The sequence below is a fragment of the Athene noctua genome, chromosome 2 (assembly GCF_965140245.1).
Source record: "Athene noctua chromosome 2, bAthNoc1.hap1.1, whole genome shotgun sequence".
In the NCBI taxonomy this organism is placed as follows: domain Eukaryota; kingdom Metazoa; phylum Chordata; class Aves; order Strigiformes; family Strigidae; genus Athene; species Athene noctua.
This window is the reverse complement of record NC_134038.1, coordinates 100,485,146-100,619,706: the sequence shown is the minus strand read 5'-3', so window position 1 is coordinate 100,619,706 and position 134,561 is coordinate 100,485,146. Positions and strand designations below refer to the sequence as shown.

At 41.9% G+C, this 134,561-nt stretch overlaps 1 protein-coding gene across 3 annotated transcripts; it reads left to right on the top strand.

Annotated features, from left to right (window-relative positions):
* Positions 1-17,373: 17,373 nt before the first annotated feature.
* Positions 17,374-75,108, top strand: MBOAT1 (membrane bound glycerophospholipid O-acyltransferase 1). Of its 3 annotated transcripts, none has more exons than XM_074897907.1 (13): positions 17,374-17,526; positions 41,450-41,595; positions 42,122-42,199; positions 45,901-45,996; positions 54,822-54,877; positions 57,076-57,130; positions 59,892-60,075; positions 61,712-61,904; positions 65,151-65,251; positions 68,035-68,099; positions 69,488-69,620; positions 70,795-70,946; positions 73,260-75,108. In XM_074897907.1, exons 1-13 carry the CDS (start codon positions 17,437-17,439, stop codon positions 73,390-73,392), a joined length of 1,482 nt encoding a protein of 493 aa, XP_074754008.1. In that variant the 5' UTR covers positions 17,374-17,436; the 3' UTR covers positions 73,393-75,108. The 3 variants fall into 3 exon arrangements, with proteins under 3 accessions (XP_074754008.1, XP_074754007.1, XP_074754009.1); XM_074897906.1 differs by having other exon boundaries at positions 65,148-65,251; XM_074897908.1 differs by lacking the exon at positions 42,122-42,199 and having other exon boundaries at positions 65,148-65,251.
* Positions 75,109-134,561: the final 59,453 nt, after the last annotated feature.

Sequence of the window (134,561 nt, the reverse complement as noted above, 5' to 3'; positions counted from 1 at the left end):
TGATCCAAGTGCTTGGAAAAAAGGGAGCTGAGATGCCACCAGCTCAAAGAGTTCATGAAAGTCCACCCTTTTTCTTGATTGTGCTTTGCAGGGGTTCAGTTAATGAGGTCAGTTGAATTTTTGCCGTTTTGCCATGTTTCAGTTGTTTCTCATCCATCCCTGCACAACAGGTCATCTACACTACTATTCCTCTGGGTTTTTCTTACCACTCCTGCTTTCCAAGGTGGGACGCTGGGAGCACTGAGTTTGGTGAAGGTATGGCTGTCACAGCTGCCTACATCCCAGGCAGGACAGTGGAGTCTGGTGGCCAAAGAGAAAATTGCAACTAACGAGATCTCACCTTCCACTGTTGAGATCTTCAGCAAGCAGCTTTGGCCTTAACCCTCTGCTCCATCTGCACAACAGCCCCACACAGGCTTCCTCTTGGCTGAACAAACTGCTTAACACTGCACGTTCCTAATAGCAGTCTCTGTACTATGTTGACTGTAGAAGGGATCTTAACAGGGCTGATGCTTTCTTTTGTTGCTGTGGCTCTGGGCTGTGTTTGGTTTGTTAAGAGTGCAGCTGCAGACCCAAGTTTCCTCAGACCTGGAAGTAAAAGCTGATAGAGTACAGACCAACTGGCATTGTCCCATTCTCCAGGACTCTTCTGCATAGAAGGCACGTAGGGGTGATACCATCCGCCCCCAAACTCAAGGGAAGAACCAGCTGCAGATGCAGCTGGGACAAAAGCTACAGGAGCAGCTGTTAATCAACCTCTTAATCTCAGTTTTAATGCACACTCTTCCTTGGAAAGGTCCTAATTGCCTACTTTTCTTATTATTTACTTAGGTTGGCCCTTCTCAGAACCTCCTCTCACCAAACCATGCCATTTCCTGCCACCACTTCATTGCAGTTGACTTCACTTTGATCTCACCAGTCTTTGTCTCCTTAAAATAAAAATAATCTCTTTATAACTGTCATTGCACTCCATGGGTACCATTGCAAGGACAAGGGTTATAAATATTACAATAGTTGTCTGTTGAGGTTGTGAGTGGTGAGATGGGAGGGACTCCCAAGTAATATCACAAAGATGAGCAAATCTTTCTCCCTTCCTTCGGAGAACTTCCATATGCAAAAGTGGGGGTGCTATGATGTGGCTGTCAAAGTCTTAGAAAATGATGAAGCTTGTGGAGTGGACAGCTGTGAGATAAGACACTAATGTAAATTGCTCTGTGCTTCCAGTAGGGAATAGTGTCTGTTGTGATGCAGTCCTTGCCCACACGGAAAACATCTTGTCAGGTTTTCTGGTCCCTATGTGTCCCCAGGTTTAAGCACAATCTGGTCATGCATAAAGATTTTAGGATTCAATTCTCAAAATGATCAGTCTTGCTATGCATCTTTTACAAAAACAAAGAGATTCAAGTCCATGAAAATCCTCATTAGCCAGACATCAACATTCTGAGACTAAAGAGAGTAGCTGTTGAAAGAAGCATATATTTGCAAAGCATATTATTATTTATCAAGGTGAACAGAAGGGAAATGCTTCTCTGATTTTTTTGGGGGGTGGGGTGGGGAGGGGTGTGTGGTTTTTTTAATTTTGGGTAAAATATCTTTTTGTATTATAATCAGAACAAAGATAAGTTATGTCTCATTTAAATTCTACACTTAGCAGAACACAAAATAGAGGGTTGTACTCTGTTTTTCATAAACAATTTAGCATTTCAATTTCAGAAAATGTATGATGCAAGTTCAGTTAGCTGTGCTGAGTTATAAATGCATTCTTGTTTTGGTCCTCAATTCACTTTTATGTCTGACTCATCTGGGAAGATCTTGTCTTTCTGGGAAAGAGATGGCAGCAAATCAGTTGGGAAACAGCAGATTTCTTCAGATCCCACATTCATCTGATTTTGTGGCATGTCATTTCTAAGCTTGTGAGACAGATGGAAAACCTTAGGAGCTTGGAAACTTTGGAGACTGTTGCACTGATACTTAGTGAGATCTTCATGAACTAGCCAACAACTTCATCAATGTTGTATCAAATGTTATGCCTCTTTGCATTCCCGGAAACACCATGGGTAAATATGCAATCTCTCAAAGATACAAGAAATTTCATTTTTAACGTAAAGGGTAGTAAAGACAACAAGATAATTGCATACTCCTCATTTACCCAATGCGGCAGCATTACTGAAATACACAAAAAGCCTGAGGATTATTATAAAATGTGCCACCTGAAGATTGCTTTCTTGATCGGAGGACTGCCAGAAGCCTCTGAAAGGGTGCCATGCTGCAGGACAAAGAGCCAAGCATCATGTGCATGTACTTGACAGGTTCTCATGCTGCTGATGGAGAATACTGGCAGAGAGCTGTAGAAGCACAGAAGGCTCCAGGACATGTGGTGGCTATGCAGGTCAGCCTCCTGCTTGAAGCTGAACTACCGCCTGACTAGATCAAGCCAGATGTGACCTTGAAATGAAAGTGTCATGACAGACAGCAAGAACAATCCCCTGATTATCAGCTCCCCTATAACAAATTGCAGATTTTGTTTTTCTTCCAGATGCACTGGTCATAAACTTATCCACACACACACTTCCTCAATTCACTGACAACTCTCTGTTCTCTTCCAATTTATAAAACCCTACTCATCTACCAAAAAAACCCCCATGCAAAATAACAACAAACAGATACATATCCAAGTCTTCTCATCTGTTGCTCAAAATCCCTTTCCACCCACCATCACTTCACAATCATTTCAAATTATTGTGTACTTAGGTAAGCAAGGATTGCAACTGAGAAAATACTTACAAACCTAGTAACTAAGTTCTGTCAAGCTTTTTTAATAGCTAGGTTTCCTTGGAGGTGCCTATTTAGGCTGATTGTGATTTAAGGTTAAAAAAAATGGCTGTGCTAGTAGTACAAGTATGAGGTCAGTGAGCAATTTGGTGGATACCGATTTTACAGGAATGTCAGCAGAGTATGTTAATAGAACTAGTGCTGAACAATACAGTTTGCTTTTGCCTGCCATTGAGGCTCCCTGTCTAAAGCCTGGCTGTCTAAAGAGCATCTTCTTGTGCTCATTGAAATTATAACTTGAAACTGTTATTGCACCTGCTCTTGTGCTCACTGAAATTATAGCAACTTAGAACTGTTATTGCACTCCCAGGCATCTGATAGTCTCCTACAATGTTAAATGAAGTTACTCTTCATACAGAGTTATCTGGTTACATCAAACTGATGTACAAGCATTAATGATTTAAATTGGGATGTAAATGAAAGGAATAGCAGAAATAACCCTGCCGCTAACAGGCAAGGAATGGGGTTCAAGCTAAGGAACAAAGATCATCCCCCGTTCCTGAGTTTTGATATTTCCTCATCTTTGTTTCAGCAAGACCCATTTAGGTTCAGATGATGCATATCTTGAGATCTTTTCGCACCAGGTGTGCAACATTAACCATCCAAGCAGGGTACATTTGAAAAGCAAGTGATGGAAGGTGTTGGGAAGGGAGGTGGTTTTCCTTCTACTTCTCCCTTTCCTTTCCTGTGGAGGGGTGGTTGGCTGGAGGTGGGCCCAAAGAAGGTAGAACGAGGTGTGTGGATGGGTTAATTCCATTAATAAACTGTCCCGTTGAGTAATTTTTCCCCCTGATTTTTGTCTAACATAGTTTTGCTGAGGAAGAACTTAATTTTTTGTGCTTTTTTTCTGTAAGAAAGAGAGAAATAAACAAAGAAACCTAGAAGCAAAAATCTCAAATGATCAATCAATCAGTCTGCCCAGAGATGTATATGTTACTAAGAAATTAAAAAACATCAGGGAACACTGCTGGACATGTATTTTATTTTATTTTATTAAAAAGTTTTAAATTATTAGAATAGTTGATGGCATCATTTTGGTCCAGACTAACTATGATTCCTCAAAAACAGTTCTGGGCAGAGTTCAGGAGTTGCTGTGGGCCCAGGACGATTCCTGGTAAAACGCTTGAATGTGGCCATCCTGTTTTGGTGCACATTATGGACACCTAAATTTCACTGATATATCCTACTAGTTTACCCAATGACTTGTGTTTTATTAGACTACTAAACTGCAGTTCCTGGAAAGAAATTAAAACTTGATTTTAATATCAAAAGAGATGGAAAATTCCCCACTTCTTTTGAGAATTTATTCATCTTAATCATTTGAGCTTACTGTGTATTTCAAAGTACACCGCTCCAATTTCCAGTCACTGTTTGTTATTTTAACTCTTTTTTACAGTTAGCCTAGGTCATTCAGTACTTCCTTCTTCAGAAGATATTTATACACTGTAATCGAACCTGATTTTTATAACTGACTGTGGTTTTCAGGTCTCTGTTCATAAAGCATTTTCTACAGCTCTGTAGTTAATACTGCTGCTCTTTTCTGTATCAACACCCATTTTCAATACCCTTTTAAATAAAGATAGCTAACGCAGTAATGCAGACTTCTAGCCTAGTCTTAGTTCTCAACTCCCTCCTTCCTACCATTTCCCTCTGCATTATTTTCCAAGCTGTGACAATTCTCAGCATTGCACTTGGAGACTTTGTTCAGCTACTGTTTCCTGCAGTTCCTCCCAGAGTCACTCCTGTCCAGCTTACAGCCTCCCATGCTGTAGGCAGAGCCTCTGTTTCTTGAACAATTTTATGTTTGGCAACAATTTGATTGAAAAGGCCCAGGTCATCCCAGGATGACTCGTATTGCTCTGTACAAGTGCCCTGTCCACTCAAGTAACTCTAATGAGGCAAATCTGTGTTTTATATGAATGTTGTGGGAGGTGACATTTACAGCCTTGAAACAATTTTACTATCTTCATTTATTAATAATCATAAATATAATAAAGATATATGAGACTAACAAGGCCCTACAAAAGTATCTTTCTGTCAACAGCAATTCATTGACCTTTATTTCCTAAATTTTCTTTATTTACATGATTTTTATTCTACATTGGGTTGCTATCTCCCCATCCATTTTCCATTAATTAAACATTTCTTTGAATACTGTCCATTTTATTGTTACTACGGGATCTTTTCTTTAAAAAATAATTATTCAGCATATATTTAAGGAGCTGCTACAAATCAGATGTTTAGTGATGACATTCAGGCTTCAGCATCGTATTCTTTGGGACAGGTTTCTGCAAGTATGGAGTGGTTTTAGGAGACTAGAAAAGCCTTAATAAAGGAATGTCCTGAGCCAGTTTCACTGTAAACTACAAGGGGACAATGTCAAAATGAAGCTATCTGGCAATGAAAACAGTATTTGAAAATGCATATAGTATTTTGGAGAAGCTTTTTGCCTGGCCAATTTTGTGTTCTCACTAAAGTGTTTTATAAAATATCTACCTAATTCTAAAAGTAATGTATTAGAGAGAATAAAAAACCCAATTTAACCTAAGTAGCAGCTGATGAACGTGACTGTAAATCTGGAGTAAAGTCTTGATTGCACGTCTGGAGTAAAGTAGAAGGTAAAACTTTTATCCTCATCCGTTCTGATATATCAAACACAGAGCAGAGCCCTCCATGAAGTTCAAGGTTCTCAAGATCCCTTAGGCCAAAGACATGCACATAGTTTATAGAGTTAAAATAAACAATTAGCACAGCTTTTAAAAAACAGCTAATCCATTTCTATGTGTTATTAGCTCAGCTGGTCCATTATTTGCTTCTCAGCATGCCTGCTAACCCTCTAGAAGCTTCTACTGTTGCACTCCTTACCATGTATAACATACAATGTTCACTCCTATTTGCCACAGACTTTCCTCCTTACACTTTAGCTGTTAAATAGGCTCTTGAAATATTTGCTTGGACTAATAAGTAGTAAATATTTTCAGGTATGTAGTTTCTCGCTTTTCCTGTTCAAAGTCTTGAATTCAGAAATGAACTTCAAGTGCTAAAAGCTATCATTTTACTTTTCAGCAGTAAATAACTTAGACTATCTCCTAAGTTACAGAACTTTTCATTGTATAAAATGTAAGCCAAACACAATCTTCAAGAATAATCACATCCTTAGGAAATAATTGCTGACGTTTCCTTATAACCATGAAGCTGGGTTTTTCTTGCGCTCAGCCATTGCAGGCTGAAGAACCCCAAAGATGATGTCAGAACCTTGAAAATTATTCACCAATGCAAAGGACAGCCTCAGGCACATCCTGCTGAAGTAAAGAATCGTTTGTTTATCTGCTAGGAATATTTCTGCCAGTAAAACTATTGCAATTTTCAGATGGCAATGGGTGTTATGCAACAGAGAGTTAGTACCTACTGAAAGGACCTTGCTTTTAGGAACAGTGTGATTTTTGGGTCCACAACTTGTTCAGAATCCTTAGTGAGTCAGAATAACCTTATTATCACAGCAAATCTTGTAATCATCTAGTGGTTTTCATTTTTTTGTTTTCTTTCCATTACATCTCTTGGGAATATTAGGATTATTTGTGTGTTTTGCACTCTTTGCCATATTCAGAAATGAAGATGGATGCTTCCTCTGCAGGGATCTTAAAGAAACAAATTTGGACTTTTTGATGGAATTTTTTATTTCAAGATACCAGCATGTGTGAGAAATACAAGTAGCAGTTTGAGCAAGCAGTCAGCTCTTAATTATCTGCCCACTCAACCTGAGTTGAGTTAAGCAGAGGCAAATTAAAATGGGAGTTGCAACATTAGGTCACGCTTTACCATCCTGTGCAGAACAGGCTAGTTTTAGCCTTCCAAAAGTCTAAATAAAACACCAGGACGCTGTTACCAACCTGCCCTTCCACCCCCACGCCCAGAAAAACCTTGCATGATGAGAAATGTCTGTGCAAAGCTATGGTTTCCCAGTGTGGAGAGTACAAATAGTCTTGCTTTTTCTTTCCTCCCCCAGTGTCAAATCTACAGTTCAGAGTGACGTGGAAAGGTTGTCAAATCCAACGGAAAGGGGGAGCGGGGACTGCTAAGCAGGGACATTCAGAGTTAATATACTTTCAGCGGTATTAATTCTCTGTTGCACCCTGTTGTTTTCTTCTGCATGTCACAGGAGTCAGAGTGCTTTGTGGGGAGAGTCAGGCCACGGGAGCACAGTCACTCTGCAGTAATTGAAGAGTGGGCTTTGCCTGTGTACATGGGGGTTTGGGACTGGAGTCCTGAGTATAGGTTTTTTTTCAGATACTGTCCAACTACCTCTTCATTTAACTGGTCCCACAGCCTGGGTGAAGATGCTTCCCGGTAGTAGACAGAGTGGAGCAGCGGAGTTGGAACCACTCTTTTTCAAGACAAACAACACTTGGATGCATCCCTCTGTTTACATGTTAGACATAAACTGCAATCCTTTATGGTTTGAATTTAAATCAAAATCATTACACTGCTTGGTTTCAAGACATCAGGGAGCTCTCCCTAAAAAACTCAGGCCAGGCCCCTAAAATCAGTAGCAGCATCTGAAAAAACCCACATAGCTAGAATACATCACACACAGTGGCCCTCAGCAGTGGGGTAGAGCAACAATCTATAAAATGTATCTGCAGCCTAGCTAGAGAAGAAAAATTCAGGTTAGATCAGAAGCCTAAATACTTCCTTATAGGGATAACTCAGGAAAGCAGCAGACTTCCATGTAAACTACAGGAGTTCGATAACTACATAATGGCGATCACCCTTATTGTCTATCTTGGCGATACATGAGATGGAAAAGGAGATCTTTCATTAACTGTATAGGAGGCTGTCACTACAGCAGATCCGTATCATACTCTGTCAAGCAGAATGCAATTTGTCAATTCCTGTGTAGTAAATTATGATGATATCCATATAAAAACATGTTTGGAAGCAGTCAGCTGGCAAGTGCATTGTACACTGGCCCATCTGTTACCACAGTAATTGGGTCATCCACTTCAGAAGAAGCTGTTTTGTCCATGTAGTGACAGAAGCAATGACCTCATATTGAGAAAACCTGTATTGGATCAGGGATTCTAACAGCGGGATAGAGGAAAGAAAATATTCCTATGGAACCAGCTGGAAACAGCAGACCCCCATTAGGCATGTGTTCAGGTCTAATTGCACCTCAGAAATGATGCTGAAGGACAACAAGGAAAAAGGTTCTCAAAGATACCACTACAGAGGGGACTGCAACCTACCTAAAGAGATGGTTGCCATGACTAGCTGTCTTCCTGTACAGTGCTATAGATCACCAGCTTCCACACTCTTCCATTAACAGCAGGTACTACCCATGTGAAAAAATTATATTGGGAAGGTACTGATGTATTTTAAATTTTTTAGGTTGGCAATTTTAATTTGGAGTTTCTGTTTTAATAAAAGTTAATAGCAGAGTTGGTTTCTGATTTAAAGATAATCAGATTTTTGGTTACAAAAATTACAAAGTTGTAACTCCTATTTTACCTGTTCATGACAGGAGAATCAGGCCTTCCACTAAGTATTCATTTTTTCTTCTCTCTCTGTCTCTCGGGGCAATTATCCATTGGAGTAACTTTGCTAGGATTATAACTCTTCCCTGTCCCTAGCAATTTTAAAACCCGGAGTACCTGCCTTTCTTAAAGTTAGGCTCTAGTCTGAACAAGAAATAATTGTTACAAAAAGCTTATGTTACCTCATCAGAGTGGATTTTTTCTTTCAGTGTTTAGCCTCTGAACCTTTTAATTTTCTCTTCTGAAACAAGCTCCATTACTATGTGTACAGAATGAGTTTCTGAGAGTTCAGGTGCCTGTGATACCTTGGCCACCTTTGCAGTACAGTGTCCGGTAAGACCTTTTTGTAGTAAAACTCAACAGTTTCTCACTGACACAGATATATGGAAAATATATAAAACAAACAGTGAAAATAAGCAAAACTTCCCCTCAAATGTAAGGGAAGCATCTTAGGAAGAGATTACGCATCAGAGATGCCTACATATTCTCCAAATGAAGTCCAAAACTGATTTAGTGGAAAGAAAACTATAGTAGGAAGATAAGAGGAAAGTTGAATCCTGCTAAAGTGAAGCTTCATACATCATACTCTTCCAGTAGTTGAATAGTTCAAACTTTGTGACCACCAGGGTCACTTCTGGCCTCATAGCCAGTGAATCTCCACTGCCAGCAATGTGTGAGTGGAACTTTCAGCTACATCAGCCATTTCCATCACTTCTTTCACACTGGACTTTAAAATTCCCCAAAATATTTAACAGAGTCATCACTTGAACAGGACAACAGTTACTGAAACTCATTAATGTTTGATTTAATCTCGCAGACTGCATCACTGCCAATCAATCCATATCTTAGATGAGCCTGTAAAACATACAGTTAGAAACATCCAGCAAAGACAAGCTCATCACATTTCTGTCAGCTTGGGCAAAGGGCTTGTTGCTAGTGGTAAGGGAGCTGACTTCTGAAAGAGGAGCTGAATAGTAGGACTGAGGCAGACAGGGTAATATTCAAACATCTTTTCAGTACATGGGATCATGTTATCCATATAACATCAAGCCCCTCAGTGCAAATAATCTTTATGTAATCTTCTGTTGCACTGCTCCGATGGCACTTGGAGGCCCAGTTTGCTATGCATCTGATGTGGTATGAGATTGGTCTAGTTGGACCACTAATAAAACTAGACACTTACTTGGATGCTCACCTTTATAGTAGGGCAGATGATTACTTTTTATTTTCCTGTACTGCTAAGAAACCTGGAATTTGTTCACCTACAGTCACTTAATACTGTAGGTATGGTACTCTCTCTGAGCAACTGCTAAAGCAGGCAGTGCTCAACTTCATCTCAATTGTTTCCCTTAACCAGATCTCTTTTTTCCTCCAGAAGTAGCCTCACACTTACGGGACAGTCAGAAGGTGTGCCAGTATCCACTATAAGTTTATAAAATATCTGTTGACAGATGTGATTGATGGGAGACTTTGAAGACAAAGGTCTCAGTTTCTCTTCCTTGTAGTATCCACAACCTTTTTTGATGATTCTGGCTTGAGGCAGCTACACGAACTGATCCACCCAGGAGGGTCTGTTAAGTGGCTGCCTTTAAAACAAACATCATCAATGTTTTAGAGATCAGCCAGCAGGGGTCCTGCCTTTGCCGGTGATGGAAACACACTTAAAGGTCCCATTGTTAACTGGGTCATGTTCTTTCTGGTGGAGCTTAGCGGGCACTGAATTCAGCCCTCTCACCCATGCATATAAATATTATACTCATAATAATAATCACAGCAGTAATAGGTTTGTTATGTTTATTATCACTGCGCCAAGCAGCTGTATTTGTGGAGGAAGACCCTATTTTGCTGGATGTTACACAAGCCCTGAATAAAGCAGGCGGCCCCGGCTGAAGGGACTAATGATCTAAGGAGGAGGCAGGATTGAAAGCTGGATATAGACCAGCTGGCGTAGGAGGCCAAGGAAACAATAAGACAGCCCTAATCAGTGAATATGCTGTGATCTCAGCATAACAACTCTCTGTTGATAAACTTCCAGTAGAAAAGCATTTCCCCCCTCCTGAAACAATAAGGAAAAAAAAGTTTTACGAAGTAATTTAAAAAATGATAGTATATTAATCTTGCATGTTTATTGGGGTCAACTCCTAATTGTAAAAGGGCAAGTTCAGAAGAAAACCCAGAAGTGATTGTTTGAAAATCTAGCATAAGGGCTAAACGCTTGTCTTAGCGTGGATGGATAGACAATGGGAACCTAGAAAAGGAACAATGACACGAGATGGAGCAAAACAGAATATGCAAAAATAGGAGCGACATGTTCAAAGAGGTGAATTTGGGAAGTACATTTTGCAGTAACAGTGTGATTGGACAAGAGTAATTTACCAATGCTGCAGGAAAAAAATAAAGTTTCAGTAATCAAAATAAGAGACAGTAGGAGCCTGGATGAGATTATAGCTGAGCATATGTTGACTAGATCTCTAGGTATTCACTCAAGTAGAATAATGAAGCACCATTTTAAAGTAGAAAAAGGCAATTTCAATGAAATAAATAAATTAGAAAATCTTTACAATCCAGAATTTCTTGTAGTTACATAATTAATATATTGGTCGTCTTAAATAACACTCATCAGCTTCAAACCATACTTATCCCTAATTTCTTTTTTCCTTTGGACACTGTTTGAAAAAGTCATGACTATCCACAACTAGAACAGCAGTACACACGATTTGACCTCTTCAACAGTGCACTGTAGGACAATGTGTTCAGTTAGCACTAGTGTTACTAGATACCTCATTCAGGCTATACATGTTGCAGAGCAATGGATTTAGCTAATGGTGTTATTTGATAGCACTAGTGGACTAAAAACTTTGTAGATCTTGGCTCCCTGAATCCGTGCACCAGTACTGAATGATTTCTGCAATGTAATTTAATCTTTTCCATGAGACTTTTGACTACAATTGAAAGGCTTGTTTGCTTATACAAGTTTAATTTTTCTTTATATCAAATTGTGGTATTATACCTACAGCTTTAAAACACTAGAACAGCTGTCTCCTAACTGCAAGTCTTGACTGGTTTCAACATTTATTTTTTTTTTTCCCCCACCTATTATATTTTCTACAAAAAGGATTTCTGGGAACCAATTATGATATAAGTAATTGGAACTATTTCTCTATCTTTCTGACAAAGTTAAAAAGACTCTTCTCTGTGTTGTACAGTTTCCCCTCTAGATGGTAGCACAGAACAAACTCTAATGTATCATACTTGCACTGTGAAAGCTGGGATGATACTAATGAAAAGAGATGTTGTTGGTGAAATACAATTCAAAGAAGCTGAAAAGTCATGCTATATTAAATTACTTTTGTGTTCCGTTTTCATCTGACAAAGGTGAGTTATGCTGGATACACTGGCAGTTCATAGTAAACTTAAACCCTGAATTTTGAAGAAATGTTACTATCAAAAACTTCAGTGCACTACGATTTGCTTTACATGACTGTTCTGGCAGTTTTAAGAATACAAACATTGTTTGTTTGTTTGTTTTTTTTTAAATATAAAACATTATTTTAATACTCCTGGATGTCTTTTCTTTATAGAATCCTTCTCTTGTATTTCCTCAAATGTAGTTGAACTAAAATCTCCACATGTCCAACAGTTACTGCCTGGATCCTGAACTATTTCCATCAACTTTTACCTTTTCATATTAGTTATGGTAATTCTCATTAAACTTCAATTTTTGCAATTTCTCATTTTGTACATCACAAAATGCCCTTCCAGGTTTTTAGTTTTAAGATTATTCAATATCTCAGAATGTTCCTGAATGAAGAGTAGTAGAGCTCACAAAAATATCCAATATAAACCTTCTTCTTTTCAATTCACTATTAAATGGAAAAAAAGGATCTTTCTATATTTACATGTGCCTGCCTTAGGACCCCTGGTTTTATTAAAGTCAAGAGATGCCTCTCAGCAGTGAGAAAAGAAACTAGGCTGCAAAATTATCTCAAGTCTAGACACAAAAGGCCTCACGTTGGTAGAATGAATCGCAAGCTATAAAGTATATGCAAACCTCTATTCATCGTCTTCTATTGACTTTAATTTTGCATCAATAGATCCTGATTCTAATTCACTACTATTTGAAAATATTATAAATCATTATCCCATGATCTCTGAAGTCTCCATCAGCAGGTAACATTCTCTTTTGATAATGGTGAAGGCCATCAGTGCTACCTTACAGCCATGTGGCTGGATGGATGTTATCTGTCTCAGCTGCTCAGCTTTGTTTCTTGCAATATCATTTATCTTCTAGACCTGCAGTTCATTCACAGGCCACCACAGTTACTATGCCTGAGTTTCCAATGTCAGAAGGAATCAGGATTTGAGAACAAACTCATTCCCCTTCATTCTGAAGCAAAAGTTGCACAGGAGTAATTTCTAGCTCATCTCTGGTTTCATTCACACACACGAGATAACAATGTGAAGGTGCCCATAAGTTATTTCCTTAACTGCAGAATTAAATTCTTGGTTTCTTCCGCCCACTCCTGATCCAACCTTTTCTGGATTCTTCCAAAATGAGTGTTGGCAAGACCAGTGTTTAAAACACCTATGCAAAGCTAAAAGGGACTTTTTAGTGGCAGACTAACATTTCTATTGATGAAATCATTCTAGATGTCTCACAAAGCTGCTACGCGGTGCTTGGGTGCTGCACCAGCAACCTTCACTCTTGGATTTCTTAACTATTAAATTGTCTTTGTGACTTCTCCACATTGTCCAGTGAATTGTTTTCTACTGTTTGTATCGTAAAACAAAACCTTCCACTGAAGAGTAACATGCACCGTATAGAACTGTATCCATCAGGCAGGGTCAGAGAATCACAGAGCAGCACTCACTTCTGTATACAAACAGGTAGAAACTGTGCAGCAAACCATGAAGTGAGTAGACACCCAGGCAGCTATGGTATAATGGGGAAACTACAGCCATTGTACAGAAGTTACACATCACAAATCCATTAGACATTTCTGAATGTTAAGGGTGATCCTGTCAAGAAAGTATATTTATTTCCAGATTATTGGGGGTAAGGTTTTGCACCCACAGAAATCAAATAATCACAGAATAGTAGAGAATACTCTCTCCTGGATTAATAGCTGTTTAAAAGGAAATAAATAAAGGAAGAGAATAAATGTCGAGTTGGAAATTAATAAGAAGGTATCTGTCTAAGTTTTTGGAAAAGGAAATGAGAAGACAAAGTTAGCAAGGATAAGAAATAATTCAGGAAAATCAAAGCTTCATTACAGAGTTGTAATATATTTCACAATGTTGCATTGTGGGGCAATATAAAGACTGTTAACATTTAATATTGATAAATGTAAACAGGAAAAAGCAACTCTGATTATACATACACATTAGACTGTAAACCACCTATTACTTTTGAAAAAATAGACTTTGAAGTCACTGGGGATGATGACAGTAATTCTTGGTAAAGGAATATAGAAAACACTATGTTACCACATAAATCTATGGTCTGTTCCTTTCAAAAGGGGTGAAAAGGAAGAACAAAGATACCAATAACTTCCATATAATGCAAGATTAACCAGACTCTTCAGTCCCAGGGTATACACAACTCAGGGTATATAAAGTTATGAATAGCATGGGGGAGGTGATTAAGCAATGATTACTCACTTATTTCTCATAGCACAAGAACAAGACGGCACCCAATGAAATTAGAGGGCAGCTGCTTTAAAACAAACCAAAGGAAGTACTTCTTCATACAGCACATAATTAAATAGCGGAACTCACGGGATACTGTAGAGGTTAAAAATATAAGTGAATTCAAAAAATATTAGACATGTAACACAGGTCCATCAGTGGCTATTAAACATGATATTGCAGATGAAATTTCCATCTAGAGTAGTGCTGATGGCTAGAAGCTGGGAGAGTACAAAGTAAAAGGATTGCTCTGTATTTGTCATGTTCCCTGTACACCTCGTCTAAGCATCCACAGTTGTCACTCTCAGAGACAAGAGACCTAAATAACCTTTTGGTCTGACAGGTTATTGGCTACTTATACAGCTTGTAGGTGGTCCTGCCAGAGGAGGATGGGGCAACAGACAGCGACATACAATGTCCTAATGTGCAAATGTGCAAATTAGTTTACAAATGAAATACAGCAGTGGTGCAAAGGTACTCAAGATGGGTCCATTCAGACACAGTAGGGTGTGGGAGAGCTTTCTAGCCTAAATGGCGTGTATTCCAAATGTAGCTTCACTGAGCCAGTTCAGGTCCAGGAGTGTGCTCTCAGTTGGATTTAGCCCTGTCAAATGTCCCTTGGCTCCATGCCCTGACAGTTCAAGTGTCTCTTATAGCAGGGCTTCCCTTTTCAGGAGCACAGACTCTGCATAACACACTGCACTGCTGGCTCCATACATCTGTACTACCCTGTAACCAAGCTAGAAAAGCTCCCTCAGAAGGGGGTGCACCAAAGGCTGCGTTAAGGAGACATCAAACCAAGCTCTACTGCTGAGAGCTCAGGTTTGGAAGCAGAATCTCTTCTTCTTTTGGGATTGTACCACCCTTCTCTGACTACATACTGTAGAGCTGACAGTATTTTGCTTATGTTTGCTATATTTCTTAGCTTATTCTTAGCTACAAGCTAAAGAAGGAGCACTGAAATTCAGGAATAGTAGTTCTTACTGGTAATAATTTTTCTAATAATTTCAACTTGTTTTTTTCCTCCCATTGCCTCTCAGCTTCTTCTCACTGTCTCCCCAGTGCTTCCATCTTAATACTATTTTGCCTTTCTTCTCAAACTTCTGTCCTACTCCCTTCTTGGTGATACATTTCCCTCACCAGTTCTGTCCCCCTAACTATAGCTCCCTCTGCTTCTGTTAATTTGTATCTGTAGCCAGCTTTGCTCTAGTTCCTTTCACTAGGTTTCTTGTGCTAACCCACTTCAGAATGACCATCTTCCTCATTCTTGTGCTCTTGCTCCTGGCTTTCTCCATCTGTCCTTTTCTCCTTCCAGCTGTTTTCCGGAGCAGCTGTTTCCACCACCGCACAAAGTCCAGATGGCTGAATACTGACTAGAGAGACAGGCATGCTCTTCTCAGTTCCTGTGCCTGAAGCCCTGTGATACCCCACTCTGCTCCTGTAGTGGCAGAAATAGATGGAGTCCAGTCACATGGAGGAAATGTGAAGGGCTGAAGAATGCAGATGGTATTCAGAGATGTTATATACCGACCCCCTGAGTCCTCACATAGATTATGCATGGCTTTTTCCCCAGAACCCTGGCAATTGGTCACTCTTGAGTAGTTTCACAAAGATGATGAAGGGCATTTCCTCGATTCCAGGAAAACTACCATGTCTAAACTTGAAGTCACCATCCCAGAGGTACAAGATTTCCATAGTGAAAAAGCTTTGAGAATATCTGTAGTGTGTGTAATAAATTACTTCTGTTCCCAAAAGCAGGTCAATGGTTTTAGCTGAAGCTCAACAAAGCAGACTGCTTGTGGTAGAAACAGCCCATGGAAAGTTCCACCCAGATGACAGTTTCAGGCTGGCAAAGTTTAAACAACTGGAAAGAGGGACTTCCAATGGAAAATGTTAGGAACTCTCATGTATGGCTACTCAGTCCTTCCAAACAGCTTACTTTCCCTACTTAGAGAATGTGTGTGCATGTATGTAAATATAGATATTTATATATATTCAAACTGGCACCACTAAACCAATACTATTAAGAGAACAATTGCTGTAAAACAAACCCCTTCCCTATGGAACCATTTTTGCCTGGATTTTCCAGCACAGCACCCACTTGCACAGTATAAGCAGGACACCTGAACACGGCATGCTACCGTTTTAAGCCACTACTACAGCTTCACCTACCACAGTTGGCAATTATTTGAAGAAGAGAAAATGACGGGCCTATTAAAGAGCCTGAAACTGAGCACGCAGAGAACCTTTGGGGTATTTCAGGTTCTAAGCATGCCAGCAGCACGAGCTGAACAGAAAGCCTTGCAATGCTGCCTATGCTCTCCTTGGAACACAATGCTACATTGTCTGGGGCAAGGGTAAGAACACTCCTTCTGCAGATAGATGATCTTGGCAGAAGTACGTTTTTAATGGCTACATTTCACTTACAAGATAAACATATCACTTAAAACTCCAACTCTTTTTTCATTTTTTTCCCCGATCAAGGAAAAGTCACCATTTCCCCATATCACATGCATCTTAGTTTCCAGCAACGCGAACCACTGGCTGAATTCTTGGTAATTCTCCATTAAAAACGTTAGTACTTCTAAGAACAATGACTGAAAAAACCACACCTGTGTTCAAAAAACAAACTAAAAAAACTTCTTACAACTGTTTTGGTTCTGAAACTCCAGCTCTCCTGGAGTGAACTGGCACCTTGGCCCCGCAGCTGTCAGGGAAGCTGATGCTTCTGACGAGAAGCTGGCTCAGGGGAGCTCGTTTCAGCTGGGGCTGTTGGTGCGCGCTCGGTTGAGCCGAGCTCACCCGCCCCACGGTGAGCCCGGTACCGCTGCGAGCGGGTGCTGTGTACCCGCGCCGGGCACGCTCGCCGTCACCGGCGGGCGGGCGGGCGGACGCGCTGCCCCGCTACCCCCCTCCCGATACCCAGCTGCACCACCCGGGCTTTAGCCGCTCTGCCCCCCTGCCGGCCCGGGGGACCCCCGGGAGGGGACGCGCAGGAGGTTTTTCACTTCCCGTAAGCCACGCGCCGCCGCAGGGCGGGGGTGGGGGGGACAGAGCAGCTGCCTCTCAAATTCGAAGGCGGCCGGGACAGCCCGCTGCTCTAACGTTAACCGCCTACCCCGCCCTTCATCCCGGGTGCGAGGGGAGGGAGGCGGCGGCGGCAGCGGCAGGTGAGGCCGCGGGCCAGGGCGAGGGCGAGGGCGACGACTCGGCACTCCCCGCCCGCCGGGCCCGGCCCGGCGCCCGCCCCGCCCCGGCCGTTGAGGGCGGGGCCCGCCCCGCCGCAGAGCGCCCCCTGCGGCTGGGCGGCCGGCGCGGCGCGGCGCGGGGCGGCGGCCGGGGGTGTGTGAGCGAGTGTGCGAGTGTGTCGGGGGGATGCAGCATGGCCGAGCCGCCCGGCGCCCCGCACCGCACCACCGGCTCCACATTGCTGCACCCGCTGAGCGGGCTGCTGGGCATCCCGCTGGACCAGGTGAGGCTGCGTGCCGGGCCGGGACGCGGCGGGTCGCGGGGGGCTCGTGGCGTGTGTCCTGAAGGTGTCTCGGCGCGGGGGGGCCCGTCCGGCAGAGACGCGTGTCCCGTGGGTGTCGCGCCCTGCATCTGCCGGAGGGCCTCGGGGGCAGCGCCGAGACACCGTCCCCCGCGGAACGCCCCGGGGTCGGGACGCGTTTGGGCGAGGTGGGACCGGGGCCGGGGCCGGGCTGAGCCGGGCCGGCTGGCGGGCGGCTGCTACCGCCGAAGCCCTTTATTTTTCCCGGCAGTGCCTGGCGCTTGTCGCGCTCTTGCAAAAAAGAAGTCGCTGCTGCTGCTGGATGCTGTCAGCCACGGTGCCGAGCTAAGTGCGGAGAAGTGTGAGGTGCTGCCGTAGCTGAGGTGCTTTCCCGCCTCTGGGCGACTGTTGGGGAACCGGCAGCGTGCGGGAGGGCGGCCGCGAGGCGTCTTGTGAGAAATGGTTACGTTCAGGCGCTGCTTTTGCGGCCGCAGATGTGTCGAGGGGAGGCACAGGAGTCTCTTCCAGCCTAGTACAGGAGCCCGGTGGAATTGCAAAGTGGGTTTATGGAGAAGACCTCTGAAACGCACGGGCACGCGTACGGCAGAGCGGTCTGACGGCGAGCAAGCTACTATGAGATGCTTAACAGCGTAATATATTTTTGCCTGTGGTGTTGTCTGGTCGTTTATAGGCACCTAGTTAAGCTGACCCCCAACAGGCAGAAAACGTTGCTCCCCCACCGCCACCCTTTATTGTCTCTCAAGCCTGCCGTGCACCTGCTGCCTTCCTGCATTCTTTCAGCAAGGAGGAACCTAGGTTGGGAAGTTTGCGCTGACCAGAAAGTCTCCACCAAACTATTAGGAGGCTGAGCTGTGCTTTAAGAAACCAGGGCAGCAGAGCCATGCTGTTAAAAATCAACAGAAGATTGACATTTATTTGCTTTCTTCTGTTTGCAGAGTGGCTGGTGCTATGTGTCATTTTTACTACTGTTTGTTTTTAAAGTTGAGTAAGAAATATATCATTTTATAGATTAAACCCCTACACCTAACCATGCCAGTTTTTCCTTTTTTAACAGAAAACAGGTTTTGATGCAAAAAATGAGATCTGTTGATCAGCACTAAAACAGTCAATCAATAAAGGCCTGTAATTATCTATAAGCTAATACTTTAATTTAGGAGAAGGCGTGCAAACAGCAAAAGCTTCTTTTTTTGAGGTATTCTGTGCTGTGATTGATGAATATGGGAACACCAAAGGAACCAGGAATAGCAAACGTTTACTATTCCAGCTTGTTTACAACACCGTGGCGTACCTACAGTGTTAGGCTGCCTGGGTTGCTGAACAAGAAAAGAGTTGACAGCTTGCAGTTTTTCATTCCAAGCTTTCCAAAACTTGTCCTTCCATTCAGCCAAGGTGATACAAAGACGATGTTGTCCGTGGAGAAAATTCTTCCCGTGCTCTTCTGGGCCTGAGCATGCTTCGCTCCATCTGGTTAGGTGCTGTGTTTGTCCCAGAGCCCTGGTCTCACGGATGCTGATGGTGGGCTCCCCCATGCCTGGTGGTTTTCATCTTGAGCCCACGCCAGTATGCGGGGGGCACACGCTCTGGGCTTAGCAGCATGTGCAAGCACCTGTAGGTGCTATGCCTGCGAATGACCCCACTGGCTCCAGTGCATTGGAACCATGATGGGCCGGAGGAAAAACCCCTTGCTGGGGTGTATTACAGAACTGCAGCATAGCTGTGCTGAAATGCAGCTTTTCTCACCTGAAAATCACCTTCCTTTCCTGTGTTGTGTGCCCCCCCCCCCCCAAATACTGCTTATCCCTGTGAGATTATGCTATCAATCATTTAAAAGAGTTTCCCCCACCCTCCTTGCTACACTGCAACGTGCTGGACCCTCAGCAATTTCTGCTGCCCTGAAGTAGGAAATACCCAGACTGCTGCGTGGAAGCATTGTGCCACCAGTCCCCTGAAATTACATGAATTTCAACTCTGATCTGCAGTGCTAATGCCCTCGGAAGCAAAATGAAACCACTTTCAACGCTTTCACAGAGCTCTTTGCCAGGTGAATTGGCAACCTTCCTCATGAGAGCGACACAGGGCTTTTGCTCAGGGGGACAAGAAAAGCTCACTTGCTCCTCTGTACAGAACGGAACTCTGCATATGAAAGACTGTTTTGCTAGATCTGAATCCCACATGTAGCAGGGGCTGGTTTTATACGAGTCTGTTATTGCAATCCTAATGGCCTCTCTATGCCTTCCACGCAGTGGCTAGGCTGCAAGACAGGAGGTAATCTCTGGTTTGTCGCTGTATGGCAGCGTCATCTTGCGTGGCCTGTTGGATGGTGACAGCCTAAATCTCCCTCCAGTCCGTGTGGCTGGTGGTTGCCCATGGCTGGCCGTGAGCCTTCAAAAAATATTGAGAAGTGCCCAGAGAGTGAGAGGCAAAGGCGCACAGGTGAAGTTTAGACCCCCCGAGTCACTGTGGTATGTAAAAGCTGTGTGTGTCTGCCTCTGCATTAAGTGCACAGGGGACTTGTCACTTCTTTTATGGAGATAGTTTTCCATGAGGTCTGCGCTATGAAAGAGATTTCAGTCTGAGAGAAAGACCAGACAAAAGGTTGAGCTGAAGTTTTGAAAAACGAAAGTCATAATCGTTACCCTTTCATAGCAGGGGCAGAAAAGCTGTAGTAATGATAGGTGGAAAATGTTTTGTCATCTAATAAGCAGCTACAGTATCACTCACTATGGGAAGCATGGATGAATATGAAAATGTAATTTTCCACATTGGTTGTTTTCTTCATTTTAAAAAACTACAACTGAGGTTTAAAAACAGTGCAGAATTACAGGGGATGAAATTCCTAGCTGTGCTGTATACCTGGCAGGCTGTTCACATTTTATTTAGTAGACAGTGTACTGTATGAGAAAATAGCGATGTTTTTCTGCTTTAGATGCTAAAATGATCCTGATGCTTCAGTGTGTGTTTGCATTTCTCTTTAATGGATGATTTGTCTTTGAATTTAGCACTGAAATACTGTTTTTTAAGAAGTGCTATTTTCAGTAACAAGATTAATGAGCTTGAAAGAGGATGAAAAGACTCTGTGTTCAATTCATCCTCATATCCCAGGAAAGCAGACTTTGAAGTTTAGCTGACATGTTCTAAAAATATCTGGCTAGATCAGGGACATACCTTCAGCAGCATGTGGAAAAGAGTTTTGGGGTGGTTTTTTCCTTATCATGTACACCCTAAATCACTGATTCTGGAACATCATCCCTCCAGTGTGCTTATACAGTAACTTTTGGCAAAGTATATACGTTTTTTGTCATATATGCCCTAAATCACTGGTTTTGGGACATGGTCCTCTACCATAAACCAGTGAGATATATAAAGTTAAATGTTAAACTTTTAATAGTGTAATTTCTGTAAACAAAATGCATGTGTGTATAAATACAGCGAAGAAATAAATACACTCTTTAAAGGTATATTAAAAGTAAGTTTAATGACATTGTTTATCTGTATGTAGTTTTACCATGCCTTTCTAAGCTCTGGGCATTTCCAGAAATAATTCAGATTCAAAGGGTTAAGACATACGATTAAAAAGTTTCACTTCTCAAGGTTATTTTGCAGTACCTTTGATATCCCAGGTTACCTATTACTGTAGGAGCAGATGTAGGAGCAAATGCAAAACTTCAACTGCCGTGCAACAAACCTTACGTTTTAATAGGCCTTTCCCTGATGTATGTCAGGCAGTACCAAGTTTGTTGACTTTCAGGGAAATATGTTCTGTGTTCAAGGAGACTCTCTCAAAAAAATGTTAGAGCATGCTCTCATGTTTGTATCAGAGGGCTTTTAACTTCAGTGTTTTCATTGATGAGGCCAGCCATATTTCCTCAGAGGGGAAAATGTGCATTTAAACTTAATTTTGGATGCTTTGACTGCTGGTTGTACACCTTATTTTTTCATTTTAATCCTTTCATGGGAGCTGGTCTGCATAGTTATGTTTTGGCAGCAGTTTAAGTAAAACACTATCTCTGTGGGGGGACTGTGGGACATGCTTCTGAGTCTTGGGACAGTTGAAGTATTAGAGATGTCTTCCCACCATTTCTTGAGTTTGAATAGCGCTCTTCCCAAGACATGCTGATGAACTGGTCTGAAAAGAAGATGAAGAAGAAAAAAAAAAAAGTGTATTTTTTTTCCTTTTACAAAAATCAACATGAATTCTGATTCCAAAATTAGGGGTTGTTTTGTTAAATTCCACGTTTCTCAGCTCTTTTATTGTCCAACTGCTATGTTTTACTCCTGTGCTTTCTGGTTTAGCTAGTAAGCAGATATGTTGGTCCCAAGCCTCTTTGCATGACTTTTCTAATCCACTTTTTGGGCAGTGAAAAACCAAATAAAAAAATCAGCTTTCTAGGAACTCAATAGACTTAGGCTGGGAAATTTGAGGCTTCTGCAATGGTTGTCAGTAGAGGCATTAGAAGATGTAATGTTGAGGAAAAAAGGTAATTTGTTACAGATTGAAGAGAGGTAACTGAAGATGGAAGTTCACGGAAGACCTAAGTGGGGTTAGTATCTGATTTCTAACTGAAAAAAGGCACTCTAAGGCAACGGCAACAGCTGTCCATGTTTGGTATGAACTGTGCTACATACTCATTTCCTAATGCCAGTCATTTTGCAATTGAAAATTCTATGTTTTCATTTTGAATTACAGCAGTACTCGTCAGATTTAATACCTCCCTATCTGAAACCCTCAACTGCAAAAAATAAAGCTGTGTAACTTTTATTTGGGAAAGAGTAAGCAAAAATGAAATGTGAAATCAACATCTTAAAACACATTATAGAGAGATATTGATTAGGTTGCCAAAACCAACTTTAATATTTTCTGACTTTTGTGAAACTGTTGTCCTTCAGAGAAATCATTAGCTTTTTACTGTAATGCCATGAAGGACATAGCCCTTGATTTAAAGAACAGAGGCACAGTCTTGCTGACCCTGTTCGGGGTAGCCAGTTAAACAGGTGCCTGCAAGCAGAGCAGTTTATAGCGCTTGTAGGCTGCACGGCTTTTCTGTACATTATAGCAAATCCACTCTCTAACTTGTTGCGCTGCTTGTGCAGGGCCCAAGATTCTGCATGTTCCCGAGACAGAGGTATAGTACTTTCCAAAGATTAAGGCCGTCTCCAAAGCATTTCTTTCTGTTCAGGTCAACTATTACTAACAATTGCAGTCATACACATTTTCCTCTGCCTTGGAAACCTGTGCTGCCTTTTTCAACGTGTTCTCACTCAGTTTGGCACTGCAGTCTTGAACCTCATGGCTGATGTCTTGATACTATGGGTGTAAATATTTCCACATCCCTCATGCCTTGAAAACAGCATCTGTCCTATTAAGTTTTTCATTTGGCAAGGGACAAAAGTGCAACTGGAATCAGCTGCTTGTAATTTTCCCCCTTTTAAGCACTTTCCTTCTCGTTTGTGTTAAATGAGATCTGGAAAAATAAACATTGAAGTGCTGCATAAAGTTTCCTGAAACCTTCTCTGCACATTAATTGCACCAGCACTGATTTAGTGCTTCTCTGCAGCTATTTTGGGACAATATAAAGCAGTGATGAAGATTCTTGGGCTCCAGCCTAGGGGTCTAGGCACCGAGCACAGAGCTGGCTCTGTGCTTTCAGGGGAGCTCCTAATGCTTAGAATTTACTGTGCGTTGGCCAGCCTGGCACAGTATTTAATGCCCTGGCTGCTCCTTGGCTCCTGTTACAGTTCACAAGAATGGGCAGCACTCGAGGTAGGCTTGCCAAACTGCAAGTGGTGCTGGTAATCCCTGGGCAGGGGAGGCTGCAGCTCTGGGCTTGGCATCAATGCAGAGGTGAATCCAGCCTTTTTTACTTGTCCAAAACCAAGTAAAAAGTCTGATGTCAAGGGCCTGTGTTTTGCTTTGGAGTGGAAAAAAATCCCTCTGTACGTGACCTAGTAGTTACAGGTAACCTTGAGGGTGCCAATCCTCATCTCCTGGATGCTTGAGGAGTCTGGTGGGGGTACTTAAGGAAAACTTCCAGAAACTCAGGCTTTCTCTTAAAAGTTCAGTCTGATGCATACGTTTCTTCTGTCCTTTACTGATAGTGTGAGTGTCTATGTTAATGTATAGTTTGGATCAGGAGTGTGCTTTTGGAATGAATCTCTTTGACTGTCACCACTTAGCACACTTTGTATGTGAAGTGACCCTGGAGCCTCTACGCAGGGTTGCTTTCTGAGAATGTGAAGCTGAAGGATGCACCCCAGGAGCCTACAGTGGTTCAGCTGCTAAAGGGCATGCAGCCTGCAGCACCAGAGCTCAGCTCCTCTGAAGTGAGACCCTCCAGACAATGAGTCACATGAATGTGGGATTCTCATCCTCAGCTGTTTTGCTCTTCAGACCCACTTCTGCTCCACCACAGCACTTGCTAAGATAGGTGTGGTGGAAATTTCTGACCTTCATCTGGTGATTTCTTGAGAGCATAGCACTGGTCAGGCTTGTTTGGTCACTTCTGACAATGTGGAATTCAGTCCCATTCTTCATGGGCCTCAGCTGGGGCAGCCTGTCCTGCTTCTGCCAAGGGGAGAACGGCACATGGAGAAAAACAGCCAAGGGGAAATCCTTTGGGTGGTCCTTCTGCAGAAAAAAGTGGGATTTGATCATTCTCCCTTCTTATGATCTGGACTGGAAATGTTTCTTTACACCAGTCCTTTTTTCTCTGGCGTAAGGCATTTTAAACAGCTTTTGCAAAATCATAGGTGAGCACTGAAGCAAAAACAAAAGCACAAGCAATGGTTTCTGACATAAGTGTTTTTTTAGAAATTGGGGGGGGGGGGGGCTACTTACAGTATGTTGCATCCTTAATGGAGTTGGATGGGAAATAATTTTTCTACTGTATTTTGGGCTTCCCTCATGGTAAGAAAATTTCAGGCGTAAAAAAAATAATCTCAATAATGTGAGAAAAAAATTGGAAACATATTTTTGAATCAAATAAATTGAAACATTTGAAGATTCTCAATTGTTCCTCTAAGTTTTAGTAAAATACCCAAATGAAAATAATTTTGCAACTGAAATTAAAAATATTAACTAGACAACTTTACCAGCTTGGATTTTTTTTTTTTTTTTTTTCCCCAGGAAATGATAGTCATTACTCTGAAAACTGTTAAGTTAGTCAGTCTATAGCATGACTATTGCCATGCTATCTGGTCTTAGGCAAAACAAATACTAGAATAATTAGAATAATCTTTCATTCTTGGTTTCCCCTCTTTCTGAATGCTTTGTCCAGGTAGGATTTGAGGACTCTGAACATTTACCTGGTGTTCCTCAGAGACTGGGTGGCTTGATAATGGGAATTTTGCCTGTGTCCTCACGTGACACACTGCAGAATAGTGGGTGAGATGCGGTCTGAAAGCATGTGAGTTACCTCTCTAGATGACTTATGCAAAGGGTGGATAGACCTGAGTGTGTATATGTGCCTAGTAAATCCCAGACAAAAATCTGGCAATCCTATGGAATAGAAACTTTAAAAATTATTGATCAGTGTCAGATTATATTCTGTGGTTTTCAAGTTCACTGAGTGCATCAGGCTGGGGATGTTTGGGAGGGCAAAAAGGATGAAAGAAAATACTGCTTTAGATCAGTCTTTTGGATTGTGTGCAGAATACTAAAAAACTAAATAACAATTTTAGGCCAAGAAAGAAACTTCAGCTGCTGGCTGTCATGCACAGAAGCATTTGCTTCTTATACAGGCCCTGGTCTTGTGACAAAAGCTTTAATTGGACTTGAGCAATTTCTTCAATTGTAGTTTCTTGTTCAAGAGCAATTTGGCCCTGGTATGCCAATAGGGGAGGAGTGGGGAAGGCAAAATGACGAGGCAAAAACCAAGACATTTGAGGACCTCCCGCTCCCAACATTTCTTAAATAACTTCCATGTTTGTCTTCATGCTCATGTATCAGTTTTTTTGTTTGTTTTGTTTTAAAGGACTGCTGAGTAGAAAAGATGTAATTGTTAAGTCTTACACCTAGCTTGTGACATTATAAACTGGTGAAAGTGTTTTTTTTTTCTGTTATCAGTGCAAGGGAGTGTTAAAGAGTAGTACAGTATTGACTTTGTTTATCTTATGTGTGCAGGGGGGCAGGTTCAAATCACTGACTCCTACGGTTTGCAGTAAGTATTTACATTAGAAGATTCCAGCTGATGAATCAATGATTTATCTATTTGAGAGAGTGTTTTAGAATTAGTTTTTTCACTCAAAAGCAGAGTTTAAGTTGACTTACATTTATACTTTTTATGCAGCAGGGTTTCTGAGGATGTTTTGCCAACTCTGCTGTATTGAAGGTGAAAAACAAGTGTCAACAAATGGTTGGAGACAGTGACTGGGAAGTTAAAGAACTTACTTTTTGAATTGAATCCAGTTTTTGATGGCAGCGTTACACATCCACAGTGGTTTTGTATGCACTGTTAGCACCCACAGTTCTTTATGCCTTTGTGTATGTTTGTGTTCATGCTAATTCTCTTGAGGCAAAAAATTGTGGTCTGTAGTTGCCACAGCGATGATAACACTGCACTCAGTGTATGGGTAGGTTTTGTTTATTATATACAAGTATGTTGAAAGTGTAGGCATTTTGCTGTGGTACGTTGTGAAATATGATAGACTGGTGAGAGAGGAAACATTTGGTTTTTATTCAGAGAATGTAACTAATTTTGTGTTACCTGTTTTGCTACTTCTCTGCTAGGGCATTAGTTCCCAATTGCAGATGTAACATTGAGAAGAAAATGTCCTCAGCAGTATGGAAAAAGAAAGTTTGAGAGCTCTTCTGATGATGCTAACCAGTAAATAAAATGAGGATTAGAACAAGGAATAACCCAGGGCAGAGAGAATTGGGTGACAGAATTGTTTCTGTCCCATTGTAGTTGCTCTTGTCAATTGAAAGACTACTGTAGCTGTTCTTTGTCATAAAACCAGAATGAAAATATGAACAAGGTAAAAGAGAGAAAATTACAGGGTAGACTTCTTTTCTTAAACATACAAAAGCAAAGTGAAAGAACTGGATCATTTGCTTTAGAAATGTGAGTGTTAAGATGGATCATGGTGAAAGTATATGTGAGCAGCATAAATGAAATACATCTAGGACTTTTTCCCTCTGTCTCATGGTGTTTCTCCACCTGAAGAGAAAAATGTGGTAACGTTGGAAGGTTGCAGATTCAACAGTGATTAAACGGAAGTCTTTTTCATGAAGGCCAGAACTGGACTGTGAAACCCATTTCAGCTGGAGGCTGCTAAGGCCAGGAACTTGGCCAGAGCCAGCGGTGGACTTGAATGTTTATGTGAAAAACATGAGTATCTAGAGCGAGATACTTGATAGCTTAAAAGGGAAAGCTTTTGGAAGTGTATACTCTTTTGCTGGCTCCTTTCAGGGCCTGTCCTCTCTGCAGGCACTGGTTTCTGGCAGCTCTGCCTCTGGTGCTGCTGATGTTTTTGGGATCCCAAGTCACTGCTGGCAGTCCCAAGCGAGGTTGCTCCTGTTATGGGTCTGCTAGAGTCGTCATCCCCTCTCAGGGCTTTACTTGACGCTGAATTTATTACTTGACTTTCTTCACATGGTGATAGAGCTGGAAGCAGAAGGTCTCTGTAGGGAAGATCAGCCAACACCCAGGAAAGGTCACTTTTCCAACATCCCACTTTGAAGAAGCCCAAGCTACAGCTGTCCTTCTAATAGTTTATATAGGAAGTGAATGGCCCCTTATATACTTTGTGATGTATTTCCCTCTTGGTTACCCTCTTGCTTCTCTGTTCTGATTTTTAACTGTTGTGTTTGGGGTTTTTTGTTCATATGCTGAGCAGTTCCTCTCTGTTCAGTTCATGCTGCATATCTCTAATGCTGTATTTGGGGGTTTTGTGATCTGCATATTCTCTTTGAAGAGACTGTACCAGCAGGTTCTGGTGTAGTCTGCCTTCATCCTTTGATACCGATCTGCCATACTGATCAGTAGTCCGTTATCTAACTTTATCAGTCTTACATTTTACCTGTGCTTTTACCTCAGTTGTCTATCTCAGTCAGGCTTCCTGTTTTTTTGGCCTGGATAGAGTTGAATCAGGGTTGAAATGATTATTAGGAGAAAATTGATTCAGTATCTGCCTCCTCTTTTTCCCTTTTCTCTGACACTTCAGTTTTTGAGCATAGTTGCTAATAAGGGCAACGTACCAGACCAGTTTGGAAGACCCTAAATGGCAGGTGTGTCTCTTGTTTCCTGTGTCTAGGACCAGGTCTTTGCAATTGCTTGCGCTATTTCTGCCTATGAGATTGGCCTCACTTATTTTCTGGCAAGTGGAACTACTGACCTGTACCCTGAAGAAGCTTTGAGCAGGTAGTGGGGATCCAGGTCTTTGGTAATCCTCTTCAGAGTCTCCTCTCTCTCATCCTGTATAAAGTACGTGATGCTCATTGCTCAGGTGCCTTCCAGCGTTAGGGAAGCTGAAATGCTACCATACTCTGCACTGTAGTGCTACAGTAACAGTGGAAAAAACTCCATGCGCATTTTGTGATATCTTCAATTTGCTAAAAATCAAACCTGAAATGCTTTTTCAAAGTGCTTCTGAGATAACCAGATGTTAGTGGTATAAAACCTTGCACTAGAGAGATTGAAACAGCCGTACAGATCATGCAAAGTCTTAGTTCTTTTAAAGCCTGCTTTTTTAGGCTTTATGTTTAAAGGGCTTGTTTGAAAGGGAAGTTACAGTTATTTATGCAACTTAAAGGATTGTTGAATTTCTTTTCCTTAACTATGTTCAAGTTCATAGAGTATTTTGAGAAGAGCTCACTTGGAGCTTCTGGAATTTTGTTGCTGTACTTTCTTGGACAATAAGTTGCCTGTCACTGCATAGTAGGAGCATCACTGTAATCATTCTAAACTAAGAGTGTTCCTTTTTTTTTTTTTTCCAAACTGTTAAAGGGGAGAAAATGAGACTTATTCCTGCTGCCTAATGATTGCTGCCCTTTGTGAAGGAAAGCAAGTTAAGGTTCTGCTATTGCTGAATTATAAGCATGGCAAGAATATGCCAAGGGAAAAAATATAATTCTGTGCGTAAGTAATACAAACATGCGTGGGTTGTTTTTTTTTTTTCTCCTGATAGGGCAGTTATCTTTGGAAAATATCAGTGTTACAACCCAAAATTCTGCTGTACTCTATGCAAATAGAAATATGCAACTCTAGTGGAGGCTAAAGAAGGCAGCATGCTTTGAATGAGGCAAGGAAATGAAATCTTCTTTCCTCGAATATAGTATAGTGCAAATGAAATTAATTCATAGCAAAATCCAAGTATCTGTTCCGTTTTTTTTATTGTTTACTTTACATTTCTTTGTGCTTGTTCACCAACTGACACTTGCTCATGCTGTGTGTTTTCCTGTTAACTTTTGTTTTGATTTGGTTGCTAAGCTTGAAAATCAGGAAAACTTTTTTTTTTCCCCTTTGGAGGGGTAACCCCTGGAATTCATTCAAAGCATGACTTTTTGGAAAGGTACTAATGATTTCCAGATATTTTAGTTTAGTGATGCATCTCAATGATGGCTTTCACCGCATCCATAGCACTTGACATCTCCAAGTTACTTGTTTTCAATAGTGTCTGAAGTTGAGTGCCTAAAATTAGACATGCTCCAGACTTCAGCTTCCAGAGATGCTTGCTGTAGATGTAAGGTGCTTGTAACACAGGCATAACTAAACAGCTGGGGCTATGTTCTTGTCTTCTTGCATGGTTCAAGATCCAAAATAAATGAGCATGAAGTGAGCCTGTTGCAACTTTTGAGCAGAAATAAGGAAGGAAAAAATAGCCACAACAGGATATTGTCACTGTACATGTTTTATTGGGGGCTCCTCTTCCTGCCACAGTTCTGAAGGAATTAAAAATAATTCTGCAGCCCACATGAATTAAGGTTAGATAAACATATCTTATACTAAACAGCACAGAGCAATAATTTGACTTTTAAACTGTAGAACAATAGGGAAGAACAGTATTTTCTGACTGTGAAATCTCATGATTGTGAAAGCGAGTATCTGAAGTTGGCAGTCATGGAGTCTTGCTGATTCTACATGGTCACTGTTACAGCAAAGGAATGAAACAAAAAATAATTGTGCTTGAATTTGAAAAAAAACCCCAACATGCACAGCTCTTTGGAATTAGGCTAAAAAAATGTAGATAAAAGCTGTCTAGAAAATTTGCTTGCCAACAGAATCAAGGGCCATGGTGGAAATGGGGGACTCTGTCAGCAACTGCAGAATATAAAGTTTTCATTGTTTATGGAAACAGAGTGAGTTCCTAACAGTTATGTTTGCAGTTAATTGCCAAAATATAAACTGATTTTCCTGGTCAAATAAATGGCTCTGACTAAAGTTTACTACTAAAAACGGTGATTCTGTGTATATTCCCTCCCCTTGTGCCATGCTTCTGCTTCTTCTCTTGTGAAAAAAAATCTCAACTGTGCATCTGCACAGGCTGAGCTGACTGAAAATTAATTTCACACACACACAAAAAATCTGAGCAGATTCACTGCAGACTTTCCCTGACTCTTACTGATGGCTTCCCAAAATCTTCGTGTATCCTTTTCTTACTGTGAAGGAGTTCCATGTTGAAAGTTAGCTGGGAATATTTTTTGTACCTTTTTTAGCAAATTTTGTGGCTCTGCGGTGTTGGAAAAGGATATGGTGGCACCCTGAGATCTATGCCCCTTATTTCACTAGGTTGCCACAATGGCAGAAGAACATAGATCTTCGCCTATCTGTTGATGTACCCTGAAGTGATATTTATAAGCTCAGCTGAAGACATTTTCTTTGACGCTCACAAGGGTTTACCTTCCTTTCTTCTGTAAGTGCTGTTACTGGGTGTTTCAGAGATGCAAAGCAGCTTAGGCAAGGAAGAGGACAGGAAGAACTGAGGTTTGCAGCACCTGCTTGAGGAAGCAGCAAACTGGGTGCATTTGACTATACCCATTGTGTAGAAGCATTGTTATACCCTAAAACTCTTCCACGCATATCTGGCAGTAGATATACTAGTAATTTTTTTCAGAAATGCCTCCTGATTGGCACATGGATTTTTTTCCCCCTCCTCCCAGCTCTATTTCAGACACTTGAAATAGGCTTAGTATATTGCTGAATACCAGCTTCTGGAATATGATACCATTTTATGGTGTCTTTAAGTGGTAAATCAAGAAGTGCAGCACCAGGAACTGTGGGTCATTTTTAAAAATTTCATCTCTTACAACTAAATGGAAGTCCAGAGGTTTCTTTTTGCTTCTGTTAATGTGTGTAGTATGGCTACTGTTCATCTTTGTAAGACTGCAGTGTACATTTCTACATCTAAATTTACTCATCTAGATTACCTTTATAGTAGAAGTACCTGGTTTAGACTTGTGTTTTAGGATTAGATGAATTGTAACCTAGAATTACCTTTTTCCCCATAAAAGAAATTTAGATGGACTAGCTCATGTATCAACATCAGTGTTAGAACAGATAAATTATCCCCCTTCCTCTAGCAAAGTCCTTGCATAAATTTTTAAAGCATGCCCTAATATGCTAATTTTTACCGTGCTCTTGTTTTAAGTTACTGTGAGCATGATTGTTTAAATACAGAATGTTCCAGATTTTTGATGTGTAAGGGCCTAATAAATTCTTATATAATACTTTTGCGGTGTTTGAAAGGTTTAGTCTTTGATCAAGCTACTTAATTCCAAGTATAATGTGCCTAAAGTTGGCAAAGTGCTGACAGTTTCTACAGTGGGGGAAAAGCCCAACTTTTGCTTTAGGGTAACTTGTGAAGTTGGCACTTTTTTTTCCCTTACTGATGTTTGTTTATTTCTGTTATGTGCAATTACTGGGGTGTCACTGGGATAATGTGAACAAAACTGCTCTGTTTGTATTGGTGTGTATTTTTAAAGACCACTGATGCATTTTTTTCTATAGAAAAGTAACTGAAAATAGAATTGCACAGACATCAATAATGGGGCAAGTTATTTTAGATGTGCCAGTTCCCATTCTAGTGAAGGATTACAAATTTAAGCCTCCTATTTAATCTTTAAATTGGTGAATATATGCAGGTGCAATGGTTTCATCTGATCTGAAAGTTCAGCGTGTTTCTGACTTGGGACTTTAGAAACATTGCTATAAGGATCCTGCCATTCCTGCATTCATGCAACTCTCCTTGGTATTTGAGGACTGTAATTTTAGTTGGAGCCACAGGAAGATGTGCCAACGGGGTGGCTGGGTATATGCACACATATATGTCTGTATTGTTTTCCTTATTTGCATTTTGAATAAATCAGCTCTGTACTTAGTTACATAGACAAAGTGAAATGGTGCTTGACTTGCTGTGCTGTGTTCTAAGTTTTTAAAAACTAAACCTTTAAATTGGGAGGAAAAGTGAAGATCTGTGTTGATGTTACTTTCAGCACTGCGGCTTTGAAGTTATTCACTGAAGAATACAAAAGTAGAAACTGAGCTGAAATCTCCAGAGCAATTAGTGCTTGAGACTGGTGAACTCGAGCTGGATCATGCCTAATGAAATCTGTCTTGGTCCTGCTTTATTTTTTTATTGCTGACCCACTGTCTGTGGTGGATGAGATGATGGTATTGGAGAGCAGGGGCTAGACAATGCTCTTGAGAAATTGTGTGAAAGTAATTGTTTGGGCTTTGAGAGCACTCATCAGCTCTGAACAGACCAGTTGGGAGCAATATATATTATCCAAGAATCCACTTCTGATAAAATGATGGGTAACTGGTGTATTTGATGAATTATTATGAAAGCTAAGGATCTAAGCTCCAGTTAATTGCCTCAACAGGTGGCAAAGAAAGGGGGGAAGCAGTGTTGTGGTGTTCCTGCCACAGGAGTTTCCTAGAGCTCTAGGAGGCTTTGAAGGCACTCAAGTCTCTGCTTTGTTGTATTTTGCTCTCCCGGAGTTGTTGTTTTCCTTGCTTCTGTTCATTCTAAGTTCAACACCTGTCTCTCAACTTTACATATGCTTAAATTGGGTTTTCTGAGTGGACCCTGTGAGAAGAGGTGTAGTGATGGCGTAATGTGATAGTAAGGTCAGTCTGTTCCCATGCATCAGTATGAATCTATGCATAAGCAGGGAGGGTAGGTGGTAAAGGTGCCATCTTTCCTACAAGAACTACAAGATCCTAGTGACTTCGTACTTCCTGTGGAAGCCTTTGGCGAAGTAAGCTGGTAGTCCTGCTGTGCTGGTTTGATTTTTTTTCCTGTCAGAATTCACATCTGGATAACAACGTTTCACTCCTCTTTTTCCTTTTCTCATTAAAATAGCCTCTATACTCTGACCTGCTGCCTGTAGTTTTGCTTTTAGACGTCTGCCATGTTATACTATATGTCTGCCATGCGATACTATACCTGCACAGAGGTATGTCAAATTATTATTTTTTAAGTACTTTTTTTGGGTTAAAGTTAATGTAATTAGTGTGCTACCTCACTGCTGAGTAGTCTGAAGAAATGAGGCGGCTTTTCTAACAATCTAAAGGCATTCTGATTTAAAAAAAAAAAATCACCTAAATGACTAAAGGCTCCAGCTTGTTTGATTTTACTGCTGCTTCTATTACAGGTAGGACTTAATGCTGGCTATCTCAGGTACAAGAGAATTTCATTATGTTATGTTTTGGCATTAACGTCAGTGAGAGAACAGTAATTACTGAGTTACAGGTAGTGGCAGAACATCACTGCACATAAATGATCACTACTTAAACATCTGTTCAACATACAGAGTCATTACAGTTCAGTTGTTGACATGAAGCTAAAGCTGTATTTGGATCAGGTCCACACATTAAATTTATCAGCCATCAATGGTAAGTGTATGGGTTTGTGACTTAGCATTTTGATGTAGATTTGACTTTTCAAGCTTGCTTTTGACTTAGATGTCTCTCTTTTAAAATTTCTGATGACTCAGGGATTTAATCTGTTCTATAGCTATATTTGTGTGTCCCGCTAGTGATTATTCTGCTGGTGGCTTCATAGAGGTAATCCAGAGAGAACATCTGTTTCAAGTTTATAGTCTAAATCATGGAAGGATATTTGACCCTGTAAGTAGGGAAACAGCAGAATTTACCCAGGAAAACAGCTCAACAGGCCAAAATACTGTCAATTTGGCATATTCTACTTTACCAACTCCATATTCTGCATGCAACAGCAACAAAAAATCTTGGGCTAACAAGAATTTAGTGCTGCTTCTGAAGAGGACAATAATCTTGAATTAGTCATGCATATACACTTCTCTCCCTCTCCCATGAGAGAAATTCTATTTTCAAACCTTTGCTTTTGTCCCCTCAAAATCTTCCACAGGACTCGTACAACACAAAGTCAGAGAAATGAGTTGTTTCAGTATAATATTGGAGATGCAGCCTTTCAGCAGTTGTATCAGTATTTCTCAAATGTAAAAGAATTTGTCTCCTCTGTGATCCATTCTGTTTGCAATTTGCAGTGCCTGGCTGTAGACAGAAAATACAGCATCTTGCAAGTGACTGTCAATTCTGATTTCTTCACAAGTGCCTGTTTGTGCTGGCTGTCAGTGCACTGAGTTCTGTGCAAAGTGATACCACTCTGGGTGATAGGAGCTGCACAGATGATGTTACACGAATACTTTTCCTTTGTGGAAGCCTAAGTCAAAATTCTAGCAGTGGGAAACTTGACATGCTTTCTGTGTGTGATATCACCCTCCTTTTTGGGGGTGTTTATCCCCTCCCTGGGTAAGCTAAGTGATCTCTGCAGAGAATATTTGTCCTGACGGCTCATAAAAATAGTCTGGAAGATCAAAATATTTTGAAAAATTTCAGTAAGTATCAGATATCTTTAGGATGATCTGATTAAAGAATACTCCATCTTTCAGTTTTAACACACCCATTTTAAATATCACAATTTGGATTTACAAAATGCTATCATAACAGCAGGTCTGTTTTTCAATATCAAAGTAGAAATGTCTTCAGCAACATGAACTTAAACATGTTTGCTGGGTGTCTTTGATTATATGTGCAAAATAATATTTTAAACAGAGAAAGCAAATTATTACACTTCTGTAGTTCTTGCTTTATTCTTTGCAGGAAAGACCCCATCCTGGACAATGAGGCTGATGTCTGGCAAAGTGGAATGCTTTATTATAATGCTTTCAAAAATCCAAAATACTACCCAAGCACTGTTGGACTCCACAGACAGTGCTTTGACTTGAGGAGGAGTTGTGGTTGCTGTCAGTAGCTTCTGTTAACATGGTTCCTTATGCTTTTCCAAATACTGAAAACAGCTGTTTGGTGATCTGTGGTTAAGTTAGTGAATAGAGAAGAAGTCTAATCAACCAGATAAACCCTTGTAAAAGCCTCCTAAACTAATGCTCAGTAGCTCATTAGTAGATAGCACCAAATATAGAGTTATCTTGACTATGGTCTACAACTTTATACTGAGCCACTGTGGGAGGCCTCTGCTTGTATGCTTTCTTTTGTTTAGCAGATTAAATGCAGATTTAAAGCCTCATCCTCGTATTTGGCTGGTAAGCACAAGGCCTAGAATAAAAGTAGAAGTATCTTCTGTGATATCTATAGTCTGAGGACAGTCTGCATCATCTGCTGCACATTGAAGTGGGTCTGGAACTGGATGCTAGCTGGGAATATTCTGGCAGCCTGGCTGTGCCATAACACACTTGTACCTCTGTCTGTGAACATGTAGAAATGTGCAACATGCCTGTTTTTTGTCCAAAGGTTGTGTGCTGTGGGGGACACATCAGCACCTTGTCATCCAACATGTAACAAGTTAGCAGTGTGATTTCTCATAGTGATTCTCAGAGTGAATGAATTCCAACATTAATAGGAATTTTGCTTACAGAGGACTATCTGGTTTGGATAATGGACTTAATTGCCATTTGAAGTTTGGAGGGAACTGTGTGGTCAATCTGTTATATCCTCCTAGATTTTTGGAAAGTGAGATCAGTTTTTCTGCTAGTATAAGGGAGGAAAAAAAGTAGTAAAGGAAAAGCAAAGTATTTTTGTGGTCAAAACAGAATGCAGGATATTTCTTCCTGATGCTTAACTATAAGGAAAATGTTAAAAGCACTAAAATAACAGACTACATGCTTAAACTTACTGTCTCTTCCCAGAGTGTGATCTAGTAACCCTCAGATATCTATTACCACTTTTTTTTTTTAAATAAGGGGATTTGCAGATACAAGGCTTATGGGGTGAGGGTCATTGAAACTTCATGAAGTGGGTGATTAGTAACCTACCCTGAACTATGGTAAGTGGTGACCAAGACTATTTATGATGATTTGTTGGAAGGGTATAAAGCCAGGGTTTGCCTCCTCTCATATTTTCTGTTTGCCACGTCAACAACTTCTAGCTAGGAAAAGCACTTTAATTTTTTTCCCTTGTAAGATTTTTGAGTTTTTTTCCAGTCATTTTTTCAGTGCACTAAACAACACATATACCTGTCTCCTTTTGGCTTTCCTATTAAAAGAATTTGACAGATTGTTACCTTCTTCTGCCCCCCCCCCGCCAACATCTACCATGGTGCCACTTAGTCCCCAGAACAAAAAGTGATAATTGTTCCTACTCAGTGTTATTGGCAGTGGCCTCATGTCGTCCAAATGCAGAGATTTCAAGACACTTATATTTCATGCCAGTTATTTGGATTTTTTATTTTGTGACTTGCCAACTGGCTGTTGCCCTTACGAGTGCCCACCTGCAGATGGTTAATGGGACCCAATAAAAGATAGAGCAAAAAAAGTTCTATAGTTTTCCTTTGAGAATCGTTAGGAAATTGAAGAGATGACTTTCCCATGTAATATGCCCTGCCTGCTGATGGAGATGGCTGAAGAGATGGCTCCAGATCTCTAGGAGTTAGTACTTCCCCTTCCTACAGTACCAGTCCTACATTTGCCAAGCTGGTTTCACCCTATTAAAAATGGGAGAAGATGCAAAGGCTTGAGGCAGATGGAACTAACTTTTTTATATACTTTGAGGGCTTTGATTTTAGCATAATAGTATAGGGGGATCTTGAAACCATTATGTTTGGTTATTCTTGTGTCAACATCATAGGTGTTTGGCCAGTTGGTTTGACCTGATTGCTCACTTTGTATAAAACTATGATTTGCAGTCTAAACATCACTTTGAGTTATTGCTACTATAGAATTTGAATGGATAAAGGGAGGAACTACAGTTTATTGTGTTTCTCATTGTTCATAACTGATGTTTACATGGTCTGGATCCATCTGGCCTTTTAAAGTCAAGACTATTAGATATTAAAGAATTCCTTAACCAGACAGCAATAACCAACCATCAACCCAGTCAGGCTGGAGCTGTTCCAAATTTTCTTTCTCTCTTGAAGTGTGGATATCGTTTCTGCATTGCAAGGCTGTCTTCAGCTGGCTGTGACTCTGATACAGGTCTTCCAGATGTCATTGCAGGATACTGTGATGAGACTGCCTTTCTGTCTTCCAAAGTTTAATCGTTGAAATTGAAGGGAAGATAGTATCTTGTTTTGGCAATGTATTATGTGCTCTGATTTCTTGTTTTATTACATCTTACTTGTTAGAGCATGGAAGAAAATGACTGTAAAAACCAAAGGTGTTTCTCTTCTGTTAGCAAAGTTGAAACCAGATGTGCAAAAATTTGATGACAACACTGAATAGATATGACCAGCTAAAAACATGGGCTACATGACTTATAATGGTGGGTCGGAACGAGAAGGGTTAATTCTCATATAATTTCTTTCCTGTTTCCATGTTATTTTTGTATGGCCACCATTAATCAATGTTCAGAAGTCCTCAATTTACTGTTTACAAATTGTTTTTAGCAACCAGAAGGGAGTAATACAAAGCCTTTTGTCTTTGGGAAGGGAAAGGGAGGAAAGTGTGACTGTTAATTCACTTGTGATGCCATACAGTTCTTAAAATCTTAGGGATCTGTTTACTTAGGTACCTTACATATGTAGAATAAAGAATAAGATTAATGTTAAATGGAATGCAGTAAAGTCACTGTCAGGACTGGCTGTCCGTGTGTATGCATGTGAATGCTGCATGTGTTTTAATATGTTACATATAAGTAACTAGAGGTGGTAGTCATATGAAAATCTATCATATCCCTCTATTACTCTGTGGTGAACGGAACGGAACAGATCTGGTCTGATACTGTTTTAAATATGGAATTCAGACTGCCAAGCAGAACATGTTTTTCTCAGCACTTGGAAAGGAGCACCCCAGTTTTACTGGTGTCTTGACATTTGTCCTGCATTCCTCAAACCCAAACAACAAACAGCTTCTCTCCCTCTCTTTGTGATGGGTTATAGTTAAGAAAAGATTTGGCCTGTATTATCCATGCTTTTAGCTTGGCTCAGGTAAACTGAGAAGGGAATGATCTGCAGAAGTATTCTGCTATTACTCAACAAGTAGTCACCCTTGCAGTCATCTATGTGCTAGACCTTCGAGTAAGCTCTGCACAGCTGTTTGATCTTCAAACTGAAGTCCACAGAAATCAGAGGTCATCTTGGTGCATTCAGATTCTGAGTGTAGGTTTATAGGTGGACAGATACAAGAAGTATTCTTCGATACTATTTCCCAGTGTTTTTGTCTAACAGGTACCGAATACCTTGTGGATGACAGAAAGGTTTTACAAGTTATTGTTGTATTTACTTGGCTTTCTTGCTCACTGGTATCCCTCTCCCAGCCTCTCTGCTGATGAATCAATCATGTTGTTTGTAATGTGTATGTGTTACTGTAAATACACACACAAAACCCCCCTGAAAGCCTTAATGGTACATAAAGAAAAACAAATGCAGCATGTTGTTTAGGGGGCAGTGCTGTCTGTCAGAAAAACATGGCCATGGAGAAGAACCTGAAAAATTGCTGAAGTTACGGTGGCTGCAGTTCAGAAGAGAGGGCATTTGAATATTCTCAGCCAGTGAGTCAAAGTCTTCTCTTTCTGCATTTCAGACTGCATTCTTTTTTTCTATCTGGGAGTTGATCTCCCAGGCAGTGCATTGGATGCAGCCTTCTCACTTCCTTTATGCTATTGAGGTAGGTCACATAATGTTCATATGACACTCGGGAATCCTGACGTGTGTTTGTGCCTCTCTGACACCATCATTGTCATTTACAGATCCTGAAAAGGAAGGTTAATCTTTAGTTTTTGAATTGTATTTGTAACTTTTAATGGTATCTTGTAGCCATTCCTCTGTAAGGTACTTCCTAGCTTAATTCAGTACAAAAAGGCTAAGCTAGTATTCTGGAATTAGTGCTTGCTGAGTACACTGGGTCTGTGTTGTTTGGCTGCTCTGCAGAAACAACCCTTAGAAATTGAAAGCTGATTGAAACATAAGGCTAGCGTGTACTTTTGCTTTTATCCTGTACAAGGCTTTACTCCAACTCTTGCAAAACAGCACAGAGAAGAAATTGTCTTGATTAATATGCACAACAAAGTGAAGATTTGATAGTGCATGGTTGGTCTGCCCATGCTAACTTTAATCCAGGTAGCACAGGTAACACATGCTTGGACAAATTGATAGTGTAGGAAAGCAACAGCGTATGTATTCAAGGCTGCTGTGCTGTTGTATATTGTACATTCACTTGTGATGAAGTCTCTCCTGCTTGCTTTCTACTGCTGCTGTGATTACCTGCCTTAGCTGTGTAAATGCTACTACAGGTGTGTCTGCTATGGGATATCGCACTTTCATTTTGCTTTCATTTTAGCTAGGTCTCAGCATCTTTAACATCTCAAACTGAACTGGATGAAAGTAAAAACCAAACACTTATCGTGATGGTTTTTACTGATGTAAAGCTTCTCTGAGGGATGCTCTACAGAAGGGGGTATTGTCTTTTGAACAATCAGCCACATCAGGTTTCTTGGAGTATTTGCACTTTCCTTCTTTGTACTGAATCAGAGGGATTCTACATGCCACAAAGCTGAGCTGCACTGGATGTACTAGTGTGAACCTAAGCGGGAGCAGGCTGAGGTAGGATTAAGGTTCACTCAGTTGTCATTGATGAATTGCCAACCATCAGTTTTAGGAACTGGTTTAGAAAGGATTCAGTGAGGGCAGCCCTGTAGGGGATGTCCTCTCTTCAGCCATTTCTTCAATACCTCTGGCTGGGGAAGGAGGGGAGGGAGGAGTTAGTGTTTTGAGTGTAACTGCATGGTAATAGACCAGATGAGAGTTTGGGGTTTGTACTACATCATCTGGGTTTTGTGAGACCAGGGCAATTTTGTTCTCTTACTTTTTAAACCTTGCACAGAAAATAAGAATTGTCTTATTTAAATAAAGTGTAAAGTATTGTCATGATAAGATATTGCTAATTACTTGCTTTTGGGTATAGTTCTATGATACCGTCTATTATAAATGCTGGTTGCTTACATGAACAAGAAATATGTTGATACTGTCTCTGCTCCAAAGAACTAAAATTCAGCATATCTTAAGTATTCAAATTATTGCATTATTCTAGTGCATGGCTGTCTGCATCACTGAAATAGAGGGACTGCAGCAATGTAGCCAACAAATTTTTAATAAAAGTATTTGCTTGAACGGCACCATGCTGGATAGAATCCACCAGTATAAAAGCAGTTTGAGGCTGTAGTGTCTTGTTAAACACATTGTAAATGTTTTTGACAAGAAGCCTGGCGGAATCCAACCACTTCGAACAGCCAGCATGTCAGAGCAGTTCCAAGTGAGATATATCATCCTGACCTGGACTGATAGTTTTGGATAATCCTCTAATCTGAGTGATTGCTTAAATGTTACAGCCTATTTAGTTTTACTCAGCGTAGGATGACTTGCTGCTAGAGAACTCAGGGTGAATTTGATTAGTTTGTTGGGTTTTTTTTTGGTTGTTTTTTTTTTTTTTTTTTTAAATGACTGCAGCTGAATAAGCAAATTTAACTCCAGCTGTCTAGGGTCCAGGCTGGATTTAGGGATGTCGTATCCTAATGTTCTGTTAGAGACAGCTCCTGAGCTCTGTTGTTCCTCTGACTTCTGAGATTTTTGCTGAGGCCATCAAAGAGAAGGTGACTTGAAGAAGGCAGCTTGGTGTTGGTTTTGCTCTGAGGACACTGACACTTTTGCTTATCCTTGTGTCTGATAAGTGTAGTCTCTAGTCATGGACTGCTTGCCCTCCGCAGGTACCTGTCTTCTACTCCCACTGCCATTGCTACCTCCTTACAGTGGGGCCAGACCACTTTCCACACTCTACAGAGGCATGCAGTAGCCAAAGAACAATTAGAGGCATTTTTCTTCAGCTGTCTGCTTGATGGTAGAGCAAAGTTGTTTTCTTTTGCACTCTTGAACTGCAAAAGAATGGTAAGTTGAAAGGCCTGCTTGGAGAATGCTGTGGAGTGGAGCATTTCCACTAAGAAGGCTGTCCAGTTACTGCTTGTGAAACAGCATCACATCAGGATTGTTGATTTTGCCCTTGTTTTGGGGTTTGTGGAGAAAGTCAGGAACCAGGGCAGTGCTTCAGAGTCCCGGTCTGCTTCCTAGCCTCTGCCTCCCACCAAGAGGACAGAGATGGGGGTGATGTCCCTTGTGCCTGGGTTGGGCTGGCATGCCAACATTGCTGCAGCAGAGCAGAGCTCTTCTCCCGGGGGAGTGAGAACCACCCAGAGCCTGCCTGTACCTCGCGTCGCTGGGGCCTGCTCTTCCTCTTGTCTGGGTTTTTGGGTGGCTACATGATTGTTTAATCCCTTCTGCTCTTGGCCAAGGAAAGTTACTGCTTGGACTCACAAGTGAGAACGCTAAGAAACAAAAGATTAATTGCTCTCACTTCTTTTCACCTCCTTTTCCTGGCTCCACTCTTTATTGTTCTGAGAATGGAGAGACTCCTCCTCCCTCCTCCTTCAAGAATCACAGCCATTTTTTGTTTTGTCTTTTACAGATCAATTTTGTAGCCTGTCAACTGTTTGCACTTTTGGCTGCGTTTTGGTTTCGTATTTACTTGGGTCCCAGTCATGCCAGCTCTGCTGTTCGCCATGCATTTGCCACTCTCTTTGGAATATACTTTGCTGTCTTCTGCTTTGGGTGGTGAGTATTTAGTCACCATTTAGATAAGGCTTGGGTAAAAATATTTCTTAACTTCATATCAGCTTTTCTGGATTACATCTTTTGAGTCTTAAGGGACTTCCTATGTAATAAAAAAAAAAAAAATCATAACCAGCATAACCATCCCAAACCCTCACAGTAAAATCAGCCATGAAAGTATTTGTGAGTGAAGTATTTAATCTGTGATGTTTGTTCTGGAAGTTAAAGCCACACCAGTCTACTGTAAAGATACCTCTTTGCAAAAAGATGCATCCAGTTTGAATATTCACTTTGAGCCAGGTTGCTCTTTCTCTCCATGAAACATGTTGACAATATCGTGTCTATAAGTATTAATCTATGTTGGATATTCAGGCTATAAAGGTGTCATTGTGATAATCCATGTTTACTGATACCCTGATATGACATCACATTTATGTCATTTGCATGGAAAAATATTCCCTCGCTCTGAACTGCCAGCCTTTGCAGGTCACATAGAAATTATCTAAATACCCACTTTGTTGTTTTTAAGGTATTCCATTCATCTTTTTGTCCTGGTGATGCTGAATTATGGCATTATGAATATGGCGAGTATTCCCAACATCCACAGGTGAGCTGATGTGGCTGCAAGTGTGGAGCTGGCCCTCTGACAACTTTTCTCCATTCATGGAGAAGCATGAGGGGCTTTTAGGACCACTTTCTTTTCTTTTCTGCTTTTCTTTCCCCAGTTCCTTGCAGGAGCCTTGTTCATTCAGTTACAGAAGCAGCTGTAATCTCCATTTGTGGTTTTTGCATTGATATATTGCATTTCCTTTCTAAATTGCTGGCCTCAAAAGTTGGCTTTTGCAGTCTTAATAGTTTATGCCTAAACCTCTGGTTTCTTAAACATAATGAAGTCATATTCTCCTTGGTCTTGTGTCCTTGAGGATCGCTTTTGATAATCCTTTTTAATGTGTTTTCCCCCTTGCTGTTTGGCCTTTAGGTATTTTCCACTTCTTCTTGAGTTAGGTAGTTCAGATAAGGTCACTGTGGCTGCTTAACTTAGAAGTCTTGCATTTGGTTACTGGGCTTTGACCTTGAAAAAGTAGGAAGTACCAGAAATGTCATTGCTTTGAAGCAGAAGCTTAGGGCATCATCATGAGAAGTTTTTCATCATGGGATCTTTTTTTTCCTTATAGAAATGTCTCAGAGGAATGAAGACACCTAAGACTGCTAAAGTGCTTTATCAAATGAGTGCCTTCCTGGCTAAAAGACAAGAAGCACTTTCATATGAAAATGAAAACTGCATGGTAGTTATATGTGCTTCTTTTACTGCCTAAGAGGAAGTTCATGTAGAAGAACTTCCCTGCTCAGTCACTGAGCCTTCTTGTGTGCGTACCATACTCTGTCCTAGAGGTCAGCACATCAGAGTTTTTAAAACTGTGTAGTTGGAGTCGTTTACTTCACATCAATCTGCACAAATGGAAATTTTTGTTTGTAAAACTGCAACTTTATAGTGGGCTAGAAGGACAAGCTGGCAGTGCTTCCCACTTGTTTACTTTTGTGTTGGTCTCCCTAACAGCATGTGGTTAATACTGTGGTTTGGGTGTGTTACGGGTGATTTCTGTCTCTACACTGTGTGGCAGTTTCTGTAGCTGCTGCTGAATGCTCACATCCACATCAGTCTGGGCTGGGGAAGGGAAACCCTTTCTTCTCTCACCTGTCTTCAGGGTCAGGGCTGTCTGAGGATCTGATGCTCAGATAATCATGTCTTCTTCTTTATCACTTCCTGAGGTGACACCTCTCTAACATCTGCACGGGAACCATCACGTAGGATTTCTCCAGGATTGTTTAGAAATGTGAACCATAAACAACAGTCTTGTTTATAGCAGTCACTAGCATTTTGCACCAGCAAGCTAGGTATTAATCAAGGAGACTTTTTTCACTCCCTCACAGAGTCCAAAGCCTGGAAGTCCAGAGTTATTTTTTTAAAAAAGTAATTGGACAGTGTTTATGGAAGAAATGCTGTCCAGAAACCAGAAGGAAAAATGTGCTGAAAATGTGTATTACTTTCTTCCCGGTCATTGTCTCTACCCATCACTTGGGGGAAATGCAGGAGTTGCTGCCTGTAGATCAGAGGAACCAAGTCTGCAGAGGGAATCATCCAATATTTATGTCTTCTGAGACAAGCTGAGGTGGTGGTAGGGAAACAGACACAGTTTCAACAGGAAACCCACTCACTCTTACTGTTTAGCCAATTAGGGAAAGGGAAAAATAGCTGTATACTGCAACACAAATTAAGCCGGTTCATATAATGTTGTCCACTGCTACAAGATGGTCATGTCTTGATTTGAGTTGATGTGAAATAGCAATCCAACATGCTGAAAAACTTTAAGAAGGCTGGGGTGATTGGGTTAGGACTTTTCTACTGTATTCCACTAGCCATGACAGTGTGACTCCAAGTACATCCACATTAAATAACAGTGTATTCAAGCTGCTTGAGAATAAGCTTGAAAAATGCCAGTTTAAGGGCTGGACCTGTTCATACAGAGGGCCTGTAAGAGCACTGGATCCCTCATAGTGGTGATCCAGGACTTGGCTCTTTTCCTTCCCAAACACAAGTGGAAGTGAAGAAGAAACTACATAGTTTAACCTGCATGCTCCTTTCCCTGGTTATTTTCTGGTAGTTTGCTTTCCTGGTGAGGCTGCCAGCCTTAAATGGACAGATTAATCCAGCATCAGAAATATTCCCAGCTGCAGCAGCAATTCAGTATATCTGTCCCTGATCACCCCCCTCTCAATCTAGGTGCTTTATGCTTAAGCACTGAGGCTTATTTTGCTTGATCCCATCTATCACTGTTAGATGTCTCAGCTGGGTGGCTTGCCTTTGGAGGGATGCTTGCTGTTCTCTGTTGATGAGAGGGAGCCCAAGGACCTTGCTGAGGCTGGGCTGGATGCCTGACCCAGATAAAGTAAGGTACATTCTACTCTGAATCTCCTGAAGAAGCTGTCATGTCCTCTCAGTCTGCTTTTCATCCAGCTGTTTGCTGCGGGCCATGTGACCTGCAGGTTGCCTTGCTATCCATCACTGTCATTCTCACTGCACTTTATTGGTCCCCAGGGAGGAAAAACTAATTTCTTCTAAAGCCAGCCATGTTTTGACGAAGGCCTGGCTCATTTTTAGTCATCTGCTAACTTTGTCGAGTCTGATTTCACCTTTAGTTCCCCACCATGATCAATCCTCCTGTGGGTCTGGGGGGACCCTGCTTGGCAATGTGTGCTTACCAGGCTGCCTGACCTCCCGTGGCCCAGCAATGCTGGGTGTGCAGGACGTGCAGTCTCAGTCTGTAGTCTGCAGGTCATTGCATCTTCTCTCCCATGTGGCTAACTTCTGACACAGGGGGCACCAGTAGACCTGGTCCTGGCCTGTCCATGTGATGCAAGCCTTTTGTTCTGGTGTTCCAGCTCTCCATTGCACTGTCTAGTTTGCTTCATGTGTCAGTCGGTGTCCAGATACCCATCTGCTTCTTTCCTCCCCAGTATCCTCTTTCTTGCTCAGGGAGAAGTGAGTTGTATGAAAGGTTGCATCTGGCCCACCTAGACACTGCAACACTTCTAGTCCTCAGACCATTCAACTCATAAGATAGTCATGCTGCTGTCCTGCCTAACATAATTTTGTGATCATCTTGAAAAAGAGAGAGTGAATTTGTCATATTCCATTTAAGGAATGCTGCTTCGGTTGGACTCGATGATCTTAAAGGTCCTTTCCAACCTAAGTGATTTTATGATTCTTCTGGAAGATGGCATATAGAGCCAAAAAGATTAAGCTACATGCTATTTGCTTTATCAAAATCAGAAGAGAGAAAATATCTTGAAATATTTTAGTTTCTGGTAGATCTGAGGAAGAGTTGTACGTGTGAATAAAGAACATTTACAGATAAAAAAGTTAGTGGATAACTTTGGCGACACACGTACGGTATCATCTGGTTTCAAATACGTGAGTCAGAAATTTCAAAATAATACGTGAGCATGGGAAGTCTGAAATTGAAATGCCCAACTGGAAGTGATCCTATTTTGATCCTATTTCTTCTTTCCTTTTTTCCCACCCCAGTGTGAGGAGACGCATCTGTAATGTTTTAGCTGGGTACACAAAACTATCAGTCCTCTTCGAAAATTTCTGCCAGATCTCGTGACATAGCTTCAGACTTGTTAACAACCTCGTTTGCAAAAATCAAACTCCACTCCTAAACAAGCCCAAACCCAATTTAAGTGATTTTAGTTCTTGTTGGTACTTGTGTTGGTAACTATGTGTTCTGTATGTTATTGTTTTAGGTACTCCTTTGTCGTAGCTATGGGATACCTCACGTTGTGCCACATAAGCCGAATATACATATTTCATTATGGTATTCTCACTACAGATTTTTCCGGGTGAGTGAGTCTGCAAGCTGGGTCCTGTGTCAATTAGTATTAGTTGAAATCAGTATGTTCTAAGAACAATTTTTGTTACCTGTGGAGCACCTGCAAATTTTGTTTCTCTTAAACTTTTTCCAAGACTTTTCTTTTTAAGGAAGGAATAAACACTGTATGATTTTTGTATTGACTTATTGTTTCTGATGTTTTCTTGCTAGGTGCTATCTAGTTAGGAAGGTAGAGCTTGGTTAGTTAGACTTTCACCTAGAGCAGGTGATAAGTCTGCCCAGTCACTTGCTGGAGCTGGTGGAGTGCTTACAGCCCTGGTAAGCAGCATGGCTGGTGCTCTGGTGCCTGGTGGGCTGCCCTGAGAGGTGTGGTGGGCTGCTCTCCTCACACCTTCCTAGTCACAGCTGTCGGCTCCGGGTTATCCTTTCCCCTGTTCTGATTTATCTTGATGCCCCAGCTGGGAAGGTGTTTCCTACCCCAGCAGACTTGGACAGGGAGTGGATGACTGGGGGAGCTGGGAGGTGGGTGGGTAACCTGGGCGCTAGACACTAGAATAGCTTCTGCTTTTGGCGCCGTTCTTATGGGTTCTCTCACAGCAGCAAGTTGTGGCTGCTATTTAAGTAGCACAACTTTTTAAATGCCATGCATTTCTGTGGAACAGTGTTTTTCATATATACTGTAGTCTCTGATTTCACTGAAGTAGTAGAGGATGCTTTGCAAAAATACAAACAGCTAACCCTATATATTTTGTTATGAAGGAAAGGTATGCTTTTGCATAATTTAAAAGTAGTGTGGTAATCTGTATTCCACTTGTTTAATTAAATATCTGAATACAGAGTAATTAGTAACATACTATGAAAAATTTCTGTAAACTGGCACAGTAAGTTGCAGATGCCTCTTCTAAGACTCTGTCTTCTTAGAGGCATAGAGTAGGAAATCAAAGGGTTTTGCTGTGTATGTGCATGTGTCTCTGTGTGAGGTGGTGGGTTTAAGCATTTAATTAAATTTCAGGGGACAGGGGGAAAGTTTCTCTGAAGGGGCAGAAATGGGAACTCATACAATTAAAGAAATAGAGTTCTATAATATTTTCTGTGGTTCTTTTAATGCACAAAAGCATGTCCTGAAAGAGTATTACATACCAAGAAACCTATAAATGGGATTGGAATGTTGTAACTCTGTGCGTGTGAGACAGAGAGAGAAATGCAAGAGAGCATGCTTTTCTGAATAGTGCGTTCAGAAATGCGCTGTGAGGCATATTAGCTCTCTTTCTGTGAAGACATTTAATAAAGATCCAGCTGAGACTGGGGGTGGAAGAGGAGGAACGGTGGCTGTTTATATTATAGACTAGGTAGGATTTTCTGCTCTCTTCATGAAAAAGAAGCTATGCTTACCTAATGATGAGCTTGAGGATAATAATGATACTGAAAGAATAATACCTGAACTTTGTTGTTTGATTTTGTCCTGATGCTTCAAGATATAAAACAATTCCTAAACTTCAGTCAAACATAAAACTGCCAAGAAGTAAACACCTGGAAAATGTAGTATGGATATGAACGACACCTTCATGGTATATTTTAAAAACTAAGAATAAATAAATCAATTGTAAAGGTATTATTAAAATCTTGCAATCCAAAGTGCTGAAATACAGTTCAGCCTCATAAATCTGTCTTAAAACCTCTTTTCCTCAGCTGTAAATAATATGTGCCCACTGAGGCTTTATGTACATTCCTAAACAGATGTGATGACCGAGAGAGACAAAATATACTCCCTGACCACAGATGTACCATGTATGAGCAGCAACAGAACCTCCTCTTGCTTGTTCTTTCATGTTTGATGGTTCCACATCTATTGCATGTGGTATCAGGGAAGCATTCAAGCAGGCTCCTGGCTGGAAGGGTGGCCTTAAAGTTCTCTCTCTGGACTTCAGAAACAATCAAGACAGAGTCCATCAAGCGATGCCCATCTCCCTCCAGCCTCAGATCCTTTTGGGTGAACATGGCTGGGGATGTACGTTGAGAAGGCAAAACACTGGATTTAAGGGAATCTTTAAGAGGGAACAAAAAGCTTGTCATCTGCTGACTGGTATTTGAGGTCTCTGTATCCCCTAAGTCTCTGGTGATACCTAATTGCAAGGAGGAAGTTTTGATCCAGATCAAATAGGCACATAACCAGTCCTAGCGCCATCAGCTTTCCAATGTCAGTTCTCTAAACTGACAAGCCAGATGCTAAATGGGTGTTTCCCAGTGTCGATGCTGAAAGCTGGCATACATAGTTTGCTCTCTTGACCTGCTTTATACACTTAACAGCTTGCATGTATAACCCTTTTGATGTGTGCTTGTAAATCCATTTTTTTGGTTCTTTAGTAATAGTTGATTGTGCTGTTTGTTTGGGTCCCCACAGTTTGAGAACACAGCTTGTAAAATACAGGTAGAGATGGAGAGAACAAGCTAACTTTTGAGTCATGACTTAAGTAAACTGGAAAACTGGAGATCAAACTGTGACTCAGTTAAGAACTAAGGAGACTTGTTCCCTACTAGTGACTAGTTAAGTCTTCTAACTCAGGCAAAAGGTAGGTTTGGTCACTGACTCCACAAGCAAAACTGTACTCAAGCTGCTTGCAGCAATTCCTTGATTTAAGAGTTTTTCATGTATTGCATAGTGCTTAGGTGAAAACTCCGTTTTTGTTTTTTTTTTAAACTACATGCCAGGTTTTAATGAAAACCAATTCCAGTTTGCTACACTTTTAATTACTTTTTAAAAAATGTATATGTATTTTATAAAAGTTCTTTATATTATTTCACAAAATGTAGTGACATAGTTTAGGAATTTTTTCTTGACTGCTTTCTCAAAGAAAACTATTCATTTTTGAACACTAATCATAAAATACCTGAATGCTGTGCTTCTCCCTTAATTCAAATCAGACTTTGAGAGAAACATGCATATTTTATTTTGCTTGGTTTGCCATGGCATTTATACATTGTACCTAGGAAAAGTAAATCCTAACTCTTTCTCTTTTTTCTCTCTCTTATTTCTTCTTCTTTATGCTAAGAGGATTATGCTGGTAAGTTGTCTGGTTTCTATACAACTTTATAAAAATGGTAATGCGAGCGCACAGTTTTGAGTTGGTGTTTTTTTTGTATCAGAGGCTCAGACCAAGTATAGTAATATTATGGCTTTAGAGAGAAATTAGTTTAAAATAAATCAAGGGATCTTGATTGGGATTTTTGGAAACTAGTAATAGATATGGTTTCAATCTAGCAAGCTACATGAAGAAATGCCATATGCATATGATCATCTGTATGGAATTCGGAAGAGCTCCTTGTCCGTATGAAGCTCTGTCTGCTTTAATCCTTTGCTTGATTAAGACCATAGAGGTTTTTGGTTTCCTCTTCAAATGTGTGCAGTATCTGAGTAAGGTTTCCTAATATTGCAGCTCATTCAGTGAATGTCATGGAATGGTTATGCATATGTGAGTTTGTGCCATTCCTTACAGAAAAGAAACTCAGTTTGTGAAAATCACCCCACACGCTGGCATTGTTTTCAATCTTCTGATGGTCTTGGAGGTACCAGAGCTGAATTATCAGGGGGACACGAGCAGTTTTCCTCCCTGCAGATGTCAAATCTGTACCTCTTACATGAGTGTTTTGGTGGACATCACTCTCCAGAAGGAATGGGTATCTTGATGTGTTTGCTCTATCCCAAATGCAGAACAGCAACAGCATTCTCAGCAAACAGCTTAGAAAGGGATGGCCATTCAAAGAGTGCTCACCAGAAGCTATGTAAGCAGATACTTCAGTAACGAGTGTCACTTCACACAGTGAATTTCTGTCGGCTGGTTGTGCCTTGTTGCTGGTTTTGCCCCTCTCAGTGGCTTAGTTTCAACTGCAAAAGAAAGGAACAAAGGTATAACCGCTGTTTTTTACAAAGGAAACACACTTGCCGATGGAAACAAGCATAGATGTACTCTGTTACCATGTTAAAACACAATGCAGAAATACTAACTGGCCCTGCGAGTTCAGTTGGTTATTTTTATTTTCGTGCCTTTTTTAAAAGTGTATAAAGCGCAGTAAGTTGTTGAAATGTGTGTTGCAGCGGCTCCGGGTAACTTTGGTCAGCAGCAAGTCCCCAGCGGCAGTACAGCAGCGCAGGTGCAGGGGGAGTAAGGGAAGGTCAGTCAGTTTTCTGTGCCCGCTCGCTGCTTGGCTCCTCCCCTGGGCATTTTTCCACTTGAAACTGCTCTGAGGTCATTTACCGTTCGTTACACAGAAGACCTGCAAGAGCTGCAATGTGGGAATTAGCCAGAATTCAAGCAGGCAGTCATTACTAGAGAGCTCCATGCTAGTGCATCCCAGGACACTTCTCCAGAAGTAAATACTCTAAGTAAAATGTTTCTACCATGAAGGTGTAAGAAACGCTCTTTGGAAGCTTTCACAAAAAAAAAAAAAAAAAAAGCAAAAGCAAATTGGTGCTTTGGAGACATTAGTGTGTTTAGTGAAGTATTTTTTTCCCTCTGTGGGCTTCAGCACTTCTTCATTTTGCTGTCGAAAGCAAAAGTAAGTGCTCACTGCCAGCAAAGCTGTGGTGGTGCCTCTGGCTTGACGATCCCCTCGGCAGTAACAGTTAGTGTCGTAGCAGAGTGTGACTGTGTGAACTTCTCATCATGGCTTCAGGGCTAAAGAGATAAACCTGAAATAAATGTTTGCTGGTTTGGAGCCTTGTCTGCAATGAGCCTTTTGACTCCACCTCCTCTCTTAGTGAAATCAGGTCAGTGGAAACTATTTCTAGCAAGCGTGTGCCAGACTCCTCCACAGGATTACCTAAGGTCAGACAGACTCTACTGGGTAAACGTCATTTCTCTCATAACCGTTGAGGCTTGCTCAGTGCAGAATGCAGCCCGTGTTATGGGGAGGATCCCCACAGCAGGCTACAACCGATGCTGACATCTTCAGTTCCACTGACCTGTGCTTATGGGAAAATTTATTGTGTTGGGGCAAACCATGTTTAAAAATTACATTAACTGGTATGTTTTCATTTGGAAAGTTTAATTAGGGGGTTAAAACCCTTTACTGATCATTCTCTGTAAACTGTTGCATCTTTGTCTTCTGTTACTTTTCAAGGTATCTAATGTAAGGTAACGACAGTTTGGGAGCTTTTTAAACTTTTTTTTTTTTATTTGTTGAAATTTTCTATTTCATACCAACTCACTGGGACAATTTCTTGATTTTTTTTTTTTTTTAATATTTTTTCTAGTTAAAAGTTGGCCACTGTGGTTTGTGTGTGGGAGGTACAAGGCAGCTACATCTAAGATTAAACTCTTAGCCAATATCTAAAACATTGGGGGGGGGGGAGTCACACCACATGTAAATCAAAATCTGTGTTCCCATGCTAATTTGTAACTGTAGTGCTTAATAGGACAGGTGAAGAGGAGAGGATGTAGCATCACCACTCTGCATGTGGCTGCAAAGCCTTTGGCAGGTGTTCAAATACAATGGAGTCGAAATAATTTAGACTTCTTAAATGTGTTTTATTTCAAATGATTCCTTTCTAGGGGTAGGTCTTCATGTCCAAAGGAGTGCCAGAAGAAGGGAGAGCTCCAGTACTGCCATTGTTTTGTTGTGCTCTGCCCTTTCCTGCAGTGAAGGGTTGGTCCCTCAGTGAGATCAAGTCAGTGGGAGAATGGTAGACAGGTGAGGGAGGAGCAAGATGCTCCGTGTTCACCTGAAACTCTGCTTACCCTTTGTGTGAGGCATTTAATGATATCTGATACTGATCTTGTGAAAGATTTAGAGGATGTTTTCCCATTGCCACTGTACAGCAGGTTTCCATCTTCCCGAGTATGGTATAGAACAGGTATGTAGATGTGTAATACAATGATGGCAGGAAAGAGAACTGAAGGTATCTCAGATGCAGTTTGTGGGTCTCCCTCACCCACAGTATCAGCAGCATCACTTTTGTGCTCACTTGTCTCATTGGGGGTTGGGATTTGAGGAAGGCAGACCACCGTCTTTTCTGATTAAAATGCGTGAGAGGTGGTGAATTCCTAATATAGATGAAGAAAGCCACTCTTCTCTGTGTTTATACATTGTATGACTTCAGTGCAGAGTGCATTTCTGCTTCCCTTAGATAATCAGCACATCAGGATTGTTTGCATTTTGGTTGTCTCTGGCTTACGATGGGGGGCCCAATCTTCTAAGACAAGTGTCTAAATTTAGGCACTTAAAGGCACACAGTTTTGGCTCTGAGCCTGAGGTTTAAAGTTACCCACTTCAATATTGGCATGAAGTGCTTGCTGTAAGACACATATGCAACAAATTGAACCAATTTGAAACAAGTGTTACTGTTCACCCATAAAGCTAAAAGGTCAAGCACTGACAAAATAAAAATCTGTGTTTATTGCAGCAGAACTGCTGGTTCACTGACAGCCTCTGTCTCTCTTAAGGATTAAAAAAAAAAAAAAAAATCTGCTTTTTTGTATGCTTAAAGGATTGGGATTTATGTACCTTTGAAATCAAAGCTAAATTTTTGTCTGAATAGGAAAATTACTTGGAGCAATAGGATGTCAAAGATAATGGTGGAAACAACTTCCAAATAACTTTTCTTGAAAGGTGAATTGGAATAAAAATTACAATGACTATTTCACAATATTGGAGTTGTCTGGAAGGTGAAAAGTCATTGTTGAATTTGTCCATTCGTTAGCTGCAATCAGTGGACTAGGTGACCCAAGGAGAGCTGCTGTGTTATGGTTGTATTCCAGATCTGTGTATATTTAAGGTTGTTCCGGATTTTAAGTGCAAGATTTTATACTGACATTTCAAGTAGAGACTGTTGAACTGGTAAAAATAGTTTCTGATTAAGAAATTGGCTGATATTGCGTGTTCTCTGGTTTTGGCTAGAAAATGCAAATTAGCCATGTGGAATTACATGTGGACTCTTGAAAAAGATCAGCTATATTTAGTATTTAAAAAAAAAGACCACTTACGATGAAAGAATGTCTTTGTCCAGTATTCTTGTGTTTACCATGCTCAGCATATTAATTATCTTGAAAATCAGTTTGATTTATCGTAGTGGGATAGTCAGATTGCATACAGTTTATATTAGCTATTGGGTTTACATTTGGCTGTAACCAGTAGGTTGATTTAGTCAAGGGTGATTCAGAATATCTTTAAAATCTCTGCAGAACATGAATAGTTGACTGTTATTTTAGACAGAGGTATCACTGAATGTAACTTGTGCTTTTACTTTCTTACTTTGAGAAACCAGTGGGGAAAATACAGTGCTCAAACTAAAAAAAAAAAAATCCTTCAGCTTTTTTTTCTTTCATTGAATTCCAGAAAATATATTACAATATTTAAAATGAATAGCCATAATATTTGGAGTAATCATCTACGTTTCTTAAAAAAAGTTCCATATACTTGTCAAACTCTGGAAATAGCAGGTACACAAACTTGGTTTTAATTTCCATGTTGAAAACATTGTTTATGTTCAAGCAGAAACCACTGTATGGTTTGTGTTGATAATTTATCACCAAGTCGAGAAACAATTCATCGTACCAATACTCAGCAAAGCCAAATCTCTTATGTTGAACTGGTTTTACATATAATCACCATGATTAGTGATTTGAAAATATCCTCATCACCCATTACAACCTCCTGGCCATTGCGGTGGTAAAGGTCTCGTAGGTAGTGTGAGATCTGGGCACCCCGTGCTGGTGTCCCCAGTGGCAGAGCGATGGGGACAGGCATTGTTAGCAGGTGCTTGTCCATTGCTTTGCCTGCCATGGGTCCTTCCAGATTACAGATGTTCTGTGCCAGGTTTTGTGTTTTGGGCTCCACAGCTCTTAGCAACTGTATATGGACCACAATTAGCCCTGGAGCATCTGCCTATGAGGGACGGGTTAGTTGTCCCCATGGTTTCCCCCCATCTTTCTTCTTATGTACCTCTGAATCTGTGTCCTTTACCCTCCTGGGGGCTAGCTCCTGATGCCACCAAGGTGAGTTTTGCCTTTTTTCTATTCCTTAGCTGCAGCAGCTCACATTTGCCTGCAATGCTAAGAAGCTCCATAAAGCTGGATACTGGAAGTATAAGCAGCCCCTACTGAACATAGTTCGCTGCTTGTCTGGTTGGCCCCAAAGCTGCTGGGTGGTTGTAGCCTGTAAGCATGGCTCAGGTACAGATAGCTCATGTTTTTGGGAGGCTCCAGATCCCACATGCCCAAACACTCTCAGTTGGACGGCACATCTCTGTCCACAAGGCACTTGCATGGCCAAGAAGCAAGTGGGGAAACTGCTGGGCTGACAGCTGTTCTGGTATTTGAATGCAGTCCTAGCTGATAAGGCTATTCATGTGGGGAAATAAGCACGTGTATCTGCAGAGTCAACTTTTTTTATAGGGCACTGAGAAGACAGACAATAGGAGAGTAACAGTAAGAAGAGCCAGAGTTACATTACAACAGCATTGCTGTATTCTAGTGTTGCATTGTGTGGGGCTTGAATTTGGTCTTTGCCTGAAAGGAAGCCCAGTGGACTGCAGAAGCTGGTTGTTTCCTAGTGGTACGATTTCTTCTGAATTACAATTTGCACTGCTGCAGGATGGGAAGACATAAAATAAGGCTTTGTGTGCACTTAGCAATTAAAAATTCTGGTGCAAGTTACTGTGGGGTTGTTTTGAACCCAGGCAATTGTCTTATGCCTGAGTTCCTCCTTCAGTTTTAATTGGATGTTTTTCACTTGTTGCTAATAGAGTTATGCCTTTTAAAGGGATAAAGACATTCAGTAAGAACTTGGGAATAATTTGTATTACAAGACATGTAACTGTTGTTTCTGTCTTTGTTATAGTCCACTGATGATAATTACACAGAAGATCACAACACTTGCATGCCAGTTACATGATGGTAAGAAAAGGAATCTCTTCCCATGTCCTGAAGACAGCGTTTTTATTCCAGTCCATTCTGTGGTTGAGTTACAGAGTTGGATGAATATAGTTCAGCAAATTGCTCCAAATGAAGATGAATGATTTGTGGAGAAAAACGAGAAACTTCAAGTTTTGATCAGTTCTCTAGGATCAAACTGTCTTTGCAGTAATGAAGACAACTGTTTTCCTCTTTGGGTGCTCTACTTCCTTGGGGCCTGATTTGGATTTTAGCTAGTACCAGTATCTGCTGTTTAGATGCCACAGTGCATCTCCATTAAGCGCTCTGAAGCTGTTACTGATTCTCAGAAATCAAGGGTTGTGTTTGCTTAGGTTCAATCATTAATGTTAATGTAGCAAAAATATGCTATCATTGATATATTCAGTGATAGTTTACTCCATAAGTTGAGAGATGGAATTCAATAGCTGTTTCCCAGTGCAGAAGGAAGCACAGTTGCAAGCAAAATAACATTGTCTTCAGTCTTGTTCTGTGCTGTGACAAAGAGAACTATTATTTCCCTGTAAAATGCCTGTGTCTAGTTCAGTGCAAAGGCTAGAAGTGTCAGATGTCATCAGTACCGTTATTGCTCATGTCTACTGATGTTGCGGTGTGAATTTCTGATGGTCTGAGGCCCACTGCCTTATAAACTGTGAGCGGCTAAGTAAGTAGCCTGCTATGGAGTTGTTACGATCTGGGGTTTAGCTGATGGCCACACCGCAGACTGCAGGGTCTGGTATCGTTTGCAAGTCATGTTTACACAGGTGGATCTGCTGTTTTTAGCTGACTATAATGAGTGCACCTTGAAGCTTGGCTAATTGTCCTTATCATTGACATTCTGCTGGGGCTTCTCTGCTTCTGTCATTTAAGCTTGCCGGCTCAAGTATTCTGCGTGCCCTAGTGGTGTGCAGCCCAGATGCACACCTAGAATATTGAAGGTAAACAAACAGACAGAAAGGAAGAGATAACAGCAGAGGCAGGAGCATTTTAAGCAAAGCAGAAATCCACGGGTTAATGAGGGTGGAAAAGGCTTCTTACTTTGTAAACATCCATATATGAAGCGGTTGATCAGATGGAGGCAGCTTTACAGTTCAAGCATCGGTGACAACTTTCTATTTGTAAAATTTTAATGTAACTGCCCTTAAATGGAAACAGACAAACAAAATACCCAGCCCTTTAAGTGCTTAATTGTTTCCCTGGAACTCACATTCTCAGTATTTACAAACTGAAATAAGGGAGAGAAAAGGGAAATCAGCAGTTTATCAGCAGTCTTTTTAGGAAATGGGTCTTGTGTGTGTATTGGTAATGGCCAGTAAGTTTAGAACAGTAGTGTTGATGCCAGGCCCCTGATCTTGTGAAGCTCTATATATTGCATGCTCAGCATCAAGTGCTGTGATTCATCCCACGGTGGGTTGTTCTGCTGAAGTCAGTGAGATTTCTCACAGTATGCACAGCTAAAACTTCAGAGTCAAGGTTTTGAGATACTGGCTATGAACAACATCTGTTTATACGCTGGCCATCATACAAGACTTTTCCATAGTTTCCTGGGACAGCGAGTCTGTGCTCTACCTCTGGCCCCAAAGGTCTCGGGCGCTCAACAGGAGGTTGCCCTTCCAGTCTAGACCTTGTACAATTCCAGATTATTACTGATGTTTGTATTTAGGCTTGCTCCAGCAGCAAGCAGCCAGGCTGCTTGTTCACACCAGTGGAGCTTCTGTTCCGAGAGCCCCTTCTCTTCCACTGCTCACTCCTCCTGCTGTGAAATGCTCCATTTCTCACCAAGGACCCAGCGGGAAGCTTGTGTTTAAATGAGCCAGCGGCTTCTGGGAACAGAGGTTTTTCCAGTCCAGGACTGTTAGTAGAGGCTGCTGGGGGGTCACTGCCTATTGGTGGCATTGGGAGTGGCATTGTGTGTGTGTGAATACTATGGCTGCTCTTCCTGAAAGTGTAGCAAGGGTGAGAAAGGTGGAGTGAGGTAAGGAACTGGGTGAAGAGGTCGGGTAGAACACGAATATACTTGACCTAAAAGTTAGGAATTGCGCTGTATTGCAACTGCCTGTGACAAAGCAACCTTGAAGCTTGAGACTTTAGAAAGTTATCTGTGGGATGCAAATGTAAGGCTTTGGGGATAGCTTTCACAGTTTGACTTTCGGAAAGATCTAAAGTGACTTCTTTCTTTCTAGGAATAGGGCGACAAGCTGAGGAACTCACTGCTGAGCAAAATCGGCTTGCTGTGAAGTAAGATTTTAATTCCCCTACTAATTTGTGTTTAATTTCATCCAAAGTAGTCCAGGGTTTGGGTTGTGTTTAGGGTTTGTTTTTTTTCCTTTCAATGTCAGGACCAACTTCATGGCCTGGCCGTGAAAATGTTCCTTGCTTCTTTCCAGTCCATGATAAGACAAAAGTCCTACCTGCTTTTTCTATTTGCTTGAAAAGTTTTGTTTTTCCAGTGTGGCTGTCAGTGCCCTCCTTGCACAAACACAGCTTCTTTGCTATATTCCTTATTTCTTCAATCCAGGACTTTTGCCTCTGTCACCCTGTGCTGGCCTACTGAAGTACTTGGCAATATCTCATTGACTTAAATATATACTCCATACGCAACAAAACTAGTCTTTGCTGAAGCAACTTTTTATATTCGGGCTAAGACTGTACTATATAGACTTCTTAGCTGTTGTCTTCATCCTATCTATAATATGCTATTTTACCAAGTAGAATAATCCTCATCTGTCAGCAACCCACTGTATAGTAAAAATCCATTTTGGTTTGACTCTGACACTTCAAGTACTGCTTTTCTTTACTGTCATTTTTGGACACTGGAATTTTATTTTTCCTTTCCCTCTCTGTAATGTTAATACTTATGGTCCTTCATGTTGTGTGACTAGTTGTCTCATTATTCAGAGAGAGATACCATGCTGATCCCATGATTGAGCACCTTTCTTTTTTCTATTTTGTGTCTCAATACAAATGCAGGATGCAGGCGAATCCCTTTTTTCCTTTTTTTTTTTTTTTTTAAGAGTAATTAGTGTTACAGAATTTGTCTTAGAACTGTAACTACATTTTACCAGGAAGTATTTGTTTAAGGCCAAGGCAATTATTTTCTTAATTTCTAAGGCAGAAGATTCAGCCATCAGAAAATTTGCCTATGAACTTCTAAAAGTAAGAAGAGAGTAATTTCTTGAAAAACAGAAGTCCTGTAGGGAGACTTGTATAACTTTTCCTGTGGCCCATAGCTTTATGTCTATTTTTAAAACTTAGAGCATAATGTTTAACTGCACTGAGCCCTTGTGACCATATGATTAATTCTAGTCAGATTCTCACCAAACAGGCTTTTTTTTTTTTTTCCCCCCCTTGTTCAGTAGATGAGCTCATAATAGAAAAGTGCATGCCAATAGCTCAAGTGTTGGTGGCAGACAAGTCATAACTGAAGAGTTTTAAATCCCCTTTGGTAATACAGCCTTTTGTCTTCCCTCCTGTTCTTGGTCTGTTTTTGTTTCTCACTCATCCTCTGTACATTCCTTCGTGCATTGCTCATGTCTCCCCACCCACCCATGTGCAGAATCTAAATTGAAACTAGTGACTTTATTTTTAATCTTACTGTAGAGCTCAGAAACACAAATCATGGACTCGTTTTTCAGAATAGAAAGATGAGCCTTATCCCAAATTGTTTGCTGCATCTTTCTGTGAAATGCTTTCATGAGAGAACATATCATTCGGGCACTAACATAACCAGCAGGGTGGATGCAGAAAATCCTGGCCAAGCTAACTGTTTATTCAAACTAATTCTGCTTCAGAATAAAAGTAGGCAACAGCAAATGTTTAACTGTTGATTAGTTTTTCTGCTAGAAATTTATGTTTTGGTCTGAAAGAATTTTAAGTGAGTTTCGGTTTATGCGTGTCCATCTGTGTCTTGGACAGGAAAGTCTTGAAACACTGTGCCCTAATTTCTATTCTCATCTGGGGACTCCTTGTTTACTCGGATGGTGACTGTTAGCACATTTGTGGAGAGCACTGTGTATCCCAGTGCAGAATTTAGATGTTGGTGTTCTCTGCTGCATAAATAAAGCAAGCCCAACAATTTACTAATTACACTAGCAGTGAGAGGCCTGTGCATCTTATTTTTCCATTCTACTCATCTGTAGCAAAGACAGTGAATCTTCTTCATTTTACATCTAATGTAAAAACCCCCCAAGGAACTGCACTTTCAAAATGGAAATAACGAACATAATGGACTTTGCTTGACTTTCATCTTCCGTTGTCTTTGATTTATGTGTATTTTCTCTTTAGTTCCTTTTCCTGTTCATGATGAAATAGAGGCAATTACTTCCTTTATTTGCACAGTAGGACAGAGTGCCTCTTCATTCTCTTCCTCTGTCTCACATCCCACTTCCCATTTTTCAGAAGGCTGAACTGAAGGGTGGGTGAGAGCTCCTTTCAAGCCTGAGAGTCCTGGTCTTAAATGCTCCCTGCCCTGTGGTTTGCATAATAAGGCAAGGTACTGCATTGCACAACTTGGTGAGACCAGCCGTTACTCAGCTTGTGGTCTGCCAGCCGTTACTGGTCCCCGATATGCTGGACAGATGTCCAAAACCAGTTGCCGGCTTCTTGCTCCTGGTATTGCTGGCCTGTTCAAAATATGCAAGTCAATTTCTTTGAGAGTGGGTATTTAAGTTTATGACTGTTTTTAACTAAAATGTTTCTAGTAATAAGATTACAACTTATCAAATCAGTAGCATTCGTTCACAGGTAGCTTAAGCACTTCCATGTTACCCTTGTTCTGACTGCCATCTGCCAGACATCACTGGGATATAAGAGAGGCTGTGCTTCTTTTTCTCCAAAACAGATCTAGTGAGCCTTCAGCTGGGGGGAGGGTGGTAGGAGAGAGCTGGGCATGGAGACAGACAGTACAACAAAAAGCATTTGTGAAAACCTTTGCTGGGTTTTACCTTGATTTGATTTTTTTTTTTTTTCCTGTTTTGTCATGTGTGGATGATTTTCACAGGACAAGACCTTCTTTACTGGAGTATTTAAGCTATCTCCTCAATTTTATGAGCATCATAGCTGGGCCTTGCAGCAATTACAAGGATTATATAGCCTTCATTGAAGGGAGGCATGTGCACATGAAACTGTTAGAAGTGAACTGGAAGCAGAAGGGTTATGACAGACTTCCTGATCCTTCTCCAACTGTAAGTTTTAAAATGACAAAGATTAATTGCAAAGGGCAGGAGAGTACAGCTTTGTACATGATTCTCATAATTAAAAACTAAGAAGAAAATCCATTTTTAGATTATCTTTCTAGTAAATGTTATGGTGGGGGTTTTTTTCTATGAAGTGGCTGCTGTTTTTATCACAGGGTCAGGGGTGAAGGGGCTAGTGTCTTCCTCTTGTATCCCCCAAATGACTTTGGCTTGCAAAACAGGTCATTGGTTAATGGGTGTCCTTCGTGCAGTGATGGGAATGGTCTGCAGGTTCTGGCAATGAAGGGTTGCAGTTCAGCTCCAAACAGAAGAGTCAATGTCAGGAAGAAAAAACACAACTATCGCCTCTCACCTGTAGTGCAGGAGATGTTAGAAATACATGAATCAGGGCTACTCAGAAGCTGTAGCTTGTCCAGGTGCTTTGCAAGAGATTTTCACACTTTAATATTATTCAAAGGTAATTTTTCACATACAGTTAATGCTTTTTTTTTTTTTTTTTTTTTTTTTTTTTTTTTTTTTTGTTATTACTTAAGACCTTCTTATAAAATGACCTTCTTGTAAGGCAGGATGACAGCATGAGAACCAGATTCTTCTCTCTTACCTTAAGGTGACACTGAATGTGTAGCTTTGTGAGTGTGTGCAGAATGTCTCCTCTGAAAATAAGTGCCTATACATACTCGATTTCTGTTGCACATGGTTGTATTTCTACTAATTTCAGTGATGTTGCTTCTGACTAGTCTGATTGAGGTCAGAATAAGGCCTGTATTGTGTTAGATGCAAGTCAGCAGAGGATATTAAAATTTGAATTGTAACCATTTAAAGATAATTGCACAATTAATTTATTCCTGAATGTGAAGAAGATATAAAGTGAGTACTTAGGATCAAAAAATGCATTGTTGTTTCAATAGTATGTTGCACTTTATTAGTCTTTTGAGAACATGAGTCAATTTTTACATGGTACCCAAGTGCCAGATTTGCCTTTTTAATTAGGACTATATCAAGGAGAGTTTACTCCTAATGTGTATTTGAAATTGAGCTTTTAACTACTGACATGATTGTCAATAATATAGTATATAGAAAGCTAGGGGGTGGTAACAGAAAACAGTACTGCTTAGCAGGTACCCTATATGATAAGAAGGTAGGCATGCTGTGTAAGATGTATGCTTTTTGGACAAGTGATTTTTAGAAAGACCTCTGGATGGTAACTGGGCCTACTATTGTACTAAATACTGATGGTATTGGCTTCCAGGAGGAATCCAGTCTTTAGTTCCAGGACTTGGCAGTCCATATAGAGAAGATTTCTCCTTTACATTGTAGAGTTTGATGTTTTATTTGTTTCCTTTCTCATTTTAGGACTTTCTCTAACTGAAGTAGGAGTATCCTATGAAAATCACCAATATTGACTTCTAATTGCCCTTTGTACCTATCTATAGGTAGATCAGTAAAACAAACCAAAACTTTTCTTTGCTACCTCTTCTAAATTAATTATCAACTTTGTAAGTGCTAACTTCATTGGTTCCTGAAGTGCATTGGTTTTGTATGTTATGAGTACTGCTTTTTTTTTTTTTTTTTTCCTTAGGCAAATGTTTCTAATCATTGTTTCATTGTTCTTTGTGCTTTTTAGGGAGCAGTGATGTACAAGCTGTGTATCACACTAGTATCTCTCATTTTATTCTTGACACTTACCAAGAACTTTCCTATGGCTTATATTATTGATAATGAATTTCTTGATAAAACACCCTTCTTGTCAAGACTTGGTTACCTGTATGTTGTAACACAGGCAGCAAAACCAAAGTATTACTTTGCATGGACACTAGGTAAGTCTGGCTACATCATTTATTTTTGTAGGTAACAAATAAGTTCTTTAATGAGGGAGGGGATCTGAAACATTGGAGGGGGGTGGAATTAGTCCCTATAGTTCCCATGGGAGATGTACACATGCTCCTGTAGGCAGTGGACCCCACTGAAGTGGAGAGATGTCAAAAGTTTTGAAAAATGTGCATATAATCTCTTCTAGCTTGTTTGACATCCCCTGCCTCTGGAACCAGATCTGCTTTTCAGCTTCTTGCCAGTCAAGTCAATGTAATGATTTCCTCTTATTTAAAACTTTGTAATTGTACCAAAATATTTTTAATGGGAATTCTTAGGGGAAGAAAAGTTTGCCTCTTCTAAACCTTGATTTTTATGCTTTATTCATAATTTGCCACTTACTTCAGTGGGGTTGGGAGGTTAAAATTGGTCACACTGGCTCAGGCTTTACAAGTACATTACAGTGCAAGCAGACCTCTCACTTCCTTTAGGGACATCTTTAGCACACACATCTGTATTAGAAAGCTGTGGTGCTCATTGGGGGGCCGAAGTTAGGCTTTGCTTCTAAGGCACTGTGTAATCCTGTACACATGTTAGCTTTCAGCAGTCAAGAGAAAGGATTGGAGAGCCATGGGGAAGGTGGGGAACAAAGAGATGATGGGAAGGACCCAAGAATCTCTGCAAGGAAAAGGAGAAAAGGAGGAGGAGGGCTAATTATAGAGAGAAGCAAATTTCTTTTATTGGGAGCTAGCTAGACATGTGAACAAAATAATCTTTTTTGTATTTTACCTTCTTCCTTTTAGAAGTCACCTTTCCCATCTATGACACAAATCCTTCTAGGTCAGGCTGAGGATTGAGAGACTGAATTTATTTGTTGATATTACAAGACTTTTTGTGTAGGGATGATCCCGGAAGCCCAGCCAGCAGTGCTTACACCTGAAACTGAGAAGTGTGTCATTGAGCTGGGATGGAAAGAGCCAGTGAAACTCATTGCGAGGCTGTGATTAAACTTCTGGGAATAAAAAAACCCTGACAGATCAAGGGAAGACAGCCAGGACTGGCATGTGTGGGATGGGAAACGCTTTGGGATAAAGCATTGCTTGCTGAGAAACTTATTTTTGTGGGATCCAAAATTAAATTGTTGCCTCCATTTTTTTTTTTCTGGCATTATAGTTAACTAGAATTCTATTGTTATAGTTAAATGAAAGTCCTATCAAAGAGATAAAGTGAACTTGGATTTGTGACATGACTAAGCTGTAGAAACCGTAGAAATATCTTACAAATGAGAGGGTTTGGGAAAAGCATGTATTGCATACTGGAGGGTGAGGCCTCCATTATTCACGTGTCAAATCCAGGCAGCAGAACAGCAGACACTTTATCCCTTCTCAGTTTAGCTCTTGGTGGCATGGTGGCCCAGGGCATTATAAAAGTGCCTGCCAAAACGCCCGATAAGCACTTCCTGTCCTCAGGAAAGGACAGTCACGCTATTGTGCGGGAGCCACAATTCCTCCAGATCGATGGAAAGACAGAAAATTCGGCTTCTCGCTACATTAGCAATAGTCATGGGAATGTGGCTGCAAACCTAACTCAGAACTGTCGATGAAACCAGTTTGGGACTGAGCGCCTGTATCCAAGGAGCTGTGAAAGTGATGGGCCAGAGGCGTTGGAGTCAGCAGGGAAAGCGCTGCCGGGCTTTGCAGAACTTGGGGTGTCATGAGCAGTTCAAGGGTGGACAGTTGCAATTCTTCTGCACTTTACACCTTGCTCTGCAGACAGCAGCTCGGGAAGCAAGAGCCTGAGGAGTCTGCTGTATTCTTATGTCCCTGAATTTCTGGTTTCTTGGTTTTGGCAAAGAACACTGCCACCCTTGGAGCAGCAAGGAGTAGAAATCCAGGAAACCCCTTGCTTTTGGGGGACAGTTACATGCAGCTCCAGTCTCTGTGATTGGGCAGGGTCTTATGGGCCTCAGAGCTTGTTACCTACCTCATAGCAAGACACTGGCAGGCTGTAAGATAAATATAATTTCCACATCGGTTGTTGGCTTTTTTGAGGGTTTTGGTTTTTTAACAGAGAGAATGAAAAACTTGGAGACCTTTTTTTCCATCAGTAAAATCTAGCTCGTTTAGTAAAGTAGAAAGTAAAATTGAAAGTTTCAGGTTAGAGAAGGCTGCTAATTTATTTATTCATTTATTGTTACTCTTGTTGCTTTTAATTAGGTTCTCTCCCTAGTTTTGTGCTTTGGGATTCCTCCTTGAGCTTGTACTCATATTCATAGCACTTACAAAGCAAAATCAATTTTCATTCTTGGGAAAGAAATGCTGACCTTTCTAAAAGCATAACTTAACCAGGCATGTATTTGGTAAATGGTCTAGAAGAAAAAACCTTACCTGTCTTTTCGCTTTCCTTTTTCTTGCAATAATCCTTGGTCTTCGCTGTACCTAGTGATCCAGAGGTAATGAGTCCCTCCTGGTTTTTTAGGACAGTGAGAGAGAATTTCTGGCAGGGGTGCGTTAGAAGTGGGGTCTTGAGATCCAGTGATGAGATGGCTCCCAGGCAAGTCTCAGAGGGGTGGTAGCTAATTGGCACCCTGGGAAAGAGAAAGAGTTCAGCATGTGAAATGCCTACAGTTACCCAAACTTTTATTTGCACTTAAAGTAAGACTTAAGTCTTCTTACTTAAAGACTTAAAATAAGACTTAAGTCTGTCATTGAAGTTATTCAGTATTTGATTTGTAGAGATTTTGAGGTACTTAAGGGGGCACTGAGCAACAGAATTAGCAAAAGGCTTTGTCTGTGGAAGTATGAATGAAAGTCTTAATTAAAACAACCATGCTGGAATACTTAATAGGAATGGTAAATATGTCTCTGAGACTCTACAGTTTGACTTCTGGAAAATGCTGTGACAGGTACCCTGTTGAGGAAAATGCTAATTCATTTTATGGCAACTTTTGTGTATCCATCTCAGATGGATAATAAAGGCAAAATAATGTGAAAAGTGATTTCTAGCCATTGCTGTTTTATTTGTGTTTTAATTTATTTTATTCTGCCAAGGAGTAGCTAGTCTTTCTCTTGAGGAAATGACGTGTTGCCTTATAAGCAATGCCCTTTTGCTAAGAAGCAGCTTCTCGTTGAAAGAGAGGATGCTAATTGCTACAAAGCTGACTTGAATGTGTATTGGGTGCCATAGTGACTTGTAAGAAAATATGGTTCCTCCAGCAGTCTGATTTGACCTGTTTTGTTGTGACATTGCAGCAGATGCGGTCAACAATGCAGCTGGCTATGGATTCAGTGGAGTTGATGAGAGGGGCACTTTCCGCTGGGACCTGCTATCCAATTTAAATATCTGGAATATTGAGGTGAGTTAAAGGAGTGGCTGCACTGGCATAATTATAGAGAAATGGGCATGCTGGAAGTAAAATAAGTCCATACCAACAGGCTGCCTCTCTTTACCATGAAGAGGTTTTGTATTTTATCTGTTGGGCAGATAAAAAGCATCTGTCACGCAGCCTTTGTCACACTCTGTATTCAGGTTGCATTTCTAAATAGTTTATAGAGGGCTAATAAATGATTAATCAGATGTTTAATAAATGAGCAGTCAATTACTGTGGATTGTGGCTGAGTTCAGTGGGTCAATAAATTGCTCGCAGCTATGATTCTCCACCATCTGTGGTGTATTCTGTTTATTTACTTCTAACAGTCTTCCACTTCTGTAACTCAGATGAGATGGGTGATCGTAGTGAAAGGGGCCGCCTCGAGTAGGCATGGCACAGGCACGTGCAAGAGCTGGCCCCCTGCACATGCCTGGAGTGCCTCTTGTAAATGGTGAAAAGCAAGCGTTGGAGAGATAACAGGTAAAAACCGAGCAACCTGAATGGGAACTGGCAGGGCCGCATAGAGCTTAGATGGCTGCTGATCTAGAGCTCCATCCAGCAAACCACACTGTTTCTCAAAACATTTGTCACATGTTTCTTGCGACTGCAGTATCCTTTTAACATCCATTAGTTATTGTAAGCTATTTATGTTTGTTTCTCTAACGCAAAAGATGGCCAATGTAATTTACCCTGAAGAATATTTTGTGAATGCCAGTGGGATGTGAAAATGTTTATGCAACTGAGACTGCTTTCTAAAGGCTTCTTTTCTCTAGAAATAGGAGGAGCTTCCCCCTGTAGTCCTGTAGTTATGATTTTAAAAAGGAAAAGCAGATGAAAACAAGTTGACTGCTTTCTTACTGAATGATATATGACTAAGTGAATGTACTATAATAGCTATTCTCAAAAATGAAAGAGCCCCTCTAATTCTTCATTGAAGGATGCCAAAGCTGGAAGTATCATTATATATTCTCTTTCTCAACATCCTTTCTCTGTCTTTTTTTTTTTAACCTTAATTAATCCTCAGTATACATCTCCCCTTGAGTGGTACAGAAGGCACAGCCCAGAAATGCTTTGTGCTCCTCGATGGCATCAGCACACCAGATATCACTCTGAGATCATGGATCAATATCTGATTCAGTTTTGGGGCAGGAGATGATTCCTACCTTGATGGGCTGAGGCAGTTCCTGCTTGAAGGAGGGAAGTGAAGTGCAGGCAGTGCTCTTTAGTCAAGCCAAATTAAGGAAACAGGAGCCTTTGCTCCTCTCTACCTACTGAATTGTAAGGCCCCTCAAGAATGTTTTTTCCCTTTACTGGTCACATGAGCAATAGAGAATTGGGATGGAGAAATTATTTCCAGGAGCATAAAACAGAGTGCTCTATTGATTTGGTCATATGTGCAATGAGAAGAGAGGCTACAGAGACCATTACTTCGGGTAAGCCTTGAACTGTCACTTTAGGCACCAACAACAATTCCAGGAGCTGAAGTTTAAGTGCTTGTTCAATCACTGTGATTGTACAGTGCATTTTAAGGAGGTATAGCCACCTGCATATGTAAAATTGCTTAAGAGTTGGGAACTTGAGTGTTAAATGTGTCTAAGAAATTACCTGGTCTGTAGTAAAGATAAGCACATGGCAGGAGTTGTGAGGTCATTAAAATGTGATGGGGGCTAAATGCATGTGGGGGACTTAAAAGCCTTGGCAGCATGCATATTTTGACAGCCAGTGACTACTTTCTCTCTTGGTAATGTTACAGGGGAACTTAAAGGAGGCCAACAGAGAGTGACAATATTAGTTGGAAGAGAAATTGTATTTTTCTTGGCTTCTTCTAGTGCAGTAATGTGATTAAAATGCGGCAGTACTGTATTGGGAATTGCTAATCATTTTAACACTTTAAACACAGAGGATGAAGCACTAGCCCTTAGGATTCTGCATGGAAGTGCAAAAATATGTGCATATGCCCCCTTGCCTTTAATCTGTCTTTTCAGTGTGTCCTCACCTTCAGCTGATATGGGAAAATAATGTGAGGTCACTGAATCATGTTCCTGCTTGGTGAGGAGATTCTCTGAGGTTTCTGTCAGCAGGCAAGGAACAAGGTGGAGCAGGGGTCGGGAGCCACCAGAGGTGAAGTTGACCAGGATTAGGGGAACTGGTGCTCAATGGAGTCAGCAGTCCCCTAAAGCTGGGGGTGAAGAGGTACATGTGGTTCTACCAGGACCCTGGAGTCCACTCTAGTTTCTCAAGCTAATCAGCGGGCTGAGAATTGGATTCTAAATTCAGTCCTAAGATTATTTTTTTTTTTTGTCCATATTTTTTAGTCTTCCCCCAAATAATAAGGCGCTTTTTTTTTTTTTTTTTTTAGTTTTTATAACACTTTGTTTTAATAACACTCTAGGGAAATTCAGACTGCGTAATGGGTAGCAAGATATCTCTTCCAAAAATGAAGCTGTTTATGAACTGAAGGGAAGGCCAAGCATTTAAAAGAAGAAAGCTTTTCAGATTTACAGTAATTTGAAAAATAACCAAACATTGTATTTAATTTTACAAAACTAAGTGAGATTTTACAGCAAGTGCCAAGTGTTAGCAGTGAGCAATCAGCCTAGATAGTGTCCTTCCCAAAAACATATTAGTGTGACGACAGACTGTGGCACAGTCTTCACAACAGTTACCTAGTAGAATTAATATTTTTCATGTATCTCCTCTCTAATTTAAAATGCAGGTATTATTTTACAGGTTTCAGTGCTAACATTTCATGTGAACTTCTTTCTTAGACTGCGACAAGTTTTAAAATGTACATTGAAAACTGGAACATTCAGACAGCTGCCTGGCTAAAACGGTAAGAGTAGTGAAACAATAATTTCCTTGTGACACCCAAAAACTCTAGATGGCCTAGAAAAACTCTGACTGGCGAATCTTATAAATGTATAGCTTCTTGGTCTTTCTTGGTTTCTTGTGTCTGTACAGTTGGTGGAATAAAAGGTTATTTGGTGCTGTAAAGTTTTATTGCTGCAAATGTAAAATGCCCACATTTTATATATGAGCAGCAAAGCCATAAATTAATTGTTCAGATCTTCCATAATAAAAAGTAATATCGTTTTATTGGCATCTTTTAGGCTGCTGTTTGCCTCCATGGTTCTTGATTTATAGTTTCACTTTGTTATGTTATATTTCCCATACATCTTACTACCAGAGGTGAGCCTTGCTGTGTCAGTGGGGTCCGGTTCAGTTCAGCTAAAACTGGAGAGAAGTTGAAATCTCCAGAGCCCCAGTGTAGTCCGGTTTGGAGTTACCAGAAGATGCTTTCCAGGGAATCCCTGTTTACTATATGGAGAAGAGATTTCTTGTAGCACTGAGAGGTTCTGGTGTTAACCCATGACTGTTAAGGCATATAAAAATATTAGCATAAGTCTAAATTCTGTAGATTGAACTGTCTGTCATTACTTGTTATACACTTCTTGGCGTGATTAAAACTCAGCGTACAATCAGTGTGGTGTCTGAAATGCAGGCAGAGTTTTATTGTAGTTATCATAACTATTTTTGTTCTAAAGATATACATCTTAAAAGTCAATGTCTACTATTTTTCATTATTCCAATGATGTTCCTGGTAAGAAGTGCATTATCTCGACTAGTTTCTTTGGAACACAGCAAACTTCAGATAGCCAAATAGACTGGTTGGTGTGTTCTTGAACGGGTGTCATTTGCTTGCATCTTTGGAGTAAGATTTTGGACTGCTAAATCTAGCAGGAATCCCCAGTTTTGCAATAGCTTACGACACTCCCAGTTGTTCCCAGCATCTGCCAGATAACAGTGCTTAAAAATACCTCCCTTTGCTAGAGAAGGGTGGGGTCATATTTCACTGTCCTTTGACTCACTCTTGATCTGCCATCAGAGTTTTGAAGGGTAGTGTGTGATTCCAGATAGAGGTATAAAGGTGAAAGAGAAGTCTTGCATGCCCTTTGCCCTGTTATTTGTTTAAATGCTGTGAGCACTGGGAATATTTGTACAGGCGCTCTCTGGAAACTCGGTGCATAAAAGCATGCTTCCTCTTTCTGTCTAACCCTCCATCTAAATGAAGGGAGAGTGCCTCATGTTCTGGTCTGTAACAGAGGCAAGTTAAGACCATTAAGAAAAGCATAAGACCTTAAAAATGGAGAAGGATTTGAAGTGCCGTGTCCATTGATCAGTTGTATTCAGCCTCTTCTTGTTTTGTTTTCATTTTTGCAGCGTCTGCTATGACAGAGCTCCCTGGTACCCTACAGCTTTAACATTTGTCCTGTCAGCCCTGTGGCATGGTATCTATCCTGGATATTATTTTACATTTCTCACTGGAATCCTTATCACACTCGCAGCCAGAACAGTATGTACCTTTCAATGTTCTCTTCTAAGGCCCATGCTCGATACTATCCAGCTGTCAACAGCAGGGACCACCCTGATATGGTCAAGCAACATGTCCCTGCTGTGAGCCCTCTTCCATGCCTTTGCGGGCTTGATGTTCACTGAAGCTTTGTTCTGTATTAATGCTAGTTAAAAAGTATCCCCAGAAGTTAGAACCAGCACCAGTTCCGCACAGGCTGCAGTGCTGTCCCTGCCTGTCAGAGGAAATGTTGCTTATGGGTGTACAGTTGGTAGTGCCACCGGCTATGTCCAGGCAGTCAAATTTGCTAGGGATTCAAGGTCATGTTGGAGTCCATACTTCTGGGTCATGTTGCCTATATGCTGGCGTGTAATTGGCTCTGGGCCCAGTCTTTCACAAGAAGCTTCTATGGGTTGAGCATTAGCCCAAAATTGAACTCTTTCATGTGGATGCAACTGGTCTCTGTGTTTATGGGCCTCACGTTGGGTAAAATCACCAGAGACAGAACAGGTTTCACATCTCACTGTTGTTAAATTTATTACTGCTGTTCTTTCAGGCTGAACCAGCCAGTTGTGCAGGGCTGGGAAACACCACTGTTGTCTTTCAGAGTTTGGTTATGGATAAATAACCAGGTCAATTTGAAAGGTGAATTAAACCAGTGATCAGTATTAACCACTATGGATAGAGCAGGCTGCTGAACATGTGATCTTAACATGTGCTTTGCCTCTCATTTATGAGGATTTCATAGAAGTGAAGCTAAACCAAAATCTCTAGGGAACAGCACACACTTGCAGGTATAAACACATATTTATTCATTTAAAGTAACTTTGTTTCACTGTTGATAACAGTAATAAATCAAAACCAGGAGGAAGGAATATCAAATCATACCAACTCCCCAAAGATATGGTGCCAGATACCCAGCATGAGAGTCTGCTCCTATGATTATGACAGAGGAAATTGGGGGACACTTCTCTGCTTTCCGCTGGCTGACTGTGGGATCTTAGATATGCCAGTCAATACACTTTTGTCTTCCTACTCTCAGTGCTCTCTAACTGGAGTATAAACTTTTCTGTAATACTAATGATAAGTGGAGAGTCATATGCTACAATACATCCATGTGACTTTGCCTAAGAAATGAATTTATATAATTTTCTGTTTTGTTTTCCCTAACCTTTAGGTAAGAAACAGTTGCAGACATTACTTCCTCTCAACAGTGTCTCTCAAGATAGCCTATGACGTTGTTACCTGGGTTGTCACTCAACTGGCTGTGTGCTATACTGTTGCACCATTCGTTATGCTGGCTGTTGAGCCCACGATTAAGTTTTACAAGTAAGTTCTTTCCTCTTAACTGTTATTCTCCAGACCGGCACAGGCTTTTGTTAAATAACCCAAACCACACTGAAAGGCAGTTGGGCATTTCATCAAATTTGAAAGGACTTCAAACAGGATGCTTAATAATATGTAAGGGGTGATTTTTGCACTCCTATGTCTTAAGATGATAATCCCAAGGCAGAGCACCTCACTTGTACTTCTCAGTCTTTCTGTGTCCTTATGTAACTTTTCACGTACTCAGTTTGTCTTTTTCAAAACAGTTGAGTCTCAACCATTAACAGTGGCCAAAACTGGAGAGGTTAAGAGTGACATGAGTTGGCAGTAGGAAGGACTCGATGAGAAAAGACAAGGTTTCCAGCTGTCTAATACATAGAACAGGAGATGTGATTGGTCAGCAGGAGATAAGGAGGGTCTGTGGCAGAGCATTACTTGAAATGAGTATGCTTTTCTTTTTGAATACTTCCATAAGAAGGGAGTACTTCTTTAGGTTCCTTAAAAATAAGAAAACACTGATGTTGCAGAGTATAGTGAATATACTCTAATAAAAATAATTTGAAATAGGGAAAATAGTTTGCAAAGGGAGACTGGACTACACTGCTTTACTTTTCTTTCAACCTACAGTGTCAATATAGAGTAACAGGTTTTGATTTAGAAGAAAAACAATTCCCTTCTCTAATGTAAAAGACATAAAGCTGGTAGTCAAAATAGCTGCTGTCAGTAAGTGTTTGAAGGGGGTTGAATTTTGATGTACTTTATTCCTGTTTCTTAAAATATTTGATTTCAACACAGAAAACTTATCATATAAAAATTATTCCAAATCTTAGTTTCATTCCTTAATATTTTTTTCCCCAGTGACTTTGAACATAGTTAACATTTAAACTTAGAGACTATTAAAGCAAAGAAATTGTAGACCTTTGGACCAGGGCATGGATTTTTGAAGCACTTCGCCTAGCAGTGGTCTTAAGCACCTTGCAAGGATATTAAGAACTGAGGTAGGAAGTAAAAATGAGACCATAAAAAGGTGCATCTCTGTGGTTAAGAGCTGGACCCTACTGCTCCCAAATGTCATCCTCCCCAAGCTGCCAGAGCCTCACGTAATTGGTTTAAGTATCTTTTATTTCTGTTCAATCTTATGTATACTGAATTATTTGAAAAAAATTTGATATTTAATAAGATATCAAATAAAGATATCTGAATAGTTGACTTCAAGAACACAACCCTTCTGTAAACATCATTACCTGACCTTCCCTAGTTGAGTGTTTTGATTTATTTCAGATCTTGGCACTTGGAATTAATTTTTTTCTTTCTGTCACACTTACTTTATTTTTTTAAAACTTGTACAAGCTTTATATTCTAAGCATGTGGGATGTTTCTTCAGAATGTAGCCTTGTATACTCTAACATTAAAAGAGAGATGTGCTGAATAAGTCTGAGGTTGAATTACATGGGTTTGTTTATCTGAGCTGTCAGACTTTGGATTTTGGAGTTTGATTGGTTCCTTGCCTCATTAGCATTCACAGCAACATTTTCATCGATGCCAGGAGATACCACATGCATAGGCTGTGTGAAATTCAAGGGTGTATTTTTGTGCTTTCTAGTTCAGGTTCATACTTTCTGCATTCATCCCTTATGTCGTGGTTTAACCACAGCCAGCAATCTAGCACCACACAACCTCTCACTCATCTATGCTCTCTCTCCCTGCGCCCCAGTGGGATGGAGAGGAGAATTGGAAAAAGGAAAGTAAAACTGGTTTGAGATAAAAACAGTTTAATAGATGAAATAAAATATTACAATAGTAGTTGTAATGAAAAGGAAGATAACAAAAAGAGAGAGAAATAAAACCCAAGACAGACAAGTGATGCACAGTGCAATTACTCACCCACCCACTGACTAATGCCCAGCCAGTGATCCATGCCCCCTGCCCCCCCCATCCAACTTCCCCTTTCTATCCTGAGCATGACATTCTGTGGTGTAGAATATCCCTTTGGCTAGTTTGGGTCAGCTGATCTGGCCATCTTGCCCCCAGCTTCTTGTGCTCCTCCTCACTGGCAGAGCATGGGAAACCAAAAAGTCCTTAACTTAGGATAAGTACTACTTAGCAACAAGTAAAACATCAGTGTGTTATCAACATTATTCTCATACTAAATCCAAAACACAGCACTGTACCAGCTACAGAGTTAAAGAAAATTAACTCTGTCCTAGCTGAAACCAGGGCAGCTTGGCACTAAATTCTGCATGGACTTACTGAGGTTGCACAATTCATGCTATTACCAACAAAAATATAATATTCTCTTTCTGCTTTTGTTCCCAGGTCTATGTATTTTCACATGCATATTCTAAGCATCCTGGCATTGCTCGTGTTACGGATCAGACCTCAAGCCCACTCCATAAGAAAGCCTCAGAATCAGGCCATGCAGAACTCTGTTAAAAGCAAAGACAAATGATGCCTCCAAAGAAAATTGCTGACATTGGGAAATTGAACTGTCATATTGGAAACAAACGAAGAAGAAGAAGAACGGGTGGGATGAGGTTTGAAGTAGAAGACAAGTGGCATTTCTAGTGGTTATCTTAAAATCTTACTGGACAGGGCAGAAAAGAGCCTGAATGACTGTATATCAAATTATTCCAGTTAAGAGAGATTTTACAGGCAACGTTTACAGGCTCATGGGGCATTTTGATTTTTTTAATAAGTATTTTTATGAAGCGTTTTTATATATTTAAACTTTTTCACACAGAGAGGCATTTTTGCTCTTTTACAGAAATATACAATTATTAATCAATAATCTCGTGATTAGAGGGACAGGAAGCAGCTCATAAAGCGTTAGACCAGCTGCCCAGTAGCCTGGTGCTGTGGGCAGCTGGCAGGAGAAGCTTTTCATCTCTTGGCAATGGAGAGGGACGGTGCAAGTAGAAAACTACGGCCATGGGGTTGCTCAAGGTGCTGGCGCTGACTTCTGCCCCAGCAGGGAGAAAGGGAAGCGGGGCTTTCCCCGGCAATTCCTGGAGCAGGGACTGCAGCCTGAGCTTGGCAGCAAGGGTATTTCACATCCTTCAATGTGGCACCTGCTGGTAATGAGGGCCAGACAAGTCCCTTGGGAACAGGTGCGTGGGAAACACTGGCAACTGGCTATGTATGCCACAATCTAAAGCCAAGTAAAAGCAAAACTAAAGGCAGGGAGAGGGGGGAAACCCAACCTAGAGTAAAAGAAGGGACATAGGCCCTGTGATCAGTGGAGCTGTGCTTCTCTAATGATGCAGCTGGTGCTCACTGCTACATGAGCATTAACTTTGCAGTTTTAGCATGATGCAGCACTTCCATTTTGGTATGAAAATATCTGAGGAGTCATGCAGGTTTAGTATTTTAAAGCTCACAGTTATGGGTTAAATATGAAAAAAGTTTGTAATGGATCAGACTGTTCTCAGAAAATCCCATCTTATGAAGGGTTTTCTTTCCAGCAGAGTAACACTAATATGAAACCTGAACAGTAATTATCATAGTCATAATAAATCATTCTCTACAAAATACTGTGATGAAATGTTCATCACAAGAGTCAAGACAGAGCCCTTATATGATCTTTACATGTGACTTAGCCTGTTGATTCGAGTTTCTCTGCTTGTAAAGTCCTTGGCTTACAGGGATGTTTTGAGAATTAATTTCTAAAAGCTTGTTGTGCTTTGAGATAACCTGCTGCAAAATGCTGTGTCAGGTTTTCTTATTTAATGTTTTTTTTAAATCCACTTACCCCAGTAAAATAGGCTGGTACAACACATCAAAACCAACTAAAACATTTTTTAAAATTACTGTTTTCCAGGAATGTTTTTATCAGGATTTTGTGTAAGCAATTCCCTTGTTAAAGTATTGGTATTGCTTTATGATCGTTTAACTGACGTGTGATTGAGCAAAGAATATGCTGTTTACTGCATTGTGATTTTTGTGTCAGATTAAAATTTTGCAGAATCCTAACGTTTTGGAAAGAAACAAATAGGTGAAACCAAAACAAGTTCTAAAAACAGTTTGATTTTTGGTTTTTTTCTTTGGTGGAAAGTTTTTGTCCTGTGACCACCTTATGATTTAGAGCATAGTTCATGGAAGAGTTTATTTGGTAATTTATTTTGAAGGTCAGATGGGATTAAAAGGTTGATCTGAATAAACAAATTGCTTTGTGTCACTGCCTGTCATTATTAATCATAAATGTGTAGTGTGAAAATGGGTGAGTGGGTGAGATCCCTCTCACTTTTGAGGGGAGATGTTCAGGTCTGGTGGGTTTTACAGAGCAGCTGAGCTTTACATCCTGCTCCTGCTGAAATGGAGAAATGCAGTTTGTTTTCGTGGCAGCTTTGTCCTTAACTTGGCCTGTTTTTATTTGTCCTCATGTGTGTGTTCTCCTTGTGGCACCAGACTCAGCTTCATCGTGTTTCTTGTGAGAGGGAACCAGGGCTCATCCCCAGGGAGGAGGGGGGATTGGGCACTGCTGGCTGTGGGATCCTGAAGCTGATGCCAGCCCACGTTTACCTCCCAGAAACTGGAATGAATTGCTATGAGGTCTGGCAGAGCCAGCATAATGTGCATCAACTCCAGGCTTCGGCAGGCCTGCAGAAGGCAAGTGTTTCCAGCAGGTTGACTTTAACACCTCCTTTGGCAAATAAATACACTCAAAGCGGGATGTGAGTTTGTATCTGCTGCTCTGTACCCTGAGATCTGCCTCTACGGCCCACGCCCTGGTCTGCAGCCCTTCCCAAACTGTGCATTCAAGAGAGGCCAGATATTATCAGTGGAGTTTCTTTTCTAGTGTTTCACATAAGTGGAACTTGTTTAGCTCTGATGCCATCGACTTCTACAATGTGATGAATTAGTCAGGGCTAGTGAGCAAACTCTAATTTTCCTGTCACATGGTCTTCTCAGCCTGAGCCTCTCCATGAAAACAGGAACCCTGGCCTTCAGTGAGAACTGGTCATACGGATTTAATATGGTATGTTATATGAATTAAAACGGAAATGGTCTTTTTGAAACATTGCATTTGCAGGCAAACTTAATGGGTGAATTGGTCTTAAAGCAGGGGGGATGTTTTGGTTTAACCCTGGTCAGCAACTAAGCACCACACAACTGCTCTCTCACTCCTCCCCCCTCCCAGTGGGATGGGGAAGAGAATTGGAAAAATAAGTAAAACTCATGGGTTGATATAAGAACAGTTTAATAACTAAATTAAAATATAATAATAGTAATAATATAAAAAATGGTAGTAAAACATAATAATTGTAATGAAAAATAATATAACAGAGAGAGAAATAAACCCCAAGAAAAGACAAGTGATGCACAATGCAATTGCTCACCACCCACTGACTGATGCCCAAGCAGTGATCCACCCCCCAGCCAACTCCCCCCAGTTTCTACACTGAGCATGATGTTCTGTGGTATGGAATATCCCTTTGGGTAGTTCAGGTCAGCTGTCCTGGCCGTGCTCCCCCCCCAGCTTCTTGTGCACCTGCTCGCTGGCAGAGCATGGGAAACTGAAAAATCCTAAACTTAGGATAAGCGCTACTTAACAACTTAACAACAACACAATCAGTGTGTTATCAACATCATTCTCACACTAAATCCAGAACACTGCACTGTACCAGCGACTAGGAAGAAAATTAACTCTGTCCCAGCTGAAACCAGGATAGCGGAAAATTGTCTAAAATCTTTGCTGTACTGTGTTACTGCGGTCTAGGCAGCTTACCTAACCAGACATGGCAGTCCTGCAAAGCTAACAGAGTGGATTTAAATCACTGTGAAATATTCCTTTGAAAAAAGGCTGTTCGCTTTGGTACTACCTTTCTCAATCCATTATACGGAATCTTCCTCTTCTTTTTTTCTCGAGGGAAAAAAGTTTGGTTTCATAGAAAGGCTGTAAACAGCCACTACGATTTAGAGGAGACTTGTACTAGTAGTATGCATCTGTTTTGCACAGGAGTATATAACTCTAAGAGCCAAAGTAGAAATTCAGGTTATAAAAGTGTGATGTTGGGAACCTGAGTACTGACCTTGCATTACTTAGTGTCTATTTGGAATACTGTAATTTGAGGGTGTGCTTCCGTGGTTAAAATACATGATTGTGGTTACCAATGTTAATCGTTTCTAATCCCTCTCTAGGTTCCTTGCGCTGCAAAAAGATGAGAAGCTGAATCTTCTAGAGAGATTCTGAAGACAAAACCAGTCTTGATAGTTTGAAAGAGAAAAATATGGGACTGTCAGACAGAAATGAAAAAGGTAGATTGTACTGGGTTGACAAAGGCTTTATTTTAAATATGGGCATACCAAAACGACACATACCCCCTCCCACCCCCCCTTGGACTGCAAATTATAGCTGCTATTTTTCAGCACATTTGGCTGCATTTAAACTAAACTAGAAGTTGAGACACACTTAGGAGAGGGGACTGAATGAAGAGCAAAACTTCATTTCAGCTTAACTGTAGATCTGATATTTAAAGAAGCAGCAGCTCAGCAATTTCCTCAGTGGGCTGGAAACACAAAGTACTTTCTTTTACTGTTCTGTAAGCTGTCCCCCTCCTTGAGTACATTCCTGCATGTCCCCATTGAGCATGCCAAATGATGGAGGCAGCACAAAAGTGTGATACAAGGTGGGCAGACATTTTTCCTCTCTTTTTGGCTGTTCTGTGTGCATACATTGCACATAGCTGGGATTTTTGAATCACTTAAAATGAGGTAGGTGGTGAGAAGGCCGTAGATTTTTACTCGATTGGTAGGTGTTTGCATAAACCTGCACTTACCTCTCTGCACATGAAAATGCAGGCTCAGCAAAGTAGATCTGGATCCTTTCTTGGAAATACAGGTTGAACTCCCAATACCCAAGGAAGTCTCGTGGTAAAATTCCTATCAGTGAGCTCAGTGTCTCTGATATTTAAAGTCTTTATCTCCTTATCCCTGAACTGGGGACTTTAAAAAAATATTCTTTTGGCTGCAGTAGTAAAGAGACTAAACAGAAACTTGTCTTTGAGAAATGTCTGTAGTCCATACGTTGTGGACAGAGAAAGAGCATGTCTCTCTTCATCCTTGCCCAAGACAAAGTGACATGCATGGCTGCATATTGAAATATCAAATATCCTTCGAGGTAGCATTCTCTTTCCTTATGTGACTGATGTACTTCAGCTCTCTGGGGCTAGAGGCGTTCTACTGTGATACAAAGCGGGAAGCCTTGCCTGACATCTCAGCATGAGTACAAATGCACATTATGCGCTTTAGAAACGTATTCTTTTGTGCGGTATCAGCCTGCTGCTCCCTTTCTTCTTAGAGATGACAGTAATAATATGCATGAAGTGTTTGGTTTGCTCTGGTTGGAAACCGCCGGCTGCTGAGCGCCGATGTGACATGAAGCTGGAGCGCGTTTGCTGGGTTGCGTTTACGAGCAGTGCCCTCTGTGGGCGGCTGGACCTCAGCAAACACTCGAGCGAAGAAGGTTCAAGGGTGAGACGTGGGGGATGCTGCAAAGGCCATGGTTTTTGTGGCAGTGCAACCGGGCTAACTGCAGGACAGCTGGAGGTTCTCTCATGTGTGATAACAAACGTGTTTTGCTTTGGGGCCAGAGAGCAAGAGAAATTGAAGACCTAGATAGATTGGAAGAAAAGATTACAGGGTGAAATGCTGCCTTGTTGGTAGAAGAAAGGTAGTGTTTATATGCCTTGAGAACTTGGGGTACACTTTCATTCTTCTGACTCAACTATGGTCTGTGGAAGGGAACCACAAGATGAGGGAAAATCAGTTCTGAGAAGTGCCCCAAGGCTGCCCTCAGGACCCAATTTATTGTTTGTCCATAGAGTTCTGTGTGAGAGAGCCCAAGCTTGCCTGGAGGTTTTTCCACTGCAGGCTGGTTCCCTGCACACCCAGGTGAGGGGCCGTGCAGCTCGCCTGTGAGGCCCTGGCACGAACAGCAGGCAGCAGATCTGGGAGCAGGCCACAGTCAGTTCTCTCGATCCCTCTGTCAGATGCCGTACTTGTACATATTATGCCTGGTGGAAGAGTTTGGAGGGGACCGAGGTCAAACCAGTCATGGTGGGACAGGGTGAAGGGAAACACTGCCAGGGCCCGGACATGCTAAGCAACCCTTGCCTTGTCCAGGGATGGACACTGGTACACCTCTTCATCAGAAACATCTTCAGATGGTGACATTGTCACTGCTCTGAGACGCATGGATTTCTCTTTGTTAATATTTATTCTTGCCTCGATGGCTTCTGTATTAGCGTGCTTTAGTTTTTCTGCTTTAGTTTTATCTGTGTTTGAGAAAGATACTGTTATGTGGCTATTTTATATCTGATCAGGAGGATACACAACTAAAGGCAACCTCTAAAGATGTGGTGGATAATGTGAGTATAGGAATAAATAATGTGAACGCATTCTAAGTCCATTAATTGATTTACCTGCCTGTGACTCTGACATGGTTTTTTTTGCCTGAGTGCTCTTAAATGACATCTTCCAGTGTGCAGCAGATGGTGCAGGTTTTCCCTGAAGGTGTCTTGGGAAGCAGCTCGGACAAAAAAAAGCCCATTTCTGACACCCACTGGCCCCCCAGCTGACCTGGTCCACAGCTCCTCCAGGGAAGCTGGCTGAGGGGCTGCCTAGGATGCTTTTGTGTAGCTTCAGGGTGCCCATGTGCTTCCTCCTTCTCCCACCCTGTGAACACATGTGCAATTGATGATGAGAGAGAGAATCTGCTTGCAACTGCAGCCCTCAATGTGCAAACCTGGGTGCAGGGCCCATCTATTATATGAAATAAGAGACGATCCTCAAACAAATCACGAGCGGAAAGACCAATCGCTTTGGGCAGCAGACAGCAGAGATAATTGTGTAGGTGGGGACTGGAGGTACAGAGAGATTGTGACAAGGGACCATGAGCAGTCAGCTTGTGCCGCAAGAACAAGCAAAGGGCGGGTTTCCAAAGTGCCAGCCTACAGCTTCACACATCTGCTGACAGAGATGCTGGCAAGGTTGGCCTGCTGCTTTTGGAAGAGTCAGTGCTCTGGTGGGGCCAGATGCAGCCCCCGTGGGAACAGCTGCCTGCCACGGCCTGACCGAAGGACCTGCGTGGCACGGGAGGAGGGGACCGCAGCCTCGTTAGCAGCTGCGCTCTCTGGGCACATGCATGTGCCTGATTGCCAGGCCCTGGGTGTTTCAAATCTTGGACTGGACCCTCCTGTGCTTCCCCCCACCCCAGTGAAATCAAGAGATGCTCTTAAAATAGGAAATGTCATCAAGAATCTTTAGTGTCTTTATACTCGCCTTCTGATCTTGGCGCCTTTGAAGCTTGCACATTCAAGCTGCTCCCAGCTGCGAAGGCCAGAAAGGCTTTTGGAAACTGTGGCTATCAGTAAGACTGTTTCCACACTGCGCCCAGTCCCCCAGTGCGTTTTGCAAATGATGTAGAAACACCATGGGCACAGGAGCCCTCCTTGCTCCTCACTGCTTCCTGCCTAGAGTTTCGGCTGCCAGGAGGGACAGTGGCAGAAACTGCCCAGAGGATGGGAAGCGGCATTATCGGCAGCTTTCAGAGAGCTGGCTTCTGCAGAGCGGTTTTGTTTGCAGCCAGCCGCGTGGTCCCAGCAGCGTGCTATTGGCCTGCCTCAATTAGACTTCTTGACTGATGGCCAGTTTAATGAGCCTATGTACAGAGGGTCATTCAACATGGCAATTATACCTATAAATCTATTTGCAGCAGGGCTCGAATAACCTTTTGTGCACAGTTCTTCATAAAATGACTGTCTGATTAATTAACATTAATTTATCCACTGTATGGAACCAGATGCAGTCTGTATGAAAGCCTCTGCTCTGATGTGCAGGCGCCGTGTGAACTGGGAGGATTTGGGGATGGGAATGCTCTGATGTTGTTTAAAGCCTCTCTTTCAGATTTTTTTTTCCCCCTCTTTCTTCCTCTCTCTGTCTCTCTGGTCCCAGTTGATTAACATTCCAGGGCAGCATCATATAACAGGGGGCAAAATTCAATTAATTGAATATGAAATATTTATAACCCTACTCTATGTGTCTATCAGAGAAGGGTCCTTAATAGATCTTCTCATTAGCATGGACTGGTGACTCACTTCTCTGCTTTCACAGTCATTTGGAATTAAAATCCAATTAATCTAATGTCCCTGTGAATATTATTAAACTATTTGAAAAACTGCATAGAAGAGATATGAGGCAGGGGGTGAGGGGCTAAGAGAAGAAGAGGGAATATGTCTTGAGCTCATGAAGATTCATTTCTTCTCTGTTAAGCACATAGTCTGGAAAGACTAATTCCCTGTTTTCTGGAAAATGGATACCTATTTCTTAATATCAAAGCCTAAGAATGGAAAAATAACTTGCTTTCTACAAGCAGAACTATGTCGTCTTTGAACAGGCAAAGAAATGCCCGTATCTCCTCCCACCTTTCAGGTTGCTCCTACTTCTTGGATGTGAATGTTAGCCTGAAGCAGTGGACAGATTTGCACAAGGTATTTAGGCACCACAAGATAATTTTGGGGCTCCTTCCCAGCTCTTCAGCAGCATTCAACTGCTCTAAACTGCAGGGCTGGCTGTGCAGCCAGAGACCCCAGCTGCTCATCCTGGGGACCAGGAGGGCACTGCGTGTCCCTCCTGACCCTTGCAGGAAATTTCCCTTCCTGTAGAAAGGGGAGCATAGAGAAGGGGGCAGGGTGAGATTCTACCTTCCCAGGCAAAAGTAGATCCCTGGGCTGGGGAGCACTCCTGGACTGCCTCGTACAGACGTAGCCTAGAGGACTATTTAATTGTTAAATATCTCTGTCTCTTCAGTGGATAGGACACTGACCTGAAACTCAGCAAAGAGGGATCTTAACCATGAATTTCACATGCGAACTCTGAGCAGGAGGCAAGTTTCTAAATTGAATATTCCCCTGATGGGAATGACTTGAGGACAAAATCCTTTAATGACTCAAAGGAATTCAGAGACTGCTGCAAGAGCGTTCAAGTCAGGAGATAAATACTTCTGAGCTGGAAGAATATTCTGGATATCCAGATAAAAAATGTTCCTCTTCTATTTTAAAAAGAGTAAATTAAAAGATCTGTCCGCAGAGTTTGTTCTGGTTCTGTTTGTTTGGGGTTTTTTTAGGTGTAAGTAAACTATTCCTTTGAACACTGCCCCTTTGTTTTTCTCTTAGAAGGTTAGTTCAGACATTATCACAGAACATAAATACATATTAAGATACAACTATTATGCATCCCAATGTCTTTATGAAGCCAGACTTTAGAGAGACTGAACATACTTTTCCTGTCACAGAGGTACAACCCATGGGAGACACTTAGCTGCAAAGTAATGCTGCTGTATCGACTGCAAACCAGAAACAAGGAATACTTGTGGATATTGGGCAGTCAGGCTCAGTGACTCCTTTCCTTCAGCACATTTGGAGTTTTTGTCACCCCTGTATCGATTGGTTCTGATTTATTTATTTGTTGTAACTGTCAAAACCGAAGGCTGCGCCTATGTGGTATGGTGAAGTACAACATGCAAATCTCAGTTGCTCTGGACTGGATGCAGCAAATATATCACAGGTGAACGTGTGTATTTTTCATTTACTGAGGGAAATCTATGCCTAATGTGCCCTTTTCCCCTTATTGCAACCCTAAAAGTAATCTAAATCTTTTTAAAGTTGCTTAATTTACTAATAATGAAAACTCATCAGCAGTTTGGTTTGGTGCTCATCTGCACAGAGGAAAAGTCAGAGCTGTCAGAAACATATTCACATTCACAGTAAATCTGAGCCAGAAGCCTCTTAATTCAGACCACAGTTTTTCAGGGAGCAGAAAGCAAGAATTAAAATCTTAACGTTCTTCACTCTGGAGAAATCACAGTACCTGAAATGCAGTGGTACCCCACAGGACAAATGCAGAATGCCCTGAAGGTGCATTCTTGGTCTGCTGGTAAGCTGGTGCCACTGCAAAAAAGCTGCTCTTTGTACTTGGTAGCATTTCATACCTGTTTTGTCTGTCTATCAGTCTATATTTATTTATTTATTGCTAATGACTTGGTAGCATTTCATACCTGTTTTGTCTGTCTATCAATCTATATTTATTTATTTATTGCTGCTGACTAGCCATGATGGATATAGGGAGGTGGCTGAATCTAAACCACAGGCTTAAAATTTTTTTTATCTAAGGCCCTAATTGGGTTTGCTTTGATATTAGAAGAGATTGTGGCAAAACTCTTGAGTCCAAGTTAAGAGAAGGAACAAGTTTTTCTTTTCTGTAACTGCTTTTTCTGCGGCTGGTCACTAGATGTTGTCCCCAGTTTATTCTTATTCCCTCTTCCATCCTAGCCAGAGATAAATGTGGCAGCCCTTCTTAGTGGCTTCCCTCTCCCTTTGTCTGTTGTTTATGGTCTATGTCCTAGCTTAGGCTCCAAGCCCCAGCGGTCAGGCACAAATAATCTTGATTGCCCCTTTCCCTGGGATCTTTGCAGCAGGAAAACAGAAGAAAGGCAACATAAAGTGCACTTGTTCTGTGCTGTGAAGATTGCACTCCCACTTTGCGCTGGTATAAAATGACTGCTGCTGCTGAAGGGCAGTGGAAAATCAAATCTCTGGGTCCTTTTTTCAATCTTCTGTAGTCCTCTGCACACTTCAGGCGCTGTATGAATCATTATAATTTCTTCCACATTGCCACTTTGTCTGTGAGCTTCCTTTGAGCAGTGTTTTCTGTTTTGTGCTCTCTTCCAGCAGGCTCTAGCTTTTCTGGAAGTGGCTGCCTGAGCTCTTTCCCAGGGCGAGGGTACACCAGCCAGTGCATCAATCCACTTTTGTTTTCATTATGCCAGCTTCCTGTGAAGTTTTCAAATTAATTTTAATGCCTCCCTCAATTTTAAGGCCTATAAAAAGACCTTGGTTCTGCCTACCTTGGTGAATTGGGACCTTTTCAGGAATCCGGAGGATGCTTTTGCCTTGGTGCTGCGGGTAGCCGTTTCCCCTGCCTGAATTCAGCAGGTTCCTGGCATTAGCAGTCCAAAAACATCCGGACCCCTCCCCAGCACCCTGGGGTCAGAGGATGGGGCCACACTTTAGATGCTACATCCCTGCTCCACACTGTGCTGGGTTGAGCAATCCCAGCAGGATGGTCCTGAGCCTCGTGCCTGCATCCCTGTGCTTGGCCGATGTGTTGGAAACAGGATTGTTCCATGCAAGCCCAGCCAAAGCTGAGGGGGAGTGCTGCAGCTCAAGTGACAATCAGCACAGCATTTGTGTTTTTCCTATACAAGGTCAAAAAAAGAGGACTGAATAAAGGGTTTGGTCTGTGGCTGGGTTGCAATTCAAAATGGTGACCGCATCTTATGTGGACTTATTTATGTTAGCTTTAAACTAGTTGGCTCTGTGGCAACATGGACCTTGGCGTGGGCTCAGAGCTGGAAGAGGCAAGGGGGGGTGAAGACATCCTTGTAGCCGTGAAAGCGGTCCCCATGACACACTAAGTCAGAGGTCTGTCACCTATGAATGCTTGTATGTCTGTGAACAACTGCTGCGAACCTGATGTTAGCCTTACATCTGCAAGTTAGGCATCTTCACCACTGGTGGAAAAATGTTTTGTGGCTTACAGATGGAAAAAAAACCCTCACCATGAGACAAGATGCCAGATTGCACCAGGTAACCCCTTTTCTGCTTTTTGCTTAGCTCTCTGCTAAGGATCTTTAAGAGGTCCCCTTTCTGATGAAAGGATGTGTGTTGTAAAACATTTCTTGAAATGGGTTGCTAAGTCTGTGCTTCCAAGGGGCACCTTCTACCTTTCTAAGAGCTGTCTCACCATGAGAGGGTTGGTGGGACACACCAGGCTGCAGAGAAGTAACTGTCCTGTGCCTCTGGAGTACAGGTCTGTGTCAGTGGAGAGTGGCCGTGAGCTGCAATAAGTCACAATGGAGCCAAACAACATTCAGCGACTTTGCACTCAGGGGAGGTCACAGAGGCAGCGTGACTGAGGCTGGGGGGAACCTCTGGAGGTCAGATGGTCCAAGCCATCCTTGCTGCTGCATGGGGCTGACATGGGAATGGGGGAGAAAGGGCAAAACATTGATGAATGGCTCCCACAGCCATCTTTCCATGTCTAGTTCTCCCTGTTCACACTGGTAAGGGACTCTGCTGCTGAAGTCAGCGAAGTGGCAGTGCCAGTGGTTTTGGGTGGGAGAGACTCCTGCCTTTCTGCTACTCCCAGGTACCTTTCACAGTTCAGGTGTTTTAGGTAACAGAAAGGGAAGAAACTTCTAAAAACTTTCTATTCACAACAAAAAAAAGAAACAAAGCTGCCAGTTTTCCTATTGGCTAAAGCCTCATGGTCTCAACTCAGACTTTACCTGGTGCATCAGGAGGCTTTCCCCAGCCAGATGGTGAAAGGAGCTCATCTGCCAGTGCTCACCTGCCCACCTAGTACTCCGTAGGCTCAGATAAGGCTGAGACCTGGGTGGCCAAGACATAACCTACTTACTATTTTTTTCTTTCCCAGCGTCAGGCTGCAAGTGAAAATACCTTTTCGGCCGTCGTATTATTACCTATATGGATGGCACCTTTAGTACGCGCCATTCATTGCTGTAACAGCTGCACCTGTGTATAGCACACGCGCTGGAGCTGTGGCAGCTGTGGACTGTAATTGCAAAACATTATTTTCTGTTTCTCCGTGAAAGCTTTTTTTTTTTTCCCTAGTTGTTGTTGCCGTGAAAGTCCATTTATAATGACTGCAGACCTCTTTCTTTCTGCAGGGCTCCCTCTTCCTATTACACCTATTTCTACATGCTGGAGTTCTTCAAAGAGCACCCATGTGAGCACAGGTACTGTCTCACGTGGGTGTGCGCCGGGCAGCCCCCAACGCCACGTGTCTGGTGGCAGACGGGGTGCTTGCTGTGGGACCCGGTGCTGCGTGGTCAGCCCAGGGGCCAGGCTGCGCCCGCTACCACCGCTCCAGGTAGTGGGCTTTTATGTGGGTCGGCATGGAGGCTCCAAGATGATTAATTCATTTGTTCCTTGAATATTCTGCCCCTGGGTGCCCGCATTACTGTGAATCAATTTAGTACTTTCGGGCCTGGATTAATGTAAGTGCCGATGGAGCATGCACAGAAGGAAGGAGGGGGATGGAGTGGGGGGAGCAGAGGGATATCCAGAACACAGCTAGCAACTCTGTATTTTTCATTTTTAAGAGAGGGAGTGCTTTAAAAAAAAAAAGTAATCATTTGTTTTTCAGTCCTCTCAGCTATCATGCTAAATTCAGTTCACTGAAAGGCAACCAGCTAGTCAGTGTTTCAGGTTGTGCCTTATAAATCAAGGCTGTAGCAAGGAATTTGAAATGTATATTGACACAGGCTGTTCTCTTACCTCCTGCTGTAATGAATTCATGTCTGCAGACAACAGACACAATTATTATGGAAATGACGCGTGCACACACACACACACACACACACACACAAAACACTCAGAGGAAAAGTGTTTTTTTTTTCCGAGCTCTTGCTTTACCCCTCCTAGTCCCGGCCTCCAGCACCTGACGGGGCAGTCAGGGCTGGTGGCGAGGTTTTGCCCACCTTCTTGGGCAGCCTCTGGAGGACATCCCCCGCGGTCCAGCCGAGCGGCTGGGTGTGGGGCTGGGGGTACCATCGCCCCCCAGGCCGGAGCCCCACGGCAGACGCGAAAGCTGGGTGTCCGCCGCGGGCTGAGCAGCAGCGCAGCGGGAGGTGCGGGAAATAACTGGGCAGCCACCGGTCACTCCGAGGAAGGATGCTGTAATTAAATTAAAGCGATTTAATTTATTTAAATTAGGCGGCAGGGCCGGCCTTGCCCAGTAGGTGGCAGTGCTCCCTCAAGAATTTGGGAAGTAGGGTTAAAAACCCAAACCTGGAAACCAGCGATTTCTTTGCAGCTGCAAAACCGAAAGAAAATGAGGGCAGAGCGCTGGGACCCTTTTTCCTTTCTTTCCTGCCTTTTCACAGGTAAACGTAGAAGTGTTCATCTATCCTTTTTCTGTGCAGTTAAAATAAACCCTGAAGATATCCTTTCTGTGCCTAAAAGTAAAAATGAACAGAGCTTTAGTTCACTAGCAGGTTAGATATCCGAAGGTATGTATATCTTTTCAGTGTCGCCAACCACTAACAACATACAGTAACCACTATATTTTGTATCAGGGAAAGGGTACTGATGGCTAAGATATTTCAGCTTTCGCATAGATGGATTTACTTCTCCTTAATCTGAAGCAAACACATTTGTTTCTCCTCCAGACGCAAAGACAAGTTATGCAGCTTTTTGTGAAACCTCAGGTTGTGTTTTGCTTATTTTATTCTTCCCTTAGCATAAGTGGGTTTTTTGTATTTTATTTCCACATTATGGGCTCTTAATTGCATGCTTTTTGTTAGTGCCCCAAAGGTTAAGGCAAGGGCAGGAGTACAGTGGAGGCATTTCAATGAGGCAGAAAGAAAGCCTCACAAGAAAAATCGTCCAGATAACGATACATCTGAGTGCTGCATGCAAACCCTCCTTGAATGTCACAGCTTCATGAGAGTCACTGTACCAGGAACTAAAAGGCTTTTTTTAGGGTCATTTATATTGAAGCTTCCTGAATTCAAACTTTTTTGGACTGCACACATATGTAAAGGCTCTTCTGCAAGTGCAAGTGAAGGGGTTGGGTGGTGATGTGGTGCGAGGGGTGCTTTGTAATGTTATATGTGTTTCATGGCGGCGTCTATTTCTGACCCAAAAATGCTAGTGAGGAGCATTTGCAAACCTTTCCTTTCAGGTCCCTTGAAATGGCACTCAAAGTCCACTCTAGAAATTTTCCTGAAGAGACCAGACATCTGTGAGGGAGAAGGCTGAGAGTTCATGGCCAGCTAACCTCTGTCTAGCACGTTGTCTTTTTCCTCCCCTGTGTGGCAGTGGCAGGACAGGGAGCCGCCGAGAGGAAAGCCCTCTGTGAGCAAAGCCAGCACATCAGCAAGGGCAGCTCCCCTCGCATTGCTCACCTCCAGAGGCATCCCAGGTTTTCGTATGGTCTATCCTTTGGGATGCTTGGACACTGTTTTGAACCTGCCAGCGTGGTTGTTAATGTTACCCGTCTCAGACATTAGACCAAGGCCATGAATTGCTTCCAAAGAGGCTATCAAGTGACCACTGCAGAGAAGCAACAATTGATCAGTAGCTTGCCAGGCTGAAACTGTAACATGGTGCACTGAGGTGATGGGTTCCCACCTAGTCTTGCTCATCACCATGAGCCTCGGCCTTCCTGGCTTGTTTGCTTTGAAAGAAATGATTTTATAAACCAACAGGACAATGCTGAGAAATCTTCCTTGTGGGCAACAGTTTCATCTGGATTTCAAAAACTATACAGAGTCTTTGAACTTTCTTTTATTGCTGCTCACCTTTTTCTGTGTGCTGGATAATTCATTTAGGGGCAGCCATAAACATAGAATTCTATTATTTCTCTTGAAAATGTTTTTAAAAAAATATATTTCCTAATAAAGAAGTTAATTGCAAAGCAGAGCAAAGCATTGGGTGTAAGCTGGCTTTACCAGTGGGTTTCTGTGACCGCAGCTTTTTTGTGTCTTTATTTCAGAGAGGAAATCTTAAAGGATGGATGAGGTGTACGGACTTTGACTGTGATACAGCAGTTCTTACCTCCACATTGCTGGCTAAAACCAGCTGAGGGCTGCGTAGATAGCTGTTACCATCTGTCGGTTGTGAAATGATTTGATAGTTTCGAATTGTGTTTCTATGGGACGAGTTTCTATTTAACAAGAAAACACCAGTGAAAAAGGCTCTCTTGCTAATCGTTAGAGAAGCCAGAGATTGAATAGATGATGGAAACTGAATTTCTTTCTCATCTAGCTCTTGTCAACACTGCATGAAAAATAGAGCAGATCTTGAATTGGGAAAACAGCTTCATCAAATTTTGAACTTTCAAAGTTATTTTCATTGTGCAGGGACCAGAATGGACTTATTTTATTTCTTTTGAAATAGGCCACAACATCCTTTAATGAAATTTGTTAGCAGAATAACTCTTGATATATTTAATTTACTAAAAGATTTTTTTGAGACAGCAATAACTTTCGTGTTAATTTTGTTGAAAATGATGACAGATTTTTTCAAAAAAGAGTAAAAATCCTGAAAAGTGTCATTTTTTCCAGCTCAAATGTATTTAATATAAAAATTCTCTGTTGTTCCTAGGTGAAAGATGTTTCCCAGACATTACTGAATAATCATGCAAAGCCAGGTTTGGGTTTTCTAAGCTATTTCTTTTTGCATATAATAATTAGTAGCGACACTGGAAATCAGATCTTTAGCTGACATTCATTTCAACTCCCTGCAGTAGCCTGTCTTTGAACATTTTTCCAGATTTTGAAGTGCTTACACCTTTCTTTTTTTTTTTTTTTCATTACAGCCCTGCCAACAGACTTGAGAGAGGATTAGGATCCTGTTGTGAGTAGGTTGCACAAGTGTGTAGCAAGACTCAGTTGCTGCCCCAAAGAGTCTTATAATCAACATAATGAAGGCAGATGACTTTTGGGAGTGGAAGCAGGCAAATGGAGACAGAGGAATTTGTCCAGGGTCAAGCTGGGATGAAATCCAGATTTCCAGTGTTTTTGTCCAGGGCCTAACTCATGACTGGCTCAGGCTTTTGCACTCTAACCCCTTCTTCAGCATTTTGCAGTTGGGTAGACTTTTCCTCTGGCATCCTCTTCCATTCTCACCACGTTTTGGGGAGCCACCTCCTTTGTGGTCAGACCTGAAAGGAGATGGCTGAGAGGAGAGATCAGACATCAGAGGAGATGCCTCAGTGGCTGGCTTGCCGAGCTCTGAGCCCTATCACCAGCAGTTGATGGAGCCAGATGCTTTGGGGGGGATAGAGGAGAAACCCACAGCAGGCAGTTATGAAATGGCTTACCCCTGGGAAAGTTTCCTTTGAACTGCTGTCAATTAAAGGATGACTTGTGGCCTCAAGCACTGCTTTTTTTTTTTTTTAATATTTACTATTTAAATTCTAGATGTTCTTGTTACACAGACTTGTTTATGCTTGGTCTGCCTAATTTAAGTTAAAACAGCTCCTCAGGGCAGAGTTCTGGTCTTCTTACATTTGTAAATTACCAAGTCCCCCCTAAAATCATGCAGAATGTAATAAATAAAATAGCAGTACTGGGTCCTTCTGGTTTTGACCAGCTTTTCCCAATCTTTCCTTCTCTTTTTGGTGTTGGTTAGGCACACTGCTTGGGCTGAAACCATCTTTGCCCCAGATTTTAAAGCAAATGCAAGTTTTATTTAAAGAGAACCAAATTGTATTCAAAGAAGTGAGGACCATATTTGGGATGTCCATATCTTTGTTTCTGTGGCCTTTTTAATTTGGGCACCTGAGGCACCAAAAATTCCTCAGCAGTGAAATTCAGTATCAGGAGTCAGACCTTCAGCTGGGATAAGTCAGGCTGCTTCCCTGACGGTGAGGGGGGACTTCAGGGCATGGCACCTTGGGGTCTACTCCAGGGACACCTGCCAGATGAGACTCATTTGAGGATGGCTTGTGAAGTGGCATGAGCCCCTCAGGGCAGAATTCTGGGGAGGTCACAGCTGTCCTCCTGCCCTCTCCTGGCATGGCTTTCAGCCAGGCTGAAACCAGTGTGTGGTGGGAGAGGTGGATAACTCAGCTCCTCCCCAGAGTGGGCAAAGGAGATGTAGTTCGTAAAGGGTCTTTCACAAGCTAGTATTTCAGATGACTTTGATACCACCTACCCTGAAGCTTGCAGGGCTTTTCCCTAAAGTCTGTTAACTGCTCCAGAAAGGGCTGGTAAACCTGATTTGTGTAAACACTTAAAGCAAATTTCTTCTGAAAGGTGCTCAATAAGGCTTAGCGCACATGCTAAGAAGGTGTGCATGCTGAGAGCGAAAGCGGCTGCCACTGCTTTGAAAAGGAGGAGATACCACCGCACCTGTGAGACTTGGGGTCCTGATGCAAGGTGTACTTAACATCAAGAAGGGTTTGGCACCTCTATCATAACCCCTTTGGATCATATACCTCCTCCACAATATTGTGGAGGGCTTTTTCTCAGAGTAGGACAAAGAAAAAGGTTTTTCAGGGCAAGATTAGTTTATTTGACGTGGTAGCTTTAGTTAGATTTCACTGTGCCTGTCTAAATGTTGCTAACCTAGTAGCTCGAGTTAGATTTCACTGTGCTTGTTGAAACATCACTAACCTAGCTGTGAAGCAACCGAGGAAACCGCATTACAGCTACACAAATGTTGTGAATTAGAAAAGAAAACCACCATCCAAATCCCACTCTCTCTAGTCCAGCCTCAGTGAAAAAAATGAAGATAAACAAAACCTCATGTGAACTCTGGCCTAACCCCTGTCCCCAGGTCTGGCTGAGATTGAAGATGAGTCATTTACTGTGGCATGACAGTGAAAATTAACATCTGGACTGGGTTTCTAGCATGCAAAAAGTGACATTGTGCACATTACCGTCCTGCACACTGAAGTAGATTGAAACACTGATTTTTTTCCAACAAGTGGATTGTTGGAGCTTTTATCTATCTTCTTTCACCCCTTTCCCTCTCCTACAGCCTCACAGACCAAACCGGGAGAGGTCAAGCAGAGGACCTCCTACCCCAACGCGTACTAGGCTGCATCTTCAGAATGAAGCAAGCACACTGCCTGCCTGCTTGGGAGTAGTGCTCAGATGCAAGCCTTCACCACAGATGGCTGAAACTGAATTTTCAGTTTTCTGGGTGTGTTATTTCTAACCTGTTTGAACCAGAAATATGTTTGTTTAAATATTTGCTCTGAAATTTCACTTTTGGAAATTTGCCTTGTAGCATTTCAGATCTAGTTCAGTTGGTGATTTGTTTAATTTGGGAGCTAATTATTACAATTTTATGGTATTCCTTGATGCCAGTTATCAGAACTATCCTGATGTAACTGGTAAGTAATACTAATAGTAAAAGCCCAAAATGAACGACCTAAAAGCATTCTGACATTAGATTCTTGAATTTCATTTCAAAACTTCAAAATCTGACCAACGCATTCTGGGATGAAAACACCTAACTTATTTGTATTTCATTTCAGTATCCTTTTAATGGGACCTTTACTGAGTTCCTTACTAAAAAAATTAAACTGCCCAAAGCCTTCAGTTTTTCATTAGAAATTAATTCTTAAATTCCATGGCTACTACCCTGCACCTGCAGCAGAGCCACTTATGTGAGGTACATGTCTCCATCAAGTCTGGATGAGAGGCTTTTGCCTGGGTCTTAGAGAAATGTTAAAGGTAACATCCTGTTAAGGGTTTGATTTAATGCCACAGTGAATTTATTTTATTGTGTCTTTATTTTCTTAGACCTATCTGGGCTCCAGCTCTTCTTATTAGGGATAAATGCTCAGAAAATATGTAAGTTACTGCCTAATGTGTTGTACCTGCCTGAGCCAAACCAAGAGGGATTTATGATGTCGATATTAAATATTATATGGGATATTAAGATGTAAATATGGAGATAGAGATTATATGGGATATTAAGATGTAAAGATGGAGAGGACCAAGAATGAGCTCCTGCCTTATTAACACATTCCTTTCACCACTCCTTCTGAGAGGATCATGGAAAAGGCTGAAGTAGAGTTCAGAAGTAACAAGGTTAGGAGATAGGGCAGCATGCCTCTAGGTTTAATGTTGAAAATGGCAAATCTTGAGGTCATTTTAATTTCTGATGGTGGCAAGTTCCATGCCGCATAAATCACGGGTCTGTGGGAGAGCGGCTGGGTGCTGCTGTCAACAGGAGATGGGAGAGGTGGCCTTCCAGGTGAGCCCAGCTGGGCCACACGTGGGCATGACAGGCAGCGTAAACCTCTCACTGGCGGCACTGAGGAGCCTGTGTCCTGATAGTGGAATGGGAGCAGAGGTTTCTTCCCAGGGACCTGCTTTGCTGAGCAGATGCGTTGCTCTGCTTCACACCAATGCATAACTTCATTTTTTAGTATAACAGCATGCAGCATCAAAACTGCGCCCACTTCACCCACCCTTGGGGGTAAGCAGTAAGCCATCATGGGCAGGTGGTGTGCCTGCTGTTTGTTACCTCTCAGTGCTCAGTGTAGTCTCCAGGGTGACAACGGCTGACCCCAACAGCCTGAGAGGGCGCTGCCGGGGAGGGGAGATGGCTAAGGCTGAATAAGCCTCCCCAGCGGGTGGCTGATGCTGCCGGTGTCCTGGCAGGATGCACATGGGAACAATACAAAGCCACTCTTGCCCCATCCCTCTGGAGACCCACCACTTCTCCTGCCAGCCCAGCATCCAGAAATCCTTCTCCTGATCGAACTGAGAGCTGGGGTAAACCCCAGAATGGCTGAGGCTTGCAGATGGCCTGTACGGCTTTCAGAGACTGCTGTTGCTGGCCCTTTGCATGAGTCTCCTTGTCAGCAGTAGGGTGGCAGGGCTGTACTCCACACCATCACATCCCTGGTCGTTCCCTCCTATCTTTGCACTCCTTGCCCTGTGCTGAGCAGAATAGCAGAGTGATGATAATGATCCTCATTTATATCAGTTAAGGTCTCAGCCCACTCTGGAATTTACTTCATTAGGACTGTAGGCTGAATTTGTTTTCATTTCTCCTACCCTAGTGCCTTGCTCCAGTGTAACTGAAGCATCTCTTTTTAGAGTACTAAAGTACCAGAGTTGTCTTTTCTAATTTCTTTTAACCTTCTTCAGCTTTCTCTTCCTCCCCTTCTCACTTCTTTTCTCTCTCCCTTTTGCAAGTTGTTTACCTGCTATTACCCAACCTCTGACACCAGGCATCATCTGGATTCATCAGCTGCAGACAAAGAAAAGGTAGCGGGCAGGGACGCCTGCCTCACTCGGTACATCATGGCCTGTGGGTCAAACCCTAATCTCACTGCAGCAGACAGGTGCCTCTCCCTCTTCCCCCAGCTCCAGCAGGGCAGAAGATATGCACTTAAGCCTGCATGGGATAGGAGGTAATTTTGGCTGAGGGATGGCAGAAAGCTCCCGCTACCTCTAGGGCCAGGAATAAAAAAGCAGGAGGCACAAGAACTGAAATTTAAAAAGAAGGGGAGCAGGTGGGGACACTGGGAGTGGAGATCATGGCCCATTGCCTTTGGCTGAGAGGTGAATCTGTGTGTGGGGTGATGCGGCTGTGCATATCCTACCTTGATACGGCCAAATGCAGTTAGTTCTTCATGTCCAGCCCCGTTCCCCCTCTAACCAGGGGCTGGATAGGACTGCCTCTGAGAAGGTGTCCTGGTCCTCAAGGAGGCTGGGTCCTCCCCTTCCCCTTACTCCCATTTGTGCCTTTGAAGGAGGGAGAGGAAACTTTTTAAGAGGCCTTTTAAAGGTCACTGTCACTCAGAGATTTGGTTTCTCCGAGTGAGGGTGCGGAGGTTGTGGGGACATGGCTTTTGTGGTGGTACGGCCCTGTAATGCGAGCAAGAGCTGCAACAGCAGCAGCAACCCCAGAGGAGCTCACCCCATGCAGGCAGCCCATCCTCAGTGGTGTGACTGCCTTGACCACGATGCCGGTGCCTGCAGTGTCCACCGTCTCCCTTCTTCTCTGCTCATGCCAGCGCGGCCATAGTTCCCACCCTGCGGGTGGTGGATCAGCTCCATGTCTTGCCGGTTGCGCTGCATAGTCCCCCCACACCGCTGGCAGTGCCGAGGTGGGTGCCAGGGCCCTGGGACCTCTTTTCAGGGAAGGGGACACTGCAGTGACTTTATTGCCAGGTTTATCAGGTTTTGCCTGATTTGTGCCACAGGATTGCTACCTCCTCCCCTTCATTTTCATCCAAACCCCAATGCTCCCTCTGCTGGGAAAAGTAAGAGGTGAAAGCCCACATAAAATGGGCAGAAACGGCCTGAGAAATGTTAACACAGTATTGCACTTTCCACTCTGTCACATACCTGCGTAGCCGTAGCTGCAGCAAGGTCATGGCCACTGACTGCCTGTGGACATACACAGACAGAGTTTTTGTATTTGAATAGGCTTTTCTGTGAGCCTATGCTTTAAAAGAGATGTAGGGCCTTCTTTCATGACAGCCTGTCTTTAATATAGCTTGTCTGTCCCTTCTGTTTGCCCCTAATGTGGCACTTTTTTCCAAAGCCTGACCCTAAACTCAGGGTTCTGGGGCCTGGTGGCTCAACGCACCATCACCTCTTGCTCTTACACCTGGTATAAGACCCTTAGAAACTCCCTAGATGCAAAGATTCCATCACTGGGGGTAACCTCATGGTACATATTATCCCTTTCATGTAGCACTGGTGCTGCATTATAGCACTAGAAATACCTGTTTTGACTAAGGGAAAACAAAATTTAAATGTGCGTGCTTGTGTGGTGCACAAGCCTGCGTTTGCATGTGTGCTATCAATGGATGGGGAGAAAGTGTCCGCCAAGCTCTTCATCCATTTTGGAGGTGATGGCAGCACATTTGCTTCTATAGAGAGCTTTATAGACTTGTTTCCAATCAATGGGCAGCCCTGACTGCATTAATTCCTTCCATTGAAACAAATGAGTCTGTGGCTGGATCTGACTGCATGGCTTTCAAGGGAATTCATTCTGTATCTTTCATGTTAGTGATATCTGTGAAAAACAGGAAACTGTTTTCCCATCTCATTCACATAATAGATAAGATGAGAAATTAGCTGCTGGATGAGCATCCTGGGGGCTGTTCATTTTGTCACAATAAATAAGGCTCTGCTGCTGCTGTCTTCTGTGTGCATACACCCCACACACATGTGCACCCCCACATACACGCACATGCACACTCATGCTGTCTCTCTCTCAGGATCATCTCACTTAGGGGCAGCTCTGCCTCATTGCTCCAGACTGCCTGATTTGGAAAGGTTTTCATCCCTCAACTTCTTTTCTCTATTGCTTTCTCCCTCAGGTGCTGCCTGTGGAGTGCAGGCTCCCCACAGCTGGCTGCATGCATCCCCAAATGAGGGGCGTTTGGGTGGGGAATGGATTTTCACCAGCACAACATGGTAGATAATCCCTCCTGCTTGCTATTCTTCCCTCTCACATGTCCAGGGGCAGGGACCAGACATGAGCCCTGACATGCCGCTGTGTTGAGCTGAGGGTGCACCCCAGCTGGTGACCCCCTTGGGTGGCTTCCACAGCTTGACAGCAACGAATTTTCTCCAGTTGGATGAGGACAGCACCATCCTTCTGCACTGCTCCCTCAACACCTGGTGAACAATGCCATGGCCATGTACCACTGTAACCCATGGGTGACAGGCAGCACCGACTTTCTTTTGAAATTTGCTTTTTCCACCTCCTTACATTTTGCCCACTTTTGGACTGTAACATGAAGCCAACATCAGGCAGAATTAATCATGTTCAAGAGCTGCAGTTAGTGTTTAGGACCAAACAAAAGTATTCCCAGGAGGACGCTAGAGAAGGAGAGGGTGCTTTTGCCCTCTCTTCCCGCAGACCCGGCTTGGGGGGAAGCTCACAGCCTTGGAGCAAATTTGAAAAAAGGAAAGTGTAGTCAAAGCAGAGGTGGTTCTTTTTTTTGTTGTTTGTTTTGTTTAATGTTTAGAAAACTAAAGAAAAGGAAATCAATTATGAGGCCTACCTGAATTTTATTTCCTCACCAAAAACCAAATTACTCAGCAAACTTATCGCTTGCTATTGCAGGCCTTGGTATTAAAGAAAACAATCAGGCCAGCAGGATTAATCTCTGACAGCTGCCTTATCTTTAACTTGCACCTTTGTTATTTTCTGATGAGCTTCTCTTTTTTCGCTGCCACGTTGTACCATACCTCACTGGTTCCTTTCATTTTATCATCAGGCAGGAGCGGAGGACCTTTCAGTTTATTAAAAAACCTTTATTTGTGAAGAACAAAGAGGGGGGAAAAAAGGCAAACAATGAGGTCAGACAATCTCCTTCTTGCCAGGAGTCACTCACCTGTTATTTAGAGTGTTATCAGTTAGAGGAGACTTGCATCATTGAAAATCAGTCGCTGACAGCATACTCTGTTAATGTGCACACCCGCGCATGCGCGCACACACACGTACAAGCACGCACACAAAAGCGCCCTACGATTGACTCATATCAACCTCCAGACAAGGTCCTCTCCTGCCAAGGCTGTATTTTCACCAGGGGAACATTTTTGTTCTGCATGGGGTGTGGCAGTCGGGGTCTGTGGAGAAGGAATACAGTTTTGACAAGTCTAGCTGCACAAGGCCACCTGCACCACAAAGAGCGTCCTCTGCCCCCAGGAAGGCCTCTTGTCCTAACCTGTCGTGTGCTCTCCTGGCAGCTAGTGAGATGCAGTGTGACTTTGAGGTTTGCTCTCAAACAATAGCCTTTCTCTTCTGCTGGGGTTGTTCATGTGCGTCTCCAATTAAGCTTTGCTAATGAGGTTGACTGAGGTAGCAACCAAAATGACTTTGTCAGGTAGGAACATGTCATTTCCCAGCTGCAGTCCTCAGTGTCATGCAGATGCTGATCCCCTCGGTGAGGGAAATGCCTCCTGCCTTTGTCTTGCAGGTAGGTTTTGCTGTGGAAATCTTTGCAGAAGCTTGAGGGACAAGATGAGCTCTGATTGCAAAATGTAGAGCTGGTTTCCTGCTCTTGACATACCAAGTCCAGTTTGCAGTGGGTTTTTTTCTTCCTTTCCTTCCATCAAGTTCTGGATTTGTAGGATGTGAGCTCATGAATGAATGAATTTGAGTTAGAGGCATCACAGTGGTCCCACAGGGCTGAGAGCTGCACCTATAAAACCAGAATTTTAAAACCAGACTTCTCCTTCTGGAGTTTGAAGAGCAAATCAGCTGTGAAACTATCTTTAAGGAACAACTTGTTGAAGACATTGAGATTATTGGTAACTACTTTATGATGGTGGCAATGGATTATGTGCTCAGTAAGTTCATTGTACTCATAGCTCATCTTGACGTGTGCGTTAAACATGTATGTCAGTCCCATTTATATGGTGTAGGTGAGCTGGGGGGTACTTGCAACGTATGAATTTCCCATAGACTTATGGTCATGTTGGGGAAAGTCTCTCCTGAAGGAAGGAACAGGTCCAGTCTGGGATGAGGACTCAGTTACAAATATGTCATGAGGCAGAGTTTTAAACAAACAAGACTGAGAGCCAGACCGGTGATTTTTAAAGTCCTTTTAAGCTGTCTCTGTACAGTTGAAGGCTAGCCAAAGACTGCGTGCATGTTGCAAGATGTGGAGTTAATGCCACCGAAAAATGTCTCAGTATTTAAAAAGAGCTAGCAAGAGAATCAAGTTAAAAAACCAACCAACCCGTAAATAATCTTAGTAAATTGGTGTTACTCAACCCCCACAAAAATTAAAAAGGCCTGGAACACAAACATTGAACCAACGGATACATACCTTTAGCTTACCATGTTCATGTGACCGCATAGTTATGTACTTGATGATCTAGCAGTATAAGTGCTTTACTGGCAGGAGTTTAAATTGGTCTGACGTAAATCATGCTGCCAAGAGTGGTGTATGACATTCTTGTCCTTTGCCTCTCCTCTGAACCAGAGGGGGAAGCAGATGGTATAAAACTGTTTCTGCCAGCACTATGCCAGTCCCCATCTTAGGGAAAAAACCCTCTGCTGCCTATTTGAGGCATCTTTCAGTTCCCTTTACACCACTGGAGAGCAAAACTCCACCAAGAAAGCTTTTCTACAGGTAAAGAAAGCATAGTTCCAAAGGGCTGACATCTCCTGGCCTTTCCTGGTTAGATGCTTCGGAGAGCGGGGATTCTCTCCTTTCCTGTGTCTTGGGGTAAATTCTGCAGTGTGTTTTGTCCATAATTTTGTCCTGTGAACTCTAGGCAAGAAGTCTTCTCTGCCACACATGACTACAGAAACTGAAAGTCTACAGTTGTGACTGCATACCCAAACATGACCATGAATTGTGACTGGTTTATTAAGTAGAAATATACACAGATCTCTAACTAGGAGGGTTATAATTGTCCATGAAAGGAGTAGATTTGTTTCCAGACTCTGAATATACACAAAGAAATGCTTTTTGCAATCATGATCTATTTACCTTTGTGTGAATATATGTACATACATGTGCCTTTAGACAGAATCAGCTATATTATCTGAGACCTTTGGTTATTTTCAGCAATCTGCCTCTCTTCTTTCTAGGTGTTTTCATTTCTCTATGGAAGCATTATTCAGTCTGACGGCTCAGTTCAAATCTGCAATGTACCAACCCAGCTGAAAAGAACCTGAGAAAATGAGCAGAGACAGCCACACAAAGGGATCGTGGCGGGGACTAAAATCAGAAGGAAAAGAAAGGTAGGATAATTCTTTGACAAAAGGGTCTTTGGGTTCTAATGCTGTTGTAGGTTGTTATTTACTCCGTACTTTGTTGTTTGTTGGTTTGGGTTTGTTTTGGTTTTTTTTTTGACAGTGTGTCTTGGTCAGTATCTCTGTACTTTCTTCTCTAGACCAACGGCAGTCACACATTGCAGTGAACTCTCAGTATGAACTTGAAAGACATGTCAGTCCCCAAGAACCCCCTTTCAAGGAAACAAATCAGTGGCATCCCATAGCATGATCTATGGAAGTGACCTGGCTTACTCCCTTTCATCTGGCCATACCTTCTTAATTTTTTCCAGTGCAGCAATACTCCACTCTTGTCTTTCCTTCCCCGGCTCTCCAGTAAACAGCACTGGCCTGAAGCAATTGTAATTATTTATTTGATTTCATTTATGCTGTGCACAATCTTAGATTGCATTAGCTACAGTTAAAATAAAAACAAATAAAAACTTATATCCCCTACTGAATTATACTGCCATGACAACAATGAAAGTAAAAGTGTCCTCATCAAAACCTCCCTTCTTAGCCCACCCCAATATATTAAACTAAAGCTTAACAAAAGAGACAAGTTTCACAACGTGCCCTGAAGGTTCACCACACAAGGAAGCAAATTCAAGAGCTGTGGGCCTTCTTCTGCTGAGAAAAAAAGCCATTTCCAAATGCGCTGCTCCAGGGACTGTCACTTCAAATGCCTCGGCTCATCTCAATGGTGGACCTAGCGTTCATAGGCAGAGGTAGTCTCTGGGGGCCGGGCAGGTTCAAATCACAAGGAGATTTAGAAACTAAGGCATGAATTGCACCTGGAAATGAACTGAAAATTGGCGCAGCCTGTGTACCATCTGCACTCTATGGTTTGTGTCTGAAATGTGGATATGTAAGCAGGCAGCTGCATACTGCAATTAGCTGAAGTTTCTGAGTGGTCCTCAGACGTAGTGCTGAGCAGACCACATGGCAGTGATCCAGTCTGGAGATGAGAAAAGCACAGACAATGGCGACACAGTCCAACAGGACAAGAGGTTGAAATCCCCTCACCAAGCAGATAGGAGAAGGGGAAATAAACACTCGTAGCTCCTGCTGCCTCTGGAACATTCAAAAGCATCTGGAAATCCAGGAGGCCTTCTCCAGCCGGGCAACAAAGGGCAAGGCTTCCCTCCATCCAGACGGCAAGCACCACTTTTGCCATCTCCCCCAATTATTTCCTGCCACCATTATCGTTTTGATTTCATGTGCAGTCAGCTCTTGTTTTCCAAACCCTGAATTTGGATTGAGCCTGAGAAAGCCAAATGTCTGCAAAACCTGAAGTCCCATGAAATAGGAGTCACAGAGCTGAAACATCATGAGCATTTTGATGGAGTTGTTTTCCAGCACTGTGATGGTTCCTTTGTGAGTATCACAAACCATCTGTGGAAAAAACAATGAAATAGCCCTCTAATAAACAAAAATACATGCATTTTTTTATTCACGTCAGAACCTCTTGACCATAAACTAGGTGGGTGCAGAATATCAGTACTCTGAGGTGTAAACCCTGTTATGGAAGACTCTTGCTAAAGTTTTCCTCAAAGGTGGTGGTCTCCTTGCTGCAGTGAACAAAAACTATTTGAGGCATGCTAGGGTTATCACATCCAGAATTCAGGAGTGTGATGAATTTTAGCCCTAGTTATAGAAGCGAGGAAGACTGCAGAGGCTTTTCTGTGGGATTTTTTGGGGGGAAAATAGTGTCTCAGAGTGGGATGCTGAGGTTGGAGCTTTACTGTTGACCAAGAGTCCCATCAGTCTGAGCACCCAAGTATACTGTACCATGAGTGCCTGATGTATGGAAGGGATGCTGAACTGATTAAATTACAAGTTAACAACTGCATTATCACAAACCCAATGGGTCTGACCTGTCCCTGCATCGCTTGGGTTTTAGGCTGGTGTAACTCCTTTGAAGTGAATTCTCTCTGCTGAGGCTTCCTGGAACAATACATTGCCCTGGAGCCATGTGATGGGGCAGCCAGTGTCCTTTCTGGAGGGACAGAGAGCAATCATGCCTCTTGGGGTGAATAACTAAAATCCCTATACCTCAGAGTTTAGACAACAATGTAATCTAATGGCAGCCATTCATCAGCTAAAAGGAGTTTTTATCAATAAAACAAAAAACATGTGGAAACTCAGAGAAATTCACAAGGGGAGCAGATTCCAGTTTTTTAAGAATGATTTTATGTCAGGAATGTAGAAATCCACCTTATTCTATCACCCAGGTGTGAAAGGTTTGGTTTAAAGTTATATTGGCTCACTGTGCTAACTGCAATGGAGGGTACACTTCTTTTTGTCCAGCAAGTGCTGAATAACCAGCCCATTATGGGATACCCTTCTTGACTTTGTTCTGATACACCCAACATCCTGAGGACTGGCAGATAATTTCAAATTGGATGGCTTTGATTGTTAACGATGTGTAAGACAGAATGGCAGCACAGGCTGAGGCTGTTGCTGACAGTTAAAATAATGGTCCTTTTACTAGTGAACTGTGCACATTTGATCTTGAGTCACTGAGAGAAAACAGCATGGACAGAGTTCCAGGAGGAGATTGCACGGTGCCCTCTCTAGTACAATGTTGGGGAATATTCACAGTTCAGATTTCTGCTCTCTTGATCCCAGCTTCAATTTTGTTCAGCTTTGATTTTGTTCCTAGCGTAAAGTACACTGTGGTTCAGATCTGCTAGTTCATATTTATGCCTAGGAGAAGAGCAATGCAATGGTGTCAGTGTAATAGTCTGCATAATTAATTTGGTAGTCTTGATTTAAAAATTCTTTTTTGGAGCTGTGTGACTTTCTGAAACTTTGGGGGCATGCTGTCTACCAGGTCACCTACCTGCTCAGATGTCCCAACACATTAAATCACTTGACCATCACAATCCAATTTTTCTATGGCTTGTTGCATTGACCATGCCTGTCTGTTTTGAGGGATTCCTTCACCTGCTTGTCTTCCCATGCTGCATTGAACATCAGATGCATATCTTCAGTTTCAAGGCCCGATTCCCCAGCTTAGCACATCACTGGGTCACCACCATCTCTGGCATACTCATGAAATATCTACTTCCACCTCCTGTCAGACAATCTTCTGGTCTCTATTACTCGTTTGTTAAATTTCCAAACAAGAGCTTCTGTGTTTTCTTCCCTGTTGCCTTGTTAAAGTATCAAACAAGTGTCCCTCTGTTTTCTTTCCTGCTGCCTTTTGTGCTCAAGATGCATCCCCTGCAGCCAAATCCAAACTTGCCTTATTATTACTGTCCAACCCGCCTTGAAACCATCCTTTATAATGGTATCTATAAAAGGCTGGACAACGACTTGTGGGTGTGCTGGAGTGACTGCTTGTCCAGCTGACTACTATTTTCCTGTTATTTCTTTCTATTTCCTTCCTGTCTGCATTTGCCTGGGGTCTTTTTTTCCCCTATTAAGCCTCATTTCTTTGTAGTTCAGACTATTTTCTTGTGCTGTGCTTATATAGCACATGCCACAATGCCAGCCTTGCCTGTGGCTAGGGCTCTTGGATATGATGATGGTTTATATCAGGTGAAGAGGTACTGCTGGGAGAGAGGAGGATCCTGTGCTACCTGTTGCTAGCCCTGGTTAGTGTGGGACATGTGTTCCTCAATCCCACAGCACAGCTGTGCAGCCTTCTGGCACTTTTGCTGGAGTCCAGACCTATGAATTTGAGATGTAATCTGCAAAATTTGGAGAGGTTTTATAGAGATGAAATGCCATGCTGCAGCCCAAGCTAATGGAGGCACAGCCATGGTAGGTCAGCAGAAAATTAGCCCCTCTGCAGGTGGATAAGTGCTGTGGGGCATTTCTGCCTCTGGTTTGAACCAGCCACCATGGGCTCATAGCTGTCATGAGCCACTCATACCAGGTCAGCAACGGAGAGAGGGAGAAGGAGAGGAGAGGAGAGGAGAGGAGAGGAGAGGAGAGGAGAGGAGAGGAGAGGAGAGGAGAGGAGAGGAGAGGAGAGGAGAGGAGAGGAGAGGAGAGGAGAGGAGAGGAGAGGAGAGGAGAGGAGAGGAGAGGAGGAAGGAGGAGGAAGGAAGAGAAAGGAGGAGAAGGAAAGAAAACAAAAGGCATTGTTTCGACCTATCGGTCAAATATGTTTTTAAAACGTAACTGCATTTTTTCAACCTCAACAGAATATAGAAATTCTGTAAAAGTATTTTAAAGATAAGTACTAGTTAAGTAGCCCCCAAATAATCATATTTTTCTTTGAGCTTTATATTTTTCTTAAGTTAAATCCATTAGTAGATTAGGTTTTGCCAGTTCTATTCATGGATATTTGATCCTTGAATTCTTTCAAGAAAATCAATGCGTGGCTTTCCAGCTAATTAGCATAACGTTAATAAAATGTATAACGTGGCCAGGATTGCCAAAACCCCACACCTTGTCTTACAAAGTCTGCGGGGAAGGTCAACAAGTACTTTGGGTGCATCAGCAGGGTGGTTGGCCAGGGGCGGGGACTGTGGCATCCTGGGGGCTTGGGGGAGCATCAGGGACCAGGCCGGCAGAGATGGCCTCCCCTTCTCTATTTTCCACTCCCCCTCCCTGCTTTCTTCTGCAAATCAAAGCCGCCATCTGCTGTGACAAGTGTTCCCATTCACCTTTTCCCTCTTATCTGCTCCTTTGCAGGGAAGTGCTCTGGAGGCTGACAGCCTAATCTCTGTGCTGATGCTGCATTTCTGCAGCCATTGCCCCCCCGTCCCCCACTGCCTGCCCTCCGTTAGTGATGGGGGGACGTGGCAGCATGGCAGTGAGGAGAATGGGGCTCCAGGGTCCTGGGGAGGAATCGGGGCTGCTGGCATGCAGGGCGAGGAGTGGAGGTGGAGGTGCTTTGTACCCCCATGGTACCTCGCTCTTCCCCAGCGTCTCTCAGCATCTATCTCTGGGTGCTTGCTCCCTGCTGTATTACTCCCATTTTTGAGGCAGATGCTGGAGGGGAAGACATTGCTTGTTTTCCCCTTTGCCCTCCTTCCTGCAAGCTTGTGCAGCTCATTCGTATTTCTCATTTTTGAGAGGAAATCATTTGGGTGACTGAGAAGCTTAAGCTAAAATACATAACGGGCCCTGATAAATCACAGCAGTAATGGCAATGCAGCAGATCGCAGAAATGCTGGGGGTAAATATTTTTTTCTTTTCCACCCAGTCAGCTCATGCTGACACGTCTGTGGTTGCATAGGTGTCAACAGAGAAAGAATTATTTCCCTATATGAAAGAAACCTGAGAAGGAAAAAAAATGACGAAGGAAGGGATAAGAAGCTCCCGTGAGTACTTTTTTCCTGCTGTAAGGGAAAAAAAATTCCTTTTGTTTTGTTCTCATGTCTGGATGTGACATTTTACACCATTTCCTTTCTATTCTTTCTTATGCAGTTTTAAAGTGGATGGCTATCTCACATAAATATTTCTGTGGCAGGCTGTTAGCTGTGCCGAAGGCTGCCAGCATGGGCAGGCAGCAGCAGCTCCGTCCTCAGGGCTTCACCCTTGCAGTCCCACAGTGCTCTCAGGAGGGTATTGAGTGATTTCTCGGGAGTTAATGCTGATTACTTGAGAGTTAATGTTGTTTTATTGTAAAGTAAATTCCACACTCTCAGATTTTCGCACCCTTTGGCCCAGACCCCACTGTCCCAGTGTCCTCCTGCACAGCAGCAAAATAAGGCCTTTCTGTTCATTTGAACCATTGGAGGGTGAAAGAACTTTGCAAGTTCAGTAAAAGTGAATAGCAAAATAACTTTAATTAGAGGTAAAATTATTAGATACTAGTAACTGATAGAACAATATCACTAGACAGTTTTACAGGAGCTATAGATACTGGAAGAAGACTGAGTGCGAGCAGTAAGCCTGCCTTTGCCACTCCTAAACTTGGCTTGAGTCTGACTACAGGTTTTGTTGCCTTTTGACTCTCATAGGTGCTTCATCCATGAGAATGTATTGATTAATGTTCTTTTCTTCAGAGCTGATACTTAATATTTTCATCAGTCAGCTAACAATATTTCACAGAATCACAGAATCATCTAGGTTGGAAAGGACCTTGAAGATCATCCAGTCCAACCGCTAACCTAACACTGACAGTTCCCAACTACACCACATCCCTCAGTGTTATGTCAATTTTACTCTTAAACACCTCCAGGGATGGGGACTCCACCACCTCCCTGGGCAGCCCATTCCAACGCCTAACAGCCCGTTCTGTAAAGAAATGCTTCCCAATATCCAGTCTAAACCTTTGCTGGCACAACTTGAGGCCATTACCTCTTGTCCTATCACTTGTTACTCGGTTAAAGGGACTCATCTCCAGCTCTCTGCAACCTCCTTTCAGGCAGCTGTATAGGGCGATGATGTCTCCCCTCAGCCTCCTCTTCTCCAGACTAAGCACCCCCAGTTCCCTCAGCCGCTCCTCGTAGGACCTGTGCTCCAGACCCTGCACCAGCTCCGTTGCCCTTCTCTGGACACGCTCGAGTAATTCAATGTCCTTTTTGTAGTGAGGGGCCCAAAACTGAACACAGGAATCGAGGTGCGGCCTCACCAGTGCCGAGTACAGGGGCAAGATCCCTTCCCTGTCCCTGCTGGCCACGCTATTGCCGACACAAGCCAGGGTGCCATTGGCCTTCTTGGCCCCCTGGACACACTGCTGACACAAATATGTTTAGATTATTCAAAGCTTCTGAAGACTGTGAGGAACTTCAGAGTAACTTGATAAATTCAGATGGGTGGATTGCCAAAAGTAAATACAAATAGTGAAAAAAGGTGAAGAACATCCATGGAAATAGTTTGAATAAATCACAGGTGCTAGTGGTTTCTCCAGAAAAAGATAATGTAAGTAATGTGTTAGAGTCCATGGGATTAAAAAAATCAGCTCATCTTCTGTAATTATAGTGTCTTCAGCCAGAAAATAAAATTCAGTCTATCTTGAAAAACTTTTCAGTTCATCTAATAAAAAAAAAAAAAAAAAAAAAAAAAAAAAAGAAAAAAACCACCTTGAGATGAAAGATGAAAGTATCTGCAATATGAAAGGGTTGAAGTTGGCTATGGAAGTTGTTAGAGATAGGGAAAGATAACCTTGGAAAGAGAGGGGGAAAATGCGTGGAATCTAGAGTACATCAGAGACTTGTAAGGCGTTCACAGAGGTGTGCGACCCAGAGAATGCCTAAAGGGGAAGGAGAGCTGCACTCTGCATGGTATTAGAGATGATTTAATCTATCAGTGGTATAAACCCTAATGCTTGATGGCGTAACTCAGAGACCCACTCTCTAGCTTCATAAGGCATTTTTCAAGTGGGTAGGTTATTTCATAACTACGTACTATAAATTTCTTTGACTTGTCATTGGGAATGCTCATACTGGCCCTTGTGGAGGCCTGATACTTGCCTCCACTTCTAATGTTATGGGATATAATTACATGTCTCTGTGCCAGATCTCTAAAAGTTCTCAGTGAATAAATTCCTTAGGAAAGGTTCCTAATGTCCTGCCACGTAAATGTCCTTGAAAATTGTCTCAAGGACTTCTGCCCATATACTTGGCGCTTTCTCCCAGTGCACTGTATTCATGTGAGCACAGCCACGTGTCCCTGTTTGAACAAGCCAGGAAGTCTGTATGGGAGGACGTGGATCTGGTTCCAATGTGTACTTTTACATAAAAGAACCTTTCCCCAATAAAAGAAAATGTGTGTGGCTAGTACAGTGTCAAAGTGCTGAGCAGTACATTTTCTGAGCATGAAACATATTGACAAAAATTCCCTGTCTCACTAGATGGAATTATGATAAAGTGCCATGGCTTCATCACTATTACTGCTGTGCTGGGTTTTTGTTCATTGGTTTGTTTAGGTTAACATTTGTAACATTGCTAAAAAGCAATTCTCTGCTTGTTCCTGATTCAGCTGTTCTTGTGTGTGCTGGACTATGCAGATGTCCAAGTGGAGAGCAGTGACAAGTGGCATTACTCAGGAGTCGGTGTTGGGACTGGCATTGTTTAACATCGTTGTCAGTGACATGGACGGTAGGATTGAGTGCACCCTCAGCAAGTTTGCTGATGACACCAAGCTCTGTGGTGCAGTCAACACCCTGGAGGGAAGGGATGTGCCATCCAGAGGGACCTGGACAGGCTGGAGAAACTGTACAAACCTCATGAAGATCAACAAGGCCAAGTGCAAGGTCCTGCACATGAGTCAAGACAATCCCAAGCACAAATACAGGCTGGGAAATGAGTGGATTGAGAGCGGCCCTGCAGAGAGGGACTTGGGGGTAGTAGTGGATGGGAAACTGTGAACCAACAATGTGAGCTCACAGCCCAGAAAGCCAACTGTACCCTGGGCTGCACCAAGAGAAGTGCGGCCAGCAGGTCGAGGGAGGGGATTCTCTCCCTCTACTCTGCTCCTGTGAGACCCCACCTGCAGTGCTGTGCCCAGCTCTGGGGACCCCAGCATAAGAAGGACATGGACCTGCTCGAGCAGGTCCAGAGGAGGGCCATGAAGGTGATCAAGGGGCTGGAGCACCTCCCCTATGAAGACAGGCTGAGAAAGTTTGGGTTGTTCAGCTTAAAGGGAAGGTTCTAAGGAGACCTTATAGCAGCCTTCCCGTACTTAAAGGGGGCCTAGAGGAAAGATAGGGAGGGACTCTTTATTAGGGAGTGTAGGGATAGGATAAGGAGTAATGGTTTTAAACTGAAAGAGGGTAGATTTAGATTAGATATAAGGAAAAAATTCTTCACTGTGAGGGTGGTGAGACACTGGAACAGGTTGCCCAGAGAAGTTGTGGCTGCCCCCTCCCTGGCAGTGTTCAAGGCCAGGTTGGACGGGGCTTGGAGCAACCTGGTCTAGTGGAAGGTGTCGCTGCCCGTGGCAGGGGAGTTGGAACTAGATCTTTAAGGTCCCAAACCATTCTATGATTCTGTAAGTAAAAGGACACAGGGTGGGAATATGGTGATCTGTGGCTGGTGTAGCTGGGATGGAGGGCAAAGCATGGGACTGAAATTTCCCCACTGTTGCATTGTAAAGTGTGTGTGTGTCTTGCAGTGCTTTGGGGGCATTGCCAGAGGACACAGAACTTTGACTTTTGATTCTCTCCATGTGACAGATTCAGACTGCTTTTCATCTGGGCTTGCTCTTGCACCCACAGCAGCGATGCCTCGGTCATGGCTCGGGTGGTCTAGCACATCAGCAATGTGGAGGTGATGCAGGAAGGTCTGACCCAGCCCTATGGCTAGAACAGAGGGAGCTGCTAGATGTCTGCAAGAATGAAAGACATTTCTGTCATCTTTCAGGAAGCTTCACTACCTTGAACTGACTGGCAAAGGTTAGACTAAACTTTCTGTACTGATTAATAAATCCTCTGTGGACGGGGTCCAAGCCAAATCTGTGAACAGTCTCTATCTCTGAATTTCAGTTTGTTACAGCATTTACATTAACTTGTAGATAATGTGCTCATAAAGCATTAATCTAATACTCTGAATTATGAAGCAGTTGCAGTTGAATTAATGTCTTTTTACAATCAAGCCTTATTTTGATACCCTTACATTCCATTTCCCCCAAAAAATCTCCTTTTACCTAAAATTTGCATATCTGTTTTTTAACAAATCTGGTAGAACTGTTTGACGGAAAGTATGAGGTAGATTAGCGAAGGTATTTCACAGGCTTAGGCATGTAAAATGAGCTGTAGTACGTATTTTGCAATAGCTTCCTCCATTTTTAACCCGTGTCTCAAAGTTGTCGTGTTTCAGAAGCATCAGCCGTAAGTAAAATGCAGATTGCAGAAGATACATCCTGTTGACTTTGAATTTAAATCAGTTAGACATGCAGTAGCTCACCTTGTGAGTTTAGGAAGAAGTCAGTTCAAGGCTGGAAGATAAATTTGGCACACATTTGCAAAGGTGAAACTGTAGGACCTGTCAGCCAGGCATCTTGTTAAACTCTGCTGGGACAATCCTAAACTGAGGTGGCACTGGAGTCAGAAGCCTGAACGTATTGGGGTTCATGTCCGATTTCTGGTGGCAGCAAGACAGACCAGGACCTTCACATTTCTCTGTTGAACCTTATTCCAATCACTTTTCCTGTATCAGGAAATACCTGATGTTTATTCACTAGAATGAACTACATCTCAGAAAACTCAGATAAAAATCTTTGCCAACAGGGAGTAGACTGCCTGTCCACACTTTTAGGTAACCCAGATGAGACAAGACATCAGGATCATTTGTGCCTAGCCCAGCTTTCAGAGGGTCCAAGCAGTACTTTGTACATAAAGCAAATCTATGGTAAGAAGTGACTTGAGATGTCAAGAGTTGTATGATCATTAGGTAATCATATTTCAAAAAAACCCCACCACCTTTTCATGATGGGAAAACAAAAAGGACATAAATTTGATTTTTTTATTGCACCAATTGGTTGCTGTGTTAATGAACTGTGACATCAAAGTTTGAGCATTACAGTATTTGTCAACAGATCGGTTTCCCAGCCTGTTTTGTTTACCAGCTAGTTATTTGATTTAGATTATCAGTAAGGTAGAGTTATTAGACAGCAAGTGGGGTACAATTGTGATTTTTCAGTGATTTTCAATGAGTCCTTTTAAATCTTCCGGCTGACTACCTCAAAATACTCCAGGAATTTTCAACAAAGTTGTTGGTTATGTTTACTACCTGCAGGAGAAAAAAACCAACTTGGCAAGTTAGTTTTGTAATGATATATATTCTTAATATCCCGATAAACTTCTAATCCTGCTGATTTTTTTTTTCTTCAGTCATATCTGTTGACAGTTAGCTCCAGAAGTTACTTGCATGTTGTATACAAATAAATAAATCCTTTTATCAATTTTCAATTGAATGCTTTTCATTTTTTTTTAGTTATCTCTTGTTCTTTCATTATGAGAAACAGTAGATAACACAAAAGGAGAATTTTTTGTGTCACATAGGCTAGCAAGTCCCCGTTTTCATTATTTCTCTACACTAGAAGTCCTGTTCTTTTCAATCTCTCTTCCTATGGAAACTTTCCTCATATCTCTATTAATATAACAATGAATTACACAACGATGAACTGAAGCAGGATGTTTCCTGTTGTGCAGTTAGCTTTGATGAGTGGGTCTGCCAATACTATTGACTATCAATTGTCAGTTTATATCAAGTACTTGGGGTTCAGGGTCCATGAATGGAGTAGACTGACACTCTTCCTGGCGGGAAAAGGCCAGGAGGGATTTGCTTATCTAATTTTGAAGCGGATGGTAAGCAGCACTGTTGAAGGGGCAAGATGCCAACTTCGTTCAAAGAAATAATTGTTGAACACTTTCTCAATAAATCATCTCTTGTTTCTGATAAACTCACCAGTGTTTGTTCTGCTTCTTCTTTCCTGGCAGAAGGATCAGACTAAGCAACACCAGCATTATCTGAGCGTTTTGCCTTTTTTAACCCTAGCGAGGTTGATGTGTGCTGTGGGAACTCCATGGGAGCAGTGCTGGCCAAGGTGTTTGATAACACTGCAGAGGGCCACATTGATCATGTTGACTCCCCGGGGTCTGGGACAGCTGGGCACACCATGTTTGTCTGGTGTGGAAGTGCATACACTTCCCAAGAGAACACAAACCTGGTGACCACAGTGGTAGCATGAGCTCCACGCTGGGCTATAGTTGTCCCAGGGCTTTCCTTGAGATCACCTACACCTTTGGTGGGCCTTGCTTCTATTCTCACTCCTGTCATCTTCAGAAACACGGCATTTGTGGACCAGCCCAGTCTCAAGCTGGCTCCTAGCTGAGGAACTCCCAGGTGTTTCCTTCAGCACTCACCTCTGCTTTTTTCCCTCAACCTGTGTCAGTGGTCCAGTGCCCCTCTGACCCCTATCCCTTGTCCAGGTCCTATCCTCATCACTCATGACTCCCTGTGGAATCTTGCTTCCTCACTGAGTCCCACAACAACTCTATCTGCCTTGTAAGAGGAGCATTCAGGTATGCAGAACTAGTGCAGAGCAAATATTTTGGGAGGTACTTCTCAGGAGTGTTTAGATGTTGTCTGGACATCTAAACCATGGACAGGTAAGACCAATAACCCTGGTTTTTGCTCTGCCTGCCAGAAATCTACCTTTGTGCAGTTCTGTGTCCAAATTAGGAATACCTGCTTCCCCAAAAACTCTGCCTTCTCATTAAGTAGGTGAGGAGACTGCTTCTATGGCCTGTTTATTACTTATAGAAAAGTAAAAAGTAGTCTTGACTAAAATGTAGACATTAGCAGAGACACTTCTATGGTGGGCTTGAATTAATTAAACAAGATTTCGTTTGGTTTAGCTTCCCAACACCTCAGTTTTCATGAAGAACCTCAGATCTGGGTATGTTTAATTTGTATGTACCAGGATGCTTGGGAGATGGGGAGTTTGCTTTGGGGCAAACTGATTTTTAGGCTTAATATGCTTGTTGATTTGTATCATAATGACAATAAACTTCTATCATACAGGTACTGTTTCTCAAAATTTTGATCCGACATGAGTAAAATAGTGATTATTGAGTATTATTATGAGTAAAATAGTGAATTAACTGAAAGTCATGGCTGCTGGCTCCTATATTGTATGTGTGAAAAAATGTCCATAGCATGGTTTTTTTTCCTATGGACATAGACAAATTTGTGGTTTCTAGATTTCATCCTGAGTATATTGCCTTAAATATAGCATACAGAAAAGCATAAAGGCCAGAAAAGAAACACAAAAATGTCTCTATCAACCCCTGTATGACCCTGGTAGAAGTAGCTGCAGGAGTGGCCCTTCAGTGCCTCATCTCACTCTTCCTAGCTCTGAGAGTATATTCTAATGATCACTGGAGAGAATTATTGTATGGAAAATAAGTGTGTGTGAGTGAGAGAGAGATAGAGAGAGGCAGGGAAAGTTTTTTAAAATTAGTATTTTGAGTCTTTTGTAATTTGCAGCAAATCAAAACACAATATTGTATGAATAATATATATAGAGATAATAATATCAATTCATGCTACATTTCTGTTTCTGCATACCCAAAGAAAGAAAATTTTATTCACTCCCATAGTTTTCTTCATCCAGTTCCTGTAAAAATCTCTCTTCTCTCACATATGTCATTATAGTATCTGAAATACAAATAGGCATCCAGACAGCAATATCTAGGTAGACTGCAGAGAGGCTTCTGCTCTTCCCCGGTCTATGGGAAAAGTAGGTCTTTGACAAAATGGGAAAAAAATCACCTTTTGTTTTCAAATTTTTCCATTTTTATTTTACTGAGACCTGCTTTGTAATTTTTTTTTTTTTTCTGTTGTTGTTGCTTCTTGTTTCACCTCAAATTATTTATCCAGTAAAGAATAAAGCAGAGCTGTAGCAAAAAGCAAAAGAAAGCACGGGAAGAAGCAGGCTTTACTCACCCCTAATTTTGACGTAAATCTTCAGAGGAAATAGTGAATGAATGAAAAAGTTTGTCCCAGAGCTGTCAAAGGAAAATATTACTGGAAGTCATTACAATTTTTGAGGAATTTGAATCATCATTGCTTGCAAGGGAGTAATCAGCTCCATTCACTTAGCAATACAGCAAACTGAGGTTTCTTTTTCCTGGCTGATGATGTTGAAACACTGCCACTGTTCAACTACTTTCTGAAATGCTCCATTCCTAAGGCACAACATTTTGTGGGATCCTAAATGTAGCGATGATTTTTGTAGATTAAACTTATTTTGAATGCCCTGGTGAAACTAATTTCTTTGGTCCAGAGGTCTCATCTGATCCCTGCTTTTAACATGCACAGTCCTCGGTTGAGAAACCCATTGTTCTGCCATAAACCAGTGAGGACACAGATTAAACTACCCGAAACCAAAGCACTTAATGGGGAGTAGCCTTCAAAACACGCATACATGTGTTTGTGCTTGGGAAGGTACTTTCTGTAACCCAAACCTTCATTATTTTCAAAGGGGAGAGAATCATTACTTCTGAAAACAGTGTGAAGGGGATGCGATCCTGCACTCTTCCTGTTGCACCACAGGCTGCAGCGCTGCTTACTAGGATCTTTGTAAAAGCACATGACCCAGGGATTTCAGTGTCCTTAGTGTCGCCAATGCATGGATGCTGCAGACAGATGTGTACGTATGTAAGTGGATTTTTAATGTTTGGTTATATATTCTTAAGTGCATGTGATTTTATAGATAGGAGACATCTGTGCTTGGCAAATAAAATTTGTTAGAATGCAAAGTGTCCTTTGCTGGACACAATGGGTAATATTAAACAGAAGACTGAAGACTGTTATTATCAAGTCCTGTTACTGCTTAACATGCAATGCCAGAAGAGAAACTTTTCTTATGCTTCCCCTTGTCCTGTGACGTTTAAGATATCCTGTTTACAGCTATCCTTATCTTACCTAATTCTGACTTGACATCAGACAATTCCATCCTGAGGTCGATCGTTGACAGTCCTTAATATGACAAAATGATTTGGGCTTCCTGTCATCCAGTTTAAATCACCTTTTTGCCCATGCATATAAAAGCTCCATCACAATCCTTGATGGACACAAGCAAAAGACGGCTGGTCTTAGTCTAACCCTCAGCTGCACGGCATTGCATTGTCATCATAATTGGACGTGATAGATTTTCACTCTGCTTTACTAAAATTTTGTTTGTAATTGAGTAAATGTGCCACTCACAGTTGAAAAGAAATTAGCCCAGAGCAACAGCAACATGAGTCTTTTTTTTTAAGTGTGTGTGCTTTTTATATACATACATATATATATACCTATATATACACATAAGTATAAATAAAACAGGCTGTATGAACAGGTCAAGTGCATAGCTAAGATTAGAAAAAAATCTCCTTCGTTGCTAAATGGCATCCTGAACTTCATTTTCTTGACATGTGTTGTACATTTTCCCCCTCAGAGAGGGTGAAAACATAAAAGCAATACTACAGACTGTGGTGTGGGGGAGGGTTTTCTTCCTCACACTTTCTACTTCTGTCAAGCCACCTGAGAAGTTGATATGAGAAGGGCATTTTAGAATAAAGACATTGCTCTGACAGCAAATACAAATGAAATAAAATTGGCCTAAGGCTTTGATGCCAGAACCTGAATGGAGAGCTGAGACTTGGCAATGCACTAGTTTAATACACCAGAGAAATAGAACTAGAATAATTTGCAATGCAGTATGATGAAAGAAGAAAATATAACAAACCCAGAGATTAAAATAGACTTTCCAGCTTCATAAATTCACATTTTGCATTCAAGCTGACCCATAAACATATCAAGAGAAGTAAATGTGTACTTTCTGCTTCTTTTGGAACAAAGCTGCTGGAAGTGGGGGGATACCACTTCAGGAGCTTGGCCTGGAGATTCCAGGGGGAAGGAACTGAAGCTCTCACCATTTGTGGATGAAGTCTTCTTCACGGGCATCTCCTAACTCTAGAAGTAGCCACCACCGGCCATGTTAAGCCATCACTCTGGTTGCTGAACAGAAAAACAGGCTTTGGGCTGCAACAGAAGGAATACTTGAGAGAGAAGGCACTCATAGGACACCTTGTGCATGCCATTGATGTTTTTTTTCTTGTACATGTGCACACACATACCTAGCTTCCTCCTGATCCAGTTACTTTCTTTAGTGTAAAAACTCTTGAGTCAAGGATTATTTGGGGATTCATGCTTGTACAGCATTTATAACCAGAAGTGATCCTATGTGTTGCCACAATGCAAAGAGAAAAAATAGTAGCCAATGGGTTAAAGACCGAGTTGCTTCACATTAACATGAGGGTCTGTTTATTTTCATATCGTCCAGAAGACATTATTTATTGGTGTCTAATGTTTTTCAGGTTTGTATGACCCAAATATGAATTGTTTGACTTTTTTTTCCAATAGGCATTTTGGCAAGTAATGAATTCATTTTATGGTATTAAGTCAGCTGTAGAGAAAAATAAATAAATTGTTGAAGTATCAGAGCCAATTATGGGCACTGGTTCATGTGCTGGATTCTGCATTTCTCCTTTAGATATTTAAATTATTCCAGTGCACAGGCCCAGTCATTCCAAGTCTTTGGATGTATTTGAAGCAATTGAAAATCCCTTTTCAACACAAAAGTCAAATACTATTACAGTCCCTTTAACAAATACTAATGGTTACCTTAAGATTATGATAAGATGTAAGTTTTAGTATAAAATTCCACTTTCTGGTAAAGCAGTGTTTCAGCTGCACAGAAGTGCCATGAAGTACAAGTAATAACAACAGTAAAACCAACTCTTGGGTTTTGTTTGGGTTTTTTTTTTTTACAAATGAGTTCAAAGACCACATCATCCTCATCTGGTATGAGTCACTTCAGTTTCTTCAGACGTAGAACTTGATTGAACAGAGAGTGATTTGTAGCAAATAAATGCAAGATAACTATACAACATTCTCCTAAAAGGAGACTTTGCTATTAGCTCTGTCATGCAAACTGTCCTTAGGAAGGAAACAAGCAATTCAAATAAACCAGTCATTAGTTTGCATCTAACTTGTAAGCCTGAATCCTCCAAGTCAATGGGTGGGAAGGTCAAGAGTACAGCTATTGTCTGATTTTGTCAGTAGAGTAAGAAAAAGAAAATAGTGCTGCTATCTAATTCATCGGGAATTTATGTACATTAAAAAAGCAATAACTTTGTCGCAAGTATACAAACTGTTACAAGGAAACATCTTCTTCAAGCCTGATAGATAGAAAAAGCTTCAGCATGCGGCAACAGCCGCATTTGATTATTATCATATACAGTTTAACCTATTTTTACTTTGACTGTCTGATTTTCTGCTTTTCACACAGACATAAAAAAATCCTAGGTTAGGGTGTAAAGGGAGGCAAAGCTTGTAAGCAAGAGCTGGTCAGCTGGTGATGGAGGTTATTGACTGAGGACAAAGAAGACATTTACAGCAGTGAGGCAGAAAAGAGAGAATGAAACAGAGATCTTTAGTTATATTTTTCTCTTTCAGAAATATCACTTTGTCTATGGCAGTTCAAATGCTTGGGAAAAAAACAAAAGTAATAATATGAATGTTTAGGCTTCCCCTAGGCATTTTCCATGCTCTAGATATCCCCAGAATGTAACAGAGCATCCTAGCTCACCACTGAATAACATCTCAAATATGCCCTTCCCCTTGCTGGCTGGAGGGACTAATTTATGAAGAGAGATTAAAAGAATTAAATATAGATAGCTTCACTAAGTGAAGACTACAGTGGGACAAAAGAATAGCCTACAAATACATGGAGGGGTAAATTCCTGAGGGAGGTGAATTATTTAGGACAATAGGAGTGGGTTTAACTAAGAGTAATGGGATGACATTAAGAATAGGAAAAATTAGGCTGAATATAGAAAAGAAATCTTCTCAACAGCAAGATCTATTTGGTCATGGATGATTGTCCCTTGGGAAGTGATGAAAGATGCATCGTTTGGTATGTCTGGAGGCAGGCCTTGACAAAACACCAGTTAGTGCACTGTGGGAAACAACTTGCAGGGAAATATGGGAGAGGACTTAATAGGTATTGTTGGTCTCCTTAATCTTTCTGTAATGCATCACATCAAACCAACAAACCTCCAGCTCAGTGTACTGACTTTGCCGTCACAACACTTGGACCACACGGATCCGGTGACTGCTGTGTGAGAGCCACACCATTACCATCACCTTGCACAGGTGGAGGCTGCTAAATCTTGCGAGGTCTTCCCTTGGCATGGGTTCATTGGGCAGGTCAAGGTGCAAACAATGACTACCTCCATCACAGGGCTCCTGCTGTACTCTCAGATGCTGAATTATCCCTTCCCTCCCACTTATCTTACGCCACCCCATGGAGGTGCAGCAGCAATTTCTTCATCTTCAAAATCCTCCAGCACAGATGGATTCACATCGGGAGCTCCCTGAACCTGCAAATACTTGAAACACCTCCTTCCCTTTCAAATGTGTGTTGGGAAGACAGTTCCTACTGCCACTGCCAGTGACAGCAGTAAGCACTGCAGCTTAAGAATTACATTGCATTTTTGAGTTTTGCTGTCTATTATAAAAAGATAGTGATGGCTTCATCTTATTTTTAGGAGTATGTGGCTGGGCATAAGAAGGACCTGCAGTACAATATAGTTTGTACAAATGTTTATTACAATTAAAATGGCATTAAATAAAGAGACATGAAGTCCATAGCTTTTAAAGATGTGCCACACAGAACTACACTCAACACGACTTTACCAGTCATTCAGACCCTCAAAAGAGGAATAACATATTGTGATGGAAAGGTGTGACTTTCTAGATGAATCTGATTTCCATTATATTGAAGAGCTCCATTTTGACACTTTAAAATCATTAAGGCTTCCTAGTTGAGACGTGGAATATTGCTATATTAACCCTGCAAATCTCTCTCACCCGAAGTCTCCATGTGACCCTGTCGATTCCTGAGGACTGCATCACCACCCCAGGGAATGAATGCCCCATGGAAAGGGGGCTTTGAGAAGGACCAGCCTCACACAGAATGAATTCAGCAACTCCAGTTTGTCATTTTGCCCTTCTTTTGCAAGGAAAAATACCCACCACCAACAAAAAAACCCCATGCTAGTGATTTCTTTTGACTTAAACTGGGCATTCAAAAAGCTGTTTTTATTAATGAATCATATTAAGCCATCAGTGAAAGGCTCCCTGACTCTGTTTAAATAACAGGCTATGATTCCTCCCTCCCGCACCCCCCTTCCCTTTGGCTCCACTGCTATTAATTGAGGAGTTTCTTTGTTTCTTTTCTAATGAAGCTAACAGAACACATCTGTCAGGTGCTTGTATTCTTCACCCGTCTATAGTATGTAATAGCCCAGCTGGAGGCTATAATGCTACACAATACCCCTGGCCGTTACAGCAACTATTTATTCCTGGGCTTTTCCTCAGATAGGGATTTGAAAAAAGTCTGAAATTTGGGCCTAATTGCTATTTACACAGCGATAGACACCTGTTCTAGCTGAGACACTGGCTCATGAATCCCACACCTGAGACCTTAGGGAAAGCAAAGGGGAAAATTTCAAGCAGCTGCCAGTCCAGTTCAGAAACAGAGAGCTTTTCTATGCAATATGTACGTACAGTACATAAATTCGTGCCTGCGTATTGCCATAGCTACTGTTTCATCGCCAAATGTTCATTTAAAGGCTTAACATATGCTGGTTGTGTGGACACACGTACACAACCAGGAGGAGAGAGTTTTCTGCCTTCACTTCTACATTTTTATTGGACTCTCCCAAATTCGTTGTGCCAGGATTTCTTTCTCCAAAGATCGGTGGCCGCGGGTTGCTGCCAGCCACCGAACTTCCACTCTCGCCTCACGTCGTGCAGCACAGTCGCTCCATTTTCCCCTTGTTTATGCAAAGGATCCTGCTCTTCCTCTTTGTTTTTGTTCAGGGGAGTTTTTCTCTCCCGTGCGCTCCTCAGGAGCAATAGTCCATGGTGACAGTGGCGGCAGAGGCTTTGTTGTCGTAAAGCTGCTAACAGTGGGGACACAGTGTAAAACCATGCACGAATCTAATATGTTAGAAGCTCTTCAATGCAGTTAGGAGCTCAAATTGATTAAAATGCAATTAGCTCATAAAACTCCCTGTTTATTACCTCAGATGTTTGTCAAAGACACAGAGCTTAAGAAAAGGTTTCTTTCCTTTTCTCTCCTTTCTTGGTCATGGTCATTCTTCCCCCCTTATTTGTTTCTGTTCAGTGCCAAACAGCCCCATTAGATGTGGGACAGAAATAAAATGCTATTGCCCTGTCACCTTATTAGACGACAATGTCCTCTGCCAGTGCCAGAGGAGGGAGCTGGGGTGTCTGCTTTTTACAAAACTTTTCCCTGGAGTCAGGGGGGGGGCTTCTGAGCTTTTTGGTTGAGACCTCTCTTTTGTGGGAAGCACTCTAATTCAGTCTGTTTCTTTAATCCGGTGCTCTGTCATCCCAAGCCCACCTTTATAACACTCTTGTTTGGGGGGAGGGGAGAGGCAGGAGAAGAGGTTGAATAATTAACTGGAAAAATTGGTTCTTATGTCATGCAAAAGACATCTGAGAGCCGCTGAACATCAAATGCAAGAAGGGAAGGTGAGGAATAGGAAGGTTAATAGATGGATTTTTTTAAAAAAAGGTGAGAAAACCTCACACAAGGGACTAAATGAGACTATCGAGCCAAGCTGAAAATTCTAGAGGCTTTTAAAAACATATATTTCAGAAACCGCAAGATGATTCAAGGAGCCAGCAGAGATTTTAAGATGGGGTGGGGTGCCCAGATTGGTGAGAGATGAAGGGGATACTGCTAATATTAATTATTTGCCGCAGGGCTCACAAAAGCAGTTCAGTAGCTGGGGACAGAAGCAGAAATTCATTTCCCAGAGGAGGAAGAAAGAAGTAGTGAATGATCTCAGGGTCACTCCAGGACAGGTGATAATGAAATTAGAGTTAATGAAGATTAGGAAGACACTATGCCCAGATGAGCCTCCATCCCAAGATTATGAAGACGATGCTGGTAATAAATGCTCCCTGCACACCAAGAGGAACTTTAAAGACAGAGGGAAACCATGGCTGCATCTGATTTAACGGGAGCTCTGAGATAGTAATAGACCTTAACCTTTTTCTTCTGAAGATTGAAGTTTTAATAGCCACTGAGTATGTAGGATCACAGATTCACCCTGGTAATGTTGGTAATGCACCTTCTCCATCTCTGGAATAGCCTCCAGATTAAAGGGAACAGGTAACAGTTTGAATTAGATACCATTTTCTTGTTATTTTGCCCTGTACGGCACTAAGACAACTTTCTGGTGAAACCAAACCCTCGATCTCTAATAGAAACCAAACTTTATATACATATGTATGTGTATTTATAGTCTTCACTACAGAAGCTGTACATGCTTATTCATATAAAACACAGGAAACAAGGTGAAAGCAAGGAAGAGTGTAAATGTAGCCCCCTTTGCAGAGACAATAAAGTAATGAGGTGACAGCTCTGACCCACCACTGGCTCGTGTCAGGGTGATTTAGGAGGACACTGCCTCCGGTTGTAGCCTGGCCGGTGGGTAGGGACTCAGTGACCAAGTCTCCACTGTAGTGGCACTGCTTTTGTTTGCCCAATATAATTTTATATTCAACAAGGGTGTTGCCTCAGGCAGCTTCAGGGTGTCCTGTCCTGTCGCCTGTGTAGTCCCCTGGGGATTGGTGTGTGGATACTTGGTGTCCACAAAGAGAAGACTTTGGTCTGTGATCCTTGCTAAACAGAATTCCTGCTGATTCGCATCCCATGTCTGTTAGAATACACGGCTTTTCATCATTTTTAAGTACCATGAAAGGATGTTAGTGTCCTACCTGCTTCACCTGTGCTTCACCAGCGTCATGCTTTTACGGATCTGTTCTGGACTCATGGTTTTGTCCTCAGTATCAGACTCATCCACTGCTCCTCTCTGTTAATGCCTATATATTCCTTATTTGACCTGGTTTCATATATGAACTGTTAAATTTTGGTCCTTAATACCCCTTGCATGTATTGCAGATCCAATCACCTTCCTTCCTACTCTTGTTACCACACATGTCTTCACCTAAGCTACAATAAACTGGTCCTCAGGGCAACCCCTTGAAATGCCTTTTGACTGTAAAACTTTTGCAGAAGAGGGCCTAATTTTTTTTTTTTTTTTTTTTTTTGTAAATAAGTAAATTATTTCCCAACTGAGAATGAAAACATTATGTTTTTGAGTAAATTGTAGTAATCTTCTCATATAAATCAGATTTTTGTATGATGCTGCCTCATAAGCCTTCTTGTTGTCCAGGTAAATAATGCTCAGTTTCCTTCCACTGTTTCTGGGTGTTACTTCTGTGATGATTTCTCTCAGCTTTGTTGGCCGTAATGTTTCTTAATAAAGATATATGTATACCTTTGATTGTACTAAGCCCCACTGAATATTGCATTAATCCAGCAATGTGTAGCTGGTATCTTCCCTGTTACGGAAATTAAATTTACAGCTGAAAAGGGTTTTTTTAATCGTTAGTTCTGCGTCCAAATTTCGCAGCTTCTGATGCTCACCTCACTTTCCTTTGTTACCTCTCTAACCAAAATGACTATATCAGGAAAACCTAATTGTCAGGATGCCGTTCCTGGCTCTATTTACTTTGTCATAGGTTAAGCCCTTCTGTGTTATATATGCAAAGTTCAGGGTGAGTAGCACTGGCCTCAGCAAATGTAAAGAATTTTTGAGGCAAGCAATGCAAGTTTAGGATGACCAGACAGTCTATGTGATAGCATCATCATTTTGGTTTGGCTCATTATTAACGGGTGAAGTTCTAGATATAAGGGAAAGAAGCAATTCTGTTTGTCGGCAGTCAGAATAATTGGCAACAGTGGTTTATTTCCATCTCTGGCTGGCTCTCAGATTTCTGTGTAAACTCGATTAAATCTGAATCATGGGTTACTTCCAACCTTTCCACCATATTATTTTTAATGACAAAGGGTAAAAAAAAGTCACTTGGTCATTCAGAAGTTTTTGCGTTAAGTAAAATGGTTTGCAAGGCTTAATCACTGTTTAAAAACCAACCAGTTTTGATCATTATTGCAATATTACCTTGATACCTTTGTTCCTGTTGGCAAACACTTACCTTTTGAGAAATACTGCTTCTTTTCAGCAGCCTTACAGCCAAGATAAAGCACAATTAGTTTTGGAGAGAGACATTTTAGTACTGTATGCTCTGATCTTCCTCTGGGAAATATTCTCTAGACCAACACATTTATGTCTGTGTAAAATCTGAAATACAGACTATACATACATATCCAAATGTATGTATATGTGTGCCTAAAAAAAAAAGCATCTAATTCTATAGAATAGGTCTCCTGAAAGCAATGAGACTGTTCATGGATAAAAGACACTGCACAATGTATGCAGAGGTAGCAGATTTCAGAACTTTTAAAACCCAGCTCTAGAAATCAAATGAATGAATTAAAAATAGATGGGAAGAGGGCAATGAGGGCTTTTCAGGCTGTGAAATCTTTGGAGCCAGGGTCTCACAACACTGTGTGTTTGTACACTGCCTTGCACAATAGGGTTTCTTTTTTCTGGCTGACTCTTAGGCCCAGCAGTAGTGAAAATGATTAACAGTGAAAACACATTTTAGTGAGGGGTTGGTCCTTCCCATGTGTGAACGTCGGGCCGTACAGACCATCTCCTTCTTACCAGGAACTGCAAAACATCCTTGTGGCCAAGACAGTAATTGCTTACAGAGGAAATTAATATTGGGAGACTATTTAATGTATTTTAAGCTGTATTTTAATGTTATTTAGCAGGTGGGAACAAGGAAGAGATTTATCAGCATGTGAACAGCCAGTTCTCAGTGGACCACCAAAAGGCTGAAGCAGCTGAGTTGGGCTATCACAGACACTTCCAGATGTTGTCCAACAGCATCCATTTGACCAATTATGTGGAATAATAGTGGAGTCCAGATGTGACCAAGCTACATCTGAGTTCTCAGAGAAAGAAACACACTTATACATGATATAGATATTATACGGTTGCTTGGCATAGTCCAGGAGTTTATTTTACATCCAGTGTTTAACCTCTTTTTCCCCCAAGGTACAAATGTCAATATTGGATTTTCTCTGGTTGAATGAATATGTCACAGTGCAGATTAACCACTGGCAGTGATAAAAGACTTTCACTTGCCAAAACTAAATTTCTCATAAATGGATCAAAATAGGATGAGGTACAGAAAAGAAGCAAGATGGAAAATTTTGCCAAATCTAGTCATGATGATTCATTACACTGATTTTAAGACCTCAGCATATGTACTGTATCTAGGAGTTCCTGCTTTCAGCTGGTGGGAAGTATAGGCTTGCATGTGCCGGTGTGTTTATGTGTGCAAGTGCACGTACATTTGGGTACGAGGCAACAGGGCAATAGCTAACAAGACAGATGAAGATGACATCACAGCGGAGTTCCTCAAAAGCCCACTACTCTCTTCGGTTAGTCCCATTTTCACAGAATAGGCTGAATTTCCCCTCTCACTCTTGGGGTAATGTTGCTGTTTGACCATTTATTGTTATACTTTGGTAATCACAGAGAGGTGTGTGAGGCACATGGGCTGCAGGAGGACCTGGTCCCCATGAGCTGAGATGGGTAGCACCTTTGCTGTTGGGGGATCCCTGGCTGCCCCTACTGTGCTGGGTGCAGCTGGTCACACTCCTGGATGTCTGAGTGCCTTAAAAATATGCCTCCTTCCCCTACCCCATAATGGCATCCATTATTCCTGTGTAAAGAATCTCTCTCTTTGTTTACATCGTAACATAGGTTGTTTAAGTTAGCTCAGCTCACCTCGGATTTAGCTCTTGCTGGAAAACTGACCTGCCCTTGTTATTTATTATTCTTTCAATTTCTGTGCTCTCTGCAAAGCTCAACGGCAATAACTTTATATGTTCTTCTGGTTCACTGATTCTTTTTTTTTCCTTGGTATCATTTCAGAGGCCTTTATCAGTTTTCCACTTCTGTGATTTTTAAGTTTTACATGTTTATTGCCTTGTTAATTATCATGAAAAGGGGAGGGGAGGAGAGAAAAGGAAGAAAAAATAGGATACACACGCATCTGTTATTAATATATAATGGATACAGTAATGTTGTCCCAATTGTTCACCACCAAATGTTAGCATTCACAACAGTGACTTGCAAGGCAATGTGTTATTGAAGTGTGGTGAGTGTAAGATTCAAAGCACAGATCTGCTTTCTGTTTCCTTTGACTTTACATGACTCTGTTCTCTGGGAGATAATTGCAAACACAGGCATCTAGTAGGCAATGGAAAAGGATATACCAAAGAGCTGTGGGTCTGACTTTTCTGTGCTGCTGGAGTACACATATAAAGTCAGAAGTGGTGTTGCTGAATGTTCAAATGCATAAAAAGTTATTAAATATTTTTAAATTAGCAGGTTTATATAACTTGAACTGAAAAGCTTTCAAAGGGTTGGCTGAGATTCTCTTGTATTTGAAAAATAGGGGAGCTCCAGTAAAGTTGAGAAGGTCAGTATTAAAATAGATTCCTCACTCAGTCCAGGTGATTGAAATTACCTTTAGTTTGAAGAAGATTCTGGGCCAATAATGTCAGGGTTGTTACTGGCATCAATACACAGTAAGCCGAGTATCAATGAAAACTATATAATGGCTAATTATTTGTTTAAAAAACCAAACTTGTTATCTTTCAGTGGTGAGATTTCAAGTGTGATGGCTAAAAGTACCTGTAGTGTCATGGTAGGCATCTATAAAGTGCTTGACTTAATTCTTGGTCCATTTTGATCATCTCAGAGGGCAGTCATGCCACAGAGGCCCATGGCAGTCCAGCTGGACAGGCAGTTGAGTAGGAGACATGGTAGTTGCATCAGTACTTATTGCAACTAGAGCATGTCTTGGATGAAATTGTCCTGTCTTAACTGAAAAGCATGCACTGATCTAAAATCAGTATGGCACAAGTAAAATGGAGTAAATTTTTCTATTTTAAATAATCTAAAAGCAACTGTATTATTACTCTAAGTTCAGTAGTGGCTGGTATGAATTACTGGAATAAATAATAGATTGTAATGATATTTTTATTACAGTAATAGTAACAGAAGAGAGTCAAACAGCCTGACAGATCAAGCAGTTTCGTGGGGAATCAGTATCTAGCTGATCGTAAAAGGATCTAGTGAGGACATCTCTGCCACTGGAGGGACAGAAGGTAGTTAACAATGGCAGACTCTGATCCTGCTGGTCTGGAGCTGGGTCAAAAGCTGTGAGCAGCCCAGCACCCTTCCTTTGGGTACTGAGGAGCACAGGGGGAAATGTTGGAGCAATGCCCTTTCCATTTAGGATGTTTTTTTTTTCTATTGTGTTTACATATTGCTTTCCCTGTCTATGTCAGGCTGACAGCAAGCAGACAACTTGTGGTACTAACAGATTGTTTGAGTAGTATCTGTTCCTCAGGAGTGGTGATTTACAAAGTTTTAGCAAAGTCCTGAAAATAGCATAAGCAGGAAATACCACCCTGAAAGACAGAAGTAGTGTATTTATTAGGGAATGCAAATGAAAATGTAAATATAAAGGAGAGGGGGAGATGGCCAAAGGAGAGGGGGACATGGCCAATAATTAAGAGCTGCTCCAGGAGAGAGGGTGGGTGAGGACTGGGCAGCTGTCTTATGCAAGGCAAGAGGAAACTTAAAGCAAGAAACTCTGGCATAAACCAAGAAGCCCAGCCCTGGAAGAGCAGCCAAGCTGTCTGCCTCCATTGGATGTATTTAGTCCAAAGGGCTGGTGCACACTGCAGGATGTGGTAGGTCCCAGGTCCCCACACCTCTGGCAATGACTTGAGCAAAGGGTGCTGTAGCCTGATGCAGAGCCATGCACCCGGTTTCCTCCTCACTGGTGTTCAGGTAGCACTGGGTAGAGGATTGGTCTTGGGGGGGGGGGGGGGGGTGTTTGCTCCAGCATGAGATGAGATGCAGCTCTCTCTGATGTTGTCTAAATTAGCTGAAGTTTGATCTTGAGATGATATTATGACATATTGTTTTTGTGTAGCTGCTCTCAGGTTTGAAACAGTATATTTGACCCTGACTGAACAGTACGCGAGGGAGCTTTTCTTCCTCCAGCTTTTATCCATCACATTGCTTTGCAATAAACATGTCTGATGTGGTCTGTTGCTGAAAACTGAGGCATCCTTTGCAGAGAGGAATTGGTATAAAAGGCAGCTGTAGTGCCTGTCATCCAGCACAAGCTGTACAGTTCTCAAAACCGGGGATGTGCTCTCTGCCAGCCTGCCTGCCACGCCAAATCAGTGCTGGGGAGCTGCTCATTGCAGAGGTGAGGTAACACCTCTTCAGAAGTGCCTTGGTTTTAGGGTTGGATTATGACTTTGAGAATATCTTGGGTTTATTGACTCAGGCCAGGCTTATGGGAGCAGCGGGGAGGGTTTGGCCCTGGCAAACAGTGGATGCCAGCAAGGCAGGTGGGATGGTCAGAGAGCAACAGTTCAAGAAGTTCTGGTCTGGCCGTGTGGTGAATGAGCCCATGCTCAGTGTGAGCAAGGGAAAGCTGTCACTGCTCCTGGTGGCACCAGCAGGCCCTGCCTGGGTACATGTCCCTCTGCTGTATGGATGGTGCTGAGAGCACCAGGCAGGTTTTCCTTGCGGGCAGCTCACCGCACTGCCACAACCACAGGCAATCGAGTAGCAGCTTGCCTGGCCGCCTCTCCTCACAAGAAGTGATGAGGCCCTGTGTTTTTACTCAAAATGACCTCGAGGTGTGCAGTGCAGTTGTCCCTACATGGGATGATGAAGTGCAAACAGTGTATGATTTAAGAGGTTGGTTACAAGTAGAAGATGGAGCCTTTCCCCTCTCATTTCTGCAGGCCCATCTGCCTCTTGCAAGCCGTATCTGACCTGCATGGCTCCTTCACAACACGTGTACAGAGTTGGTTCGGGTCCTGCAAAACCTGAGGAGCTGCAGTGGTCTGGGTTCATGGGGAGGTTTGCTGTGCATGGTCTGCAAGGAAAGCCCTTCCCTTTCCCAGTGCCATCAGTTCTGCTTTTCCATCAGGGCTCAACTTGCATGCAAAAAATTTATATTGATAACTCTAAAAAGCAACATCAGTGGTTGGAGTCAGAGCAATAAAAGTGAAGTGCATGGCTGCTGCCAGGCTTCTTTCTCGCTCCTTGGTGTTCTGGCTCCAGCATTCAAGCAATAGATTTAAATATAAAACAGATCATTAACGGCTGGCTCAACATCTGCTAATATTATTTTCCTTGCATTGTCTGTGCGTCTTTGTTTATCTCAGTGTGCTACTTTGTTTTTCCCCTTTTATAATAAGGATCATTCCTTTATTTTAAAGCGCCGCATCAATTTTCAATTGCTTGGGCTCTTGGAGCCTCCCACGCTTTGCCCACATGCTTGCACCACACGAAGAGGTGGAGAAACAAAGCAAATGCGAAGCGTGGGATGATTGTTGCTTCAAAAAACAGTAATTAAGAATCTGTTAGAAAAATAACAACTGAGTTTAATAAGAGCTTAACTTAGCTGTGTGAGCTGGACAGAGAGAGACTCCTGGGCTGTTTCATAGAAACCAAGCAGCTCAACTCTTCAGGAGTCTTTCAAGTGACATTGAAGTGGATTCATGAAACTCCAGTAAGCGGCATTGTTCTTGTTTCTGTTGGAGAGATGACTTGCCTTTTTCTTTAAAAAGAAATGATAATAACCAGCATTGTAATGAAAATCAAATACGAAAAGTGAAAACTTTGGTGTAAAATCTACCCTTATACTAAGATAATTGATTTATATCAACAAAACCCTGGGCAATTCTCAGTTAAGCCCCAAAGCCAGTTGTTATTATACATATCCCTCTACCTCCATACCACAGCGCAGATGATACAATATGCAAAATCACCAGCTGTTCAGATATCCATAGAGTACTTAAGCTAAGTGAATTGAGGACAGAGTGTACTTTTTTACCTTGAAATTCATTTATATTTCTTTTGTCCCCGCTCTCCCAACTTCATACCTCTCAAAGTTCATCGCATTTATCCTGATGAAAAAGAACTAAAGAGAGAAATTAGATCTGTAACATAACTTTCTGTAAAGCAGATGGACTTATAATACAGTATTGTATGACTAGAGCTGTCTTCTGCTTAGATTTGTTCAAGAGGATCTGACTCCTTACTTGCCAGAGACAAGTAAAGAGTGGCTTTCAAGTATTCTTTTCCTTTCTCTTTTCATAAGCAGAAACGAAGACCTCCCTTTTCCTAGACCTCAAGAGGTCTCCCAGTACCTCAGGAGGTCTTTCACTGCACAAGAGGGTTTCTGGTTGTCCAGAGGAGTCCTCATCTCGGAAAGAACAGGGACTCTCCACCACTTTTAAGACAATTTTAGTTCAGGAAATCCGGGTTCAGTAGTGTATTGCTGATCTTGGGCCAGGAAGCACTGTGGCTCCATTTGTGCCCCTCACCTGGGCCTGGGGCAGCAGTCTTGAGGTGCTAGCGTGTTTGCTCTCCCTATCTCAGAGACAAATCCCAGAAGACAACTGGCCAAATTCCCTTGTTGTACCTTCTGTTTCTTCGAAGGGCTCCCTTGCTTGTTTTAATCTTTGGTGCTTGCTGAGATTTTGATGGGAGTGGTAGCAGTTACTGTACATCTACTCTAGAAGAAGTCTCCCACCAGTGTAATACAGACATGGACTGTTTAGTGTCACCCAGAGAGCTCTGAACAGTCTTTCTCTATGGCAATTTGTTAGTTGCCATTGTTTTTAAGAGACATTGAATTTGCAATATAGGTGAGAGCTGAAATTAATACATTAATGGTGCCTCCATAAGTAAAAAAATAAACTGCTCTGCCTAGGCATGACTATATTTCCCTTCTCCTACCTCTGTTGTGCTGAGGCTTTTTGGGAACGTCACATTTCCAAAAGGTTTGCTCTATAAAATGTTGCCTCAAATTTTATGACAGCTGGTAGCCAGTTTATGCCAAAGAGAAGTGCAAGTTATATTATCCAGTGTCTCAGGATGGTTGGGCTGGAGGAGAAACGGACCACTTGCAAAATCCATCCCTGGAGTGACAAAATTTGGAACTGTCTCTGGTGCTTATCCACCCTTTGGCTTGAGGACGTATTGCAAGACCCTCCTTGGTGGTAACTTAAGTATTACCTCATTACAGTGAAATGTTAAAACAGATAGTAGTTGCAGTAGCTCAATAATGATAACTCAGTAGTCTGAAAATTTCCTTTGGGTATCTCACATGAAACGCTTCAAAAGCTGAGGCACGTCATTCTCAGTATGAAGCAATAATTTGAAATACTGCAGATCCAGATGCTGACTTCCCACTGAATTCATTGTAAATCACATGCATTTGTACTGCCTAAGTCTGGGCAAACAGCTCTCACCCAAAGAAACAAGTTATGCTCAAGTCTGCATAAATAAACCCACACACCAAGCTTTTTTCACCAGGCAAAAATCCCCTCCTAAACACAGGTGGGGAGATCTGACTGTCAGTTTCCCTACATGGAGACCAGAAAAGGCTATGCTTCTTTGCTGTGGAAAGCCAGGATATCTTCACTAAGGTCCTTCAACTGTCACCCATCTGGTTGGTGTTTCATGGTTTGCATTCACACAGAAAGTGTTTTGGGTCAGAGTCACTGTTTTTCAGCAAGCAACTTACAAAGCGCCTGGCATACATTTGGACAATGCATGAAAGTGGAGGATAAGGTTCATCCCCCCATAAATGAAGCACTGGAGAAGGATCATCAGAGATCAGGTGGATCTCAAGTTGTTCGTGGCCATCACCAACATGAGCAGACCCCATGAAATAACATCAAAAGCTGAGGTTTCCCATTTGCTCCAGGGCTGGCAGCTGCTTCAAGAACATGACAAAACTGAGGACAAGACACCATTTTGCTGCTGTGCTTCTTCAGTGTTTCTTTCATGTTTTAAATAAACTTTTGACTTCTGTCCAAATGCAGTTGACTGGAAGGAAAAAGAAAAGTTGAACTGCTTTGCAAACTCATGGAAATAGGTGATAAAGAAATGCAGTCTGCCTGTTATTATATGGTAACTGAGCTTGTATAAATCATGAATTTTCACTCTTTTATTAAACTAATGGGATTGAGTTTTGGAAGGCTTGCTTTTTCTTTTTTTTTTTTTTTTTTTTTTTAAAAAAAAAGAAGGCTAATAGTAATTTAGCTGTGGTGAAGATCAGATTATCCACACCAAATTTGTTCTGGCTCATCACAGTCCAACTTCTCATGTGTCAGCTGTTAATTTTTCAGCAACCAACCTGGAATACAACTTGAACTTCTGAAAAAATAATCTGCTTCCAAAACATATGAAAGGCTTCAGCATGCAAATACTTAAGAGCTCCTGGACAAAGAGTTTCAAAGGCCCTAATTCTTTCCACTGCTTAGAAGCAAGGTTGTATGTTCTATGATCTGTGGGTCTTCCTCAGTGAGCTCTCCTGAAGCAGGTGCCTGTCTGTCAGGCTCTTCTGGCTTTTCACGAAAGCATCTTTTGTCATTGTAGCAAAGGATTTTAGAGAAAGTTATTGATGTATGAAAAGAAACTTCATTACTTTTGCTACCAGCCAGGTAGATGGAGGTTAAGTCTAAAACCCCATGGAAATTTCCTGAAAATTTAAGCCTGGTTTATCTACAGCTATTTTTGCAGGGAGGCAGACACTTGCTCTGAGCTCTGACTGTTCTCATAGACACTTTTTCGCATCTGGGCAGATCCTCTGGGGTTTGGCACCACCCTGGTGTGGCCACATGTTTCCTGACTGACTTGGAGTGCAGTCAGATCAAGCCTGAGTCTGCCTGAAAAACGCTGTGTAGACATAGCTTTTGATGTGTTCCTGAGCCAGATGTAGTACTTTCCAGCATAAGGAATGTGGAATAACAAGTTTTATGACATTTGGCGGTGCAAATGTTACCCCAGATTGAACATTGGTTCCCATCCAAAACGATAATCTCTCTTTGTGGGCTGCACTTGTTTAGGGTCTGTATCTCCAATGCTTAAGTGTTTTCCACACAGCTTGCATTTGTCTGTGCAAAATAGATGGTGCCTTGTATGTATATGCAGGCAAACAGTTGATTTGCAGGTAGGAATGAGCTATTCCTAATAGCTGGACATAACGAGAAAAATGAAGAATCACAGAGAAAGTGATATTCTTGTGTTAAAGGTCTAGTAAATAAAACAAAAGAAAGAAATGGCAGCATATGTAATAGGGCTGTTTATTGTCCCCAAGTTAAGGAATGTTTTCTTGACTGAGCAATGTCTCTGCCAAATGACTCATGAAGAGCTTTGTTGTGGCATAAATTGAAATCAAGGAAAATCAGTATTGTTATAGGCATTTTGATCTGCCATGGACTGTTTCTGCAGAGTGACTGGACTTTGTGCTCTACAGTGAAGTACATATGTCAACACCCACCAGTTAATGCAGTCTATGAAGAAGCAAGATAATAGCAAAGCTGTGAAAACTTTTGGGAAAGAAGCTGAGCAGGGAGAATCTGTACGTGATGTCTATGGGACTTGTGGGCACTCAGCAGCTCCAAAAAAACAAACCACTGATGGTGGTGCTTAACATATTGACTTAGCTGCTGAGCTGCAGGCAAAAAACCATAAAAGTTTTGAGGGGATCTGGCAGTCTGTGCTTGTTTGTCCTCCTTGAATGTGTGGCAGGAGACATCTAAGCACACGCTCATCATACTGTAAGACTGCTTGGAGGGAGAAGCTGAAGCATGCAAATGTTGTTAATACCTCCAATGTAACTTTTCTGTTCTCAGACAATTGTGCATCAGCTCATTTATTTTCAGCAGGACATGGTGTAGGCAGTGTGGAGCTGGCATGTAAAACACATGAAGCCAGTCAGGAAATGTTAGTCCTGACATCTTGGATATTCCTGGGAAGGCATGATCATCCTTATATAGGAATGTCACTGAAGATGCTGTTGGGATAGATACCCAGAAAAATCCTGGGAATAGCTTAGATGTAGTATCTTGTCCTAAAAGTGCTGTGTCATGTGAGCACTGATACCTCTCATCTTGCTGATTAAGTGCGCAAACACAAAGGGTACCCCACTGCCCCTCCCAAACTCAACAGCTGCTACTTGGAAGAGGCTTTTTTTCCCCCATAATTGGTATTAGATGATGATGATGCCACAGGCTTTGAAATATTGGAAGCCAGCACTGATCACGCTTACAGATAGCTGAACAATGCAGTGCAATGTAAACTAGGCAAACAAATCCATCTGGGTTGCCAGAGAAGGCAGAGAAAAGCTCTAATCTTCTAGAAGCAGCTGTTGGCCAAGCTGACACTGAAAGGCATTATTTTTAAAATGAAAGCTTCTATGCGGGTGATGAAAGCTGCTGGATTTCTTGCTTTGGACTGGAAGCACTTGTCAGTAGCCCAGACAGAGATCAAAATGGTTAAATGCTGCAGAGTAAGTGTGGTAAGCAGGGCCCTCTTCAGTGGGTAATGGATTCCTGTCCACGCTGGGACATGGTGGGTTTTGCCAGGAATAGCTGCTTACTGGGGCAGGATGGAAGCAGCACTGAGCCAGAGCAGGACAGCTGACAGTGCACCTAAACAGGCTGAGAGCCAGGCTGTGGTATGCACCCTGCCTCGGATGCTCACCAAACTGTATAAGGCAAGAGGTAGGTATCCCAATCTGATTTCTCCTGGAGAAGTTCCAAAGCATGGGGAAGCTCTATAACTAGATATTAGCCCATGCCAAGTTCTAGGGTGGACCTTTCAGGATAGTTAGGTGAACAAAACCTTGCTCAGGTGGCTACAGCATGTGGTAACAAACAAGTAATGTCAGGAGCCTGGATGTCCTGTTCATGAAAACCAAGCTACATCTGTCAAAGAAGATTTATTCCAGGACAAGTGAGTCAAACCTATGGCTTTTGCCAACATAATATTATAAAGTTAAAAGAAAAAGACCCCAAACCCTAAAATTACATTATTATACTGTCAAGTGTCTTTAAAGGTCTTAGTGCCTGAAAAGTTCAGTTTAAAAATAAAAAAAGAGAGAGACAATAATTTCATTTATGAAGATAGCATTGTTTGCATCAATAAAAGTGTGGGTTTTCATCCAGGGTGTGATGATACAGTTCAAATGTGGAAGAGCAAAGCAGAAGAGATCTCCCATGTGTACAGCACTCTCAGGAGCTTGGTGGTAGGTTACCAACAGCAGTAGCAGCAGGTAAAATGGTTGTAATTTGTATTCGTTTTAACAGTCTGTGATGCCTGAGGGATGCTACAAAGATCTGTATTTTTCTTCTGTGCACTGTCACTGCCAGAAAAATAAAAGCCTCCCCTACCAGGATAAATAACATTATTATCCATGCTGCAGACAGGGACACTGGGCCACAGAGGGCTGTCAGACATTAGCAGAGGTAGGGCCAGGACCTTCACAGGGAAGAGACATGGTGCTGGAGGACTCTGCATCGGTGTCTGTAGTGAGCAGCTAGTAGTTCCCCTGGTGCATGGCAATCAATGAAGTAGTAAACTTGACTTAAGGCTTCTAGGCTTGGAGGCTGGAAGGGGAAGAGTAATAAGCAGGGTTAGTGCTAAGCCCCCTCTGAAAGCAAATTGTCCTTCAGGCACTGATGCTGGTGGTTTGCCTGGCAGAGCAAACATGGAAGCGGAGGAGCAAGCAAAATGTTTCATTATCCTCGTTGCCAGAGAGTTGAAAGAATCTGACAGGGAGACTTGTTTAGCTACAAAGCCATATAGACCATATTGTCTAAATACATTTTGTTTTCCCATTAAACTCCATTTATAAGAGTGACAAGAAAACTAATAAAATCTACTAAGAACAAGGATGGTAATTTAGCACTCCAAGAGTGAGAGAGAGAAGCTGTATCTGAGGATTGCCTACACTGCTCTAACGTCTTCAAGTCATGCCTGAAGTACAGATATTTCTTACGATGATCTATGAGCTTGCACGGGAGGGTTTTTTTCTATCACTTTTTCCTTCTGGACAACAGCTACTGTCTGTCTTCTGAGGCTTTTCATACAAAGTTGTTGCTAGCCAGCTTTACAGAGAGAAGTTAAAAGGCTGAGTAGGTAATACAGTGTTTTGTGAGATGAAAAACGAACCACCCCAGGCTCAGTCATAGGTTACTTTATATAAGAGGTTTCTCTTCGATTTGCACTGGTTTCTCGTGACTTCCATCACAACCTTGTCAATCAAATATGAGATGTCACATTTTTAAAACTGCATCCATCAACAGACATGCATGGATCTGGTGTGTCAATCAACTGCTTGGCAATGGCCAGTCAATGCACTGCATTTTCAGATGCACCTAAACATAGTATCAGATCTTTAATGCAACAAAACTTTCAACAGCTTTGTTCTTTCCTGTTTGCTTTGGCCTCAATTTTTCCACACAGTTTTTGTAAAAAAAATGGTTCGTTTTTAATGAACATTTTAAAAACTAATGCATTATTCTTATTTAAACATGTCAGTGTAAAAGGGGAAAAACAAGGGGGAAAAACACCAAAGAAATTAAAACTAGAACACAAAATGTAGTTTTGGGGAGTGACTCTATGTTCAGACTTGAGATTTATATAGTTATGTTTTGGTGTCCTAAATTTTCCCTGTGATCAGCCTTTATCTTAATAGTTCCTGCCCCATGCTGCTATGAGGTCAGGCTGTATGTGGTTAAACAGCTGCTGTACTCCGACCAGAGGTGGAAGCATTTCCATGATGGTCTGAAAAGAACTAGTGTACGGCATTTGTACAGCTCTTTGGGGATCTTCCTGGATGAAAGGCACTATTATACGGGTAAGATCATTATCATTATCATGAAAAACCTTCTCAAGGAAGCAATTCCACCTTCTGCTTCTGACACCTCATTTCTC

Bases quoted from the DNA above. Each gene is read 5' to 3' on its own strand.
- MBOAT1 (XM_074897906.1), top strand. From the start codon at position 17,437: ATGGCCGAGCCGCCCGGCGCCCCGCACCGCACCACCGGCTCCACATTG. The intron at 41,596-42,121 runs GTGAGTATTTAG...GTTGTTTTTAAG, and splicing joins GCTGTCTTCTGCTTTGGGTG to GTATTCCATTCATCTTTTTG. The intron at 54,878-57,075 runs GTAAGAAAAGGA...CTTTCTTTCTAG, and splicing joins TGCATGCCAGTTACATGATG to GAATAGGGCGACAAGCTGAG.